The sequence below is a fragment of the Homalodisca vitripennis genome, chromosome 4 (assembly GCF_021130785.1).
Source record: "Homalodisca vitripennis isolate AUS2020 chromosome 4, UT_GWSS_2.1, whole genome shotgun sequence".
NCBI lineage: Eukaryota > Metazoa > Arthropoda > Insecta > Hemiptera > Cicadellidae > Homalodisca > Homalodisca vitripennis.
The window spans coordinates 116,019,420-116,163,598 of NC_060210.1; the positions used below are offsets into that span (position 1 = coordinate 116,019,420).

The window sequence follows — 144,179 nt, forward strand, 5'->3', positions numbered from 1 at the left end:
AGGGTTGAAGCTTAGTACAATCTACCTGGTAAAATATTAATGGTCAGCTTTGGTTGTTGTGAGAAGCTAATCGATTGTGTGACATAATGCTTTATGCTAGGTAAACCAGCAATATAATGTAGCGGAAGTTGAAATAATAATTGGTTTTGAAAATGAATTAGTTATCGTTCGATCAATCAACCTGTATGCTTATAGTAATCGCTTGATAATGTTCAATAAGAAACTGTTGTTACCATCAGGGTGAACTTGTGTTGAATATTGTGTGGATAGTTATAAAGTCATGATTGTACTAAATAAATTTTAAAATAATTTTAAATAAGTATTGCTGTTAAATCAGCTTTGTATATCAAATAATAATGCTGCCATTTCTAATGTTGGTATTTATTTAATTCCTTATCCAAACTACTCCTGCGTTTCCAATGGCCCAGATTTGATTCTTTATGAACTGATTTTAAAACTATCGCTTGCGCGTCTGTAACAGAAAGGTTTTAGAGACTTTGAAACTTGTTACTTAAGTACTTCTTGATTCTGGGTTCACAAGGTGAAATAGCCATCTATCTGTTCGCTTGTCTATTGATAGAACTACAGACCTTATTCATACAATTACAAAAATTACGAGATAAACAACGATTAGTGAACTTTGTTGTTTACCACTGAGAAGATGGTATCCAAAGAGGCGCACAGCTATGCAGAAACATAGACACAGGAAATAAAAACTGTAAGTAAAACATAAATAACTATATTAATTTTGTTATATCTTTGTTTCCTCATACAGAAAGTACAACAATAACACGTTTTTTTTAATGATCAGTAATTTTTTAAATGCCGATCAGCAGTTGTCGCAAATAGAGATTGTTATTTTTAAAACACTATTATTTTAACTATGTACGCTTTTACATACATAAAGTACGGTAATAACATGTTTTAGTGAACAATAATTGGCAAGCTCAGCTGTCATCCACAAATAAGACATTCAAGATTAACTTTGACACATCACTTGTCGTGATATTGTTTAATTGTCACTATACAAATGCATTTTAAGCATTTCTGTTGATTTTATTCATTATTTTGTAATTTATTACTTCGAAAATATTGGTATTGGAATGGAGTGAAAAAAAGTTGCTGTATTGAGAATCATCGATATCGCTAAGAATGGAGTATTTGAATCGACCCATCCCTAGATGTAAGGCAATAAATGTTATGCCTCCTTCAAAATGTTATTAAAATTTATGCCTCCTTTTTTTAATAAGTTAATTTTTATATTTTGAGTATATTATAAAAAATAACTAAAATTAAGGAAAAGTTATTTCTGTGCCACAGTACTTTTAAAAAATGAAGCTATTTCCAGAAACAAAATTGGTATTCCAAGAAAGTGTTAATGATTCATTCACCCTTAAAATGTAAAACATTTTTCACACAATATAAATTAGATGATTTTCTTGTCATCGGTCTATTTATTCATATCACTCCAGAAATAAATAAAGAAATTGGTTAAAAAAAATTGAATGGATGGATGGTTTGTTTTCAGCTAATAAATCTCGCTTCTATTTAAGCGTACAAGACTCGTACTTTTACAATCTAAAGACAACATGCAATGGACCAAGTGGACATTTCTAAGTTCATACATAGGCGTTCTCAAGAGTACAAGAGGTACACATTCCCAAGTGTACAATAAACATACACATTTTCAAGCCTATTCATCTTTAAAGAATACTGCTCATAGAGGATTCGTACTCTGTTTAATTATTTTTAAATGTATTTGCTAAAATGATAAAATACACATGAAACAGTGGGTTTAGGATAACAGAACTGTAAACTTATTACAACAGAGGAATCTTTATTGCACAAGGTCAGGCTTGGTCTTCTGATCCAGCAGCGTAATGTTTGATGAAGCGAGCAGACGGATCTGTCACGTCAATCCACTTGGGCATCCAGAAGTACGGCATGAGCCACTCGGCTTGTCCACCGTAATGCTTCTCAAATATCTCCCTGTCACAAAGTTCAGTGATCAGTTGTAGTTAAATTTTTCTGATCTTACACTCTGTCAAAACCAGTACATTCCAAAGTTTGAAAAAATAAGATTTTGCAGCCAAGCTATTTGAGTAAATTGCACGAGAATCGAGATCTCTAAGTACATCGTAGTTGGGGCTAAATACTGTGGCAATATGTTATTTGGTGTAGTCCTCCTACCTCCCCAATTTCATTTTTCCTAAAAGGGATACATCTTAACCATAAAACACAACAGTGTAGTAAAAGAATTTATTAGTCAACAGTAAGTATAAAATGTTACTTATTTTAATTAATACATATCCTCAAACCCTCTTTAAAGATCTTTTATTATTCTACAACTAAAAATGAATTAATTATTTTTTTTAACTCCAGAATATCGATGTTGGTATTATTTGACCAAAAAATAGTGTAGCTACCTTCCAGAAACAGTTTCAAAAATTTAGATCTTGTTGTTCAAAGGCGGCGAAATTATTAAAAAAAGTGTTAAAGATAAAAAATCCTATTTTAATCTCTAGAGTATTTACTACAAATTTGTTGCATCAGTTCAAACTAAAACTCTGTGAGGGAAGTAAAGTTATTGTGCAAAATGTGACTTTCCTTCTTGTATTCAAATGAATATTATTTATTATCTATGTGGACCAGGTTTATGCTAGTAAAAAATATCTATGAACTAAAACCCAGACAACATAAATCACAACATCAGTTTTTTAATAAAGACTATACAGTGAACTCCCAACGATCTCTAGAGTAATGGGAAAGCCTCATAGTTGTTGAATTTTGAGTTAAGCGCCAGTTCACCTTCCTTTTATTGCAGCGTCTGGTATCTGACACTGTCTCAGACTTGACTCCTGGAATCTGGAGTCATGTTCGTCTGAAGAGATCCAAAGAAAGTAGACAACGAAGAAGCTCAAAACAAAACATTGACAACGTTTCAACATCAGAGATACCTATAAATAGGTGAAGTGGAAGTCTCATTGTCTCATCAGGCACACAATTAATTGTGATCACACAATCTGTGATACTCTATCTTTGTCGTCAACTTCCTTTGTATATCTTCAGACGAGACATGACTCCAGATTCCAGGAGTCAAGCCTGAAACTGTGTCAGATACCAGACACAATAAAACGAAGGTGAACTGGAGCTAAACTTAGAATTCAATTGAATCAACCCTTCCTACCACAGTTACCTCATGGTTGTATTGACCAAGTGTGGCTCCATGACATTCTAGACATTTTAGAAACATTTTTTTTTACAGACATGCATTATTTTGTAAGTCATATTCTTAGAATTTGAACTTATTTTAATGTTTTTAATCAACAACACATTAAAACTACATTTTAAAGAATATTTGTAGGTCTGTGAAGGAGGAGGAGCTCTTCTTATTGGAAATATCAATTTTCTATTATTTTATATAAGAAAACTCACAGTTCCCCAATAATTTTTATTGTTGTGAGTAAAAATTATTGGAGAATTGTGAGTTTTCTTTTATAAAATAATAGAAAATTTCACCCAAACAACTTTTTAAACCCAGTTTTCTAAAGTTTTAATTACAAATATGACTCAGGAGGTAAAATGTACATCATATATTTACTATTGGCTGTAAGGACACACCTATAAAATTTCAAATTAAATAGATCATTGGAAATGGGCTAATCCTCAGAGCCTGGGTTGTACCTACCTATAGTAAAAGGCCTCCTTGGTGGTTGGTGTGCAGTGGGGGAAACGAGTTGCTGCTTGTTTCAGAGCCTCGTCAGATACCTTATCCTCCACAATATCCTGGATCACTTGGAACAGTGATTTCTTGATGCTTGCTACTCCGTCACTGTTACACAACACAATACTATAACTGCTTCAATATTTCCACATAAAAAAACAGGTTTCAAATTATTCTCTTCCTTTATGGTGTGTTAGGAGGTTGTCATAAAATCTTATTGTGCAAAACTTTCTCCAAGTCCTAATACATGATGTGTATAAATAGAGCAATTAACTTTTTTTTCATGAAATATTAAATTGCCTGTTCCATATTTTCCATTTACGATTAAGATTTGATCTGGCACAAAACCTAAACTACTGAAGTAAAATAAAAAAACTAATTAATATGTAAATAGTTATTCATGATAAACAAAAATAATTTGTATTGTTAAAAGTACTATACGTGAGAAGTACAATAAGAGGTATTATGCAGAAAAATATATGTTTTTACTCTGTTAAAGAAAGTCCTGAGCTGTAGTATACACCAGTATATTATAAACAAATTTATTAAGAAGAATAGGTTCTGTTTAGTACAGAAATACTAAGTTTGATTTGACTGAATAATGGTAGATGTTTAATAATTATAATCAGAACTAAAATATTTATTAAAATAAAACCGTTTTTGATTCAAGTCACTCAAAAGAGCACCAAAATTCTTTTATTTCAAAATCCAAAATATTCAGGTATTGTGCTTAAAAAGAAAAAGTGTACTTATTTACAATTGCTAACGTAATTTCATAATTTGGTAATTGAACTGCATCAAAATATCTAAGATCGAAATCTTAGTGGTTTGGAACAGAAACAGATCCAGGAAGAACAGGAAACAAGCAATCTTAGTAATAAAGCTTGACTTCACTCATCAAGTCCATCCTGCAACATTCATATACAAGTCATTATCCTTCAAATACTTAGTACCTATGTCAGTGTTTCATATTGATAACCAATAACTAACCTGAAGGCCTCCTTGTGTCGCCACAGGATGTTGTCAGGCAGCAGTCCTGTGTTGTTGAAGGCACTTCGTAACAGGTGTTTCTCCACTCCCATTTGTGGTTGTCGCAGCTCCGCTGGAAGACTCAGGTAGTACTGGGTCCATTGCAGATCCAGGAATGGTACCCTAAGCTCCAGGCTAAAACAGCAGCATTCTTAATAAAGGACACATCCTATTCTATTTGGCAACACCTGTAATATTCCCTATCCTATAATTTTAATTATCTCTAGACCTTTTAATGAGTTAATTTAAGATTTTATTGTAAGCTATACTGTGAACTATCATATTGTACAGCCACCTTAAAAAATGATTATATTAATTCTGGGAAATTAGACTAGATGTAGAGGTTAATTTGGTACATAAAAATATTTAAAGGACATCTGCTCATAAAACAGGAGATTGCAGTGTGTTACAGTGCAGTGTGTTTTCATTTGCTTGACAACTGCAGAAGAAACCTTTATTGAGCTGCAGAATAATAATTACTTTCAGATCAATGGATGAGTGAAATCTAATATTTTGTGGACAAATAAAATGAAAAGCATGTCTTTATGTAAGGGGCAAAATCAGCAGTAAAAAGTCCTTTCTTTGATTTTACCTCCAATAACCCGTTCAAGTGCATGGAGGTCAGAATATCTAAAGCAGTGGTGTTTGACCATTATTTGTATTGGATAACAGTATATGTGCTGTTCCCTATAGTGTGGGTACTTCCATAGAAGTTTGGTTTGCTTAAGCAGACTGAAAGGCGTCATAAAGTCCTTGAGATTCCAAATTTGTAAATATTTAATAAATCAGACAAATACCCAAGTGGTTCTCAACCCACATACAGCATAGATAGAGATACATTAAGAGTAATTGTAATGTGTGGAGAGAACATGTAGCTTAACGAAAACTGGACCTTTGCCTACTGGTTATGACATCTTCAGTTGAACTGCTATAGATATGAAGAAACTACCTTTAAATGAAATATTTACTTCATGTCATTGTGAAGGAAATACTGAAGAACAGAAATAGATGTAGCAGCATTTCAAGTCTGCGAAGTATTTGTCTCCAATAAGATAGAAAAAGAGCGACAAACAATGAAGATCACCGAGACTGATTGTTAACACTTTGAGTGCTGGCCCTAAATAACATGTAACTCTGTAGAATGCTGGGCGTTTTTGATGGTTTTCAAAAATTTATTTAAAAAAAAGTATTTAAGGTATAAGAAAAATACTTACATGCCTTAATTCAGCTTACTTTCGTCTTTCTTTTAACGTGAGATTGTTGGTAATATTTTAATAAACTACACATAAAAAATGCTTTTGAAAAACATATATTTTTTGAAAAAAAAAAATTATTTTTGAGACAGTTTTTTTTATCTATCAAATTAAACTAAGCATATATACAATTATTTACAATGACCCATTTACAAATATAAACTATCCTTTGAATAATACAAATCATGTTTTTATATTTTGTAGTTTTTTAACAAAAAAACTATGCCGACATATTGATGCGTCGGCATTACTTTCGCTGTCAGTACCGTTTTCAGCATCTGTAACATAATAATATACTATGTAAAATATGAATATATTTTCATTTAATTATATGAATAGAATATTAGTTGAATAAAGTTAATTTATTATAATACGAATTATAGTTTGATTCACGAAAAACAATAACATAACCAAACTTTTACACTGATGTTTATGTGATAAATTAGACTTATTCTTACCTGAAATATGTGTCTCATCTTCTTCCATAAAATCAGGATCAATGTCAGAATCGTCAAAAATACTATCAACAACAATAAAAAGTATCTTCATCTAATACATCACTGATCGCAACGTCGTTCAAGCTGCGAAAAGCCATGATTGCACCATCGACTGCCGGCTGCAACGAACGTCACGTCAGCGGCACGTAAACAAAGCGACCGAAGTTGCTTTGTCATCAAGCTCATTCAATACATCTGACGCCTTCTAGCGGTGAATTGTGTTACTAAAAACCCAAATAACATTGTAGAGAGTAGGCAAAACCCGTTTAAATACGGACAATGTAATATAATACCAATTGAAATGACAACCACGTAAAACTACGGGATTAGCATTCTTCGGAAGTTTCGCTGTTCCGTAAAATTACAGGATTAGCACTCTAAGTGTTAAAAGATTTCTCGAGGTGTAATAATATTCAGTTAAGATCTGGCTCATGGAGGATAGAATATAAGGGCAGTAAGGAAGAAATAAGGAAGATTGGTTTTGGAGATCATTAACTTTTATAACCGTTTGGGATCCTTCAAAGTATCTGAGAACACATTCATTCATCAAACCCTTAGCTACCCTAGTTATCAGTTGGAGACATTTTAAGAATCATGTTATCTTAGATAACATAAATACTACATAGGGCATTCAAACACATTACTTAAAACTGGATACTGGAATCGTGAGTGATTCTTATCAAAGATAAAAACGAACGCCTTCAATCAAACGGAAACGGAAATATTATATAAACAATCGGCAAAGTCCTAATTGTCTACTGACCTGTGAGCAGCAGTGGTGCGGTCGGCACGCAGCCCGTCATATTTGTGTATGTCTCCTAGGAGCCGCAAGCTCTCCTGGTGAGCTTCAGCACTGTTTGGTGCATCCCGGAAGTATATGTAGCCCTGCGCCAGCTCGTCCGCACCTTCTCCACTGAACAGCACCGTGGTGTTTGTGTGAGTCTTCACATAACGTGATATCAGGAACATTCCTGCACATGGCAATACGGTACGATGTAACTTTACATTAACAAATAGTCAGGTTCAGGTAACTGAAGTCCCCACTACAAAGTGGAGAGCCCCTGTATGTTTTCCATGAACTAAATACAATGATTGACTTATACTTGTTTTGATAATTTTGATAAAATGAAGAAAATGTCTTCATTTTAATAAAATTTGGTACCTTTGCTACACACAGTTTTTTCAAAGCATTATTTTAGCTGATGTTAAGACACTGTAATATTTTCCCTATTTTATAATTATATGTTATAAAAATGAGTATTTCCTACCAATAAAATAAACTGCTGATTATATTTATTAATTGAAACTACAAGCGATATTGATCAATAAACATAACTGGTTGTAAACTGTCACTATACTCAAATGTTGTTCCAGATAACTCAATCTAAATAATCTGCACTATTAAAGGCACAATTTTGAAAAACAATAATTCCATCCAAATTTTGTTTACTCTGGTGTTTTTAAATGTTTATTCCAAATTGAATGGATAAATAAACTTGTGTATGAGTTACCAATGTACAAATGTTTGAAAGTCAATACAAAGTAAAACTCCACTTTATGCTTCTGGATAGCATGGTGTATTTCAATAAACTATAAACATTCCAAAATTAATATCCACAAATTTTCAAATTTTTACGGACTTTTTTATTTTGTTATTTAAATAATAATGACAATAAACCATAATATTTTTACATTAAACATCTAAATATAACGAGAAAGTATATAGGCTTTGCAATTTTGTAAAAAAATAATTTCCATGTTTTTCCATGTATCCCAAGGAGTACCTAAAAAATTAATTTACCTTAAAAATTAAGCAATCATGGGCATGACAATAGTCTGAGGTATTTATTTAAGCACGGTATGAACTTTAACAAACCACCAAGACAGGCAAACAATAAAAACAATAAGGAAATGAATAGCAACATGTATCCCATCAGGCGCATAACCCGTGTGTATCCGATTGTTTTTTTTTTTTTTTTTTTTTTCGAGGAGAAGCCAATTCCTTTTATGCCTTATTTTGCCCGTCCTCATGGGCCTCATGGTCTGTGTGAGGATTTTATTCAACAGAATAAGGGGGAGAGTTTATACAGTACAAGATCAAATGGTACTGATAAAAAATGCAAGGGTCACGGACAGGATTAAAACCTGCATTATTTCTCTCAGAATCAAAGTTCAACATCTTAGACTGCTTAGCCATCGGCACTCTCTGAGTATAGAAAGACAAAAGATCGCGTGTACCTGATGTGGTTCATGTCATTGTGAACGTTACTCGCATGTCACTAAACGATTTATAATGACAGTTGTTAGTGTTATTAATATAGCAAGAAATGAATTAATAAATCTGGTTTTTTACTAACTCAAATTTTATTTAAAAGTATGAAAAAAACAATAGATTCATATTTTTTTAATGCTAACTGCATGCCATATTTTTTATATAACTTAATGAATTAAAATTCATAAAATCATACAAAATACTTGAATTTTGTTTTTAAATTAATAAATAAAATAATTTAAAATTCTTTTATTTCTTAAGCGATTCTCAGTACATCTTTGTGCTTTTTTAAAATCTTTCCTTAATTACAGTCTGGTTTTTCTCTGTAGTTTACTACTACTGTTGTGTTATACTTGAGGGTTATATGTAGTTACCAACAGATGCTCGCACAGTTGTGATATCAGCAGTTTCTAAGGAGACGATGACGTCGTCTAGGACTTGACTGACATCCTCAGGTGAGAACGAGACCTCATGGTGTTCAGAGCCGATGTGCTGTGCCACACGCCTCGCAGCCAGGATGTCTGGACTCTCCCCCATCCCGATGGCAAATGACTGGAGAAGACATACAGATCATATGTTTGTCAGAGGTTAGACAGTTTTTACAATGACTAAACCAAAACATAAATTTCTTAAATTTGTATAATCGTAACAAAATAGTACACATGCTGCACCTTACATTGCGTACAATAACATTGGTCCATTTGTGAATATTTTCACAGCTTCCTATGCAGACATGTATAACATTTTTTTTTAATTTCACAATTGGATGATATATCTTTGTAATGCGTTGTCTTTTGTTATCGAAAAATTAAATAACATTATTTATTTTACAACAGATTGAGATACGTCTAATTGTGGTCTAGAATGACTCCCTCTCTTGAGTAAAGGAGACATTTCACTGGTGGTGAGCAACAAGATCCAAACCAAAATTTGTTTTTCGCCCAATAGTCTTGTATCAAAGATACATCAATTATGGAAAATATTCTTGGCAGTCTAGTTATTTAGAAAACAAAATTTGTAACTTGCCTGTATTTTGTAAGGAATGTTGGCTTCTTTAGCTAGTTTGACCAGCAAGGCGGAGACAAGGCTGGAGTCCAAGCCTCCTGATAGAAAACACCCAATCCTCCTTTCTGCCATCAGTCTCTTCTGGACAGCAGACGTCAATAACTTTCGGATGTTGGCGTGAGTGTCTACTTCATTCAGTTCTGTAGATATATTATGTCAATATGAATACAAGATAATACAATAATTAATAAATAACAATGTGATGTAAATCAACATTACCTCTTGTTGAAAAGTTCTATCTTTTTGAAATACATCCTAAACTGTGAAATCCATGTTTTTGATGATGATGCCAAGCTCTCTATTCAGATTATTCTATAATTATGTTCTGCAATCAGCCATTAATTCTTTTTTAAATAGGGTCAAAATCAAATACAAGACCCTGAACCTCAGCTTAATGGTTACAGTTAACCTTTACTTGTAAAACAGATCCTTTAGTCTGCTTTTGTGCTATTATGGGCAGTAGGGTTATGAAGAAGCAAATCATGAAATTCGTGAGATATGAACATAACCATGATGGAACCTCTCAAAGTATAACTATAATGTAACAGTAATTCAATTTGAAACTAATAAGAATTAATTGTTTGCCCTGCATTATTAGTCTTATATCAAAACAACATAAGAATATATGAAGCACCTGAATAAGGCACCAAGGTCTGGAATGCAGGTGGTGTGCCAATGGTGTAGTACCTCTGTTCCCGAAGCAGTGTGGCTGTGCCATCCTTGTTCAGTTGGTACTCTGCAAAGTGTCCTGGAGGGAACTGTTCAACCTTCCATCGGCCTCCATTCATCTTACTGGACAGATCCATCAGACCTGCATCAAACAACAACTGTTTATTGCATTTGCTTCCTCAACAACAGCTTCTACTTCTAGCAAGACTTACTTCGGTCAATATTAGTTCTATTGGACAACAATGATACAGTAGTTCTGCATCCAACAATTTAGATCCAACCAACTCCTACATCAACTACACAGCTCCATTAGACCTGAATTTGACAACAATAACTTCATCACTCTTTTCTTCAAAAATATAATCAGATTTGAATCCAAAAACAGCAATTACTTTATCTAATAATAGCATTTTCAGCAAATTTTAAAAACAATAACTTTGTAAAAATATATTTAGTTCTTAATAATTTCAAAACATTTAAAATAAAGCAATAGTTGACTTGTAGAATGCCAAGAATTAATATAAACTAAAATTTATACTCTGTATACTTTCATAACGAAATGAATTAATTTGTGACCTAGTATTTCTATATAATGCAACATGTTTGTATCTTAAACCCTTGTGTACCAACATCTAACGCTACTTGACACTTACTAGACTTTCCTTACAGTCTACGAGAGACTCTGGCTATAAGGGTTAAACATAGTATACATTTAATTTGTAAAAGAGACTAAATGAAAAATTGTTTTAAAGGTTAGGTACTCTGAACCGTGAATACATGAACAGGAAACAACAACTACCTATTTAAAAACTGACCTTTGGCTTCAGACGAGAAACCAACAATGCCAACGTCGGAGGAGAGGCGGAAAAGTGGCCGCACACCAAAGGGATCCCGGCCCACGTAGACACGCTGCGCTTTGCTGTCCACCAGCACAAACGCAAAGACACCATCCAGGTGCTGCACGCAGAACTCCACCCCCCTTGTGGCCAGCAAGTGGATGATGCACTCCACGTCACATCGAGTTTCGTACTTTAACTTGTACTGCTCTTCCAGCTGTAGAGTTCATTGTTATATTATCACCCATGGTATCAGATAAAGATAAACACAATTTATAAGCCCATCTTGAGCTCTAGTATTTTTTTACTGAGCAAACTATTTACCTTGTTAAAAGCTATTTATTATTTAACACTTATATATGGTCTGATGTCATGTAGCTAGAAAGTTACTGCTGCATTTGTCACTGCTTTGGTTTCCGACCTTGATTATGATTTTTTAACCCAAGTTTGCATCTTTGCCTTTTTCCCTTCCTGCTATGCTATGAAGCTATCTTTTTCCCTTAAGAGTAGACTGTAGTGAAACTGAACTTGTGTTTTATCCCATAAGAACAGTCTTAAACCTGAAACACTCTTAAGTTCTTTTTTCTTAGTAGAATTATCGTGAACAACCTAATTGTCGTGAGTGTTGTCATTTTAAAAATATGGACATTTTAAAAACCATGTCCAATGAAAAATCTTTATGCCACATTCTACACTTCTCCTACAACCTATGGTCGATCTGCCATCTTCAATAACCCGACACCCAGCGGCAAACCAAAGATGTCTACTATGACGCACCAATCCACCCCCACCCCCCATATAGTGTTTGTCCCATTTATCGTCTAGGCTCCAGCCTAAAAGGGCTATTTTTGACCCCCCTCCCTCCCCTCTATGCATCAGGTCAAATGTCAACTGGGTGATTGTTCATATAGGTACTCCAGTCTACGACTATGACGCACCAATCCACCCCCCACCTCCCCCCATATAGTGTTTGTCCCATTTATCGTCTAGGCTCCAGCCTAAAAGGGCTATTTTTGACCCCCCTCCCTCCCCTCTATGCATCAGGTCAAATGTCAACTGGGTGATTGTTCATATAGGTACTCCAGTCTACGACTATGACGCACCAATCCACCCTCCCCCCCCCCCATATAGTGTTTGTCCCATTTATCGTCTAGGCTCCAGCCTAAAAGGGCTATTTTTGACCCCCCTCCCTCCCCTCTATGCATCAGGTCAAATGTCAACTGGGTGATTGTTCATATAGGTACTCCAGTCTACGACGACCGTTGGTCATAAATGAAATTAAAATCGCTGGTGGGCGTGCTCATATTCCCTTTTGGTGGTATATAGATTAACAAATAGGCATGTGTACAGAAATTTAATATATTTTACTTTATGAAGTCATTATCATCTTGATTTTGTGACCTTAGTATTTGGTCACAAAATAGAGTTTTTGTTAAAATCTGTTTAATTTTTTTCTTCTGACACTGAACATTGAACTTTAAAAAAATCATCAACAGTTTGCGTGGCCTTTGAATGTACGGGCATGTTGACTTGGTGTATACTTTTAGATAACTAAATCAAAAATGGTTTCATTATTGAAGTCAAATTTATAAGAATGTTTTTTAAACAAAATACAATTGAAAAATGTATTTAAAATTTAGAAATTATGACAAAATCTTTGATGAATTATTAAATATCATATTCAACAGTTTTGCAGTATTCAAAACTAATCATCTTATTAACACACAAAATATGTCATTCAGTGTGGGAGTTTGGATTGCCCATATTTACGCTAGCAATGCTCGTGCAGACCATTGTTGCCACCTCAGCAGTGTGAACAAGTAAGGTGGCATTTAATTTTTACAAAAGAAAGAACAAGAATCACTTTATATTCATCTTTACGTATAAAGTATATTATCAGAAATTCTTCAGAACTGTTCCAAAATATCCTAGAATGATTGTGACATCTGAAGATTCCACAAAATGAATCAGTTTTATCTTAACTAATATTTATAAATTTATAACACATACTCTTTGTGTGTGGTTTGTAATGAAATATATAATACAATACGGCTGCATTCATTTCATCCAAAATGTTATCCCTCAAATCAATTTCGGAATACCCCATATGGACCAACATCACAAAATTATGCAAGCCTTGTTTTCAGATTCCCCACTATTAATAGAAAATTGTATATTGCACAAAACAATTGGTGATGAGAGTTTCACATTCTGTGACAAACAATGATCAACTGTAAATTCAACACTTAACACGTATGGTTGATATTATTTCAGTTTTACTAACAAGGGGAGTAGTAATTACAGTAATGCAATTTAATTGCTATTTACAATCAGCTTAATTCAAAATATTTTTAAGTGGTAGTTCAACTAACCAATTATTTAGGAGGTAACAATTATTAATGTTTACCGTAACTGTTCTTTCTACTTAGTGTTCACAAACAAATTCTTTTAACACTCTTTCTCTCATACCCAGAATTATCAGAACTAAAAACTTGGTTGTATAAAAAGTATGGCTAATTGATTTTGTTTTTAAAGCATCAAAAATTAACATAGTTTCATATTTTTAACTTTTACCATTTCTACTGCTGTGATCTTAGTTCATGTCATAGGTACTATTGGTATCAAAATCCTATACAATGTTTTATATTATGACAGTGTTGATTTTTTTTTATATCATGTCATTATCATATCTTTGGTCATTTCTCAGTCAAAACTTAAGATATCTTTATAAATGTTGGTACCAAATTTTTTTTAATAAAATTAAAAAGCATCATAAAAATGTTCAAGTTTTGAACTAGACTTGCTCCTTTATGGAATTCTAAACAAAGTTTTATTATTGTAGTATCACTAGATAAAGGAATACAACATTTTCCAATATATAATTTTTTATTTTGTGCAAGGCCTTTCTGAATCAAAGATTCCATCAGGCACTTCACAAATTAAAAAATTATATATTGGAAAATGTTGTACTCCTTTATCTAGTGATACTACAATAAACCGTTTTTCCAATGCTCCAAGATTCTACAAAGTTTATTACTTTATTTTTTTGGGAAATTCTTTATTGACAAAAATAGCATACAATTTAAAATACTACGTACGTAGTGTACATAGTTTTAAATATTAACTAAAGAAAGGTTTTGATTAAAAGTGATAAGATAGATTTTGCATAGGTTCCAAGAACTACTTATAATATTATATTTATGATAATCTTGTAACTAATTTTAATAAAAAATAAAGGTGGCATTCGTATTATTCTTTTATTGAAGGAACAAACATTATTTATTAAGTCATTTTTACACATTAATATTACACATAATATAATTATTAAAACATTGTCTAAAAATAAAATTCTGAGTACCATATGCTATTGTTATTCAGTGACACAAACTCACAAACTGTGTTTTGTATATACTATCGCCCCAAAACAAGTGATGTAACTGCTATAATTTAACAATATATTTTTCCAGGCCTGGACTTAATGCCACCTGTAAAAGGTTAACCATAATTTTTGTCCTCCTCCGTAGACTAATGGTTATAGTCTCGGCTCTCTAACCAAGAGATCACGGGTTGAAATCCCAGGGAGGTCCAATCATGTACTTTGACAATAAAAACCAGTGAACATCGAAGCCAGCATAGCTAAGACACTAAGGCTTAAATAAGGAAAAAAACCATAATTTATGATGTAATGGCTCTTTATGAATGTATATACTGATGTCACTTTGTGTTTTGTGCAATGGTATACTAGTCAAATCAGTTTATTTACAGTAGATAAAGCATATATTTTCTTTCATCAATAGTAATGGCTAGTTTTTATCAACTGATAACATAAGTAGTGGTCATTTCATTTTGAAATAAATTCTCTCTAAAATGTTCTAAGTCTCTTTAATGGTAAGTTAATTAATTAAAATCTTAATCTTTCTTAAGTTCCTAAAATCAACATGGACTGCAAGTCTTGATCCATTCAATAAATTACCCAAATTCAATACTTTACTAATTATTATAAGTAGAAACTTTATAAATAACAATATTAAAAGATCATACTGAATAAAAAAGTTTAGCTTAGGTCAGTTACTGAATAAGGCTAACAAACAAACAGGTCCAAGAGGAGAATAAAAAGAAAAGAGTATAGAAGGCTATTAAAGAAGGAATCAGTGAAGATGACTACTTTCCTGGTGGTTTTTAGTTAAATTGGTATAGTTACAGTGTATGTAGGGTAGGCCTGACTTTAACATCGATTTCCCGAAAGTACTGTTTTGAGACCTTTAGGTACACTTTTTGAAAGAAAACTATTCAAAATTTACACAGTTGTTTAAACTATATGGTGAGTACATTTATGCATGTTTTTTTAAGTTTTCTGTATTTAAAAAAATAGACCTTATTTATGTAAGTTTTAAAATATAATAATATTTTTTACTAACTGAGATATTTATAAATAATTGCATGAATGTGAAGCTCTACTCATGTAGAATAAGTCCCTGAAATCTGAAGCCATTCGGTTCAATAGTTTATGATATAATGGTACCAATGTTGTCCTGTTTAAATACATAGGACTCCAAAAGGTCCATGAATTAGTTATTCGAACCATTTCAAAATCTATCTAACACTTCATATGTGTATCGCTGTAAAAGTTTAAGAATTGAAAAAATGACTTGTTTTTTACAAACTTATACAACAGTAACTTTCATACTATGCTTGGCAAATATTGTAAAGATCTGGAAACTCCCAAATTTTTATTGAATTTGTTTGAAGAAAGAGCTGATAAGAAAGAAACAGTTATATAGTGATAACTCATATACTCACCCTCCTGTAGTTGTATAGTTCTCCATTACACAGCAGGGTGAGGTGGGGGTAGTCATGTAGAGTCATGGGCTGCATTCCATACACATTGTCGATAATAGTTAGGCGTACAAACCCAAGGCACGCACACTACAACACCAGTGACAGATTTCAACAAATATGCAAATTACAAAGTAAACTGCAGATAATACATTATTTTATCTAGTAGTTACAATGTAGTAAGTGAATATTAATATAAAAATGTTACTTTTTATATTTACCATGAAAAATCTCATAATAAAATAAATAAATTTTACCCCTTAATTAGTAATTACTATAAATAACTAAAATATCTTTCAGGCATGTAAAACAAACAAACTGATAAAGTGATAACACGTTCACGATGACGTGTACCCCATCAGGTACACGCAATCTGTCACAACTTCCATTGTGTACCCAATCGGGTACACACCGAGCTTTTGTAAAGTGCGTCGTTGTGCACCTGATGGGGTACACAATGTATTTCCTTATTGTATTTTTACTGTTTGCATTTCTTGGTGGTTTGTTAAATTTGTTTCCAAAGAAGGTAAGCGAAGGTGCACAATCCCTTAATTTTTAAGCTAAATTAAATTTTTAGGTACCCCTTGGGGTACATGGAGAAAAAATCGATAAAAACACATTGAGATAATTTTTTTGTGCGAAATTGCAACGCCTACATACATTTCTTGTTGTACTTTTATACATTTAACATAAAAAACTGGTTAGGTTTTTTTTTTGCTATTATTATTGAAAAATGTTATGGCATATGAAAAAGTCTGGATAAAAGACTTTTATCCACAGTGTGTTGACGTAAACGTGTTAAAAACTGAAATCACTGGAGGGAAATTTCTACATTTAATTTTAATGTAAAAACTTAATATTACAGATGGAGAACTTTTAAATGGAAATAATTTATTCTTTACCACAACAAATAAAGGAATGGTAGACATTTAATCAGAATCCTAAAACATTAAAACTATTTTTAGACAATTGATTTTTAATTGATTTTTACATAAAACTCATCAATTAATTGCCAAACACTCTTCAAAAAGAAAGTAACAATGGGTATGCCAACTAGTTTATTCCACTATGTTTTAAAATTCTGCCTTGCAGTACAGGGTTTATTCTAAGGCAGTGTGTGAATATTATACTATTACAAGACTAAGTGGAATATATTCAAGTTTTGTATATATTTGCTAATGTGAGGACTATACTATTCTGATATAAAAATGTAAGAAATGTATAAGAGCCATACAAATTGTTATAAGAGCCATGTAATATAGAGGACTCTGGAATTAATGAAATTTTATATATAACACAGGAAATAGCAAACTATGGTAAGTAAATTCAAATTATTTTAAATCTGATTTATATTGCTTCATAAGGAGTACATGAAGAATCTTAGAACCAAAGCTGTTTAATATATAATAATAAATGAATTGGGTTATTACTCAAAGTGTCCCTTATTTGCTGATGGTAACTTACAATATAATGATCAATAAAGCCTCAATTCCACAAAAATCAAATATTTACTTCTACATGTTAACAAAATTAGATAGACTGTTCAAATTAAAAGGCCGTATGATGAACCGAACTCAGTTAACCAGGAGGGTACACAACAAGACAAGAAATATGGGTTGATAACAAATGTTTGCAACTAGAATCTGATGGGTTCACATAAATTTCTCAGTTTTTATCTAAACAATAATTTAAATTAGAAAGTTTATATCCAACCACATATAAACAAAGCAAGTTCTTACAGATTACTTTCTAGAAAATTCTGAATGTTGCTAGAACATTTTAATACTATTAATTTTCACAGTCATGTAAAGTCAATATAGGAATCTTTATGTAATTTTAAAGTAAATTTCACTGATCAAAATGCTTAGTCAGGGTTATTTGTATATTATATGTAGACAAATGCCATTCTTTTGGTTATAAAACTCAAATATATTAACTTCTTCATTTTATTTTCACAAAATTATTTAGAAAACTACCAAACTGTTTAAACAAGACAAAATTATTATAATTATATCAAACTTCTAAAAGAACTATATTGATATTTTCCTATATACAAGCCAATATGATTTGAAAATAGTTTATTGTACATGTAATTCTATAATAAAACATCTTATATCATTAGTATTTTGAATTAATTCAAATTCTTACGCTCTCTGATAAGATTTGGATTACCAGCATAGCCAGCTTGTGTAAAGTCTGGGAGCAAAATGTTATAACAAATCGATGCTCACTTATTGCTTAACTCATTTTTTATACAAAGTGGTTAACAAATTTAGAATGGAAACAAAACTATTAATTAAGTTTAAGTGGTAAGTTTGTGAGTTAGTGGTATAGTTTCACGTCAAATTTTTAAATCTCATAATCATTTTGTAACTTGAGCAAAAATTTAATTCAGGGAAATTTAAAAGGGAAGAATGATTTACTTGTAAAGATCTGTATAAATACTAGTTCACTCATTAACTTCAACATCGACAAAACTACTCAATATTTGGTTTACTTATACAATAAAATTAAACAAAAACAAAATTATCTAATTAAAATGAATGAATTTTAATCTACCTTGACTTTGTTGTCATACTGAATTTTCCAAGCGTCAGGGCCACGATGTCTGATCTTTGCGAAGGTACTATCTGTGTATGATATAGACTCAGTAGAGACCCCAAACAACGCCCAGATGCCACACATCTCTCTGAAAAAAATCAATGAATAACAAACATCAATATTGATAATAAAATGCACTGCTATGTTTTGTTAGTTAGAGAAATCTATTACAACTAATTAAAGATAGTAACAGATTTTTAATACAAAGCTACCTACAAATAAAAAGCTAAATTATTCTTTTTCTAATTTTATCTTGATTTTTTTTGCAGAGAGGGTGTAAAAATGTTTGTTATATTACAGTAAGGCCAAGCGTTCGTGCAGTCACGCATTTTTACACCCCCTCTGCAAAAAAAATCAAGGTAAAATTAGAAAAAGAATAATTTAGCTTTTTATTTGTAGGTAGCCTTTGTATTAAAGAAGGAGAAATGTATTTACAGTTATCTGACTTCTACTACAATATATGATAGTCAGTAGCTTAAAACATACTGACTCAAATCAATCAGCAATGTAACAATTTAACTATTTCTACTGTAATCAGTAATTTTATTAGGTTTTTATATGCCACAATATAATCTCAGTTTACATATAAGCTTGTTTATATCCCGTTATTTAAAATTAATGTTTTAGAGACAGTACACATCTGGAAATAAAGATATGTTTAAAAATTAATTTTGAAACTCACAAAAAACTCTGTTAAGAATATTACTTTTTATGAATTAGTATCATTTTTCATCAGTTGTATTATGATACGTTCTTAATCATCAACATTTTTAAGTAAACATTTTATATTAAAATATTACCATGGTATTAGAGGGAACCAAAGATAAAAAATATGGTTTTTCTTAAAACATGCTTGCATTGTATAAGATGAAAAATATTATCTGTCTAATTTAGAGACTACATATTAAAAGGCAGCTTAAAACATACCGAACTATCATATATTGTAGTAGAAGTCAGATAACTGTAAATACATTTCTCCTTCTTTAATACAAAGCTACCTACAAATAAAAAGCCAAATTATTCTTTTTCTAATTTTATCTTGATTTTTTTGCAGAGGGGGTGTAAAAATATGTGACTGCACGAACGCTTGGCCTTACCATAATATAGTGAACAAGTGTGGGACTCTGACAGGTGTATTCCTGAAGTGTACCCCACAAAAAAACACCCCCTCCTCTTGGACCAGCCTGGAAATGGTGTTCCCAATACTTTGGACAGGGCCTTTTGTATGAGTCTTATTTATTCAATCTTTTATCTGGTTTCCTTTTTTCCTAGATTATTTGTTCACGATCTAGAGCCATCTTTTTCACCCTTAGGATTTTCTCCACATATTTAGCCACCATTGATATCAGTATACAAAATTAAAATAAACACAATGTCTTCTATACAAAACATTTGAAAAGATATGAGGAAATTGGTATGAAGACATACAGTAAATGGTTTCAGAAAAGAATTTCCCTCTAGTAGAATTATGTTTTATTTAATGTTCTGAAGGTGTTTGATAATTCGATTTTTCTAAATTAAATTATTTCTCCCTCCTGATGTTTAATTCTAATTTTAGAAAATAAAATATAAATTTATAGGTTTTATTTGTACTTAAGAGTGTTCAATTTATGTACTCTTTTGTGTAAATATCTTAAAAACAATTTTAACTATTGAAGTGAAATTGTCAGGAATGTTTAGTAAATTATGCAGTACACATAATGAGATTTTACCAATTTGTACCACTCAGAAATTTACCTGTACACAATGTATTACAGCTTGAGAAAGTAACAAAAATATCTTTAGAGTGATTAATACAGATATTAGATTTCTCCAACAGTTGAGACAAATAACATTTTAAGGTGGTGGACCATTATTATGTATGTTACTTATTATCCATGTTACTTTTTTTGTAACATATATTGATAGCAAATGTCCACAATCTTACTATCCTTTCAAATGTTTATTATTTTAAAACAAGTTTTTTTGGTATAGTTGAAACATTTGAATTTCAAAATTTTAACCATCTATGATCTTTATAGAGACCAAAAAGGATTTTGCTAATAGTATAGGATTTAGTTGTTTTGTGTTATTTCTTTATTAGTTACAAAAATTAGAGATTTTGGTGCTTCCACCATCCTTTACTGAAAAAATTAATTTAAAAAATGCTTTAAAACAAACTTGAAGTGTTTATAATAAACTTTCCCAAGTTCATTACTAGGAGCCAAAACTAGGAATATGTTTATTTTGTTTAAGTCAAAAATTGGAACAAGATTAGGTACTTTATTCCCATTTAGTATACTTTTCCAAAATATAAATCTTTTTCTACATGTAATTAATGTATTTTTTTGTAATTTATCACATAATTAAATATTCCATGTTGGAGACATGACATTAATCATATTATTGGAGTAAAGTTCTAAAACTGTGTGTGACAATTCATTGAAAAATACAAATGAACTTAAATTACTATATATTTTAAGAACTCACCCCACCCTGATACAAATCGTTACAACAAGTAAAGTCTGAACCCAAACTTTGTTGGATAAGAAACACATGATAAATTAAATAACGGAAACAATTGTAATTTAGAAGTTGCAATAAACATTATGTTTAATTAGCATTGTGCTTTCAAATTGTGTGCTTATAATTAGTTACTTATTTAATCACATTGTATAGCATTCAGATAAGATATCAGATTGGCTGAAACCACAATGTTTTTGTCAGCTCAAAAAGCATTGATTTCTTCATCAGGCAAATTTAGCTATATAACAATAACTATTTCTACTGTAGTAAGTTTAGCTATGTAACAATAACTATTTCTGCTGTAGTAAGCTTAGCTATGTAACAATAACTATTTCTACTGTAGTAAGCTTAGCTATCTAACAATAACTATTTCTACTGTAGTAAGCTTAGCTATGTAACAATAACTATTTCTACTGTAGTAAGCTTAGCTATCTAACAATAACTATTTCTGCTGTAGTAAGCTTAGCTATGTAACAATAACTATTTCTACTGTAGTAAGCTTAGCTATCTAACAATAACTATTTCTACTGTAGTAAGCTTAGCTATGTAACAATAACTATTTCTGCTGTAGTAAGCTTAGCTATGTAACAATAACTATTTCTACTGTAGTAAGCTTAGCTATCTAACAATAACTATTTCTACTGTAGTAAGCAGTAATTTTAGCGAGATTTTATATGCCACAATATAATCTCAGTTTACATCTAAGCTTGTTTAAATCCTGTTATTTAAAATTATTGTTTTAGATTCAGCATGCATCTGGAAATAAAGATATGTTTAAAAATTAATTTTGAAACTTAAGGAAAAACTCTATTAAAAAAATTACTTTTTATTTTTTTATGAATTATTAAATTTTTGTCAGTTGTATTATATGTTCTGAATAATCAACTTTTTTTAGGTAAACATTTTATATTAATATATTATCATTGTATTTGGGCGGCCTAGAGGGAGCCAAAGGTAAGAAAATTATATTTTCTTAAAACGTGCTTGCTTTCTACAAGTAGAAAAATATTTGTATGATTTAGATATTACATATTACACACACATACATACATATTATATATATATATATATATATATATATATATATATATATATAAAACAGTTTCCATGATTCTCCCTCAGTACCAAGAAGAATATTATACCTTTTACCATTGCTAAGCTGTCTCAGGAGAAAATGTCTTGCCAGGAAATATAAGTTATCTTTTTAAATTATCCTGAGAAGATAAATTGCTCACCCCCACCTCAAGACTAAATTATATATAATTTATAATTATATAATTTATTTCTCTGGTGCAAAAAGCAATGCTTATACGTATTTGTTTCCTATGAAAAACTAACTATTAAAAAAAAACAAGCTTGTAACAAACTTTCTGTTATCTTTTAACAATTGTTTAATCAGGATTTAGATTTAAATTATGTGATGGGTTTTAACAGTAATTTATGATATACAAATAATTATTTTTTGTTAATTAAAAACATTAATATTTTTCCTTATCAGTAGTTATATCCTTGATGTTAAATACTTGCCCAAAATTATATTCTGATCCCATTGAAAGGGGTCTGTCAGTGGTTTTGGGTTTTGAATACCTCTTACTAATGCTAAAATAGACACCATTTTGATCCTATGCAATCACTCAAGTATATTTAAGTCAAATAATTTGTATTTGTTTTATTAACTTTTGTTTCCCAATATCAAGTTGTAACTAGATAAAAAGATTTTTAATAATTATTTCGCATGTCAAAATTTATGTATCACTTCAGTGAGTGTTAATAATATTTTCATATATTTTGGGTTCTTTATAAGTAATCTCTGTGAAATTCAAATTAACTACCTACAAACCTTTATAAAAACATACAAGTACAATTTGTAGCTATATATCAGAAGTACTAAATTATATACATATTAATAAAAAGAATTTCATTAACATTACATTGTAGAAACTTCTTGCTTGTTGGATTTTAATTATTCGTTAATTAAAAAAAATTCAAATTATTAAATTTTATTTTTTAGACTTTTCCTTTAAAAGGCAAACTTAATTAGAATCATACAACTGAAAACTGGCTTTGGAATGATCATTTTTCAACAAATGAATAATTTATTAGCATTGTTTGATTCATTCCAAATTTAAAGTAGAAGCCAGATTGTAGGCCTGCTATTGTTAAAATATTTACATTATAACCACTCAATAAAATTACGTATTGCATAAGAATGTTAATAATGTATTTAAATTATCACATTAACAGTTAATATGTTTGAACTAATATCTAAAAACTGCAGATGTTTAAAATCAAACTTAATTGACTGAGAAGTAACGGCAACATTTGTAGGTAAATAAATTTGATTGTTGGTCAATAATTATAATTGCATTATTATCAGTCCGTTATACAACACGAACTACCTTACCTTGCGGACAGACGAACTACCCGTGGTTGATATCACCCGCAAACAATGCGAGAGTGAGAGAGGTTAGGTCAATTCCCTGTTGAGCCACGAGGCCGTGTTGTGGCGCTGCGTTGGCAAGACAGTACCAGCGGCAAGAATGGCAAAGCAGTCAGTTGACGTTGGCAATGAAGCTAGATGTTACGTCATCCACTAGTCGCTTCAGTCGTTTTGTTGTCTATATACTACAGCTGCTGTGTCTGCGGTTAAAACATTCCGCTTCTACTGCGCATGAGCTGCACGTGCTGGAACTGGCGCCTTACATCGACGATCGATCAATTAAATTAACCTACCATGGCAAGGAGAATTAACAAGGCTAGACGCTACGGGCTTTGTTGTCTCGTGGCATCTTTTCGTATACAGTTTTCTCTTAGTTGTTTTTTAGCACACGACATATTAAATTGATGTATTGGTTTGTTTATTCAATGAACTGTGTCGAACGTATTTCCTACGTGTACTTAGAAGACAATTTTATGAATTCTGCTTAAATTAATTAATTTTAATTCAATTAATTATATAAATAATGTATTTCAGTATAGAGAGCCAACAAAGCTTTAGCTAAAAAGAACATTCATCTCAAATATTCAAAATGGCCAACAATGTTGATAACATGTTTATTGTTAGACCTGCTATTATCCACGGCATCGCAAGCAAATTTCAAGATCGAAGTACTAAGTGTACTTATTAAACGCACTTATGGTGCAACCTATTGAAATGTTTCAAGCGTAAGTAGGTATACACCAGGTACATATTTCAGTGTTTATGGTTAAGATCACAGTTTAAGGGACTAGACCTTGTATCAGGTTTTGCCGTGTATGAGCATCTCTTGTTGGAATTATAATATTTCCAATGCCACATCTGAGTTTGCCTTGTTGCCTCAATCGAGAAAAATGCAAATATATAGGCCTTGGAAACATATACTCATATACTATTGATCACAGATATTTCAAATGCCATAGTTGAATTTGTCTTCTAGTACCGATGAAGAATGTGTGTGTGTGTGTGTGTGTGTGTGTGTGTTTCGGTCAAAACGCGTCCACTTACGACTCTTGTAATCAACTTTAGGTCTAAGATATTTTCAATGCCATAGTTGAGTTTGCCTTATCCTGATGAAGAAAATATACAATACAGGTATATATGTAGGGCAGTATATAAGTCTATACACTGTCAAAAAGCACATACAACCCGTTATAAGGGGGATCACTATTAATTTAATGCGAAATTTTAAAATAATCGTTTATAAGGTTTTATGTTATATAAGTTTTCTGGTTTGTAGTCCTGGAAAGAATGGCTGTACACTGTTCTAAAATGTAAGGTGTAAACAAGTGATTCAGCCTCTTTTATGAACTTCAGCTGAAAGTGTCAACAGCTGTTTGATATCAGTTAAATTTGGATTGTGAAACATAAATATTACCATTTTTGCAGAATTCTAAAATATTCCTGGAAACATTACAGATCTTTCTCTTCATTTAAACCTTCCAAGGATTTCAACGAATATTTTACAAAAAGAATTAGCCGATTTGGTCCAGCCGTTCTCGAGATTAGCACTTAGCAACTCATTTACAGATTCATTTTCATTTATTATATGAGCGACCGATGGTGCATACTCTCACGGTACAAATGCTCTGGGTAGAATGGCAGATGAGATATACAAGGCCATAGATGAGGAGGGCGGAAATAAAATGTAAAACCCTCTAATAATAAGCAAAATAATAATAATAAAGATACTGTGTTATTAACTTTTTGGAAAAAAGTATTTGTTTGTACAAAATATTTCCCAAGTCATATAATAATTAAATAATCTGAATTGGTTGGAGCCTTGGGAAAATTGGTGAGGCGAAAATGTAATGTGTGTGTGCGTGTGTAAAAAATGTAAAGCAATAACAGTGAGAGCATTCCATCAGTTCATCCCATTCCTCCACCAGCATGAGTGCTACAAGAACATTTTCTCTTGAAAACAATATTCACAATGTAAAATGTTGGCTTTATCCCATTTTACAAGTGTGATTGCCATGTCTTGAAATGTTTACATTAATTGCATGGTATGGTAAACATTGTGTATTAAGATTTTACATTGAAAAGCAGGCACGTTGCATTTCTATTCTGAAACACATAGCAATGTCCATAATCCTGTTATCCTTTCAACTAATCCTTTGTTAATAATGCATTTTAAACAAATAAATGTAATTATCATTAATTGAGGGGATACAAATGTCCATAAGCAACAGGAAACCTACCTGCTGTTTGTTTGCGGATTGATTTTTTTCCCTCGTTTGCTACAATCATACTTCTTGTTACAAAATGTTTGAGGGTGGCAAAACATTGTACAGATGTTGAAATAGCTGCCAGTTCTGAAAGTAGGTGCAAGCCAAATTTGTATTTGAAATATTTTTGTTCATAATTAATAAGAAATTAAGTTTTGATTTTCAGTTAAAATATCACTTTTGCCATGGAAAATAATTCAATAATTTGCTGTAACAGGATTGATTAAAGCTTTCTCCGCTACAACCTACTTAATTGGATATAAAATGAAACAATTATGATTCAAACTTTCATCAACTACAATCCACTATGTGTATTGCAAAGTGTACATAAAATGTTTACAGTTAAATTGTATTTCAAAATTTAAAAACATTAAAATGTTGGTCAAAATGTAGATTGCGATTGATTGTAAAGTATTGTTTAAGGACTTAATACTCATAGACTGCTATTTAATACAATGTTTGTTGCTAAGATGTTCAAATCCCTTTTACAAATCAGCAAATTTAGACTCAAACATTACATTTTACAACAAACTGATTAATGACTATTAATTTTTTTTAATTTTCTTTACTCATGTTAATATGATGCTTAAGCCATGTTCAAACACAAAATTTGAACAGTGTATAATGATTGTGTATAATTATTTAATATAACTAAAACGTTTTGATATCTTAAAGTGATCAATTATTTTGTTAATAATTAAGATCAAGATTATTGTTAAAGCTCCCAGTATTGATTCTTTTTATCGTTTTAAAAATCTCTAGCCAAAAACTAAACTGTAAAAACCATTTTATAAATTAATACCTTACTGTATCCGATTAATTAAAAAAGTGAATAATGTTAAAAATGCCATTGTAAAAGAAAATTCTGATTAACTACAGAATAGGATAAGCATGAACTGCATTATCCAGTGATAAGTTATAACCTGTTTATAGTGGAGTGAGGGATAGTCTATCTAATCTGACAAGTCTACACAATATGATACCTCAGTTGGTAGGACCTGGTCTTCTGTAATTTAGAAGCCTGGTTCAATTCTCATTGTGAGGTTTTCCTTATTACAAGGTAGAAGTATGCCAAACCACATAACAGGCTTGTTGCTGTCTGTGTTTAGTGCAAAATTCCAATATTGACAGATAGGATGACAGTCATTTGGAAAAGAACATTGTATATCCCCGCCAAACAAAAGAGAAATTGTGTCAGCTTATTGGGTAATAGGCTCCAACGACCGCTCAGCAAAATTCCATGTTTGGACATGTAACATCTTAGAACTTATTCTTGTCTGTGTAGAAATGAAGTTTCATGCAAAATTTTAAATCTACAGATAAAATCATTCTCGAGATATTTTGCCACGTGACTTATTCTCATCTTTGTTCATTAAATTAGGTTTAATATCAGTGTTTAAATAGTAAATGTCTTCACTCCAGTCACCATAAAAATGAAGTTAGTGTGTCACATGTTAAAATCTCTTATGAGTGACCTTTGTTTATTTACAAATATATTATTCACTCTGCGATTTTCTCGTTTCCATCATGGTTACCCATAAGAGACCAATATAAAAATACTTGCTGACGCTCAGCCAAATCCCAAAGAGTGACATAATATCCACCATCATTGAACTTCGGTGTTCCTCATATAGAAATGAAGTTTTATACCCCCCCCACCCCCCCCCCCCCCCACCCCCCCCCCCCCCCACCCCCCCCCCCCCCCACCCCCCCCCCCCCCCACCCCCCCCCCCCCCCACCCCCCCCCCCCAGATAATGACCATCACATTTACTTGCAAAACAACATAGCTTACGTTACAACGTTAAAATTATCTCCATAAAATTATAGTCCTGACACAAACTCTTAAATACCCACACAATAATTAATTTGTATGTTCTAAATTATAATACTCCTGCAAACCATATTTTCACAACACTATCACGTTGGTTGCCCGAACAGCTCATCCTGTTCTTAATTTTAACACCACTTATTGATTAATTTGCATATATACCTGGTTTTCTGTCTCAACAGAATTTTCACTCTTCACTTCAGCACTATTTTCTGACATGTTGGAGATAAAATAACGCGATTTAATTAAACTTTTAAGTTCAGTAACGGGTAATAACAATACCCCGGCCTTTCGTGTTTATAAAGCTTTCTAAGATGGCGGTTAGCGTGGGTCACGTGACCTTAACTTCAAACATCGACTACAGCGCTTTTAGTATACCACATACTGACATATAATCTTATATATTATTATAAAGTCGACGAAACGACATTGCTTTGATATTATGTTTATTTTTCATGATAAAACAATGCAGCATTTTTAAGTCCACAACTTCAAAATCTGTAAGCTTTTAAGTTGTTCATGCTAATGACAGTTAATGCAATAAAATATATCGACTAAATATAACAATAATTTTACTTTCACTTTGAATATACACTTTGATTATGTATCAGTTCAAATACATGGGCAGGATAGTAGTACGCCACGCTACGTGTCTATTGCACACAAAATTATAAGTTTGTTGCTTATTTCATTCTTGAGATGTCCTGCGGACAGATAGACAGGTGATCATACATAAATTAAAATGTTACATTTCCCCGGCAGACAAAATAGAAAATGTATAGGCATATTGAGTGATAGGCTTCAATGACATCAAATCTTATAGATGGACATCAAATTAAATACAAAATTGTCTGATTATATTGAAGACAACTGTGCGTTGACAAAAGTCAAATCAATATTATTTATCTATTAAAATAGTTAACTTAATGATTGGGTTATAAAAGGCATCGGATTACAGTCTAAACAACATTAAATATCATATATGATTGTATTAGATATTATTTTGAAGTATCGCTATTTTACATAGGTACTAGAAAGTTCGGTACAATACTCACTAACAATGCAACACTCCGAACGGACTAACAATGAAGCTTCCGATAATATAAAACCATATCCGACTCCGACCTACGCTGTGGAGGAAGGGTATTAAACAATATAATTGCAGAGTCATATGCCATTTTTAAAAAAAACGTAGTTTATACTTTGGTATGACTAAAGATCAGGAATTTTGAAAATTGTATTTTTTAGTGTTGGTAGGTTGCAGTATGTTGTTAAGTTTCATGTAAGGAGTTTGAGTGGTAAGAATGTAGATAAAACAGGAAAAAGAATACGGACTGAAAACCCCCTCTACAGGAATATGATATTTTCATTAAAAAATTCAGCCTAATTGATTGATTTAGCAAGTGACAAATTTGTTTAATTTATGTGGTTTCAGCACTCCAATTGCAACTACATAGGACAAATACGGATATATTCAACAAAAATATGCTGTGGGGAGGATTTCCTTGTCCTCAAACTGTGAAAGTAAAAAACTGTGCTTTCTAATACTAAAGATACCACTGTTTAACTTACCATATATCTTATCGATATAATTTAAAAAATTGAGGTGAGAATCAATCATAAGTCCAAGGAAGTTTATGCATTGGCTTGAATCAATTCCGTCCTTGTCTACGAGTAATCTGGAAACATTTTCACCTAAATTCCTCAACCGACTGACGAGGTAAGCGGCTCCTATCATCTACATAAGAAATTGAAACTGTTTGTGTTCTACCTATAAGAAAAGTGGAAATCCAATGAAAGACGTTTTCCCTAACTCGAAAATTTTAAGAGCAGCTTAAGGCTGACCATGTCGAAGGCCTTACGTAAATCTAAAAATGTACTAAAAACGTGTTTGTGATCATCGAGAGAGCTTTAGGAACGTTCAAAATGAATTGAACGTAGCATCTTCGGTTGAAGTGCCTTGACGGAACCCAAACTGCCTGACAAAAAGATCTTAATTTAACATTAAAAGTGGGAAAATGTGATGAAGGAATAGCTTTTCAACATTATTTGAATGTGATGACGATGTTGAAATAGGATGGTAATCATTTCATCGACCCATTTAAGAGTGTTTGGAAACTTACCCTGCTTGAAAGATGTATTTATCAGGTGCGATAAGGAAGACACCACAAACTCACCAACATCCTGTAGCAATTTGGAGGATATGCCATCACAACCAGCAGATTGGACTAGACTTATTTAGTGGCAGGAGGAATGAATGTGTTAGTGTATGGTTATAGCTTCTCTTCTTTTCTAGTTAAGTGTTTTATTGATAATTTTAATTAGTTTTTTATTGTTTGTATATAACTGTTCATATTGTGTTCTATTTATATATATTAGAAACAAGGCAAGTAAGCAATGGTTATATCTTATCTTTTTTTACGAAGAAATTGTTTACTTTTAGTTTTAATAATCACACACACACACACACACACACACACACACACACACACACACACACACACACACACACACACACACACACACACACACACACACACACACACACACACACACACACACACACACACACACACATTTCCGACGTGCAAATACTGCCCTGACAAAATTGACAACGTCGAACACACATTCTTCGAGTGTGCTCGGTGGATTGACTGTAGAAGCACCACTGAAGAGATCATAGGCACCAGGCTCTCCCCCTCAAGCCTGGTGGCCTATATGATCAAAAAAGAAGAAAATTGGTCAGCTGTTGAAGCCTACGCACAGCGCCTCCTGAAAGCTAAAATTGCAGAAAGGGACCAGTAACCTGGAGTAGGCGTTGCAAGACGCAGCACGGACTGGATTGATGTAATGCTAACGCGGTTCCAATCCAGTCCCCCCCGTACCATCTACGGGGGGAGGGGAGAGGATTGTTTTTTTTAGTGGGTAGGTCTGCCAGTCTGGCAGGAATCCCACACTACCCCCACGTATATCTGCCGGAAGATGGACGGTGGAGTTTAGCGATGGTGGTGTCTTTGGAAGATCTTTTTTCAAACCTCTATAAAAAAAAACACACACATATTATTTCTATGTATTCTTTTATCGAAGCAGTTATACCACTTTTAAGTTAATTTTGTATTTTAAATGTGGTCATTTCTCTTTATTTATTTGACTATGTTGTTTATTACAGATTGTTTTGTTTTTTCTTTACTTACAAGTAGTTTTGTAATTGCATTTTATTGATTCAGGTTAAGTGTAAGAAATGACATAATGGTTGTAACTTCGCCTGTCACAATAAAGTGTTCAATCACTCAATTAGTCAATCAAACAGCGTATTGTTTGTTACCATAGACCTCATTCTTGTCTATGTATAAAAGTTTCATGCAAAATTTTAAATCTACATCATGCGAAACGCCTTCTTTCTCTGTACGATCAAGATGTTTCTACAGAGTTAAAATATAACAACTACCAAATACTTAAAGTTTCTAATCTGTATATCAAATATACCAGTCAACCTGTTTTAATAACAGTTATAGGTTTTCATTAGTAAATCATATCACCCTTGACAATGACAAAACTCTAGCCTGATATGAAACGCGATAAAACGTTTTTTTAATCTCCCAGATGCCCAATAAAAGAAAGTCGATAGCAAAATTCCAGCATATGACGCCGGGCAAATCAATTATTAAAAAAAATCAATTCTAGTCTCTCTGAAAACTCCTACAGATAAGTATGCGAAGTTTTAGCTTTCAGACATTGTTTTACCCATGCAGCAACAAATCCTCTTTCATTTAGTATATATTTTCTAAAAAAGGAATAATTTGCCATACCTATCACACCGCTAGAAATATTTGGTCTTAACCAGGTTTCTGATATCACCATTACATAAAAGTTTTGAAGACGAAAATTAGCTCGGATCTCACAAATGTAGCCTTGTATTTATTGTTTTTTTAATATTGGCAATATAAAGTTTGTGATAAGAGAAGAGCTCATAGACTAATAATTGGACAATGTCTATATGAAGTAGAGAGGGCAGACAGGGAACTGTTGAACATAACCCACAGACAAAATAAAACACTATGCAGGGCAATCTCATGAGCCGTTACAAAGTTGAAGCCAAACTACTCCCCCTTTTTGGTGATAACACTGAACCCTTGATTATAGATCCTTCAGAAGGATCTATAATCAAGGACTGAACTAAGCTCAAAACTGACGCTCAAGTTTAATTCATCGTGTTTCATTAACAATACCGTAAAACATAGTTACAGGTATTACAGGAATTATGTAAATAATTCTGACATTTTGTCTGTGTGTGCAGAAGTATATTAGCATGATAACAATAATTTAAGAAACTTATTTTTATAACTACAAAACACAAAAAAATTTCTAGAAAAAAAAACATAAACATGCAGAGAGTTCTACATCCAAACTGTAACAAACTCTAAAAACCAAATTTGTTTCATGGCTCACAAGAATGAATTAGGCAGTTCAGTCAAAAAGTGTAATGAATGTCAAAAATTTGTATTTTCGTAGTAACGGAAATCGAAACGTTTACAGGAAAGTTTATTGTAAAACCTGTAAGGACTTTATGCTTTCAAACCACCAATTTTACATTCGGGTTGACACGAGTAAACCAAGATCCGAAGAGTTATGTAATTTGGAATTGACTTGGAAAACCGTTATAATGAAAATGTAATTGAAAGCATTAAAGTTTATGATGTAAAATGTTGTATTATTCTACATTCTGTTAGAAATGCATTGGTAGAAAACACTGTATCACTCTCATAAAAGCATTCAGAATAAACACTATGGCTAAATCTATGGATTACTTGCTGAAGGAAAGGGAAAATTCAATAATATTTGTATAATTATTCATAATAGATAGAGTTTTGTTTTCATATTAATTTACACGAAATACAGGATATGAAATATTTCTTGAATAGACCAATTTCATTCTCGACCTGATCATGTGTGGCACAAAAGTAATTTTAATGGAATTTGAACAACGTTAGATTTATCGAGTCGCTTAACTACAGTATCTCCAAAGGACTCTCGTCGCATTGGCTGAAAATTTTGCCTAATCTTTTTTAAACACACAAGCACCAATAATTTGTGTAATCCATAGGAAGTTTTACAGCCTTAAATCCACGCTTGAGATAATCTACAGACTTTGAACATTGTCACGGTGACAAGATTAGCAAAAATATTTATCGATTTCCATAAAGACCTCATTGAATACTGTATTTCCGATGTGAAAATTCTAGTGTGGGCTTGCATTATATTGATAGCCTAAAAGAGTGGCTGATCCAATATAACGGTGGTGTCACATAGTTCAGGGAAGCCGTGACAATTTCCAGCTTCTATATAATCTTGTAATTCAGACGGAACGTTCTGAAACCAAATACTACTGGTCTGATCCTCAAAAACGAGTATCCATGACCGATGTTCAACCACCTATTGCTTTACAATACTTGATCTTGAATGACGAACAGGGTAGTATCCGTGTAAGACACGTAGAGTGTAAAAGGGAGGCCAAAATTTACGGTTTTCACAAATAGCGTGTTGTGTTCCAGGGTTACTAATTACTTGGGTGTGCCAAATATTAAACTTACTAGAGGACAAGCTCAAGGGCCCTTAAATGCCCGCACTTATAGTTCGAAGAAAAGAATGCTAGAATGTCATGTCTTAAAGCTGCACATTATGATAAGGTTTAAATCAAAGCGAGAGTTGTAAACACTAAAGAAAGAACTCACATTGGACTATTTAATTTTTTTAACTACACTCAACTCAGTGTGTTGCGTATCCAAGAGATGCCTGCTTAGAGGACAGATCACACAATGCGAAATATTATTATAAATGTGAGCATGGTAGAACAATTCAATACGAAGACGTTTGCTCTTTGTATCAGTTTGTAATACATTTCAGTCTATGTTGAATCCTAAAATCTAATTGGTAGGTAAAACCTAAATAAGGATGGTAGAGAAAGAGGCAGGTAGGTCGAAGGGACTATAAGAATAAACTGCTACTCCCACCAGAGCTATACTACTTAGTTTTTATGCAAAAACGAACTGATTTTTATTCCCTGTCGTAAACTTTGGGAAAATATGCACTCGACTTGTTGCGTTCACATTAGTGATGAAAGAGATATGGGCCATGATATTAATTTGCAGTTCTGTCAATAAAGGATGCACATTTTTTGTATGTCCTTCATAAATACAAGGTGGTGAAATATGAAGACAAGAGTCTCTTCGCAGAATTCGTAAACAAACTTCTTAGGATTAAACAAGAGGCATCTGGCTACTCCCCTTGGTTCCTTACATGGGTATATAAAGTAAAGTTATAAATGACTATCTTGAGCATGAATCCTTTTATCCTTCCAAAATTGAAAAGAACGGAAGTTTTCGCTTCATTGCGAAATGAATGTGAAATATTTCTTGGAGAGCTTTGGTCAAACGGAGAATCAGTCAAAACATTTTATATAATAAGATCCGACAAGACTTTCAAATTATTGCCAAGTCCGTGGCAGAGGCTCAGGAAATTACCCGAGATATGTCTATATGACTTCACACGCTACACTATTAGTTGCACATGCACTTATATCTAATAGATAGTCAGGTTCTTTACTATGATACAGATCGTAAGTGCATAAATATATGGAGGGAATGTACAGAGTGCCGCCACTTGGAAGAAAAGACCAGACGACTATGGTCCTGGATCAAAAACAGTAGTTTGCTACTGGTGGACCTAAGACTTACGTCTAAATAGTATGATCCACTACTACATAATAGTATGTGTTCAAAACTAGAATAAACACTATAATTATTTGATAATATTATGCAGTATTCTTACCTTCAAGTATTCTCCTTTCAAAGTGTTATAGATAGACTTGCAGGTCTCTGGTATTATTCTGCCCAATGCTTGAGGTGATATGATTGTAGAAAACTTTAGGTCTTCAAACGACCGTCCGGTAGCCAGAAAACGGAGAGTAGCTGTGAGGCGTTCCTCTGGTGATATAGCGTTCCGCAGTATGGTGTCTTTTTTCGTTATAAATGGTTTAACCTTGTCCAATAACATGTTAAAGCTTTATTTAGACATCCTTAAATAGTTCTGATAGTCATTACGACTATCATTCTCAATAAAATTCAACAAATTCATATGACTAAATTTCTGTCTATAATTCAGTAACCAATTCTTTGACCACATTCCCCTTTTCTTCCGTTCCTTCCTAAATGCACCCAACTGATCTAACACAAAAACTTGCTACAAATTGCTTCGAAAGACTCATCTTATCAACTAAACGGGACGAGAAAGATACGTGGGGTGTATGGTGAATTAACGCCAAATCTGGCTCGCGAGTCAGGATCGGCAAGCCAGAATCGCGAGTCAGACTCGCAATTAGTGTATCGGGCGTCGGGCCCTTTACTCTGATCCTATGTTCACTGTCCATACACTATTACAGTATACAAAGTTAGACAGTCTCTACTCAAGTTATTAGGTCTTGGCTCAGTCAGGCTCAGTGCTTGAACAGGAATTAGGGGGGTTGATATTGTTTTGTTTTCATGATCTCCATTCTCTTCAGTAGTTGAACACGAATACGAATATGTTTGTTTTGTTGCCTCTGAATCAAACTTGTATTTAATTAATTATTATAAATTAAATTTTGTTTATAAATAAATTATAATGTCTTCTGAGGAAGACTTCGATTATATGTCAGATGCCTTTTTGGAGAGTGTTTGGTAAGAATAGGTTAGATTTGTTTTGTGTACAAAAAGTGTATTTTTGTTTTATTTGAATTTGGCAGGAAAATACTCACTTATGATGTAAGATGAATGAATATTTAGGAAAAGAATAGGCCTAAATGATTGTTATAGTTGCTTGTTGTTGTCTAAAATCAACGGAGAGGTTATAACCTATTGAACTCTAAACTACTTCAGTATTAATTTTATTGTTTTGGCAAAAGATTATGTGGTAGTAAATTGCATAAGATGTGAGGCAGTGTTATCTGAGCAGTGTCAACATTTTCTGACTTGTACTGAGAAGTTCCACCTCAGGCCTAGTTGTTGACTTTTACAAGCTTTTACTAAAAAACTCATAACTTCTTAATATGAAGGGATACCATCCTTTTTTTATTACATATCATTTCAATGGTAACATTATGCACTAAACGTTTATGTAACTAGCTAAACAATAAATATCTCAAGAAAACTTTTATTAGAAGTTATTATAGTTTCATTCTTACTAATTCTTTACTTTTAATTTGATGCCAGAGTTGGAAATATAATATCACTGATTGCTAATAATAGATAAACAGATACCAATGAGATTGGTCTTTACCATTTGTCACAAACAACAATGGCAACAACATTGGATCATTGTAAAGTTAACAGCCGACCCGGCGACATATGAGTTTTGCATTATTGATCTATTGTTGTTGTCCTTCTGAACAAAACAGTATAAGGTTTAAATGGATGGAAATGACAAATCACATAGTTATAGAACATTATAAGTGTAACTATTTTTCTCGTGCGGAGTAGTATTTCATTTTTGTATGGGTGACACGTGTCTTGCGTTATGATCATAAATCTACCTCCTATTGGTTGCTATTGACATCAGCCGTTAAATGCCATTTTTGGATACGTATAATAAAAAAATGATGAAATAGGAGAATTTGACCTAAATAAAAGACATTTTTCCTAATGTAGACCTTCTAAGAATTAAAGTTTATATCAGACAAAACGGCAGCCCGCGCTGATGGTGACATACGAAAAACATCCCTCAAGGTAGTAGCCTACCTATCAATAAAAAATTAAATTGTAAATGGTTTGATCATGAATGCCTCCAACTATTACTGCTTTATAGGAAATTCATCTTGAAAAAAACACAAATATTGTAAATTCACCTAAACATAACTTCCTACTATCTTGCAAGAAAAGTAGTTCCGCTTTGAACGTTCTGAAATTCATTATTTGTCATTTTAATACCCTACTACCTTATATTGTTCTGTTCAGAAGGGCAATAGCAATAGTTTAATAACATGAATCTCGTTTCCGCTGTGGTAGAAATAAATTTGAAAATAATGCATATAAATAGAAACAAACTTTCAACAAACCAATAAATAGTGTAAAAAAACCAAAAAAAGTTTAATAAACAAGGAAACCAACGTAACCATAACTTATGTACATACGATGTACTTACATAAATTTGGGTAACTTAGGATCACATAAAAATAGCTTTTCTTGATTTAAAAATAACACACGACTACACAACGAATTTATAATCTCACTCGGAAAAAACACGATGACCAATTAAAAAGGAATAAATTAATTTTCCAATATTTTAACTCTTCACATAGTCCGCAATGAAAATGGCAAAAAAACTTTAAAAACTAATTAACTGTATTAGAGTTAACGTGCCGGGATTGAGTAATACGAGTCGACACCATTGTTGAATAGGCTGAACGAACCAGTAGATGGTGCATAACTAAACTGTTCTGACCACCGAACACTCAGATAAGCTATCGGAGCAGATAACTCTGAAAATCATAGATAACACAAAAATCACGGAAACACAATACACAAATATAACAACAAATTTACATTTAAATTATTAAAAAACAAAGTTATTTGTGATTAACACCCCTTAAAATCATTTTTGTTCAACAGAATACATTAATAACATGAAACTTGTGATTTACTGTTATCCCCATAGATACCCGAGATTGGCTCACAGCATTACTTGTATCCATTGACGATGCTGATAAGATCGGCTCATGGCCCCTTGGCATATAACGGTAATGACAATCTAATTGGCTCTTTGCACTCAAAGGCTTAAATAACACATTAATAAGATTGAATACCCAATTACATCACATCTTGTCAAAGCGATTTTAATTAGGATTAAACTATGTTAGCCTCTATAGTTTAGGTTAAATCAGACTTTGTAAGGGCCCAAATACCATAAATATAACACGTGTATTAATTAATGAATTAAAATATATCTATTAATTAATCTTTTGCGATTGAGAGGCCTCAGAAGTGGCTATAAATTATTTCTCGCTTGGACTTAATCTCAGGTGGTTTTCCTCTCAGCTCGCTGGCCCTTTCACAGTGCCAGGCTGTGTTCTGCGCTTGGGTAACCATGTACATCACTTTTACTCAGATTTGAATGGCAGTATTTGACCTTTGGCTTTCTTAATTGTTTTCAAACGTACCAAGTAGTGTGGAATTTAAGTAATTTTGAACTTCATTCCACCAAATGTACTAGTATTTTTATAAGTAAATAGGATACACTAGCAGCTACAGTGACACTGGCTGATGAAAAGAATTCTAAACGCTGTTTGCTATGGTATGTGTTGCAGTTAGAGAAATATTAATGTAATTACTTATTTGGCCAAAAGATTGCAACACTCTCCACCACAACTGTCTCTGCCGAGCTGAATGACAGGATGTAGTCAAATCAAGAACCTGACCGACTTCTGGCCGAGAACAGCCAAGGCCACTATTATGGCCAGGCGACATGAGAGGCCAACCATATGAATTTAGTGCTGATCCCCAAGGTCTAATACAATGTGTTCTAATTACACCTATAAAACAATTTTGGTAATTTTACATAAATTGGTTGTCGCCTTTAAATCTTTTCATACTGAGATATGTTAGACAATAGACAAACTTCTTTATTTACATATTCATTAAGAACAGTTATAGAGTCACATAATATTATTACATAAGTATGGATGATGAACGTTAATACACTTGTGTTTCAGTTAAAAAAAAGTCAAGGTACATTTTGAAATCTCCATGTTTCATTGCAGGCGTTGAGGAACTCGCCCAGTGAATAAAATGAGTGATTTACTAGGATGTCATGCAGTTTTCCTTGTAGGGGCGTAGGTAGGGCACTCCTCTTCAATCTTCTCATTGTTTCTGGGAGGGCATTCCACAACTTCCGGCCGATATAAGATGGTTTTTCTCCATAAATTGCTGTGCCATGTGGAGGCAGAACGTAGTTGGCTGCATGGCAAGTGTTGTATGAATGGATATCTTTCCCTGTTTGAAGACCCAGGCTGTGCACATGTAGAATTACTTCTTGGATGTATAGAGCAGTGACGGTCATTATGCCGAGGGTTTGGAAGGCTTGTCTGCAGCTTTGTTGAGGTTCAAGGTCAGCGAGGATTCTAATGGCTTTTTTCTGCAGGACAAGCACCTTGTTGAGGTTTCCAACAGAGGATCCGCCCCATAAAGCAATCCCATACCTCATATGGGTTTCTACTAATGAATAGTAGGCTGTTTTGGCATTTTCTAAGTTTCCAATCCATTTTATGCGCCGAACAGCATAAATACCTATGCTGATTTTTTTGCAAGGGCCATCCACATGCTCTGTCCAGCCGAGATTTCCATCTAGGATGATTCCAAGGAATTTAACATGGTTTTCAATTTCTACGTCAGGTATTTTTGGAATGTAGTCTTTTCTTTTACTAAAGTTAATTTGTATTGTTTTTTATGGATTTATAGCCAGGTCATTTTTTCTGCAGTATGTCAGTGCTTTACAGAGGGAGTTGCAGGCGGTTGCATGTACTCCTTCTGCAGTGTCATCCCTTATTAAGAGTGTTGTGTCATCAGCATACATTACACAGTTGGTATTGTGATCTTGGATGTATGCTGGGAAGTCATTGACAAATAAGACAAAGATGACTGGGCCCAGGACTGATCCTTGTGGCACTCCATGTGTGACTGGTTGTGGGTTTGACTGGTAGGTATTTTATGGCCAAGTGTAATGTTCTGTATTTCAACTACTTGTGTTCGCCTTGACAGATAACTCATAAACCAGTTGTTTGCTATGTCAGTAATGCCTAGAGATTTAAGTTTTTTTGATGTGAGGTCATGTCCTAAAAAGTCAAATGCTTTGCTATAGTCGAGGAGAAGGGCAAAGATGTATTTTCCTTTATCTATTTGGTCAATTATGTATTCTACTAAGCTGATGATAGCTGATATTGTTGATTTACCTTTAAGAAATCCATGTTGGCAGTTAGTAACTATGTTATGCTGCTCTAGGTAGGTCATAAGTCTATTGAGTACTACTTTTTCTATTATTTTTGAAAATGTTGAAACAAGTGAAATGGGGCGGTAATTTTGAACTTCAGTGGTTGGTCTTTTTTTACGTTTTGGATACACTTTAGATTGTTTTAATGCAGTAGGAAATTGGCCAAGTCTGAAAGATTTGTTTATTATGCTGACTAGAGGTGGTATAAGCTCATCAGCACAATATTTTACAATTTTTGATGAATATTCATCCATTCCACTGGATGGTTTTGATTTAAGGGAATAGATGACAGCTCTTACTTCTCTGAAATTTGTGGGGCCTAAGTTAAAAACAGTTTGGCAGTTGTCTACTATAGACTGGTCATTTTCATTGTTATCCTGATTTCCAACTGTTTTCTGGTTGCTAAGTTTCAGTGTCGTTTCAGCAACTTGAGAGAAGAAAGTGTTAAAATGTTCTGCAACTTCAGATGGGTTATTCACGACTTTGTCATTTATTATAATACTGGATTGCGTGGGATTTTGTATTGTCCTTTTCTTTCATGGTTAATGACTGTCCATTTGGCCTTGGTTTTGTTTGCAGCTGACTCAATGAAGTGTGAGTTTGCATTTTGTCGTAGGGTTCTAAGTTTGTTGTCATAATTTTTTTCCTTTCCACCATAACTGCTTTATTTTGGATATTTCCTGTCATTTCATATTTGTAAAGTGCCTTTAAGAAAATATCCTTGAGGTATTTTGTCTCATTGTCATAGCACAAAGTTTTTTTGTTTGTTTTACTTTTCTTCTTGGGGCAAGCAATGTCAAGGGATAATTTCAAGACTTCCAGAAAGATATCGTAAGCTATGTCAGCATCAGGGGCAAGATTGATAGTATCCCATTTTTGGTTCATCAGAAGAGATTTCAAGTTATCTAGGTTGGTTGGACTGAATTGTCTTTTGAAGGAAGTTTGCGGCAGAGTGTTTATTTCATAGCCGTTTATCTGACATATCTGAGCAGTATGATCAGAAAGTCCTGTTTGTAGAATATCTGTGTCAATGTTATACTCAGGTATGTTGGTGCATATACAGTCAATTGAGGTGGCTGTGTCATGAGTAATGCGGGTGGCAAGTAAGGGCAATCTTTTGATGTTGTGTGTGTGCAGTTCAGTTTCTAAGATTGTGTTGTCTATGGTTTTTTTTCATCCTGTCTATGTTAATATCTCCGATCAGCACTAGGTGTTTATTGTGTGCTTGTGTGTAGTCTAGGATGTTTGACAGAACATTTATACTAGCCCTTGTATTTTCTCTGGGTGATCGGTATACTCCCAGGATGTGTATGTTTTTGTCAATTAATTCTACCGACACCACAGCCGCTTCACAGCAGAACTCTTAACAAAGGTGGGATATAGCGGTTTCTTTGGTGCTGTCTGCTAGAGTGTTCTCTGCATAAATAGCTACACCTCCCAGCTTATGGTCTTCTCTGCTAAAGTTTGCTATTAAAGAGTATCCTTCGAGTTTAGTACTCTCTAATTCTTTGCTTTTGAGGCCATGTTCGGTAAGGACCAAGATATTGGGATTTTTTTTACTTAGAAGGTGGTTTAGCCTATCAGTCTTTTTATCAAGTCCACGAATGTTTTGATGCATTATAATACAATTTTTTCTGGGGCTTTTTTTAGGTTTGAGTTTATGAAGTATCTGGTTTTGAATTTGGTCTGCTTCTGGTAGATGTGGACTAAAAAATGTTTATATGGTTCTGGCTGAGATTCCGGTACAATTATGGGAGTTGAAGTTTGAGTGGCTTCACTTTGTAAAATTCTATTAGTGTTTGTAGGTAGTTAGGATTGCTGGATGTTGGATTTTTCAGCAGCTTTTGCCACTTGAAGGGAGACACTAAACTAATTAGTCTTTATAGTCAGTTTTTTGCTCATTCCTGTCACTGAAAGGTTTTGTTTTGTCCGTGGTGTAGTCAATGTATGCTTCAGTTTTTTGCTACAGGTTTGACTGACTCCTGGCGTTGTAGTTAGGCTTGCATCTGTCGTGGGTAAGGCAATAGTGGGCTCTGCCTTTGTTGCCCTTGCAGGTATAAACAGTTTTTGGTTGCAGGTTTGACTGACTCCTGAGGTTGGGGATGGATTTTTTTCTGTTGGTGATGTAGTCAGGGTATTGTTCAGTTTTTTCTGCAGGTTTGGCTGACTCCTGGCGTTGTAGTTGGGCTGACTTGTGTTATAGGTGAGTTAATAGAGGAAGCTGTATTTGTTGTCTTTGTAGATAAAGTAAGTAATTTGCTACAGGTTTGACTGACTCCTGCGAGAGTCTCATTTATTTTTTGGCAAAATGCACTTGAAGGTCTTAATAGATAGTTCCATTTGTTCAAGCTTTGAGTTCATTTTTGATATTTCCAATAGTACAGCGGTTTGATTAGTCTCATATATTTGGGCATCCCCATAGGAGATGTCTGTGAATACGAGATCTTGCATACTACAGCTGTTATTTCTGTGTTTTGAATTTTTTCTTGCAGTATGGAGTTGGTTTTTTCTAGTTCTACTATTTGTTTTGCATAGTTATCAATCATTTGACCCAGTTTAAGGTCGTTATCCTCAGATGAATTCTGGATTTCTAAGCGAAGTTTCTTCTCGTTTTCAAGTTGGGCTTGAATATCTGAATTTAACTGTAGAAGATTTTCAATTTTTGTCAAATATTTGCTTTCAATGTTTTCCATCTCTTCCAATTTCCCCTCCATACTGATAAGTTTGTTTTGGAGTGCTAGTTTCTCTGATTTTAACAATTCGTTCTCAGCTACTAATGCTGATCCTATTTTGGCAGCCATTTGGAGGTCGTCCTCTCGACTGTTAGAGCCTTCTATTAGGTTGTTTTCAATAAGACTCATTTCTAGTTCCAGTAGGGTGTCTGAGGTATTTAGTGTTTCTGAGTCAACAATTCGGTTTGGTAATGGTGGTGTTTTGGATATCCTGCATGCCACGCAGTGCCATTTTTCAATTTCATGGGGGGCCCATTTTTTAAAATCCTTTTCTAAAATATTTTGGCATCCTGCATGGTACCATTTTGCACATAGGCCTTTGCATTTAATACCAGAATATTGTACTCCAATATTGCATATACCACATGGATATTTAGTGGGCATTTCAGAGTCAGTTTAGTAGAGGCATTAATGGAAAATTCTTAGTAAAAATAGTCTGTATTAAGTAAAAGTAGAAAATGATAAATAAAAATGTCAGATATTTAAAACATAGATAATGCTCTGTAAGTAGTGATTTGCTACAAGCTAAGTATTTGCTGTGACAGCCAGTAAGTAGAGGCCGTGTTGTCTGAGGTCAGCGTCACAGACGCATTGTCAGCAGGTGTCGAGCAAATACTCCCATCTGCTTGACCTAATAGCTGGCTCTATCTGTCTTCTAGCAGATTGTGCTGTAGATAGTGTCGTGTTGGCTATGATGTCACTGTTGTGTTCGGCTTTATTCAGCCTGTTATCTTATTTATTTACTTGTTGTCAGTGGAAATAAATATCAGTAGTGCTATAAAATAGCAAAATTAATTTGAAAAGTTCTTGAGTTTGTTATATTATGTGATATATCTTGAAAAGATTGTTGCAGTTGTTGATCTAGTTCGTGCTGCTACTTAAAGTTTTCTTGGATTTTTATTGTCTTCAAGGTATTTAAATGTTCCTTAAATAGATGATAATAAACTTACAGTTTAGAAGTATTGATAGGTGTGCAGCTAAGTTGGTACTTTGTTGATTTTCCCACTTAAACTTCACTAAAATGTAGGATCACTTTCACACTAGATGATGGGTGTCCGCCATGTTGGATTGAATGTTACTTTAGGCTGCATTGTAAATAATAGAAGTGTATATGGTAAGGAAAATCATTAAATATTTTAAACATTAAAAATCGTCCTCAGAAGTTCTACTGTATCATCTGTTTTATAAAATGATCTCAACATAGTCAGACCCTCTTGAATTTTAATCCATTACCTGATAGCTAAAGGGATGTTTTGGTTTTGCCCTCGTCACCAGCCAGTGGGGGGCAGTCGCAACCTACACTGCTGGCCAGAGGAACCTCAATCAGACCTCCTGGAATGTACTACTCATGTTATGGTTACAAATTCCCGAAGTTCTGATACCGATCATAATAAATTTATAATACACAATGGTACGATCAAAGAATCATAATGAGTGCTAAGAATTCTTTATGTGACCGAGTTAGACACCCACTTCTAGCATGAAGTGTGCTAAATTCCGTTGTTAGACAAAATTGGCCTGTCTCAGCCATGCAGCCAAATTCTTCTAGTTATATGCACAAGTTCCTATTTAAGTTTGCATATGAAATAGTTATTAAACCAAGAATTTGCTATGTTTGCAAGTGGTCAACCCTTCTAGTGAGGTACTTTTTATTTCATTAATTAGTGTCTCGGCTTAAAGTTAATTAGTTTGGGGTTGTTTTAGGCTGGTTCGTGGTTTCAACATTAATGACGTCAAGAGTTTTTATCAAACTAAGTTTTGTGGAGGCCAAGATGTCATAATCTCACCTTTGATGGATTCTGCTGGATGGCGAGCCACAGGAAGGATCCAGGGGAAGGATCAAAACCATCCAATTAAAGTAGATCTTTTATATTTTGAAATGAATGGGGACTTTTGTGACATTGGGAGGAAGTGCTCATTTTTAGGAATAAGATTAGGGTTAGGACTACGTTTGAAAATTGTTATTAGAACTTTTTTTAGCATTAGCAAATTGTTATTGTGGCTTAAGAGCAAGGTCGCCTTGCATACACGCATAGGGTTGGTTCCAGCACGGCACCTGCCATTTTCCGTCCCATCAGTCACCGAACAAGTTATTCATTATCATTTTAGACTAAGCAATACTCTGCGACAATTTCAATATATTACATGATTTTTTGGTATAATTTTTCTGTTATATATATTGTTTATAATCCATGAATACTAATCATTTAGGATAAAATTACAAATAACAAAAATTTGAATTTGATTGAAGAAGTGCACTAGGTGACTGAAAGTGCGGAAATGCGGTGTTTACCTACCTGGGTCCAGCTGTAATCCCAAATTGCTAATACTATAATCATATCAGAAAGTCAGTCAGAAACTAACCTAAGGCATAGTATCTGCTTTATAATCACTATCTTTACTACTACAAAATAAGACAAAATAATGAGCTTAGGCTACAAAGTCCTTTAACCTTTGAGTCCTGAAAGACTAAGAGTCTTTTATTAATGACATCCCTCCACCCCCCCCTCTCCCTGTACTTCGGTATAATCTGATTACTAACAACTCTGATCATTAGGGGCGTTGCAGCAACTATCACTAACCACTGACTGATAGCTAAAAGCTGACCACCCGGCCAGATTACACTTAAACTCGATATTGTCAATAAGAGTACTATGTACCCATGCTGCTTAAACAGTTCTATAAATTAACTTTCCGACACCTAACAGATATTTCTATTGAATATTCCCACCTTTTTGAATAACATATCTCAGTATTAAAGTATTTAAAGGTAGTAGTGTAATTGTATACAATTACTACAGTTTCTTCCCATTAACAGGATCATAAATTTAATAGAAACAACGGGAAAAGAGATACAGGCCAAATATGAGAAGAAAGGAAAGATAGGAAGGATGCAGAATTATTGACCAATTATTGAACAATTATCTCAACTGTTGTGGCGTTACCGAATGGGCTATGTGATCCCAAAAGCTGCAAGGTTCATCAAACTACCAAATATCGTAGGTTTCTAACTAAGTCAGGGAACTTATGACGCAAGTATGCCCTAAGTACACACGATACCAATAAACTACTAATTGACTTAAATATACCAAGAACTTGCACTCTGAGACAATCCCGTATCATGTGAAGAAAAGACTGACGTCACTCAGATGGTTGGTTCTAGGCTATTTATAATCTTAACGATAATGTTATAAAAAGGTAAGAACTGTTAAATAAAATTGACAAACTAGAAATAAATTTTGGATAGCAATTTTGCTTAAAACAAATTTTATTAATGATAGTATTTTTCAATATGTATTAAAAGAAAGGTTTAAAATGAAAATATTGCTGCTCTTAATAATGAGAAATCAAAGCTGAGTGAGCTTTTAAAATTTTGTTTATTACAATCTCCAGGTATATGTTTAGCTTGATTATGCTTTGTGAGAAGGTTCTACAAGCCTAAACTTTTCCAGAATTTTCATCCTTCAAAAGAAAAGCAGTTTGAACAATTGCAAAACTGTAACGGGATGTGTTGAAATAGGAACACTGTAACATTTTATGGGACAAATACCAGTAACATAAATGTCTCAGGAGACTGCAGGAAAATGTGCTCATGCCACAGATTAATGGAAACTCTGTAACATTCTCTTAGACACACGCAACCTTAGATTAGAAAGGATAAACAAAGTAAACTGTAGTCTTGTACTTCAAATCTCTCCCTTGTGCAAATGTTGCTTAAGTTGCAGAATCTTGGAAATGAGCTATATACATGAAATTTTGCATGAAGCTTGTTTTCTTTATGAGCAACACTGAATTTGATTATAGTGCATGTCATTCCATGGGATGTACCATTATCAAACTCAATTTGACCCATATCAAAATGAAACTTAAATCAAACTTTTAAGTCTATAGATAAGTTCTTTTTGAGATATCATGTGGACAGACAGGCTGAAGTGAAATTTTTCCAGTCCCTCAAGTGATAGCCTTCGCTAATGCTCAGACTAGAAAACAATTTTTGCACAAAATATTAGAGCGTACAAGTTAGTGGCATTCACGTTTCCTGTAACATCATCTAAAACACTTGAAACATCACAAACAAAATATCCTAGGCAGGAAAGGTGTAGTAGATTGCCTTTTGCACACTGAGGTCAAAATCTATTGCTCTTAATGTCGTACAAAAAAGGAAATTTTAAAAGCTCAACTTTGAAATATTGTAATATTAGGAGTCTTTTGCACGTAGCGTAAATCAATTTCTTGACAGTTAAATGGCTACTTAACCGTGCAGTAAGGGATAAAATTAAATAATGTGTGTCCAAGTTGAATCATTACTCAGATTGTTTGATCATTTGAATAAGTCGTATAATGCATAAATATTTGTAAATTGTTATAATAGTGCCTACCCATAAATGTAGCCCAAACAATTAAATTTTTAAAGTAAATAAATACTAGGGGATTCCGATACAACTGCCCATTTTTACAGGGCTGATAGAGGATGTGAATAAAAAAAATTGTTGTCCAAATGGGGTTGCAATTGTTTTGTTTCCGAGAAAATTGAGAATTTGTTAAACGCCTTGTATGCCACACATAGTGTATCCTTTGAGGTTCGGCCAGAAATACCAATCCTACTAAAACTAAATGTGTTTTTCTTCATAATTACAAATAAAATAACCAATTCATGCAAACAAGAATGTAAAAAATAATATTATTAATGTGTCCCGTATCGACACAAACAGGAGAAATTTTGAATATTGCAGTAATTTTTTAAAAATTATAGTTCACATATCTTTTTTACATTATGTAGTTCTTTATGTGTTATTACCAAGGATGTAAAGTTTTGTTTCAGCAGCTTTGCATTATTTGGTCAAATCTGAAAGGGAACACTACGTGTTACCTACAAGGTGGTATTCCACAAATTCTCAGTTATCTTGGAAACATAAAAGTACTGTGTTGTACATGTTTATTGGACAAAAAAATGTTTATAGTCACATCCTCTATCAACCCTGAAAAAATGCGCACTTATCGGAATCACCCTGTATATAACCTAACTGTCAATTTTTAGCGTTGTTGGTTTTAGGAGCGTATATGATTTTTAAATATCCATTTATATAAAAAAAAAACAAGTTTCCAGTAGATATCTGATGTCTAATCTTTTTTTAATATGAATTTTGCAGTTTCAATCAATCACCTTAACAGTTGAATTAAACAAATTTTCTTTCTTATACGTCAAATTTCAAATTAGTTTAGACAAGGTTCACTTTGTATTTAATATGAAAGTGGATTCAAATTAAGGTCCTGGTTCCCTACCCTTATATTTACTAGTGATTATTAGTCCAGCTAAAGATCTTGTTACAGTGGGAAGGATGACATACGGCCAGGGCTGATAAAGGGGCGAGCCCAGCAATATGACCACAAGAGGGCCGTGAAGAAAATAAAAGCTGATGAAAAAAATCGTATTCGCAACCCCTCTATGAAAGAAAAGGAGTCAGTAAATAGAGAGGATGCATTGAGCAAGCCTTTGGATAGCGACAATGTGGGATTTAAAATGCTTCAAAAACTCGGTTTCAAACCAGGAACTGGACTTGGTAGATCAGGTAATTTTTATGTTATTATAAAATGCTTTAAGATTTAAATATGTTCTATCTAAAAGCGTTAATGTTTTAAATATTTTTGAGTTATGTTTGGTAATACAAGAAAATATTATGTAATAAAGTTGTTCAAAACTTCTTTAGAATATTGACTGCGGCGAACGTACTTCACTACTACTGCCACTATCCTAAAGTCGGGTCAGAACTCGTATCGCAGTAAATGTGTCAGCAACATGTTATATAACTACAACAGTGTCATAGTTTAACACATTATTCAATTACTCTAAAGATTGTATCAATATTACAAAATATTTTTTCCCAGCACAAGGATACAGTTTTTTCTTTTACCATATTCATGAAAGGAATAAAGAAGCTTGACTCAAAAATAATTTGTGTAATTTATTAAGTAGGTGTTAGCTTTATATATTATAGCTAGACAGTTGTAGAATAGTTAAACATGTTGACTGCGGCAGACGCTCAAGAGCGTTTGCTGTCTTAAAGTGATTACCTATTGTCACTCAGTAAGAAGCCGCAATGAAGGTGTTAGCTTTATATATTACAGCTAGACAGTTATTGTAGAGTAGTTAACTATGTTGACTGCGGCAGACGCTCAAGAGCGTTTGCTGTCTTAAAGGGATTACCTATTGTCACTCAGTAAAGAGCCGCAGTGAAAGTGTTAGGGTAAATTGTGAATGAAAGATTAATATGATAAATAAATGCTAATTATAATATTTGATTAAAAAGGACTATCAATAAATTGCAAGGAAAAATAACGCATGTTCCCTTTGATATAGGATCTAAAACTGTATTTGGTATGATTTGATTGATGAAATCTTTTGAATATTTACCTATATAGACTTGACTGATAAGACCAAAGTTATGTCTTCCATTCCACCCCCATTCCTCACCAGTTATGCAGAAAGTAATACAACTCTTTGGTAAATCTTTGTAAGTCAATGCTAGTCATATATCCATGAAGTATGAGGAAGTCAGGAAAAACATCTCTTTAAATCTTTGGAGTGTTGGAGCTGTAATTGAAAAACGTAAAAAACGCAGGGAGCATCATTGCATTAATTTCTCTATAGTTGATACATAAAAGTTTGTCCAACAATAGTCAACACTGTTCTTCTGTTTGACCAACAGGAGAAGGTAGAGTAGAACCGATTTCAGTGGAAGTCAAATCAGACCGTCAGGGCCTGGGCCGGAAAGCCTCACTAGCAGAAGTAGCAAAGCTGCAGGCCAAGTACAGAGCGGAAGCCAGAGAGAGAATGCTGAACACAGATGACTACCGGTCGAGAAAAGCGGAAGAAGCAGCGGAGAAAATGGCAAAATTTGATTTAATAAAATGCCAGAGAGTTTGTTGGGAGCTCGATTCTAAAGAGGTACAGTAATCACCTTGCTTATGTACATGTTGAGATGTTCTTTATGTAATGATTGTCGTGGAACTTAAACCTACCCAGCGAGTTCTTAGCTGCTTTAAGTCCATTTTGGTGAACAATATAACAGTTGTCCTTTTGACTAGGACTGACTTTACTAACAGTGAATAGTGCTGATGTCTGATGTTTTACTTCACTGAAGTTATCATGGAATTGTGCTGTAGGATTGGTTAAGTGGAGGATTTGTCATACTCGTTCCAAACATTAGGGGCTGATTTCCTGAGAATTTCTCCTGGAGATGCACTGTACTGGTCCAAAAGGGAAGATGGAATCAAAATAGAAGTTTTACTATTTGCAGTCGAGCAAATTGTGTACTTACTATGTCTCCTATCATGTTTCATAAGATTTTTCATGGTTTTTTTTTTATGTGAAGCTACAATCTGGGAGCCTTCTTATTACCTCTCTTGTCTTTCTGTCTCTCCAGGAATTCTGAAATATATCTCAAATGCTGGTCTGCAAAAGTGGAGTCTATACAACCACCAAATCTCCAATGCAATAAAAACCAAACTCATAACAGAGTTCTTGCCATGTTCTAGAGGTCAAATAAGATAATTTTCTGCTCTGAATACGTTCAGAAGCTGGTGCTCTCAGTCTCATGGAAAAGAGATTCTAAGGAGAATAGGGAATTCAAGAATGGCCAACCAACAGTTGGATTGCAGTATTAAGACTGGATATTAACTCTTTGATAACATGGAGAAATTACCATCTACTCCCCTATTTCTTTCCAACCAAATCATCCATTCAAGAATTGTAGTCTTCAATGGTGGATTTCATCTCAATGTTTTATTGTTGTGTGAAAAATGTCAGTTGTTGAAATTTTTAACATTTTATCTTTATGTATAAAATGTGTCTCTTCTATAACATTCTAATGTTTGTGTTATATGTCCTATGTTATTTCTCATCAGTTTCTCCACACTCTCCTCATCTTTCTAAATAGGGCTCTATTTCAGATACCATTTATTCTTTTTACTGTAAAACCGATCTCTGATGGCTTTACCACCTACCTATATTAAGTGTGTCTTTTTTTTCTCGCTTGCCTGACCAAGACGATCTTGTGCGAAGGGAGTACCTGACCATCCCTGTCACCTTAGGTACTTTCATTGTATACAAGCTACCACTTTTAGCTTTGGTGCAAAACACTTTTCAGTGTCTAACTTTCTTTCATCTTACCCATTTCTTTTCACACAGTTCATCTGATTACCTCTATATGCTTTTTTCTTAAATCATCCCTTCTTTTCACTACACTCTTCTCTGGCTTAAACTACTACTACTATTTAACTTAAACTACTATTCTTCTAGTTGTTCCTATAAGTTTGCATACATATTATACTACATATATGTTCTTTATCACAATTCCAGTGTGTTTTACTCAAAATTAAAACTCAATACTCAATATCTTTTGCAAGATAATTTTAAAGATGTGTGGAATTTTGGTTTGTTTGGTCTCATCCGATACTTGTATTGTATTGTATTGAGTAGGGTAGTAATTAAGGCAATTAATCTTAAAAAAGTATTTTACTTCCCTATTCTTGCCTCACCAGCAAAATAATCCTAATTACAGTTGTTCTATAAATCATTCCTCTTTAAGGAACTAATCACTTGAATAAAGTCAATATTGGGTCTTTTATTCTAATCTTATGCCAGTCCTAGGGTTTCGTTGTTGTTCCTTTCTTCTTTATTTGCATCCTTTAATAAGCAATTTTTTGTATATTGTATGGGAAAGAGAGAAAAATAAATTAAAGCAAATTTAGAAGAGCAAAATTAAAGAAAACCATGGCTAAGATGGACAATACACCACGTATTGTGTAACAGATTTTCCTGAGGTTGTGGGCAGAGTTTGAAGTCTATAGGTACATGTGTTACTTTACTATGTCTTATGTTAAAATGACAAATCATTACACATGTTGTGATTAAAAATTGATTTATTCTGCAATTTCCTTGTTGCCATCAAGGTTACCTCTAAAATCAACGTAAAAATGTTCACGAACGCCCACCCAAACCCCATGTAGTTACATTCATTGTCATCGGACTCGATGTTGCTTATATAACAATAGAGATTCATGCAAAGTCTTTAGGTCAGTTCTCAAAATTTTCTGTGATCAGACATACAGAAATGTACAGTTTTTTATCTTACATTGATATCTTGCATTCTTAATACCTCATTTTGTAAATTCTGGAAATCTGATAGGTTGGAAATTGTGCTGTTTTCTAATTTTTAATGAATATGAGTTTAGGAAATACAAGAATAAATATCAATAAAAGAATTGGATTCTTATGTAAATCTAATTTTGTTATATTGATTGTGGGTTTGAGTAAATGAATGATGGCGCATTAATATTTGATCATTATCGGTTGTTATACATCTGATGATGTCATTTCAGTGTGTTTTAACTAAACTAAATACTTCTATTCAGTTCATTGCAGTACAGTATGCAACAGCTGACGTCATCAGAAGTTATTCTTTGGTTTAGAATTCCTTTACAACTTTATATTTTGTGTGGCGCTAGTAGTATCTGACATAATGCCACAAAAAGGAACCTCCTCTACCATTAATTAGCTCTCTCCTCACAGATATTTACGTTTCTTTCCTGACTCTAATAGTGTTAAAATTTTGCTGCTGTTTAAAAAGGTTTATTCTTCCTGATTTGAGCTTTAAAAAGTCTTGAGTTATGAACAAAAATAAAAAGGGCTGACTAATAAACAAAAACTTCTTTGTCCCTCAGTATATTGATGAACCTGCAGAGTCGTGGTTTTGGCCGGAAAAAAAACTGCCTACTGAGTGCAAGGAAGAAGAAGAAGGAGGAGAAGAAGAAGAAGAAGTAGATGAAAAGGACGAGGACCAACATTATCCAGTTGGTTCATCAAATAAGGAAACAACATCCGATTGTGAAGAAGATTTAGTTGGAAATGAGCATGCTGATGAAGAGGAAGTGGAATTTTCAGTAAGCATCTCAGGCTATAGTAAAATATGAAACAAAATTCAGTTTAACTTACTAGCCCTTTTACTAGTAATCCCACAATGAATTCAGGAGCGCAATAAGTGCCACCTGCAGAAATCCCGATGGCCGTGCGGTATGGCGCTAAACAGTTTTAAAAATAATGTTTGGTGATGAATAATCTCTTTGAAACACTTTCAAATAGTGCTCCTCGTTCCCACTAGATCGCTGCAGTTACTCTTTTGTTTTATTTCTTTTCAGTTCCAAGTTATCAGCTGATTCTATTTCTGTTTGTGTACAATTATTCTGTTGTTATATCTGATATATTATGTTGTAACATCATTTTTAAATATACCTGATCATTTGTAAACATTTTGTTGTGTTTACCATGAGTAAATTAAATGTGGGTGTGTGTGTAATTATTGATTGTGTAAAATATGTGAGTGTAATATATAAATACACAAAAAAATGTTTAACTGGGTGTTTTTTAAAGTAATTCTCTTGCAGTAAACCCAAAACATGTAAACATTTTTTAATTAAATAGCTCATTTTAGGGCACTCCTAGAGAGAAAAAAACCATAACTCACCAGTCAAAGGGCTAGTATTATCAAAAACGATTCCATGATGGTTTGGTCCCAAACCTCCTGTTACATAACTCTTTGGTGATGTTTTGGCAGAGTTTGTAATATTATATGTTTGGTAGGCAGTTGTATCTGTATATGTTGATTGCTTTTATTTGTATGTATCTGTATGACATAGCTTATTGTACAAATATGTATTTAATGGCCAAATATATGACTTATTTTTAAAATGCGCTCATATTACATTATTACACACTAAATATACGATTTAATACAAAACCCGTTGGGTCATAAATATAATTATGTGTAATTTATAGCAATAAAAAGTCTGAATACAAAATTGTACAATATATTTTCATCTACTAAATATGTCTAATTTAATTTTTGGCAACAAGTAAATCTTAAACAATTATTATATTTTGTAGAATCTTTCAGACTATCTTTGCATGTTTTTGACCCAGCTTTATGTTATAATGTGTGATTTGAGGAAATAGAAACGGTTTGTAAATTAGTGCTATATTTAATACTAGCATTGTTGTGTTGTGATTTTATTTCAGTCAAAATGTGTACACATTATTTTTATGGCAGACATAGTAAATTACAAAATAGCCTTCTAATTTAAAACAAAACCACATTAACATAATATAACTTGCTTTGGTAGGTTAGAGGATATTTCCTATATTTTAAGGATAGTTGGCTGAAAAATGTATTTCTTTTTTTTAATGTATTTTTATTCTTTAAATTATCATGCTGTAAAATAAAAAGTTACTCAAAACATTAAAACGGGAAGGAGGCTTTAGTAGCCCTCTTGTCTTTTTCTGCAAGATGAATGCGGCCCGATAATGTCTTTTGCAGGTTATGAGTAGCCCATAGCAAACATTTTAAATCAAAATCAAAATTCTCTGTCGATGGTGTGATCCGATTTCTTTGTTTAAAAATAGTTCAACTAGAAATGAACATGTACAATTTACGTAATTGTTTAAAACTTTAATTTTAGATGAAAAGTCAGTATTTATCAAAATGTACTAATAAATACTTTCTGCATTAATAGCCTACACGTTCTGTGATGTTGGTAGGAAAACTCTCTCACTTTCAAGAACATTCAAGTTCTGCTGTAACCAAAAATGCAAAAACACATTTTTCTTATTTCAAGTTTAGAATATTATATCTTTAAGTTTGTTGCAGGTGCACCTTGTATAATGTTCTTGTGTGCAGGTCCTGGAGAAGGTAGAGATGCTGACCCTGTACCTACCTGCAAGTGCACCTTGTATAATGTTCTTGTGTACAGGTCCAGGAGAAGGTAGAGATGCTGACCCTGTACCTACCTGCAAGTGCACCTTGTATAATGTTTTTGTGTGCAGGTCCTGGAGAAGTTAGAGATGTTGACCCTGTACCTACCTGCAAGTGCACCTTGTATAATGTTCTTGTGTACAGGTCCAGGAGAAGGTAGAGATGCTGACCCTGTACCTACCTGCAAGTGCACCTTGTATAATGTTCTTGTGTACAGGTCCAGGAGAAGGTAGAGATGCTGACCCTGTACCTACCTGCAAGTGCACCTTGTATAATGTTTTTGTGTGCAGGTCCTGGAGAAGTTAGAGATGTTGACCCTGTACCTACGCAGAACACATCTCTACTGTGTGTGGTGCGGCCACAGCTTTGATGATGAGAAGGATCTTCAACAGGAGTGTCCAGGACCTGGTAAAGAAGATCATTAGTGCAAGCAATCTTGGACAAAAGTCATTGCATTTTGTATATACTGTATTTTTATTTATTTTGATTGTTGTATAAAATATAAATATAAATTATGACTATAGTTTTTTCCAAAATACCAAATATAATCTTGATCCTTCGTCTTGTGTAAACAACCATGCTGGGCTACTAATATTCTTGGGAAAGGTATAGAAGGATCCATGGGCAAGGACATAGCCAGCAAGGGAGTCCAATGGGTCTGGACCCCCTCAAAATTTCCAATTCCTTTTTTAGTAAACGATTATTATTATTTAAATAATTCAGTACTACTGACATGTACTGCTGAAAGATCGTTCTCAACAAAGAAACGGGTCAAGAACTTTTCTGGGCCTTACTGGGTCCACTATGGGACAATATTAGTTGTCTGGACTCCCAAAATGTTTTCCTGGCTACGTTCTTGTCCATGGGTGGTGTCATGTTGGTGCAATGCTAGTATGATAACAAGTGAATAAACAAAGTCCAATGAAATTTCTCTATATTAGATGTATTTAATTGGGGGAAGACTCTTATGCATGGGACTTTGAGTGGACAATATAATAATTATTCAATATAAAATCTGAATGCTTAGTTACTTCAACCATTTATATTACGTTCCTGTTGATTCATCTTTTAGCTGTTTACAAGTTAATGGCGTATATAAAACATTATTTTGGGATGCTGACACACTGGGTGGTCTTCCAAAACAGGTTCTTGATTTTTCGATCAGAAAATTGTCGAACTTTAACATCTCATAAATGTGGTCTAGCTTGAAATAAAGTACTGGGTGCAATTATAATGTTTGTTTTTCAAAATTTTGGAGGGTACTTGAGCTCCCTAAGCTTTCCCTTTATATACGTCCATGCTACAAGTATATCGTTTTAGGAGTCAAAATTGCGATCCTTGCTACTATAATACTATCAGTTATGTTATAAATTAGGAGTTGTGTCAAAAGTGATTACTGAAGTTTTATTGAGATGGTATTGTGAACACACATGACTATGAAATATAGATTTTCTAAATGATTTTGAAATATATTAAAACAAAACTGGTGCCAATACAAGACCTTGAGACTTCTGTATTTTAAAATGGCTTAGATGTTACAATTTCCTCTGTACGATTGTGCCGCTTTTACTTCAATCATCTCTTTTCTCCTTCTGAGGTGGCTTTGAAGCCATTGCAGAACTTCCTTAGTGATTCAGCAGTACAAATTACACAGGATGATTCATGAAGATATGCAAAAACTGTGAGAGCACATTATACATGTAAAATAATGAAAAAGTTTATATAAACATAGGTCCGGAAATCTTTCGTTAGCGAGTTACGCCTTGCGAAAGATTATATCCGGATTTCAACTTACCATATAAAATGAGGTCTTTCTGAAATTCTGGTAAGGTAGATTAAGGGGCAATTTCAATATTTTCTTTTGGTTTTGACCTGATTAATTGAATAAAACAGGTCCCACAACTGTAAGTTAAGTAGATTTTGAGAAAACCAATGTCACATGCAAGCAATAGAGTAAAAAAACAAATTTTTCATCTTTGGGTAACAATAACTTTGTTATTTCACCAAGAAACCGATCAAAATTTTTAATAAAACTTGTAGAAAATGGAGACAGCAAATACAGAGTTAATTTTCTCAGATATGCTACTTAAATATCTTAAGACCAGAAGTAGTATATGACGAGGACTGGAAGAAGTCGCTTTTTGATTAAATTAAGTTTCAGACCGCAACATATTTCTAGTTTATTGATCAGGATAACAAGGCAAACTCAGATGGAGTGTTGGAAATATAATTAATTTGAGCAAGAAATGCGCATAACATGATTGATATAAGACTGCGTCCCTTAAACTCCAATCCTCTTAAACATGAACACTAAAATAATATGTACTTGATGTATGGTTACTTGTGTTTGAAAAATTCCATAGGGTTCCATAACATTACATTATAAGTGCTTTTAGTAAGTAGGAACCTTTCTTTTTAATAGTTTCACCAGATTGTAGGTACAGTGTGTGCCAAAACTGGAGATTCCGGGTTGATTCTAACAATTTTTAAATGTATACAAACATAATATGTTGCTTTAAAGCTGTAGAGGAAATAAATGTTTGTCAAATTGTCTTTAGATTGTTTTGGTAGACAACAAACAATGTATATAAATGCATGTATACTTGCACAAATTTCATGTGGATCAAGCTCAATTTTATTAATTTTTGTAAAAAAAAATACAATTTTGAATACTTTTTATGTAAGACATAAGTATTTTTGTGAAATAATTACAATGCAGTCTAATTTGGTACATTCTTGCAAATAACTGTCATAATTTGTTTTGAAGCTTTATTCATTTTTACAGTAATGTACCCATTCTCCTATGATGTTCTGTATAATATCCTCTTGTTCAAGTTCAAGTAAACTTTATCTGATATGTAAATCTATTGGTGCTTTTATTTCTGTAAACTGTAAACTCTAGTTTCTTGCTTTACTTAACCACCGAATTTTATTTCTCGTTGAGCTTAGAGATTACATATTGTTTAGAACATTTTATGTGATATAAAAACGTACATTTTTTTATTACACATTCAAATAGTTATGGTTTTTATGGCCACAGAAATCTCTGACTAAACATACTTATGATTATTACTTAACTATAGATGATTCATTCCTGTACAACATATAGTTACATAGAGAGGCACTAAAGGTTCCATTGATTTAACACCTTAATAGGGACTATATACTGAGTGGTTCTGGTCAGGGGCAGAGTGAGGGTGCAATTGGCATACAAGGGAAGGTATGGGTTGTGTGAACCTCCTCTTCAATCAGGTTGTGGATTGAGGGTCCCCCCAGAAAACAATTACAAAATTTATACATTAATATAGAGGATTTTAAAGGATTCAAACTATGATTTTGGAAAATATATTCATTTTGTTTGCTACGTTATTGTTGGCCGATATTGACTACTATATATGCATATATTAAGAAACCCGTCACTAATTAATAACTTCTCTAAAATATCTTTTCAAAGGTGTGATGAGAGACAGATTGCTTAATGGCAACACAACTTGAAGAAGTAATGTTTTCATCTGCTGTATCTGTCAGTGCATCAGTTTTGAGTGGAGGAAAAACATTTCATAAATCATTAGAAGCAGTACAACATTTCATATGTCTTGTGGATGAAGACGCCTAAAAAGTCTTATGAAGAAGGTGTGAAAGTCCAGGGAAATTAAAGTTTTATCAAGGAATTTAATTGTACGATTTTGTATATAAAGGTGTGACTGCACCACTTAAAATGAATAAACAATATTTAATGGCTTTTCAAAAGTTCAGATTAGCCTCTCCAATCTTAGGCTTATGAAATACATACATACACAGACTTTTGAAATTCTGACATAACTTAAACTTGTATAAGAAAGCTATGTTAGAAATCTAACACCTCTAGCAGTCAATGAAATAATGAAAATAAAGAAGTGTTGCTAATAGTAGCATTAATATAGTGTAAACAGTGTTAAATGACTCCAATTATGAAATCTCTATACAATTTATTAAGTAGGCTAAGGACAACACAGCAGTGGCGTGTATAGAAAATTATCTCGGGGGTGGGGGGGCGCTGACATACTGGGTGGTTTAGGAGGTATAAAATACAGTCTAAAAATAGAGGGGATCTCCCCCTAGGAAATTGTTGTGTCTTGAAACCTCATAAATGCGTTCTAGCTTAAAAATATGAACAAGTGAAAACTATTGCGTGCAACTTTAATGTGTGTCTCAAAATTTCGGCTTGGGTCCCCCCCAAAATTATATACGCCCATGCAACAGAGATGCCGTGGGACAGACGGCAAGGTAGCCGTTATATAAACTTTTTCATTATTTTAACGAAATCGAGATAACGTTTTTATTAATACACAAGATCGGTTCGGTATAACAAAGAAACCTTCAAAACTCTCATGTAAACTCGTATTTTTAAAATACGATATCGTTTTCTCTACTTTATACTTATGTATGATAGATTGTAAAAATGAGCTTTCAAAATTAAAATGTATTCCATTAGCGTGAAATAATATATAGGCGTTGCTTGTAATATCAACATTAAAAAAATTCAAGCCACCTATATCCACGATAAAAAAATCGTAGGTATATTAACCTACATATATTTTGTGTAGATAATATATTTATATACAGCTGCATAAATTACGACGTAAAATAAAAATTAGTGATCATTTTTTTCTGCTGACCAGCAGACACAAGAGCAGAGATAAAAAATTACAAACTTCAAATGAAATATGATTTAAACCCCTCCATATCCAGGCCCGGCGACAGGGGGGGGCAAGGGGGGCAAATGCATAGGGGCCCGGGGCCACAGGGGGCCCGGGCCGACTAAAATATGTATTTTTTATTTTTTTTTTTATCATTGCCCCATTACCATCGGCCCAGGGCCTGTGCGGTGAAAATATTCAGGAAATAACATGCAATGTTAATTTAAACTACTTTCTTTGCTCCGATTTAAACCAATAAAATTGTAAACACTGAGGTGGCGCGAACCGTTGTGGTTGTGGCTGTCAGACGTCGGGCCCGGGGTCCGCATCGCCCAAGACGCGAAGGCAGTGACTCTTCTCCACCCCCTCCCCTCCCGGCCCCTCCCCTCCTTGCTCCACTACAAGTTGCAACCTGAGCGTCGGATGACAGTGATACCGACACGATAATAAAACTAATGTTTCTTTCAATCTTGCATTTCTATGCTGGTTGCTGGTGGTAATGGTTTTTATTAAGTTATCGTGATTGGTTGTTTTGTACACTTCTAGTTTTAGTTTGTTGTCGTGCTTAATTAGGTTTTGTTGTTGTTGTTGTTGTTGTAAGGAGATTGAGATTGATTTAACCGTGAATTAAAGAAACATACAGGTGAGTTAGTAAATATTTTTATCATTTAATTTTAGAAAATAAGTTCCAAATTTCCGAAAAAATTAAAAAACTGAATAAATTTTACCATGGATCCCACATTTGATTGCGGGCCCTGTTACCAGGATCAGGCTCAGGGGCCCGCTCCTTCTGTTCACTTGTCATGCTGTAGGGCATAATAAAACATGAGATTTTTAATTTTAATGTAACGCAGATTTTTATTTTAACTGATGATTATAATATAAACATAATAAAATAAAAATTTGTAAAATATATAAAATTAGGGACAGAGCGGGCCCCCAGGGGCCCAGGCCTGGGACCAGGGGTCCACCAGCCCAACCCATGTGGAGCCATGATTTTTACCCCTTCATTATAAATTTGAATTATACAGTAATCAGTTTCATAAAATAAATTAGGCTACAGTTAACTCCCGATTATCCAAGGGCTGGTTAACCTTTAAGACGATCAACAAGGTTCCATAACAGCAAAAAAATACAAATAAAACTTAATTATTACTGGGCTGCAAAATTTGAGACGTTGTAATCGTCTTATAAACGTACTATGTAATAAGACGTGAAATTATAAATGTTACTGACGTTACTGTGTATCTAAATCTAAACTAAAACATATGAGGAGTAGGATGGTTAAAAATTAAAAAAACAACACATAAATTCGGTTTGCTATGCTACTGAACGTCGTTTTAAGTTTCAATTAATCAAGTTTTATCCTATTAAATCAGAGAGAACGACGGCTCATCGCTCACTCTTTTGTGGTTGTTTCACATGCTTGTATGCAGTATGCACGTTAGCACGTAGAAAATATTATTCAATGACGACATAGTTTGGTATTGTTTCGTGGTTGGCTCGTTGGCTGATATATTGGTTGTTATGACAACCAACTTGAGGCGACGCATCGCATCACTAGTTGCGCAGTTTACGAGAGGGAATGGGGAGTGAGGACAGGATAAACAGAGAGAGAAACAGGAAGTAAACCCCCAATATGTTGGCAAGACAGGTAAACAATAGAGATCGCTGGGTGAACGTCTTAAAAAAACTTGACCTTGGAAATCTGAGTGAGAGCGCAGCAAGCGATACAGTATCCGAAAAATAGCTCAATGACTCATCACATCCCTCACGTGTCCTGTGATTGCACCTGTCGGTTTTTGATTAGTTTAGCCCAGTTTGAGATACATTACTACTTTAAACGCAGCGTTTGATAAATTTACATTCCGTATTTATTTTAGCAACTGCTCGGTTTAGGCCTAGTAATCAATACTAATTTTTAATTGTCTAATAGTGTTTATGATCAATTTGATACATTTTTTAAATTTGTATTTTGATATTTAGGTTCTAAAAATTCTATTTCAAATATTATTTTATGATCTGCCCACATCAATTTATTATTCTTGACTAATCCAAGATATTTATTTTTAGGTCCATTCACAGTATTTTATCATCATTTCGCATAAAAACACCGTTATATCTCAAAATGGACACTTACAAACATAAAATCTGGGTGCTCAAAAACGTAAAGAAAGGCAAAAGAAAATTGAAAGTTCAAATAAAGGATCCAGGACATTATTTGACGTTGGAATCAAAGTAGACGTAGCTACAACTAGTTCTAACAGCGGCCCTAACGACCCTGGCGCCGCCAGGGAGAAACTTTGCGAAGTTTCTCACAGTTTTCATGAAACAACCCTAATACTGAAGACAGCGAAGATCTTGAAAGCTGTAGGCCTAATGCTGATGAGGAGAAACAATGGTAGATAGCTTTACCTCAGAACCTGATCCTAAGATGATATTGTTTTGGAAGATATCCAATCGTCGTATCACATCGTGACATTCTAAGCTAATGTAGATTCGGGGTTAGGAATTATATAATTACCAGTTCAGATTTGGGACTTCTGAAAAACAATGGTGACTGACAGTGTGATTGAGACTTTAGTGAAAATGGGTCCATCTTTGATGCCGTCAGATCTGCCAAGTGATGGAAAAAGAGCGTTTCCAAAACGGTTCTTTTTTCAAAAAAGGCCGAACGGAGAGAGCGTCAGAAGAGATTGGCTTGTTATGGAGTGAGACTGCTGAGTCCATTATTTTTGTTTTCCATGTAGACTTTTCAATAATAATAGTGGGGGTGAAAAACACGATTCAAATAAGTCAGTTTTTGTTAAGTAACGATGGATGGAAAAAGGAATATGGATGGCGGAAGCTTTACAACAAGCTACCTTTGCATGAAACCAGCGCTTCCCACAAAAAATTGCTACATCCCAATGGAGAGAGTTAGAAAGGAGGCTAAGTGATGGATCAGACATACATTCTCAACTCGACTCAGAACTGGCTTCAAGAACCAAATATTGGAGGGATATATTTCAAAGATTGCTCTCCGTGGTCATGTTCCTTGGAGAGGCGAGGATTAGCTCTCAGAGGGACCTCTGAAAAAATTGGGGATCCCAACAATGGAAACTTTTCTGGGTCTGATAGAGCTGTTAGCGGAATATGACCCTTTACTAAGAGAACATATTGCAAAAGTAAAAAAAGGCCCAAGAAGAGGGAAAAACGTGTTCAAGCTCATTATCTGTCTAAAGACTCTCAAAATGAATTCATTCAAGTTTGTGGGGAAAGAGTTCGACAGAAGGGTATTGGAAGAAAGGAAGAAATCAAAATATTATGCTATTATTGCTGACTCTACCCCCGATGCCTCACATACTGAGCAAACAACGTTGATCTTGAGATATCTCTTAGATTGTGAATCAGAATTTAAAATTTGCGAACGATTTTTAAATTTTGTTGACTGTAACAAAAAAACTGGAATGGATGTGGCTAAGTTGATTATTAGCGAGCTCAACAAACACTCAATTCCGTTGAAGGAATGCAGAGGCCAGGGGTACGACAATGGATCCAATATGGCTGGAATATACAAAGGTGCCCAAGCCATCATAATGGAGACCAACAATTTGGCTTTTTATAATAACTGTGCCGCACATAGCCTCAAACCTGTGTGGGGTTAATGCTGCTGAATGCTGCGAGGAAGCTACAACATTTTTTGGCATGCTGCAAAAGACGTATAACTTCTTTTCTAGAAGCCCTCAAAGATGGGAGTACTTAGAAAACAGAATAGGCTCTTCTCTGCACAGTATTTCTCAAACGAGATGGTCAGCCCGAGTAGATAGTGTGCGCCCTTTCGTAAAGCATTTGCCTCTCAATCATCAATGCCCTCAATGATTGTAAAGAACTGAATCTATCTGCAGAATGCAAGGACAGATCTGAAAGGGCTATTGAAATATCTACAATCGTTCGAATGGTATCATGATGTCGACAATATGGCCTAAAGGTGCTTGTTGCAATAGACAACAAAAATAAAGTATTACAAGCCCGATCAACAACTCTAGACGTTGAAACAAAAAATCTGAATGATTTAATAGAGGAAACTAAAAAGTACTGAGAGACAGACAGAGGAGCAATCTCTACACTGAGGCCAAGCTAGTGGCAGGCAACATGGCTGAGAGTGTAGATTGCGAAACTGATTTTAAGGAAAAAAAGATTAAAGAAAAGAAAGATTTTTCATGACGAAACAAGGGACGGCACGGAACATCAATTAAAAAACGAAGAGGAACGTTTTAGGATTGATGTCTTCTTCAAGATCTTAGACTCAGTCTTAGGGGGACTGTCTCAGAGATTCGAGTTTGCTGGAAAAAATCAGCAACCTTTTCCAATGTCTTTGGAAATATATTGAGGAAGACGACAGTTTTATTGAGCAGCAATGTTTTGAGTCTGTGTCAAACATACAAAGAGGATATTGAGATGGAAATTTTAAATGAATTTTAAACATTTGAAATCGATTCATCGCACTAACTTGGGGGAACAAACTCTTCAACCATTAAGTCTAATAAACGCTCTAAGGAAGAACAAACTAGATAGTTTATTTCCAAATATCACTACAGCGATCCGGTTGTTCTGTTGCATACCTGTATCTGTCAGCCAAGGGGAGAGGAGCTTCAGTTTGATGAAAAGAATTAAAAGTGCAAATCGTTCTACGATGACGCAAGACCGCATGAATGACCTGAGTATTCTAGCCATGGAGTCAGATTTGGCACGTAGTTTGAAATATGACGACATTTATAGATGACTTTGCTGGGAAGAAGGCCCGACGAGTTGTGTTTTTAGTCATGTTTAATGTTAGTGAGTAACATAGCCCAATGTTTCTTTATTAATTTTCAATTTATGTTTTGTACAATGTTCATTAGGTTTTGTTCATTTAATTTTTTTTAGTTTTGTTCGTTAAGTGATTGTTCAATGATATTTAGTTTTTGTTTCATTAGGTTTTCCAGGAACTATCATTAAGTTTTGTTTTCTACTAAAAAGGAGAGCGACACGAGTTGAACTTTAATTTTAATGATTTTATTCTTTGTTAATTATGTTTTGTCCATTTAGTTCATTAAGTGTATATTTTTTAAGGATGGTGTTTTTGATTTTAATTAAGTTCAGTGAGTTTTGTTTTGTATTGATTTAATAGTAAAAAAATAATCACTACATAATTATAAACCTCAATTCTTTCCATTTGTTTAGCAACATTTATTTATATAACTTAAATTGAAGTAAATACAGGAAAAAATCACGGATTTGGCATAATTTTGAAGAAGTGATGAATCATTTAACAAATAAGTAAATCAAGTAATGGAGTAGTAAGTTTTGGAATAAAATTATGCTTGCTATGTTAATATAACCAATATGGGAATTTTGTTCTAACGTTGGGGGGGGGGGGTGAATTTTAATGTAATTAGGTTGGTTGCCTGTTGAATCTTTGGGGGGGGGGCCCCCCGGTCTTCATTGATTGCATAGGGGCCCGAGAATCCTGTCGCCGGGCCTGTCCATATCAATACTTTCGTGATCTCCCTACAGTTCTTTTTGTGGATTTTTGATCAAAATATATTAAAACAAATATAAATCATAATCAGGAGGAGGAAGTTGATAATGTATGGTGTTGCTCATCAGGATTTGAATTGAGGCTAAACTGCTTAACTCATATTTTATGAGTAAGAGTAGATTCTTAACTTTCTTAGTACCTATTTATTAAATATGTAAGATAGTCAGAAAATATAAACCAACATTTACTTTCTCTAATTTTATATCAGTGATAGTTAGCTCCGGAACTATTTTCAACACCACCATGTTACAAAAAAAGTATAAAACTACGTTTCGAGGATTGAAATCTACCATCTGCTTCAAGTGAAAAAAGATCCAAAGTCATTAAATTTTAAAATGTGGCAATGGACTACCCACCACTCGTTAAAAGTTAAAATAATTTTTTTAAGGAGAGGCCGGTCCCCTTTTAAGCCTTATTCTGTCCGTCCTCATGGGTTACTGGCTTGTGCGAGGATCTTATCAAACAGAATAAGGGGAAGAGTCGATACAGTACAAGGTCGAAGGTACTGATGAAAAGTGCAACGGTCACAGACAGGATTTGAACCTGCGCTATCTCTAACTCAGACCCAAAGTCCAACGTCTTAGACCACTTGGCCATCGGCACTCCCAAGTGAGAGATACCCTTGAATATAGATCCTTCTGAGGGATCTATAATCAAGGGTGATACCTAACTGCACGAAGTCCAGATGTCAAATGTCCGAAATCCTATTATCCTTCCAAACCTTCCATCGTCAATATCAAACTTTAAATAAAGAAGAATGTTATGTTATCCAAACATGTAATTAATCCCAGATAATAATTGATTTCCAATTTTTTCGATAGGTTTATATGGTATTCACAAACATGTTAATAAGGACAATAAATTTGGTTTTAATCGAATAATTAAATTCTCTGAACCCCGGGTTGAGCTTCAAAACTTTCACGAAACGACCTTCGAATCAGCGTACATCAGAGAATGGCCGAACTTTCGTTCGGTCGTTGTGTCGTCTGGAAGGAAGACAGATTTTGGCTCTTGAAATTAAAACGATGAAAATTAATGTTACGCTTATTATAAGTACAATCAGTGGCGCACTCAGAAAATAACTAGGGGGGGGGCTGACCGGGGGTCCTTGGGTCAACCAACGGAAAACTTTTTGAAAATTCCTTAGAAAAACCGGTATTTTAAGGCACTACTTTAACTTTATTTTAGCTCTTTGAATTCAAGTTTTTAGTAGGGACTATATGAGTGAATGATAAAACCCAGCAGATTAAATAAGATTTTAGGTTTTATTTTGACAAAATCTTTTTGTATCAGCTGTCTTACAAACAAAATTGAGTCTTCTTTGGGTCTTCGTCAGTATGGATAAAATGTCTGTGTCAACTGGTATTTCCTTGGATATTGAGATTGGCTAAGCCATTTAGCCTACTCTCAGACATCGTGTTTCTTAAGTATGTCTTGATTCTCCGAAGAGTGGAAAAGGAGCGCTCTGCTGTGCTCAGTATTCAGTTTGAGTAAAACATTTTTTTCATGAGGGGGGAGCTACAGCCCCTTTGGCCCCCCCGTGGGTGCACGCCTGATTACAATTAACACCTTTTCAGGAAATTGAATTGTCTTCTTCCGCACATTTTGGGGGAGGGGTTCCCGTACTCCCTGAAGGCGTTGTTGCAATTCAACAGCAAATGCCATTTCATTTTATTTGTCGCATTTGAATTTCTTTAACTTTGAAACCGCGGAAAGGTAGCGTGCGGAAATTGTATCCAGGACGGCCACGCTGTGTCACCTGGCGATTATTTCCCAGAATATTGGTAGAAGGAAAGTCGTGCCTTTAACGCAGGCCATTCCCAAATTCACTAGGTTAGTTATACTATTCATCAGTATAAATCCTCTTTATAAATTTTATTGTAAAGTGAAAACAATTGTTATTATATATACATTTTTTATTTAGCGCCCCTTGAATAGGCTCCCCGTGTTGCGGCTAACTGACCTAGAGCCGCCCCTGAATGTACCATCTACTCACCCTCGCTGTGCTTTTTTGTTCTATCGATGTAGAATTTCAAAGTTCATTAAATAAAGTAGCCGTGATGTAAAGTTTAAATAAGGAGATTAGGTTCCAAATTTATTTATAGGCATACAATCTATAAAATCTTAATTTTTTAAACAACCTGTACTGTACAAAGAAGTAAAAAAGTAATGTCAGTTTAAAATAGCATGTCTGGAAGCAATTGTTATATACTTAATAACAAGTCTACTCCCAAATTACTTCACGTAACGGATATGTACCAATTTCGGTCATTTTTACCTAAAATATTTATATACTAAAAAAGCAAAATAAAACACGACGCAATGCTTTGTCGTAGGCATTCTGTTCATCAAAACTCATCCGCGACGCTTGGATTATGGGTAATTCGCATTTGCACAACCGAAAAGACTAAAATAATTCGTTATTTCTGTGTCTGCGGTATATGTTTCATACGTATATTAAATGTTTTTGTATTTCATGTAATTTAAATAAGTCATTGGAGTTTTTATATAAACTTGAAATTATACGTAACAATTACTTTTTGATACTAAAAGAAATAATATATATGCTTTATTATCTATAATGTTAATACCAAACTTTAAAAAAATGTATCGTTAAAACATTTTCGAAACAAGTCATTCGAAGAGCAGACTAATAGGTTTTACAGTTTACAATTCACTTACAATATTCTGAGTCTGTATATAAATTAATAAAATTCATATTCGCCCACGGATTGAGTCTTAATTGAATTGGGTATTATCTTTAAGCACTACATTACCAATAAAAATGTAGCCTGTTTTATTATCAATCGATGTCACTCCTCTAGGTATCTCGATTGTAGATGTACTATTTGTTACGCCTCCTGATCAATTGAAACGTCCATCACACAATTCAAACTGACTCGCAAACATAAATGAATGTTTAAAAGTAATTAAGAGAACAGTTTAAATAAAACATAAACAAATGGCTGGAATAACATAGAAGCAGTGCCCTTTTTCTAGGATTTCTGTATATAATTCTCGACAAGGATCGAATAGAAATGTCCGTAACTCTTCGCATAGTGACTAATTTGCCTCGCCCACTTCGTGTTGGCATAATGGTCATTGGTCATAACTTGGTGACTCCACGATTAATCATAAGATATAACTGTATAAAATGTGCCATTTAAAAAAATTTAAATGTAACTAGATCTAAAAATTAACGTTTTGATATGTTTACTTTAAAAAATCTCGGTAGATTCATTTGCCATCGTTCAGTGATAAAAGAAATCAGCAACACTACGTTTTGAGATCTGCAATCTGATCTCTTCCTCAGGTGATCAACTAACCTAAAACGTAACTACAATCTAGGTTAAAATAAACAAATCAAACCAGAGCAATTAGTTTATTTTAACCTAAATTGGAGTTATATAGGTTAGTTTAGGAAGACGTACTGAGAACCTGAGGAAGAGATCAGATTGCAGATCTCGAACGAAGCGTGGTATCACTGAACGATGGAGAGAATTTCCGGACTTTTTAAAAGGTCTTGACGTTGAAAATCTCTCCACACATCCTTATTTTCTAGATACCCTCCGTACGTCCGAATTATTTGTTTTACCTAAGAGATTTTACAAAAAAAGTGCTCTTCATTAAATGTTTATTACAAAAGACTCTTTGAAACAATTGCAATCCTTTTGGAACTCGATTACTCAAAGCTTTCGAGATTAGTTGTACATGTACCTGGAGACCATTAGAGTTATGTCCTTATTATTTCCATTCATAAATTTAAATACCAACCATTTTGAATCATCATGTTTTGAGCAGCGGTATGGTCTACCACAAGGATCTATACTAGGACGGCTGCTGTGGAATAAATGAAGAAATAAATCCCACATGAAGGGAGAACAGAGGCGCTATAATCTAACCTAACCCTGACTGAGACTGCTGACCGATGTTGACGAATGAAGAGCGATCGCCGCCCCATCTACCGGCACCGCCCTACAGTTCACCCTCACGCCACGACACTCTCGGCCATTTATTGTTTTAATTCCCTCGCCTTTCGCCTCGCCGCAATCCACCTCTAATTTGTCACCCTCTCGCCTCTGCCTCCACCCGCTGCCCCCATCACTTACTGTCTCAGCTTCGGCTTTATTCTTTTGCTAAGCGTCCATTTATTTGGCTCAACCTCCCCGAACGCCGATTTTTCTTGTATTTCACAGTGAATTGCGACAATTCCCGACACCTAAACGCCCTTTTTCTTCTCGCCCATTTCCACACGGTAAAAACTTAACTAACATAAATTAATGTAGTGGGTAACATGAGATCAGTTCAATAAAAAGTTAGCTCTGAAAGGTTTTTATAGTTGGGATCTTCAGTTTAGTTCCAGGAAAAGCCTATGGACCTTCGGACTAAAAGGCTAAATCTCACTTCAAATCTCGTGGGAGTTAATATTTGGAGGGGATTTCCTCAACAATGTGTATCACTAAAATATAAACATCGATGGAACGAAAAGAAAGCACAAGCTTGACCTCACTTTCAAATACGATTATCAAAATATGTGACACTAATAACCTTTCTCCACCTTAGGTCGTCAAAAGATCACTCATACTAAAGTGTTCTTCACATAAAGTTGCTATAGTGGGAAGGTTGATTATACGTGAATGTTGAGTTTAACTCCAGTTCACCTTCCTCTAGGTGCAGCGTCTGAAATCTAACGTTGTCACAGACTTGACTCTCTCACAGAATCCACGTCTGCCTGAAGAAATCCATAAAAATCCGCAACGTGAGTACTGTAGCTCAGAACCAACTCATTGAATCGTTTCGACATCAGAGATACATAGACTGAAGAGGTATTCTCATTGTCTCATCAGGGGCACAATTGATTGCACGAACCCAAAGCACGGTGGAGCAACTGAATTTTCTACAGATAATGTAGCTATAGTAGGAGAGGTTTGTTTAATATGAATGTTAAGCTGAAGGTGAACCAGAAACGTTAAAACCAAGGGTTTACCATGCCATGAGAAGACTAAATTCTGCGCTAAGCGACAGTACTTATCCATCAAGATCATTACTCTTTGATCCTTCAGGTCTTGAAGATAAACTGTAGGCTCCACGCATTCTTATCTGACGTCCAAGGGCTGAAGCTGGTAAGAGCCTCAACAATACATATATAAAATACGGAACTGGCTGGCTTCAATGAATAGTTACCCCAATACTTAGACAGGTGACTTGCAAACGTCTTAATGCAGGGACTCTAGAGTCACACACAGGATTTTCCTCTTTGTTGGACATACGTTGTCAAATCTAACACTTCTTGACTGCTAACCTCTCACAGTCCTGCTCTTGACAATGTTGACAGTAAGCCTCCAACAATTAGCGCTGACAGTACAGCCGAGATGCTCGTGTAAACTGGTATAATCCGGTCTGAACCGGACTCGTATCAGGGGCAGTTAGCTTTGTCCTGTGGCAGCTGTCGTTGTGACGGGGAGTGGCGCATAAACACCGCTTTGTCATCGCTGGGGACAGATACGGGAGTCGGCAGGTACAATGGTCAGGGCTGCCAACACAACAACGTCGCATAATCTGACTCACACCTTACTCCTGGAGGTAATAATATGCAAAAAATGTGACAAATATAAAAAAAATATCCCAAAATGTTCAAACTGCCCCTTACTAGAGGAATCGTAACAGGAGCACACATTAGTTTCCATTCACCCTCCCCCCCCCCAAAGATCAGTGTTACCTTACGGGTATTTTCAGCCTAACGCAACCAAAATTCAAAATTATACCAAAATACACATACACGTCTACATATATATTACTTTATTAAAATTCTTAATAATATAGATAATTTCTCAATCCCCGAATAAAATTGAGTTTTAAAAATTGAAAAGTAAAATACGTATTTGGTGACTGGAAATATTTGTAATTTATTTTATGCAAACGAATTAAATAAATTTGTGATCACCCTTACTATCTGTTCTTTATCACAACAGATCGACTGTTTGGCTTGAAATCAAACTCAGTATTGTGTAATTTTTGAATGACATAATTGAGAGAGCGACTGAATTGGTTAACTATGTAATACATTATAAATAGTCACAACTGAATCAAAATCGTTCTGATTAAATGTTTCTTAAATGGAAAAGTTATCAGAATATTCCTTAACGACATCCAAATATCTTTTTTAATGTGTCTTAGTCGAATGTAGTCCGTAAATGAATACATATTACAGTGCTTAACAAAATGAGATGATTATTTTAATTTCGAATACGTTCTTCTGAAATATAAAGTAGTTTTAATCAAAAGAACAGCTGTGCTGCAGCTTTGGAATGCAATTTATGAAAGAACTAATACCATAATCATTCTAGAAGGTTTGATTGAATTTGCAGGTAAGGCTTACATACATTTTCAGAAGTAATTTAAAAATTGTCTGATCTAAAAGCGTATGTTATGGCAGATATTGTGAAGATGAAAAATGGTTAAACTTCTCCTTGATCCACTAAAACAATGATGGGAGATTGAGATGAAAATTCTAGAGGATCATACTAGACTGATGCTGATTCTACTACGATTGGCACTGTAGCAGTCTAAAACATCTGCCACCTCAGTAACGCGGATTGAAATTCCGCTCTAATGTAAACAAATTTCCTTTCACATAACGAGAGGCCAATTGATTTTGACAGATCCAACTCAAGAAAAGGAGTCTTTTTTATAACAGATATTTCTTGACAGAGGAACGGGTATTTTTAAAATATCAACATTAGAAAATTGTACTAATTTGAGGTATTTAAATAGCACTACTTCTTTCTACCACTTCCATCTACTGAGGTCGAGACGGCCAATGGATGTTGCGATAATGGTGTGCTCAATAAAAATTGAAATTTATAGAATTACAAAATTAAATAGTTCAAGTTTTACAGCCCTAAAATATACTTGACTGTTAAAACGTTCAGCTACATGCTTTACCGAAGCTTATAATTGTTTTTAATAAAAAAGCTTTTATTTCAATTCCAAATACACGTTTTCAAAGGAGCACTATTCATTTTATGAGTGTTAATATTACATGGTATAAAACATTTCAAAGCGACGTAAAACCCTTTATGAGATCACGTAATTATCAATTTCATAGAAAACATAGAAGTCTCCCTGGAAAAATTGAGTTGTTCACAGCACAATCCTATGACCGCAACACTATCGAATTTTATTGATTGATCCTTGTTAGTAATCTAGGAATATTGAGACTAATATTTGGCCATGTGATCAGTAATTTAATTTTTGTAAAGATCCAAGTAATTTTTTGCGGGGAACAAATAAATGCAAGGGGTGCGGACCTTTGCAGTCTGCGATGAAAACAATTGTAAAGTAATTCCACCATGACCAGAAATCGGATTTTATCCTGCTTGTAAAATATGTGACAGCTGATTAAATAATTATAATTGCGTTCTGAAGTAACCATCCTCAGATTCAAAGTTAACTAAATGAGAATACTTTACATTCGTATGTGTTAAATTAAGACACAAAAATTAGACACATTGAGACATGTTAAATTAGCCTCTTCAAATCTGATTTTTAAACATATTTTGACTTAATATGTAGCCTAATATGATGATAGTAATACTATACCAAAAACATTTCCAATGGCCGCAGTGTTGCGGCTAGGACGGTTATCGCGAGACAACTAAATTAAGCAACGTCGAGTGTGGTTGCTGCTTGGATAGGTGACCGCTGAGTGATCCTGTCCTTGCAAGCAGCCCGCCTGCCCGATCATTGGTGGTGGTTCGGAAGTCACCTTTATGCCGTTGATCCCAAGGTTAACTGATAGAGAGGGCTTCTTAGCCCTAATTTTGCCTAGTAAAATAAGACATTACTATACTTAACTTTATACTGTACTAAAAAAAGTAAAATTTGTCTACAATTATAGAAGTATTTATTTTTCAAGAAACCAATAATAAGAGGGAGGTCTGAGAAGTTTCCGACATAACAAAGTTACAAGACATTTTTCTGAAAATTTTGGTTATTGTTCAACATATTCTCCTTGTACTCTACACACGTCTCCCAGCGATGCTCCCATCTCTGTAACCTTACCAAATAGTACTCGGTAGCGTTCTCTGCAAAATAATTGTTCACAAAGGGTATTGCCTCTTAATTTGATGAAAATATTTGTCCTCCGAGTGCAATTTTTAGATGAGGGAATAAAAAGAAGTCGTGTGGGGCTACATATGGTGAGTGAGGCGGATGATCAAGCTGTTCAAACCGTAATTTGTGGATTTTTGTCATGGCAATCTTAAATGTGAGACGGTGCGTTGTCTTGGTGAAGCAGGATTTCAGTAGGACATCAACTCATCAAACGACAGTTACATAAAAACTGCGCTTCAAAAACAGCTGAAACTCTTTTGGGAGTAACTGTCGACGAATAAACAATGGAATTCGGTAGATTTTAAAGTTCGAGTGTTACCATCTTCACGTTTAGGTTGGAAATTTTCAGACCACCCTCATATTATTGTAAACAATTGTGTAGTACATCGGGTATCAGTTCTATTTAGTGCTTCTCCCTGGTGGTGAGTTTTGGAACTAGTTCAGCCTGTTTGTTCGTAACCTTCCCAACTACTGTAGTTCAACATACCTCATATCTTTTTATGTTATTGCAGTTATTCATGAGTGTGTATTTCTATATACTGTATTTCTATAATATATTCTGAATAGGAAAGGAAAGTTAAGAATTGTGTTCTTGTTTGTAACTAATTATGTTTCATACATTTTCTGAGATTTTAAATGCAATAAATATCCTTGTAATAAACAATATATTGCAAAAATAGTTTTCATTTTCCTGCTATTTGACATTTTACAATATAGTGTACATCTGATAACACTAGTGATAAGAGTGTTAGTTATTGTGTAATGAATGGTTGCTTGTTGTTAAGATTAGTGGTATCATAAAGAGAAAAAAATATTTTTTGTTGGCTTAAATTAATTGAAGACTGAATTGAGTAAAAGACTCCTGTACACTAGGTATAGGAGGTTAAGAGGAATCATGCGTAATCTGGCCCTAGACACTATTGACACATATAATAGTCACTCCAACTCAGTCGGAAGAAGTATGTAGATTTTGTAACAGTGTAAATATTATTAACTTATTCTCATGGGACTTAAATTTACTCAATATCTCAAAAAGAGTTCGATATACAAAAAAGTGTTTTAAAACCCGTTATGAAATGTTACATGCATTCCAAAACACTGTATTTTTCTCTACCTTCATAAATAAAGGAGTGTGAAAATTTAACTTAGAACGGCCGCTGAAGTTGTAACTATCAAAATGGGCACAACGAACTCAATAGCTATGTTTATAAGATAAATACGCATATGTACAAAGACTGAACTTGTTTCAGTATTTATATATAGCCAACTCTTGGTGATAGAAAAATTCGTATGGGGTTTACATGTAGACGATATCTCGAAAACCGTTAGAGATACAAACAAAGTTAATTAAAAAATGTTTTTGTAAATGTTATGAGCATTCCAGAACACATTTTGTTTTTTCAATAGGTTAATAAATTGTAACAGTTTCAACGGCGTCTTGCTGAAACGAAATAGCGCACCTAGGTTGTTACTGAACTTCGCACGTATATTTATAAAATCAATAAATTTTTGTACAAAATTTCAACCTGTTTGAGCTTTTTGCGACGCAGATTGTAGAAAAATAACCGTCTCAAAAAAGCTCAAACAGGTTGAAATTTGGTACAAAAATGTATTGGTTTTATAAATATATGTACGAAGTTAATATATATATTTTTTAAATTATAATTATTTTAAATATATATATATATATATATATATATATATATAATATAAATAAGTGTATGTGTGTGTGTGTGTGTGTACACGGTGTTCTGAAAAGGGTGTCACACATTTCTGCGGCATGATTTTAAACAAAAATGTAGGCCTAATATAAACATAGGTCACCTGTTGAGAGTTTTAAAAGTTAAACAACAAAAAACAGTATAGTTTTAAAAAAGTTACAAAATACTAACTGTCTAGCATTTTTATTATAATTACAAACATTTCCAAACACGTCAAAACAGCTGATGCCTCTCAACTGGCAATAATGATTGCTGTTCCCTGATTGTGTAACCTTACCTTTAAAGTGGTCGTGCTCGCTAATGCGTTCACGGATTTCGTTAAGGACTATTGTAATTTTAATAAGAATTAAATATAGTTGTTTTCTTGTAAACTGTTTATAACTAGGTCTATACTGTTAGTTTTGATATTTGACTAACAATTTTTAACAGGTGCCACTTTGTTAAAATGAAAGCAAATCACACACTTATGTTTTTGAGTTTTCCTCTTATTTGTCTTAAAGTATGTGCAATTTTCGGTATATGCCCTACTAGTTCTATAGATATTTTCTTATAAAATACTAAAAATGATGGCTAGCTGCAAAACGATACATTTCCTGACCTATGTTTACAGGACATTGTTTGGAATCATGAGTAATATCAGCTATGTATGTTTGTCACACCCTCTACTGAATATCCCGTGTATGTAGCCTATGTATGCAAGATTTTAAATGGGGGTAGTTTTGAGTTCGGGAGTGTTATGTTCGCGGTGAAGTAATTCAGTTTTTTGTAAGAGCTACCATGAGGACAATTATGGAAGGCTAACGTATATACAAAAAATGTAGCTAAAGTTGAAATTTCGAGACGGAACCTCAGCTGGGATGATTTAGCTTCAACATTGAGACTGTGGTTTTCCATTAATACAATTATTTCTTGATCGCATTTGAAGGATGGCTTTGAGATTAGCTTCCCAATCATCACTCGAACAATGAGCCGTCCCCTCTAACTTCTAGTCACATGGCCTAGTAAACTTTGGTTTACTGTACTTTACTCTGTTACTTTTGTTCTGTAGTTTATGTGAACTTATGGCAATGGACTGGAAGATCACTTTATTTCTTTATTTATATCTAACGGTATGGCTCAATACAGCCAAGACCTGTAATAATGAAGGCGGCTTTCCATTATAATGTACCATCGAGTTATTAACAAAAGTAAATAGCTAAGAAACAATATATCATAGTAAGAGAATCAAGGTAAATGTTGGATTTAGCTAAAGTTCACCTTCCTTTTAGTGTAGCGTCTGGAATTTGACGCCGTCACAGACTTGACTCATGGAAGTGTTCTGGAATGTTTATCTAAAAAGATAAAAAAGTCGTCGACGAGGAAGCTTAAATAACATCCTTACATCGTTTCGACATTAGAGACACCTGGACTCTCTCTCTCTCTCTCTCTCTCTCTCTCTCTATATATATATATATATATATATATATATATATATATATATATATATTGATCTAGGTGAAGATGTATTCTCATTGTCTCACCATATTTTTATCTCTTTAGACGAATATGACTCCAGATTCCAAGAGTTATGTTTGTAACAGCGTCAGATTCCAGATGCTGACTAAGAGGAAGGTGAACTCAAAACTATACATTCATCCGGTATTCCCATTCTATCATATTCTCCTTGAAATCCGAACTCAATTGTAATGAAACAATTCCCCAGAAGGTACATTTGTAAGTAATTCATTACAAATTAATCGCTGTACTATTAATTGCACTCTGGGCTTCAATGAATAAAACAAGTACATCCGAGCAGGGCAGTGTGTCAAGTTCAAACACGCCATTAAAAGCTTGTGACAAAGACCTCAGTGTGCTGAAAGAACCCACAAAAGAACCCATTATAAAGTACTTAATACTGTTATTTTATAGAGCACGCACCCATCGTTTGTGCAACATATGGGCGTTATCAGCTGAAACACGAGCTATTCGGTAATCCCGTGTCCCCAGACATCTGGCAACACTGGAGCGCTCGTATAATCTGTGACATCTCGCGTATAATCTGTGAGCGGGACGCGGGAGGACGGCGCTGTTTGTAGATCGCTATCTCTAGTCGATAATGAACTGCGGGACGATGCCGCGTGATATAGCTAAGTAGTTGTCGTGGTAGTGCGGCGGCGGTCCATAGTCCGCCATTCCCCGTCCTGTCAGAACCATTACGATAATACCCTGCAGTGACCCTTCTATTACACGTAATATCCCTGCCTGCGCGCGCTAATTTATAAACATTTCATCCTGTGGGGGCTGTAGTAGCCCCTCTCCTCAAATGTACTATCATTACGATGCTAGACCTGCTATAAATACAGATTTCAGCAAAATTTGCGTTAGGCCATTAAAATTCTTTTTTGAAAGTCTAGATGTACGTTTTTCTAAAGATTAAATTATTATCATATACATATCAAAACTAGTCTACCATTTTTTTTGTACTTCATGTTAGTAATTAATCTATTTAATTATTAGCATTTTGATATAATTAATAATATTATATTATTTAAATTTAATTTAATAAATTATTTTACTTATAAAAATATTTCCGTAATGTTCAAACAACGAGTTTTTTTTTAGAAATTTTTACATTTAAAATCTTGAAATTGCCAAAATTATATTAAAATCATAACAAATTAAAGATGAATAAGAGGTTCATTTAATCTCGGCTTAAATTCGTATTGATTGTTCCAATACAAAAGAACGAAAACTATTGTAAATAAACGGGGGTTAGATTTACATAATTATACTATTAATCTTAAAGTACAAGTGGAGTTGAAAGGATGTTACTTGATTGATTTTAATACTAAAGAATTCAAGCACTATTGCACTGTTTCATTCTGGAAAACCTGTGCCAACCAGTTTAAACAAGATTGGAATATCGTACTCAATTCTTATCAAATCATCTTCAGTATGCTTGGTTACATAGGTAATGGAATCATCGGTTTCTTTCATTCAGACTAAACTCGAAGTAAAGGAACGGTGTACAAAGTACGTACTTGAAGTTCTGTTGTACTTAAAGAAATTAAAAAAAGCAATTTTGCCTAAAGTTATTTTTTTAAAAGTGTATTTAACAGCTAAATAGCTTCATTTTTAAACCCACGATATGCTGAAGCGCAAACGTTTCCATGAAAATCACGCAGGATTCCGTGTGATGCAATAAAATGCCGTATGCTTCACCTGGATATTTAGTTGTAGAAGTAAAGTGAAGAACCACCACCAATGGCCGGACAGGCGGACTGCTAGCAAGGACAGGATCGCTCAGCGGTCTTCCATCCAAGCAGCAGCCACGTTCGACGTTGCTTGATTCGGTTATCTCGCGATAACCACCGTACCCTTTACACTGAACATTGGCCGCGCTCATTAGTTGTTATAAATAAAATCACGGTTTAAAAACAACCATCCAAAGAATCTTTAAATGCTCATTTTGTTAGTTTGTTTCAATGCACCAATTGAATTTGATATGTCATTTTGATATTAGAAAAATAGAGAACACAACCTTTTCTTGAGAAAATGGAGAGGATATGGGAATTTCTAACTGATACCTCATTTCAGCCAATAGCCGACAAACACACAGAGGACTGTGTAAGTGTATCTTCTCTACTCACGATTTCCAGAGCGTGGCGACAGTTGTGGGCGTGGGAGGAGTTGTGTTGTCAGATCGACCAGCCCGAGAGATCTTATTAAACACGGGTTGGAGACCTTTTGTATGGTGTGGCGGGGTCGCCTGTATCGACTATGTATGAGGCCCATTACTCACTACAGAGTCACGGTCTCCTCTGAAATCTCGGAGGGAGAGATCTGCCATTCATTAACATGCTGCGGTACAGTCCCATCCGGTGAGAGCACGTGATCGGCACTGTCCAGAACTTCGATGTGAAGAGTCCAAGTGTATCCATCGTTACCATAATTGAAAATACTTAACTCCGGGAAAATTTGATGCCGATACTTCACATCCGGTGACAGCACGTGATCGGCACGGTCCAGAACTTCGATGTGAGGAGTCCAAGCGTATCCATCGTTACCATAATTGAAAATACTTAACTCCGGGAAAATTTGATGCCGATACTTCACATCCGGTGACAGCACGTGATCGGCACGGTCCAGAACTTCGATGTGAGGAGTCCAAGCGTATCCATCGTTACCATAATTGAAAATACTTAACTCCGGGAAAATTTGATGCCGATACTTCACATCCGGTGACAGCACGTGATCGGCACGGTCCAGAACTTCGATGTGAGGAGTCCAAGCGTATCCATCGTTACCATAATTGAAAATACTTAACTCCGGGAAAATTTGATGCCGATACTTCACATCCGGTGACAGCACGTGATCGGCACGGTCCAGAACTTCGATGTGAGGAGTCCAAGCGTATCCATCGTTACCATAATTGAAAATACTTAACTCCGGGAAAATTTGATGCCGATACTTCACATCCGGTGACAGCACGTGATCGGCACGGTCCAGAACTTCGATGTGAGGAGTCCAAGCGTATCCATCGTTACCATAATTGAAAATACTTAACTCCGGGAAAATTTGATGCCGATACTTTCACATCCGGTGACAGCACGTGATCGGCACGGTCCAAAACTTCGATGTGAGGAGTCCAAGCGTATCCATCGTTACCATAATTGAAAATACTTAACTCCGGGAAAATTTGATGCCGATACTTCACATCCGGTGACAGCACGTGATCGGCACGGTCCAGAACTTCGATGTGAGGAGTCCAAGCGTATCCATCGTTACCATAATTGAAAATACTTAACTCCGGGAAAATTTGATGCCGATACTTCACATCCGGTGACAGCACGTGATCGGCACGGTCCAGAACTTCGATGTGAGGAGTCCAAGCGAATCCATAGTTCATTATCATAATTGGAAATACTTTTGGTTCGGGTGGTTGATTTTACACCGGATAGATACCTCTCCGTTTATACCTATCTGTAAGTTTTTGTTGTAACTACAGTTCTTTAGTCGAGAAAATAAATGTTTTCTTTCGATCCTAAATTTATTGATCGTTTAAATTTTCTGAGAAGACATATTTGAAACGTAACCCCGTTTGTAGGGAATTCAACGAGGAAAGTAACTCCTAAAAGATCATAATTCTAGGATTAATATTTACAAAGACATAAGCTATAAACACAATTTTGTAAACGCGACCATTAAGGGTGTGTGGAGTGGTTAAGGAAGAAGAGTAGTGGTGGGGACTTTTAGTCAGAAACTGTATACTTGATATTAATAATTCATGTTGTTTTTTTTAATTTTTCACGAAAAATCACAGGTGGACTGGATTAAAAAGGTTTATAAGTAAACAAAACCAACTCGTGGTAGCTTAGGTTAGGTTTACTAATGCAAATTTGCACGTCATTTAGGATACGTTGAATATTTAATTGTTACAGCTATTTTTTAAAATTTGTTTTTGATGATGGAAAGATTGTGAAGGAAACAGGATTTTCCGAACATTTGCCATCATTCTGTGACATAAAATATTAGTAACACTACGTTTCGAGATCTGCAATCTGATTTCTTCAGGTAAATAACTAACCTAACACAGCAAATCTCCGGAAAAAATCCTGTTTCCTTCACATATTACATCCATTTATGAAATTACATGGATTAAGCTGACCAAATAGATGAAGTATCCCTATTGATTTAAACGGGGTAGACATTTGTCCCACACAAAACTGTTATTTGTCATCATAATCTGCGGTAACACAATGATCAAATCAAATAATAATTATTCTTTTAATAATATAAAATATAACTGAAGACAGTTAAAAAAATCAGCAGTGAAAAAATTTACCTGTAATTTTGAAACCTGTAAAATTTTTTTAGTGATTTAGTAAATGCTAGTAACTCTATATATTAAATATTACGTCTTTAAATTCCAATTATCACGCTCTTCTAGCGAAGTGTGGTGACAACCAATATCACAACGTCGGTAGCAATGGGTCCATACAAGTTGTATATCGGTCCGAGTACTGTAATGGCCGTGATGGAGGTACGGCTGTGACGTCACGACGGTAATGCAGTTACGTCATGCCCCACGCTAGGCGCTGTGTCAGCCCGCGCTCACTACGTAATTGACTGCTTTTTAGCGCCGATCCATCTAATTGGCAGAGATCGCATGAAAGCGACGATCAGCACTGACAACACTGCTGTTCCGTTCCACCGTTCCTCGTCCATTTTACACAGCCGATGTTTGCAAAATCAGGCCACAGGTGTGACTTAAAAAAATGCCGTGCCTTTGACTGATTAAATACTAATTATAACATACATTATTTAACAAATTATCTGATATATTTATGAAATAAAAATTCATGAAAATTAAAAGGAAAAGGAGGCTTTCAGATGTTTTTGTATCCGAATGTATTGACGCTTGCAAAACAAACATGGGCATCTAAAAATAGACTTGATTACACTACACTCAAGTATGTCAAGGATATGTAGCCTACTACAGGCAGGACAAAATCTCCAGGTCATTGTCTGTAATAAAAACATTAGCCAACATAATTAAATTTTTAATAGAATATAAAGTTGTGTTTTCTCATAGCAATGCCGATTTAATATTCGAGAACAAAGTGTAAATCTTTCTTTCACATTATAAGATCTATTGAGGTGGAAAGCGTCGGATAATTAACAAGGTGTATTACCTCAAGGGGAGTCTAAATTGAAAAAATTTATTTTTTTTCAATTTTGGGTTTTTTATTGAATATTATAGTTTGAAATTTCCTCTTTCCAATGATATATAACACTTTGTAATACATAAATCATAAAGCCATGAAAAAATCAATAAAATAAGGCCTGCAACTCAGTTTTAGTAAAAAAGTTTCTTGGTCATGCAACTGTATCAATCTGAATCCCTACCTTATGGACCTGATGTAGTAATTAGAAAACTAGAGTGCGTAGGTCATGTACAGAAGCGTATGGGGACTCGCCTACGCACTCTAAAAGATAAATGTAAAAAAGAAAAATTGTCAGATGGGAAACCTTTGTCTGGGAAAAACCGACTAGCGACTGCTGCGGTTCAAAAGCTTCAGACGTTTTATGGATTATCAATTAGGAGGAACACCCATAGTGTAGTTGAGATGAAGAAAGCTGTTTGGGCAACATATTTTCATGTCCAATCTACAAATGAAAGGCCAACACATCAATTGTGTCCGAATGATGAATTGACGTGGTGTAAATATAAAAAAAGCAGAACTCGAAAATAAATCCTATGACCATGGCAAACATTTCCATCTCCCTGAAGCCATTATGTTGAAATTAAAACCAATTTTCAAGAGCCTGTCTGATCCAGAGTTATTAGCAAAGTGCCTCAAAGGGAAGTCCCAGAACCCAAATGAGTCACTAAACAACCTCATATGGTCTCGTATTCCTAAAAGGGCTTTTGTACGATTGCACACTTTGACATTTGGCGCACATGATGCTGTGCTATCATTTAATGAAGGGTTTTCCAGCAAGTTTAAAATATTAGAGGAGTTAGGGCTGGAAGTAGGATCTAACATGCTTGCCGCTATGAAGAAGATGGACTTGGACCGACTCCGAAAAGCAGAAAAGGCCATGACTGACCTTGAAAAAAAATCCAACAAAGCAGGACATTAAGCAAAAGAAGATTGGGAGACATTTACCAGGTGTCAGAAGACCCAGACAACCCATCTTATGGTGCAGGATTACACTAAAGTTAATATAACTTATATTTTGGTGTTAATTTTTACATTTTTGTAGTTTTCCGCAAAATAGCATTTTTGTACATTTGATGTGATATATCTCAAGAACGGTTATAGGTAGGATAGCCAAAGTTTTACTGTAGCTGCATTACTATAAACAATAGTTCCTCCTAAAGTTTCAAAATATTCCAATTATAAATAAAAATTTAGCAAATAGAAAAATATAAAAAATAATTTTAAAAAAATCATATTTTTTTGAAAAAATCACCAATTTTTGTATTTTTTACCAATAATAACAATAATTTACGCGGAACTAACTAAAGAGCTGTTCTTTCAAACAAACAAAACTGTAGGTTTCTAGGTTACTTACTTCCAGAGATATGTAACATAAAGTTAACATTATCGTTAAATGGAATTTAGACTCCCCGGTGGAATTGTATTCTAATGAGAACCCTAACATTAAACACAGGAAGGGCTATTATTTTTGGAGTAATTGCATTAGATGTACCTGATGATTTATACTGCTCTGTAACGTAATGTCAAGTAAAATCGTATTCCTCAAGTTTATCGTAAAATCAGTTGTAACATTAGTCTACCTAAATACCTAAATCTGACGCTGTCTCAGGCTTGACTCCAGGAGTCATGTTCGACTGAATATATAAATAAATCGGCGACGAAGAATTAATATTCCAGATGATGTGGGATTCCAGAGGCTGCACTAAGATGAAAGTAAAATGGAGCTATATTCAATATTCACATTGAGCTAGTTACATTATAATTGCATATAGTTACAGTGACTTCAACAAGTATTTACGTGACACGATCTGTTTATAAGTGGACCTAGCTAAAATGTGACATAATATGTAAAATAAACAACACCAAATCCAAGGTACCGGCCAATGTCTTTCAAGTTCTTCACAATAATCTACGATTCTTAATACAACGATTGGGTTTCGACTCCCAAACTAAGGTTACTCAACATGTTCATTAATAGGCTATTACAGTAGTTCCACTATTTTCAGCAATCTGATTACAAAGGCATTAAGTGTTTTACAAGTGAAATTTAGACTAAACATTAGACAAAATTGTAATAACGTCTTATTATGGCCAAAATTGAGGAATTTAAGAATATGAGACTCACAAACATTTTAATACGATTCTAAGTTTCATAAAATTAAATGTTGACATGAGCAGCATTTTCGCACCTGCCTTGAGTAAATAAGTTACTAATACGAGTAAGTAGCGATGTAAAGCACACATTACAAGATCTGAAGTCAGAGTGTAGATAAAAGGAAGCGTATGGAACAAAATACGATCTTCTGCAATAACAACCCTTTGTCTCGAATACACCGGGGTGTCGGGGAGAGGGTGGGGGAGTAGATGGGCTAACGCGCCAGCGCGCGAGGGAAGGGAAGGCGTCATAATAGTTATACCATATAAAATGAACATTTGCAAAACAAGATAAAATTTGCACTTTGCTCGAATTAGCGCCTCTGACTGTGGAGCTCGGAGCACTCAGGGGCGATAAAAACAGCGTCGAGCCTTGATGTATTATTCATCCACTTAACGCTTGGGCCATTAGGACTTCTTGGTGGCCTAACCGGGACGATTACCGGATCCAGGGTCCACTCGGCGCTCGGTGTGGTATACATGATACACTTCGCTCCGTTCCACATTTACATGGCAGTATTGGTGTCTAACACTACTAGGACTGATGCGTTACTCTCTTCCCAGGAATAAATTGGGCCATTAGGACTTCTTGGCGGCCTAACCGGGACAATTACCGGATCCAGGGTCCACTCGGCACTAGGTGTGGTATACATGATACACTTCGCTCCGTTCCACATTTATATGGCAGTATTGGTGTGTAACACTACTAGGATACTCTGTTCCCAGGAATAAATTGGGCCTTTAGGACTTCTTGGTGGCCTAACCGGGACAATTACCGGATCCAGGGTCCACTCGGCGCTCGGTGTGGTATACATGATACACTTCGCTCCGTTCCACATTTACATGGCAGTATTGGTGTCTAACACTACTAGGACTGATGCGTTACTCTCTTCCCAGGAATAAATTGGGCCATTAGGACTTCTTGGCGGCCTAACCGGGACAATTACCGGATCCAGGGTCCACTCGGCACTAGGTGTGGTATACATGATACACTTCGCTCCGTTCCACATTTATATGGCAGTATTGGTGTGTAACACTACTAGGATACTCTGTTCCCAGGAATAAATTGGGCCTTTAGGACTTCTTGGTGGCCTAACCGGGACAATTACCGGATCCAGGGTCCACTCGGCGCTCGGTGTGGTATACATGATACACTTCGCTCCGTTCCACATTTACATGGCAGTATTGGTGTGTAACACTACTAGGATACTCTGTTCCCAGGAATAAATTGGGCCTTTAGGACTTCTTGGTGGCCTAACCGGGACGATTACCGGATCCAGGGTCCACTCGGCACTCGGTGTGGTATACATGATACACTTCGCTCCGTTCCACATTTACATGGCAGTATTGGTGTGTAACACTACTAGGATACTCTGTTCCCAGGAATAAATTGGGCCTTTAGGACTTCTTGGTGGCCTAATCGGGACGATTACCGAACCCAGTGTCCACAATACTCGAACTAATGCGTTACTCTCTTTCCAGAATTGAATTGGGCCTTTAGGACTTCTTGGTGGCCTAACCGGAACGATTACCGGACCCAGTGTCCACAATACTTGGACTAATGCGTTAATCTCTTCCCAGGAATAAATTGGGCCATTAGGACCAGGGCCGGGGAGAGCTAGAAGCTACTAGCTAGCTCTCCCCGGCCCTGATTAGGACTACTTGGTGGCCTAACCGGGACGATTACAGAACCCAGGATACACACTACTAGGACTAATGCGTTACTCTCTTTCCAGAATTACATTGGGCCATTAGGACTTCTTGATGGCCTAACGGGGGACTATTACCGGATCCAGGGTCCACTCGGCACTCGGTGACATGATACACTTCACTCCGTTCCACATTTACATGGCAGTATTGGTGTGTAACACTACTAGGATACTCTGTTCCCAGGAATAAATTGGGCCTTTAGGACTTCTTGGTGGCCTAATCGGGACGATTACCGAACCCAGTGTCCACAATACTCGAACTAATGCGTTACTCTCTTTCCAGAATTGAATTGGGCCTTTAGGACTTCTTGGTGGCCTAACCGGAACGATTACCGGACCCAGTGTCCACAATACTTGGACTAATGCGTTAATCTCTTCCCAGGAATAAATTGGGCCATTAGGACCAGGGCCGGGGAGAGCTAGAAGCTACTAGCTAGCTCTCCCCGGCCCTGATTAGGACTACTTGGTGGCCTAACCGGGACGATTACAGAACCCAGGATACACACTACTAGGACTAATGCGTTACTCTCTTTCCAGAATTACATTGGGCCATTAGGACTTCTTGATGGCCTAACGGGGGACTATTACCGGATCCAGGGTCCACTCGGCGCTCGGTGTGGTATACATGATACACTTCGCTCCGTTCCACATTTACATGGCAGTATTGGTGTCTAACACTACTAGGACTGATGCGTTACTCTCTTCCCAGGAATAAATTGGGCCATTAGGACTTCTTGGCGGCCTAACCGGGACAATTACCGGATCCAGGGTCCACTCGGCACTAGGTGTGGTATACATGATACACTTCGCTCCGTTCCACATTTATATGGCAGTATTGGTGTGTAACACTACTAGGATACTCTGTTCCCAGGAATAAATTGGGCCTTTAGGACTTCTTGGTGGCCTAACCGGGACAATTACCGGATCCAGGGTCCACTCGGCGCTCGGTGTGGTATACATGATACACTTCGCTCCGTTCCACATTTACATGGCAGTATTGGTGTGTAACACTACTAGGATACTCTGTTCCCAGGAATAAATTGGGCCTTTAGGACTTCTTGGTGGCCTAACCGGGACGATTACCGGATCCAGGGTCCACTCGGCACTCGGTGTGGTATACATGATACACTTCGCTCCGTTCCACATTTACATGGCAGTATTGGTGTGTAACACTACTAGGATACTCTGTTCCCAGGAATAAATTGGGCATTTAGGACTTCTTGGTGGCCTAATCGGGACGATTACCGAACCCAGTGTCCACAATACTCGAACTAATGCGTTACTCTCTTTCCAGAATTGAATTGGGCCTTTAGGACTTCTTGGTGGCCTAACCGGAACGATTACCGGACCCAGTGTCCACAATACTTGGACTAATGCGTTAATCTCTTCCCAGGAATAAATTGGGCCATTAGGACCAGGGCCGGGGAGAGCTAGAAGCTACTAGCTAGCTCTCCCCGGCCCTGATTAGGACTACTTGGTGGCCTAACCGGGACGATTACAGAACCCAGGATACACACTACTAGGACTAATGCGTTACTCTCTTTCCAGAATTACATTGGGCCATTAGGACTTCTTGATGGCCTAACGGGGGACTATTACCGGATCCAGGGTCCACTCGGCACTCGGTGACATGATACACTTCACTCCGTTCCACATTTACATGGCAGTATGGTTGTCTGACAATACTAGGGCTGATGCGTTACGCTCTTCCTAGAAAGGAATTGGAACATATCTGACTCCTACTACTTTTAAATGTTTATATTGCTGACAAACTATGCTGCTATGCACCACAACAGTTAAATCATCAAATTACTGTAATAAACTATTCATAAAATACCTTATAAATTATGAAATAAACATAATGTCTCCATGATGTTCTCATGTACACCATGCGTGAACTAAATTGTATCACCTTCTTTCATTTACCCCATGAATTGTTTAATTGCTACCATCCAATGCCATGAAAGCCCCTAATAATGAAAAGCATTTGCAATAAAGAGGCATTTTAATCCAGGTTTCAAATTACAAAAGATTGATTACATGAATAAACTGCACGCAACAAAACAATATACCATCTAAACAAATCGCATGCAACAATGGTTTAAATATAATCCATTTAGTGTTGTATACTAGAAATCACTAGTCTTTATATACCAACAAGCCCAATTACTTAAATAAATGTTAAAAAGATGGTTTAAAACATTTCAATTGAAAAACGTCTATGTTAAAGCAAGTGATTTATTAACGAAACAGATGATATTTTAGTGTACAACAGCCCAACAAATTAAAAAACTTTTGAAATATAATTTCTAACTTGTAACTTTTTCGAAAAGAGAAGCATCGAACATTCTACCCTGCTTCTTAATTTTTAAACGGTTCAGAGTTATAAAATATAATTTGAGGATAAAATAATACTAACTTAGGAAATTGTAAAATTATTCTTCTTTTTCAAAGAATAGCGGTAGGAGGCGACTTAAAAACTTATAACTGCTTAAAAACTGTTTGCTCTTTTTACGGGGTTATATGACGAGAATTCCCAACTTTAAGGGGAGGAATAAACATATTTTACAAGTAACCCCTTCTGGGGCACGCAAATGTAAGGGTTCTGATCAAATAAGAAGAATGGTAATAATTATAGGTCTCGAATTTGACTCCATCAAACAAATCGTCTAAGTTCAAATTGAACCCATTTTAAATTGAGTCATTTAGTCGTATGCATAAAAGTGAAGGAAAACCTCGCAAGTATAAGGTAGAAGTAAAAGGTAATGGTTTGAAGGAAAAGGTAGAAGTAAAAGGTTTTGCTTTTTTCCATATGTATAATGATTACCTTATACTTGCAAGAATATCCTTCAGGAAAAAGTAAATGGATCAACCCTGAAACTCACGGGACTGTAAGTGCACAACCGACCTTGCCACCTAAAAGAAAATTACCCACAGACAAATTTGAAACTGAGGAAACTAAAGTGTTAAATAACAAAGGACTGCAACGTTTGGTTTTATTGCAGCAGTACCATACAAGTAAAATACAACAAGAATATTATGAGAAGAAACTTGAAATTATAAAACGTAAGAACATTGATTCAGCAAAAACCATTCAGGATGGTAATAAATCCTTTTTTGATTTGTAACAAAATACACTTTATTAACGTTTAGTTAAAGTTACACTTTATTAGTTAATATTTTAACTAAGGACAGTTAAATAAAACAGTTTGATAAGATATGTAACAGTTCTCATTTTCTTTAGTTAGTCATTAAAATTGTTTATTAATAAACTCAAGTTTCTTCTTATTTCTTGTCCTTGTTGGCGAAGTGGTCGAATATTTTCAACATCGGTCTGATCATCATTGTCATCATCATCATCCAGTTCTTGCGGTTCCCAGTCAGGATCACTTAAGGTTTTTGCAACATTATGGAGTACAATACAGGTAACTATTACTTTTGACACTTTTTGTAGTTTTACACGGCAGACATACTGTAAAATAGGAAAAAGACGTTTCACTTGTCCGAAACATCGTTCGATTGTTACTCTCTCAGTCTTTAAAAGTTTGTTACATTTCAATTCAGCACCAGGAGTAGGATTTTCAAAAAGAGTCGTGAGACAAGGTTCTATTCCATACCCACTATCTGCAAGTAATACAGCATTTGCTTTGTTTGCCAGTACTCTTCTTACATGAGAGTTTTTCCAAATCCTTGAATCGTGTACTGATCCAGGCCAACTCACGTCAACACTAGTGAACTTTTCACTAGCGTCACAGGTAGCTTGTACATTCAGAGTAGGTTTTCCCTTACGGTTAATGTATTCGTCTCCGTGGAGATAAGGTTTTTGTATACCTACGTGAGTACAATCTACCACACCAATTGCCGTTGGAAAGCGAAATTTTCTCTGCCACAGCTGTTTTGCCTCCATTATTTCATTGTTGGTAGTAGGAAACTTTATCCACTGGTTCGCTTGTGCAACTATAATGTCAACAACTTCACTCACCGACCGAGAAACCGTTGCTTGATCAATACCAAGTTCCTGTCCGATACCCTTTTGATACCCGGGGTCTGCAAGGTAACGTAAACATATTTTCATCTTATGAACGGATGATAAAGCTCCTCCCCGAGTTTATTCAGTTGCAACTAAAAATCTGTTTGCAAGCCACTCCACGATGTCTTAATTAAAACGATATAGTTCTTTAAAATCACGGGGAAGTGTAGGTAACCGTGGCTTGTACTGTTTCACATCCCTCACGTCCACATCTGCCATCACTTTCAATGAAATAAAGGAACTAATTAAGACACTTACATTGAATTAACTAAGGTTATAGTACATTTCACTGCAACGATGAGTGTGCTACTGACCACACTCAGAATTTTCGAAGGATATGCTTTTCATTTCAAGTAAAAGGTAGCTGTTATGCATTTCCATTTACTTCAATTTCAAGTAAAGGGATCAACCTTAAAGGATAACCTTTTACTCGAAAAGATAAGGTTTTACTTCAACTTATTCTGCATACAGGTGTAAGGATATCCTTCTATTTCGGTAAGTATAAGGTTATGCTCTTTTTTTATGCATACGACTCATTAGATTTTGGATTGGACTCCTTGAGTCGTTAGTTTTGTCTCATCAAAATCATAATTTGAGGCATTACCACACGGGTCATCGAATGTAAAAATGTTGAATAGTCCCTCAACCTCCATTTTGGGATAGAAGCTAGTAGTTTTCATTCATATCAAACAATTATTATGAGCATTACAAATTCACAAAAGAGATTTAAAAATTCTGTCATTCAAAATTTAGGGTGGGAAGAATTTCAGGACATCTCCATTATATATTTAGGTATCTTGTAAGGTTTGAAAATTAAAATTCCTAAAAACAATAGGTATGCCATATATTATTAAATTTCTATAAATAATTTTTCATTACAAAAACGTTGCAAAATAAGCCTTTGAAACCATTATGCATTTTCAATCTGTAGTTGATATTTCATTGAAAACCGCACATATATCTTAACTTCCTTTACCTTTTTAACTGTGTCAGCAGGGATATTTCAACGTGTAATGCTACAATTTCTCGCAATCAAGTTGGAATAAATAACGATTAGTGTCGGGGTAAAGTTCCGGCTCTCGAACCGAGAGATTGAGGGTTCGATTCCCGGGGAGGTCATTAAATGTTTGCAGAGAGGTTTGGACCGTTTTCACTTAAAAACGGTTAATTTAGGCCATTCAATTCCAAAGAAGTCTTCACAGTACAGTACAGTCAGTATATCAGCAGATGGACGGAGCAGCAGCAGCGTCAGCAAGCACGGTCTCAGGAAGACGTCGTTGTGTTTACTCTCAGCACTTTACTCCATTTCCCGTCGCTGTCGTCTGCTCACGCTCTTTTATTATCTTTATTTCCGGCACTCAGCAACGAATATCTTTCACTTTTCTCTCAGGCTTAACATCGCCTCGCCTCGCCATAAGTGCTCGTTTATAAATGGACACTGACTGAAAAATTTCATTGTCTAATACCCTCCTATAACGTAGAGTAAATTAACAGTTCCGATATATGGAACGGTCTCTCTCCCTTTACTTACTATAAAGAAGTTGGATGATTTCTTTTCTACTGTTGTTAAACATAAAAGGTTTAAAATATTTCAGTTTATACAAAGCAAAATCCCGAAAATTGACATATCTATACATCTAAGATTGTCATAAATTTATAATAGCCTATAGTCCTATGTAGAGTAATAATTGTAGAATGGTCTTATTAGATTTTAATTTTAGGTTAAATATTTGGTATGGGTATGGAAATATTATAATAAAAATGAAATTATTTTAAAAAGTTTTACATTTTTCAATTATAAAATTATGGGTTTTTTAATTTGTCCCAAAGAAATATGGAAACAATAATTAAGATGTTAATTTTCTCGATTGCTTCACCTTCAAAAACGAAGGTTTTGTAAAAAATCATCTAATATTAGATACAAATTGTACTTTACGGCCTATTTTATGCTGTGGGTAGTTTTAAACAACGAAAATGCCTAAAAAATTATCCAACGATAACATTGTAATAAAATAACGTTTTATTTTATACGAAAAATTTAAGTTGATAGTACAACTGAAAATTGCGGGGAATCACAGAAAATTTAATTTAATGTTTTTAACCTCTTCAAGATTGAGGAAATGTTCCCCAATTAAACTATGCCATATTAACAAAATGGCGCCTGTTGGTAATTTGGTAATGGTAAAAAAGTCGAAAAACCAGTATAGTTATAACAACTGTACAAGTTACCAACTATTTTCCAATTTTTTATTACAATTCCAGCGGTAATTTTTCAACGACATCCATCAACACAAGCGAGCTCGACCACTATGCTCAAGTTAAAGATACGCTTGTACAAATCGGAAGCAACAACATTATTGTCAGGGAAGAGGTATCAGCTGTTTTGACATGTTTGTCACATTACAAAATTACTTTTCTGAGTTTTTCTCTTATTGGTCATAGTAACCTTTGTGCAGTTTTTTCTTTGAACTCATGAGTACAGAGGGTTGTAACATAATTTTCTGAACACCCTGTATATATTACGTATATCTTGTACAAAGAGCATTATAAAATGGATAATTATAAAAAATAGCGAGAGAGTCCATAAAAGTCAATTATGATATAAACTGGTTGGTAAATAATTAAGGGTGTAATGCAATTATGTATTACTTCTAACACTTCGGAGAGGACATTAAATGATATCTCTGGATCTTGCCGTTTTGTACATTACCAGCCTTTTGCTAATTATTTTATTCCAGTGGTATATAAGTACTAGAATGTTGATATTTTAATTTTTTTTAATTAATTTGCAAACACATATTGACAAACGAAGACAAACATTTAAAATACTCATTTACTGCAAGTGGAATATGCTAGTTTAGCGTAATTGAGAGTTTATGCAACGACTAAGTTAAATAACAGTTAAAAAATACGCGTTAGTAACAGTTTTTTTACCATTCCATACGAACAGTGTATCAGATAAACAGGATGTATCGTCTCAGTTGTTAGGCTACACCTCGGTACTCAGACGGTGTGAATATTTCAGCCGTTTCCTGCATTGATGATTAGAAATCCGAAGACAAATAAATGCACGAAAATAACAGTTATTACTATACTATACGAACAGTGTATCAGAGAAAGGAAGTATCGTCTCAGTTGTTACACCTCGGTACTCAGACGGTGTGAATATTTCAGCCGTTTCCTGCATTGATGATTAGAAATCCGAAGACAAATAAATACACGAAAATAACAGTTATTACTATACTATACGAACAGTGTATCAGATAAACAGGATGTATCGTCTCAGTTGTTAGGCTACACCTCGGTACTCAGACGGTGTGAATATTTCAGCCGTTTCCTGCATTGATGATTAGAAATCCGAAGACAAATAAATGCACGAAAATAACAGTTATTACTATACTATACGAACAGTGTATCAGAGAAAGGAAGTATCGTCTCAGTTGTTACACCTCGGTACTCAGACGGTGTGAATATTTCAGCCGTTTCCTGCATTGATGATTAGAAATCCGAAGACAAATAAATACACGAAAATAACAGTTATTACTATACTATACGAACAGTGTATCAGAGAAAGGAAGTATCGTCTCAATTGTTACACCTTGGTACTCAGACGGTGTGAATATTTCAGCCGTTTCCTGCATTGATGATTAGAAATCCGAAGACAAATAAATGCACGAAAATAACAGTTATTACTATACTATACGAACAGTGTATCAGAGAAAGGAAGTATCGTCTCAATTGTTACACCTTGGTACTCAGACGGTGTGAATATTTCAGCCGTTTCCTGCATTGATGATTAGAAATCCGAAGACAAATAAATGCACGAAAATAACAGTTATTACTATACTATACGAACAGTGTATCAGAGAAAGGAAGTATCGTCTCAATTGTTACACCTTGGTACTCAGACGGTGTGAATATTTCAGCCGTTTCCTGCATTGATGATTAGAAATCCGAAGACAAATAAATGCACGAAAATAACAGTTATTACTATACTATACGAACAGTGTATCAGAGAAAGGAAGTATCGTCTCAATTGTTACACCTTGGTACTCAGACGGTGTGAATATTTCAGCCGTTTCCTGCATTGATGATTAGAAATCCGAAGACAAATAAATGCACGAAAATAACAGTTATTACTATACTATACGAACAGTGTATCAGAGAAAGGAAGTATCGTCTCAATTGTTACACCTTGGTACTCAGACGGTGTGAATATTTCAGCCGTTTCCTGCATTGATGATTAGAAATCCGAAGACAAATAAATGCACGAAAATAACAGTTATTACTATACTATACGAACAGTGTATCAGAGAAAGGAAGTATCGTCTCAATTGTTACACCTTGGTACTCAGACGGTGTGAATATTTCAGCCGTTTCCTGCATTGATGATTAGAAATCCGAAGACAAATAAATGCACGAAAATAACAGTTATTACTATACTATACGAACAGTGTATCAGAGAAAGGAAGTATCGTCTCAATTGTTACACCTTGGTACTCAGACGGTGTGAATATTTCAGCCGTTTCCTGCATTGATGATTAGAAATCCGAAGACAAATAAATGCACGAAAATAACAGTTATTACTATACTATACGAACAGTGTATCAGAGAAAGGAAGTATCGTCTCAGTTGTCACACCTCGGTACTCAGATGGTGTGAATATTTCAGCCGTTCCCCGGTAAATATTGCAGCCACTGCCTTCACAATCCCCCCAACTTCTCCCCTCCCATCTCAACAGACGGCATTACATTCATAATTACATCTCCCTTAACTAACTGCTTTACTGCGACATAATTTATTCCGGGCAGCGCCATCCTGCTCCCATCCACTCTGCGTAACAGCTTTTACTTGGACGCCTTTAATTCAGGAATAATTGGAAGCTGGGAGTGCGAATATTGGTTCTTTACTGCAGTGATTAGGCGTAGGCTAACACTTTTATGTAAAATGTCACTGCCCAAATAATTTTGGAGGAACTGTTCATTGTAATAGATGATAATTAATTGATTTTTTTTTGTTTCACTGAAAGATGGCAAATCCCTTTTCCTTCATAATCCTTCCATCGTCAAAAATAAACGACAAACAAAGATAATTCATAATTATATGTGAGGTTTCAATGGAAGAAACTGTAAAAGAATTAAGTTATCTATTTGAATTTTTTTATTTGGAAGGAAGTGGAGCAAGGAAATTAAACTATAGTTTCGATTTGGAACTGTGCGATAAAAACTGGTTTTTTCAAAAACAAGAATTTATAACAAACAAACGTAGTGAAATTTACAGTTTTGTTTGTTATGATATATAGTTAATTAACATTTATTATCAACGGTAAGCCACTGATGTTGTTGGTATTGTGGTGACTACGAAAAGAAAGATTAATACCTTGAGGAAATATATTACGCACTATTGATCTTGGATGTTCATTTTTGAGACTGTCATTTTTTTGGGGTGTTGTACACATGAGATATGTTAAATCTCTTTATAATACAAATATTTTGTGTTACTTGGGAAAATTTGGTCAGTGTTTCCAAGATAATGCTACGCTGCAACATCATATAATAGGAAATGGCATACTGAGAACACTAGATATACTTATTGGAAGTATAGATGTACGTACACAAGCAAAGTATGGTCACATAGAACCGGATGTTGTTCTGTTTGAAGGATGTTATATAGGGGTGGAAGAACATCACGATGAAAGAATATCATGCTATTACAAAAAGAATAGGAAATATATTTAAATATCAAAGTACCCGTAGACTATACGAGATACACCTAAAAGACACCTACTTCAATTTCAGTACTTAACACCAAAATTATTGGCAAGATTTTGATAATTTTGGAATGCAGTAGAACACCTCAAATATGGCCCTGAAGTGCACGGAACTACAAAAAAGTTGGACAATTCGAGGAGCAAAACACACTTTTCCAAACAAAAAGTCTATATATTTGACGAAAATACTCATATTAGAGCATACATTAGTACTGACATAATGTGTAGCTAAAATTAAAATGTATACATACAGTTGACAAAACATCCGACAAGTCCAGACACGTTATCGCCTGATACCAGAACAAGTAGACAATCGGATATCCTGAGGTTTCGGTTATGCCGAGGCGGATATGAGGAGTTCTAATATATTTTTAATCAACCATAATCAATTTTAAACCGGAAAAATATAACAAAAAACAAACCGGAAATCATAAGTTTTAACAAAATACTATTTAGCATTATAAAAAAAATATGTTATAGACTACAATTTTCAATAGTTCGTGTAGAAAGTCAGTCGCTTGGTCAAATTAATCTTCTTATATTCTAAATTATCGTAAACTAGGAATTCGAAAGATGATTTAGCCACTAGGCTATATGACAAGTTTTATGTAACGTTGCAACTAGGTGTATCTATGTGTTCTAGTTTTATAGTGAAATAATATTATTTAATTTCAGATTGTTTAACGACCCAATATTTTAATGTGGAAACTTTCAGTACACGAACGATGCCTAACAACTCCGGCTTGGAAGTTCTGGAATACCTTAACTTCAAAATCAAAATATTAGAAAAGTTCAACAAACTTTAATCCATAATGTTCTATAAAATATTATCCGTTATAAAGACATGTTATTAAATAATATTTCTTTATATTTCATTTCATTTTTTTGGATGACCCTTCAATCTCAGAGTTGTCTCACATTTCATTCAGATATTCCATAATTCGGAAGTAAGAAGATTCTTCTTAGTGCAGCATCAGGGATTGACGCTTTTATAACTTAACTTCTGTAATGTGGAGTCTTGTTCGTCCGAAAAGATCCAAAACAAGTTGGTGACGAAGGTGCTTGAAATGAGCTTGTTACATCATTTCGACATCAGAGATGCCTAGAGCACAAAATATAGTGTAATCTAGGTGAAGAGGTATTCTCATTGTCTCATCAGGTGCACAATTGATTGCACCACGATGTGATAAACACACGCTCCACCGTCCTTGGAGATCGTGTCTGACGCATCGTAGTGCACTCAATTGTGCACCTGATGAGACAATGAAAATACCTCTTCACCTAGATTACACTATATTTTTAGTCTAGGTGTCTCTGAAGTCAAAACGATGTTGCGAGTAAATTTTGAGCTTCTTCGTGCCCACGTTTTTTGGATCTCTTCAACCAAACACGGCTGAAGATTCCAGGAGTCAAGTTTGTGACAGTGTCAGATTCAAGACGCTGCTCTTAGAGGAAGATGAACTGGATCTAAACTTAACATTCAAAAGAATAAATATGTCTATTAAAAATAAAACACGGTTAAATAACTTATATTAATTGAAATAGAAGATTTTTCTTTTTTTGGATATTTAGGATGTCGACGATTCACCTGATTGTTGATGACATGGGAATAAAGTCTCCGCTCTCCCCCGTAACTAACATTTTTAAAAAGGAAACAGGATTTTTCCGGACATTTGCCATCGTTCAATGAAACAAAAAATCAGTAACACTACGTTTCGAGATCTGCAATATGTTCTCTTCTTCAGTTAAATAACTAACCTAACACATAATCACAACCTAGGCAAGTCGTAGGTGGTTGATCGACGAATGTAGACGTATTGTGACCTGTATTCTGTAGTTCAGTTTAAACAATTAGTGTTGTGTTTAGTTTTTTATTACGTGCATGTTTGAGAGTTAGTGAAGTTGACACACTATGGTGGTTGTGATTCCTGACTTAGGCGTGTCACAAAGCTCTGGTATGATTTGTTTATTTTAGCCAAGTTTGTAACTATGTGTCAGGTTAGTTATTTACCTGAAAAAGAGATCTGACTGCAGATCTCGAAACGTAGTGTTACTGATTTTTTGTTCCACTGAACTATGGCAAATATCCGGGAAAAATCCTGTTTCCTTCATTGTTAAAAACTAAAAAAAAGTATGAGAAAGTCATGATCTTTCCAAAGTAACAATTGCAATCACCGAAGAGGATTTAAACAGAAAACTACAGTTTCAGGAGCAGTGTTGAAATAATTAACAGTGAATTTCTCGTAAATCCTCGGTGTTGTACACTTTATCAACAATAGCAGGGCGGTGGCGGCGGTGTCGGCGGTGGCGGCGGCGCGGGCTCCGCGCTCATATTTCATCCCCCGAAATCTGCTGCGGCCCACAGCTGACACCCCGTAATTACCCCATTCCCATCCACGGCTCGACAACACTGTCGGTACAGCTCAGCCCGTGCTGAGGCGTTGAGACTACACGATAATTAGTTAAGTGGGCTGTAGCGAACTCCTGTGGACAGCGAAGTTGTTTATACTCCCAGGCGATTATCCAGAGTGATAATTAATGGTCGGGCAGAAACAGAGGATTTATTCAAGACCTGGGTGGAACAGGGTTAATTATGAAAACAAACTTGTTGTGTATTGTTTATTGTTGACAATGGAGGAATTTACAAAATAATGGGGTGTTGTACAGACATTCGTCGTGGTTATGAGTAAATATTCAGGCGATACGAATTCACGGTTTATATATCGAAATCGACGTTGCGATGCAATCTTGGGAAAGTGGACTAAGGCTATTCGGGTGACAGATGTTAAGAAGAGGCTAATAATTGGAAACTGGACGCTTGGGAGAGGATAGTTGGCATCTAGATATTTGAGAGAAGATAATTGGAAGTCCAGACGATTGGAATAGGATAGTTGGAATCCAGACATTTGGGAGGGGATAATTTGAATCCAGTCATTTTGGAGAGGATAATTGAAATCCAGATGTTTGAGAGAGTATTATTGGAATCTAGACGTTTGAGAAAGGAGAATTGGAATCCAGACGTTTGGGAGGGGATAATTGGAATCCAGGCGTTTGGGAGGAGATAATTGAAATCTAGACATTTGGGAGGGAAAAATTGGAATCTAGACTTTCGGATAGGCTAATTGGAATCTAGACGTTTGGGAGAGGATAATTGGAAACTTGGCATTTAGGAGGGGGATAACTGGAATCCAGACATTTGAGAGAGGATAACTGGAATCTAGACATTTGGGAGGGGATAGTTGAAATCTAGACGTTTGGGAGGGGATAGTTGAAATCTAGACGTTTCGGAAGAGGATAATTTGAATCTAGACTTTGGGATAGGCTATTAGGATTCTAAACGTTTTGGAGAGGAGAATTGGAATAAACACGTTGATGACGAGCGATTAGATTTGGAATTTAAATATTTCGGAGGTGCGATGCGAAGGTACGTGTTTAAGAAAATGTACTACTTAAGAGACTTGATATTGAATAAAAGATATTTATAAGAGGCCAATCAGTATAAATTGAGTAGTATGTGTAATCTAGATACTTAAGAGATTTGACATAAGTTATGACCAACTTATTCGTAAATTTTTAGGGTTCTCACGCAGCTTCCACATAGTTTTGAAATTGCTAAAGTGGAATGTTTGTGTAATTATTGTAAAATAAATATAATATAGCATAATATTTATTGGGAAATGTATTAATAGTACTTTTTTATAATTATTTGCCTTGGATGCCCAGCTGTCAGCCAAGGAAACGCCGACTCATGATTGGGAACTTCCAACTATGCAGTAATCCAACTAGGATGATTCTGGTTCACGTGAATTCCAAAGTATTGATAGCTAAATTTTATTTACCTCAGTAGGAACTGAGAGAGATGCACTGCACTAAACAATACTGTTTTGTTTTGGATTAAACTATATCTTACTTATAAGTTTTAAATGCCCTCCTTATCCACAATTGTTTACTAACACTGGCCATTGTTGACAGGCAAGCACTTCATTATTATTAAGGTTATATTTTTAGTCGCATTAGGATTCTCATATTGGAATAAGATTTTAAATCTATAGATTGTACTATGAAAACAAATTTCAAACATAACAAAGGACATAATATAAAACTGTCCAAAGCATTGAAAGAAATCTCATTCATATATTAAAAATAGTTTATTTTAACAATATTCTTCTGCAGTTTGCCAAACTACTTTTAAGATGCAAGGTAGTATTTTGTGGACAGGCTATTCTACTGTTTCAGGTCGAAGGCTAGTTTAATTGCTTACTTAACTAAATGAAATTGCTGATAACAAGACAGATATAATTAATTTTATTTGAGTAGTTACTCAGCAAAATTTGATGACCAACACTCATTTATTACTCCTAAAACTACCAAAACCTCAAGAACTAAAAAAAATAATACAAAATTGCGGCATCGCGTTTAGTGAAAAAATATTGAAATCATGTACCTTACCACCACCTTTATGTGTGGTAAAAGTAAGTGTGGTAAAAACACGTTTATCTAGTTCCAATATGCTGGATGCAATATGGCGGCTGAAAACAGAACTTAATCAAAATGAGGTACTTGCTACTCAACAATGGTCGGAGGTATTTCGAAGTCCATGTCTGAAGAAATGTGGAAAGCAGGAAAAGGTGACATAGTTAAATTCACCCTGTATAAAGTGTGAATAATATTTACGTAAGTAAATAAAGTGTAACATGTGGGATTATAATTATTATATTTGTTATTTTAACCATATTAAAAATTAATACTCTGCTAAATACATTCCTCACAATAAATTCCATGTAAGTTTATAATTATAATTTTTATTTTAACCCTTATTACAAATTAATAATCTACTAAATACATTCTATACAATAAATTCCATATGAGTTTATAATTGTAATACTTTTTATTTTAACCATATTACTAATTAATAGTCTGCTAAATAGGTACATTCTAAACAATAAATTCCATCATGACTCACTTTGGCATCAAAAAGTATCAGAGAACAAAGTAAAATGAGTTTATAATCAAGATTCTTGGATTAGAAAGTGGAATGTCAGTTAACACTTTACTCTCGATGAAGAACGACTTAATATTCTCTTTATTTCCGAGTAAACATTTACTGGAGAAATTCTCAGGCTGGTACGACACTACGCGGCGTGGCGGAAAGTTGGAGGCGAGCCAAAGCAGTAATTGGAGAAAGAAAAGCAATTTCGGAAACTCTCTAATCCCGAGAGGTGATTAATGGATCTCGGAACAAGTAGTGAATAATTTAATCTTCCATTTCGTATCAGGCGTCATCAAGTGTCATTAGTTTGTGTCAGGGACCCCGAGCCGTGTGTGTGTGTGTGTGTGTGTGTGTGTGTGTGTGTGTGTGTGTTTGCGCGCCCATGCGACGACAAAGGTTATGTTTCCCTCTTTCTATGACGGACAAGTCAATAAAGCGTCCCTCCCCCTCAATTCCCCACAATAGCGCTGCAATTTATCTTCTGACCACTCACAGTTCAGTTAGCTACAGTTTAAAACAACAAACAGGACAATTGCTGGGCTGCAATGTGATCTTCCCTTTAACGTGGCTTAAACTTGGAAGAGTTAACTATTTTTTTTTTTTAATAAAAGTGTAATGTTTTGCGGAAAATCCTAAAAGTACAGTGGGGATGATATGTAGTTTTCGTTGAAATGTGAAATTTATAGTTATATTTGAAAGGGTCCAGATAACAAACAACAAACAGGACAATGGCTGGGTTGTAATGCGATCTTCGTTTTGACGTGGATTGAACTTAGAAGAGTTAAAACTACTGTTTGTTTTTTTTATTTCAAATAAAAGTGTAAAGTTTTGTGGCACATCATAAAAGTACCATGGATATGATAATATGTAGTTTTTTGTTGAAACGTAATATTTATGGTTGCATTTGAAAGAATCCAGACAGTAAAATATGATAAAAGTTTCATTATTATGTAGTCTTTATGGTTATATTTAAAAGGATTCAGACAACAAACAACAAACAAGACAATTGCTGGGTTGTAGGCTAATGCGAATCTTCGCTTTGACGCAGATTGAACTTAGAAGAGTTAAAACTACTGTTTGTTATTTAAATTTTAAATAAAAGTGTAAAGTTTTGCGCAAATCATAAAATTGCCATGGATATGATATGTAGTCTTTCGTTAAAATGTAATATTTATGGTTGCATTTAAAAGGATCCAGACAGTAAAATATGATCAAAATTCCCATTATTATGTAGTAACGTTGACACGTTGGTGCATGGCATAGCTGTAGGGCTTGATATACACCATAAATGCCAATGGCACAGTGTAGCGGGTACAGCGGGTTATCGCAAGATGACCGAATCAAGCAACGTCGAGCGTGGCTGCTGCTTGGATGGGTGACCGCTGAGCGACTCTGTCCTTGCAAGCAGTCCACCTGCCCAACCATTAGCTATGTTTACACTTGTGCGATTTTGCGTGCGTTTGAGGCATGCTGCACAGCGCATGCGGAGAAGAGTGCTTGTTTTTCCGGGAAAACAGTCTTCTTTCTGAATCGCGTGCTGCAAAGCAAGCAGTTCCATAATTATGGATATTCGTGCGTCAAACCGTGCTGTATTTATTATTACAGTTGTTATTTGTTAGTTTTGTTTATATATTACAGTGTTGTCTTCAGATAAACAAAACTGTTGATTTTATAGAAGACTACAGACACTATAGTGTATTGTGGGCCATAAAGGACAAGTGTTATACCAATAAAAACAAACGTAATGACGCTTACCGTGCACTAGGTGAGAAGTACAAAATGAGTGAAAAAGGTGTTAAATCCAAAATTAAAAAACCTTCGTTCATATTTTTCAAAAGAACAACAGAAAATGTCGCAAAGAAAAAAGTGGTGCCAGTGCTGATGACGTATATCAAAGTTCCTGGTTTGCCTACAAGCATTTGTTATTTCTCGGAGACTCAATCACTCCAAGAACGACGAAGGACTCCTTAGAGGATACGATCACCGAAGAAGTTGAAATTGGGGAAGACGATATACACGACAACATAGCAGTAAGTTTATTTCCTTTTTATTTAAATTTCAAATTGAACAGTGTGACAACAATCTTTGTTAGTAATAAAATAAAATAGAGAGTACTTTATTGAATTGCACATAATACAGTGGGTGTACATAAAAGAATTTGGTAGTTTTGAAAATTCATATTTTATTAACATATTTTATTAATTTTTTTGGATGAATAATAATGTTTAATGATAAAAGATCAGTCATTACAGCCTTGATAACATTAATTTATACAATTCTTTAAAAATTAGATAAAACAACGTTTTATTACATTATTTAAAATGTGTATCGTGTCTTCTAATTGGAAAATAGCTCCAATACCAGTTAAGAAATATTCCTTGAATTCTGATCGAACCTGTTTTGCTTTATTCGTAATGTTTCTGGGGGGTCTTCTAAGCGCTGTTTAATCCAGTATCCCCTGCAGTATGCCTCCTCCATGTGCCTGGAATGACCTCTCTTGTATTAACATCTTCACGGTCAAACGTCCCTGGTGGAGTGTAGTTTTGTGAACAGTCTGGTTGGGAACGCAGGAAATTATGAAGATAAACACATGCAAGGACAATATCTATAACGGTATTCTCAACTTTAACTTCGATGGATTTCGAAAAACCCTGAAGACAGAAGCCATCACTCCAAATGCGTTCTCTACAACAACCCTTCCTCTGGAATGCCTCCAATTATACATTCGTTGTGGTGAACCACGATGTAAGTCTGTCACATAGGGTTTCATTATGTTTTCCGTTAGTGAAAAAGCATCATCTGCTAATAATACATAAGGCACAGGAAGATTACGACCTTCCAAAGGTTCATCTTGGGGCAATCCCAGTTCCTTGGCTAGCATTTTCTTGTGAAATGTAGTATTTTTTAAAACACCACCGTCAGAAATACGTCCTTGACAACCAACATCAACGTATATAAATTTATAGTGGGCATCAACTATTGCCATCAAAACTATTACTGTGTGTACCTTTGTAGTTGTAATACTCAGCAACAGTATTTCCGGACGTTGTATTTGGACATGTTTGCCATCCAAGGCCCCAATGCAATGTGGATAATTCCAAACTTCATTAAAATCATGGGAAACTAATTTCCATTCGTCCTCGTTCGCAGGGAGCTGTAAAAGAAGATCTAAGTTAAATTTTCGAACGCTTCATAAAGGTGTAAACAAAAACTATGTATGTTTTTTTCTTTCAGGATGAAGACCAACCACCAGAATAAAAGTGAAGCACCTGAAACTCAAGATACAGCATCGTCTTCTTGTCGACAGCAAAACTTTCTCCCAACACCACAGACCTGCAGAGGAATTAAAAGAAAAATAGATGATGATAGGAAAAAAGAAGAGGCTGCCTTCGGATTTCTTGAAGTAGCAGCTAAATCATTATCTGAAAAAGGATGACTGTTCTATATTTGGGGAGATGATAGCAACCCAGCTAAGGAAGTTGACTCTCCGCGTAACCAGGCAATTGCCAGAAATAGAATACAAAATTTGATTTTCGATTTTGAAATGCAGGAAATGAATAATTCTTTACAAAATAACACAGTAGCTCCTCAATATTACAGCCCCTCTGGCCCCTCTTCAGATTCTTCTTATGGTACCCACTACGAACCTACATTAGTTCTCAACTACAAATTTCCTCCACAGAGAAATCCCAGCATCCAAATAATGTGCTTGGGGAAGTACAACAGTTTTTGTGTTTTAACCTTGATAATACTGAGAAATAAGTGTTATAGTAGGGTAATAATGATAAATAAAACATTTACCTTGACAAAATCTTGAAGTGCTTCAATTATTGCCTTTAAGACCCCTGGCATCATCGACGAAATCAATGGCTTAGATACTTTGAACAGGTACATCAAAGATGCAAATGAGTCACCTGTTGCTATATATCTCAGACATATCGCTAGTCTGATCTCAGGAGGAACAGCTTCTCTGAAGGTAGTATTTTTCTTCTCTATTTTTGCTCTGACTAATTCTAAAAGGTTTATAAAAGTTTTCTCTACTCATTCTGGAAAAATTTTTTAATAGAAAACTTTCATTCAGTTTCCAAATCGTTCAAAAATACCATTATTTTCTCCTTTTCAAATAATCACACATCCACATAGACCTAACTTTCCTTTTACGTTTACGCACTTTTGACAATAATAAACACGCTACACTAATACCAGCTAACACAGTGTCACTGTCCATGTTTAACACTAAATAATTATTAAAGACACTGCGTCAAGCATACAACTAACGCTAAAATGTAAACAGCAATGAAGCATGTGTCAAAAGAATGCTTGGAAACGCATGCGCTTGACGCAAGACGAAACAAAAATTGAAAAGAAAGTTGAATCGAAAATCGCACAAGTGTAAAACATAGCTATTGGTGGTGGTTCGGAAGTCACCTTTAAGCCGTTGGTCCCTTGTTTTAAGTGTAAGAGAGGGCTTCTTAGCCCTAACTTCGCTTAGTAAAATAAGACATTCTTCAATTCACTTCACTACGTTATATATGTTTATGAAATACTCGTATTAGTTATATCAGGAGACTTAAAATTATGACAGTTCTTTGAACTATGCAAGTAATTTTGTAACGTCTTATATGTTGACTCACTAACCTCTTGGATTAAACAGAAGTGAATAAAGTTCTCCGATCTACATTCTGACGATAGATTATGGGATTTTTATCAGGAAAAGTAGCATAGCTTTATCGACTTACTTATTATATTAAAACCCGAAGTATCTATGGTTCGGACACCACGTAAATTAATGATCTATTAAAACGTATTAACACTTAGCCTACTAAGATACGGTGTTCATCCTACGGTCTAATTCATACTCGCCCTTCGATGCGATAAAGTCTGGTAGTTGACAATTTTCATCTATTTTCGTTAAATAGTCTTCCTTACAATACGGAATATTATAAGTTATATAGTCTTATAAAGATTATTACATTTTAATGACTTTAATGCCCGCCTCTGCTAGTGTCAGAGATACACCCTTTCTAGGATACAAATATGTATCATGAATGTCATATCAGAGAGTTAATACATTATAAACTTATGCAATCACTACTTAATTTTTATAGTTATCAAAGTTTAAAACTGGTAAACGTTATTGATAGATAAATATATCGTAGTATTAAATCCCAACATTATTAAGATTTACTATTAAACTTTTATGATTTTTAATACACACACTCAAATAAATTAATATTTCTAGTTTTTTATGGATTAATACATTAATTCTAACATACTCTCATCAACATAAAGCAGTAAACGTCGACGATATGGTTAAATAGATAGAGGTTGATCTTTATAAATAAAGTGTCAATACTTTTTAATTCGAAAAGTATTTGGTATCGAACAAAATGTAGGCTACAAACTTACGGCTTTTCTGTAAACTAGTTATGTTACCTTTTTTATATATAGATTTATTCTTGCTTAACCTTTTATATTACGCCTTCTGAAACCAGAAGAAGAGGATAGATTTCAACCCTCGAAACGTTGTGTTTTAGTTTTGTAAAGAACCCAAAATGTCCGGCATCCTGTTATTTTTTCAAACGTACATTGCCAAGATCACTTTAAAACGTAGCTGTTTTGAATTGTTAAACTTAAGTTCCGATTGGCTGCAGTATAATAAGAGGCCACCACCACAATAGAATCATAGTATATCCTTAAAAACAGTAAATAGTCACTAAATTTTAAACTGTTTTGTTTGTTACATTTTATAGATACACAACATAGATAGTTTTTATATAACGTAATTAGTCTCAACATTTTTGTTTCTACAGTTTAGATAATCATAAATATGATTCTATTGCGGCGGTGGCCTCTTATTGTACTGCAGCCTTCCTATTTCTCGCCTTGCCTTTCTCCAGCCGTAATTATGAACCCTTCATTCAACACAGGTGTGATTATTACCCGAAACGGTGCTGAAGAAGTATCGAACCGTCTCCAGCTCAGGCCCCAGCCCGACTGCAGCTTGTGTCGCCCCAGCCGCTGTCTCCGGGCTTAGATTAATAGACCACCGCACAGGATTTTTCTCTTAGCGCTCAGAAGCGTTGTGAATCTGAATGCGTTTGAATGATAAAGTGCGTACGCCGCGCCATCCAGCGCTCTATTAGGCTGCTCTTTGTGAGAAGCGGCGGAAAGTGGAACTAATGCCCTCTCACTTAACGGCTTTATGCGACAAACAAAGTGTGGTGAGTCCCTAACCCCTAACCCCTAACATCCGACCCCTACTAGTAGCCCTTAGAGCGTGCGCCTGCCCTGGTAATGTTCAGTAATGAAGTCGAAACGAGTTAAACGATGATTACATAAACAAGCGCTGCATTATGGTATACTGCACGATCCGTCAGCAAGACATTTCACTCACTTTTGGAAATTTTTGCAGGGTTCACAAATTTGAGGGTGTCAATATTTATAGTGATTCACTCGAATATACGTAAGTATGGATGTTCATTTTATGATAAAGATTAACACGTCAATAGTTAACTAAGTCATGTTAATAGTCTGCTCCACTAATTAACAACTCTTCGTTTGAATTTTATTTTTAACGGTGGAAGGATTGGGAAGGAAGCAGGATTTTTCCGGACATTTGCCATAGTTTAGTGATACAAAACTGTTGTTATCACTGTTATCCTTTTTGTACCACTGGACGATGGCTAATGTCCGGAAATATATAATTGACAATGTTTGGATTTTGTTCCTTTTTTTGCAGAGACGTTTTCCAGGATAAAATTAGACTGACTTCTGGTCCCAGAAGTAAAGTCGTAAAGAAGAATTTGGCCATTTAACGTTGAGGAGACGTATATACGAGTATACAGTTTTGCATACACTACACTCTCGTTTAACCGAATGAGACTATTCGATCAATTAGGTTGAAATTCGGTTGATATGGAATAATGTACCAACATGTCCTTTTTTAGTGAATAGAGTGCGCCTGTACATCTGAAAATTTTAATTGGGAGTGCCGATGGCCGAACGGTCTACAACGTTGGACTTTGAGTCTGAGTTAGAGATAGTTTATTTATAGAATTTATTCAACACTATAAATTGATGTTGAATGTGTTGGGATATTTAGGCTACATGGGTTAATATGTTACATTTTGAATCTCTAATAGATGTACTGAGTTTGTTTAAAAACTTATTTATTGTGCTATTGCCATAATTGTTACCCGTAAGTAAAGATATTCGCTAATGCTCAGCCAAATCTAACAGAGTTACACGATCATCATTGAACTCAGTGTTCCTCATATAGAAATGAAGCCACGTGATTCGTCTTATTTGCTGGAGTAAATGTTCTGAAAAGTATTCATGACTGTTCCTAAATAAAGTTCTTGTAGACAGAACCTATAAGACGAGCTGGGAGAGTAACTTGTTTTAATAAGTCAGCGCTTTTTAAGAATGAGTGCATAGAATTATGATGTTATTGGGTTATATTGAAACTAAGTTTATTTATTTATTTATTTCCTTCCAACGGTCAAAAACCAATTTACATTTATTAACTTATAATAGTTGATTAAATCATACTTAAACAAAAGGGCCAAACCAAACATGCAACTGGACTCTAAATCAGATCTAGGCATAATTAACGTATAAATAATGTAATAAGAAAGTATAAATTATATTAAAAATTAGTGAAAGTATATAATAAATTAGTGATAATATATTAACTCAATACACTACTGTAAGGTGTGATACCATATGGAGAAACACACAGACAAACAATAACAGTGCAAATAAACTATACAATTATCAACAACAATGAAAGATAAACTTTAAATGAATAACAAGAGTAAAAAAATATTAACATTAATGACAGATAGTGGTAAATAAAACACTGAAAAAATAACAAATATTTAACTTAAAAGCATATTTAACTTAAATGCATGCACATTACTATCTAAGACGTGACATATGAATAAATAAAGAGATAAATAATAACAGTGCAAATAAACTATATAAAGTAAACAACAATGGGGAAAATACTGTAAATAAATAACAAGAGTAAAATATATATAGGTACCAACAGAGAAAAAAAAAACTAGAAAAAAAAAAAACAAATGCAAGCAATAAAATGTAAATATATAACCAAGAGGCACAGTCGTAATTATAAATGTGTAACAAAAAACAAGCAGAAAGTTAAACGAAAACTTTTGATGGTATATCTAAAACTATGGATTGCTTGTCATTTGAGCTCTTTAATTTTTTGGGTTGGAAATTTGCATAGATCTGATCAGTTGCCAATGTTATCTTTATAGCGATAAGACGTTTGCTTCCGTTAGTCTCACTGACAACGTCGTAACACTGATTCTTAGTTGTCGGATAATGTATAATTTATTTGGCGCTAAAAAGCCGTATATAAAAGATTTAAGATTTGGGAGGCAGCTAATGGACCAAATAATAAAGATCTTCCCTTGTTAGCAAAATTAACAGACGAAGGTTGTTCAGAGTTCTGATTAGCAGTGGATTAAAAATGGAACACTAATACAACCTATACAAATGCATTTATTATATTATGAAGAGTTTTCTACATTTCCCATATAAAACTTACCTTATTTAGTTCAGGGAGAAGGGATAATTTATTTGTTATATTATGAAGAGTTTTCTACATTTCCCACATAAAACTTACCTTATTTAGTTCATGGAGAGGGGATAGTTCGAGAGATCGTTTCCCAAGATTTATATTTTGGACCTTAAGTCCTTGATAGTGGAAATGTAACACAAATACTAATATATGAATCGATACACTCTAAACCATAATGATAATAAATCTTAAAGTTGTAGGACATTAATATTTACGTATTTTGTCCCAAAATCTCAATTATTAACCATTTTTTTTAAGCGTCCAGTTATAACGTAAGAAAACTCATTAAAAAATTGCGATATAGTTTTGAAATACACATTAATTTTATTTATGACAATCAACTAAATAACACGATTAGGCCTAACTGTTCGACTTGGGTTACCATATCCTATATTCTACACCAATACGCCTTCAACGGCTTGACACTACGTCAACGCACTTTTATACTGGGGGTTGCATTTTACAATTGGAAGGCGCCACGACTTTCTAACCTCTGTTTCACATTTAGGCCTACGCGGAACATGTTACACGAATTTTAACGTATAACGCTGCTTTTCGAGGACAAATATTTTTTTTAGGCCAGAAGTTAGCTATTGTATAGTATGTTAATACTAAAAAGGCTTTTTAAACACGGTATGCTGACGTAGATTTGTTTTTATATTCTACTTCAACAATACTTAATTGTGTTCATTTTATTGTGAGAAAAATAATTATTATTTTATACAAATTAATTATTACACGTTATTTTATGGTGCAAGCGTCATTTCCCAGCAATAGAATTTTTTAGTAAAACCTAATAACAGTATGAAATAAAATTTATACAAAATGAACAAAGAAAATTGTTTTATTTTTCAAAATACTCACGACTAGCATAACGTTTTTTTTGGGTTTTGACACTGTATGTTAAATACTGTAAACAAAGAACTTCGCAACCAAGCCATTAAAACAAACAGTAAACTTTCCACGTATTAATCGATTTCCACAAAGAAACACTCTAAAGTTTGGCAAGAACTTAACTAGGGAAAAAATTGAGGGGGGGAATCCAGGAATCTTGATATTTTCCCGTAGTGGACAGAGGGTAAGGCCCCATTTTGTTCCTTAAAATGTTCTTGACCCGTTTCTTTGTTGAGAACGATATTTCAGTAGTACATGTCACTAATACTTAATTATTTAAATATAACAATCGTTTACTAAAAAAGTAATTGTAAATTGGGGAGGGGGGATCCGGACCCCTTGGAGCCCTCACTGGCTACGTCCTTGGATTTTGAAAAATATGAAATTCTGACAGTGTTAAATCAGGTTTTTTGGGGTTTATAGTCCAGTAGTTGGAACAATTCTACTCATTTCTGCAACTTGACTAATGCAGTTCCTTTCGCATTAATAATTTATGTATGCAGTATGCAAATTAATTGTTTTTAATTAGTCATAGAAAGTTTGATTATTGTTATTGCATATACATCGACACTGTGTAGATTATGGACTACAAATGTTTTTAAGGCCTATATTATTATTGTCATTATTATGTCTTTACCCAACTTCAAGGTACAAGTACATACAGATTTCAAAGATAATAGTAACTGTATTGGAGAGAATGGTGAGTCATTATCTGCACCATGTATTGCTATAGTATACAATACATGGCCCTTTAGGGTGCTACTGTATTTAGATATAACATAGTAACTCGTAGTGAATGCTAGAGACTATATAGTTCTCTCATTTCATTATACATTTTCCCAATTGAAAGTAAAATACATTTTTAGCAACACTAAAATGCCACCTCATGAGGAGAAGGCAAATATGTTTAATGTTCAAAGTAAAGGTTTTTGAAGTTAAGATATGAATGTATATATGACATATTTGTAATGTGTAAATAATGAATGTGGTCACAGTAACATTTAAAGTTCCAGGATTCCAGATCTGTTGGATACTTTACCCTTCTAGTTTCACTAATCGGGTGCCACTGGTCCTTGGAAGGAACATTAACTTAAGTGTAGGAGTAGCCTAAGTGGTAGAGTTGATAAAGAAAAAAATCACCATGGCTGTAATAGTAGCTAGTATTGTGCTCAATCGGCAGCTCAAAGGCGAACAAACAGTTCCATGACCGATGAATTACACAAACAGCTCCATGGTGCAAAATAAAATTCGTCCCTCTATCATTTTCACTATTAACGTAAAACAAACTATTCCTTACATCTGTTTGTGTTCTTGAAGTGTACTATAGTTGCTAAAATATCTAAGTTATCAAATCTTCGCTTTCTCATTAAAATAGTACTTCTGGCTCAGTTGGAAGGTGTATGTCGATTTCGTGACAGCTGAAATACCTCGTAAACCGTTTGAGATACAAAAAAATTCCTCGCATTTAAAAACACCTGTTTTATTTTGTCTATATCCATAAATAACGGAGTTATAACATTTTTAATTCGAAAGACCGCCATACTCGATCGAAATGGTGTACGAAACTGACCAATTGGCATAGCCAAGATAGTTATAATATCAATTATGTACAAAGTTTGAACTTGTTTCAGCATTTCTTTCCCTAGTTCTTGGTGATATAAAAGTTGTTGGTGCTTGTGCGAAGACCAAAATGACCCTTCAGTAATCACTGCGGGTCATATTTGAATATAATAGTCGTACATAAAATCCACTTCTCTCCCGACTGTGGTAGGACGTTATTTTTGAGAGGAGAATGCAATTATATGGACTGACGTCTATTATACTTAATAATTTCAATACCAAACATGTTATTACATCATTAAAGTTTATTGGTGGAGCGGTTTTACCAACCCACCGCATGGTAAACTACAAAAATGACGCTGCAAAGTAGTAATTCAGCCTCCGGAAACTGGGGTCGTAAAACAAATATCCTACTTAAGCGGAAAGATCCAACTTGGACGAGGCGACACTTAAATGAAAATGTGGTGTAAGCGATGGGCCATTTTACAAGGATATAAGACCTTCCATCCACAAGAGCCTGGGGCGTCAAGTCGCACTTAGAACAAAGGAAGGCGAGGCGAGGAGCTGGAGAGGGCGAAAATAAAGATCAGCTGAATAAGTTGTTAAATGGGCAATCACGGTAAGGGGCCGGCCCACCAATGGGAAGCAAGCTCCGCCCCCCACGCTCGCGCCGTTTTTCCCCACCAATGATTTCAACAATCGATGATAACTTTTTGTTTTCCGACTGTACAGTTGAGACGCCTGCCGCTAGATGTCGCGGTGCCCTCGACTCCCCCTGCTCCTGTCCGGAGGCTGAGGGGAACGCTTAGCTGTCAACAATGTTCACTTCTGTGTCAAAACATTACTGAACACTCAGCATAAAAGTGAAAAGTTCATCGCCTATCTGCGACTCGCCTGAAAATGATTGCAGTTATCATTTAAAATCCAAACTCATCTTATATTATCACATCGTGAGTTCCACGCGAGTCGTTTTCGTACAGTAAACATTGCACACAAAATGAGAATAACTGTTTCTTTAACTTTAATAATAGTTTTCAGTGTTTGGACTTAGAAAGATGTAATCTTTCTGGATCTAGACTTACTGGTCCTGAAAGCTAGGAGAATTTGGGGTCATTTGTCATCGTTGTATGTTACAAAAATAAAACACTACGTTTCGATTATTGGACTCTATCCTCTTCTTTAGGTGAAAAAGTGTTAGGCCATAGGCTATGGGCGAGCAGAAAAAATAAAAAAATAAATCCAATGTACCTATAGCAATTAAACTTAAAAATTAAGGATTCTTTAATCTGAGGAAGAGGATTGATTTCAAATCCTCGAAACGTAGTGTTCTATTTTTGTAATAAGGTAGCCTATATACTATGATGGTAAATCCCGTTATCTTTTCAGATGATATACTCTATCATCAATTATAGACTTTAAACAAAGTTTTATCGATTCTAGTATCATGTTGTTTAAAATCTCGTAATTATATCAACATTATCTCAAAAGACAATCTTAAAAGATTTAACTGTGGGTCTACAACTAATGTTTTTTAAATTCCAAACTTAACAAACCCGAGGCGCAGGTCTAAAGACGAAGCGAACTTCGAGTTTTATTATTGGTAGGCCCTATTGACATAAGAACGCACTAATAGGCTATATTCTCTTTTACGGGTTATCAATAAAAGTGTACGAATTTATAAGAATTACGAATTTATTCACAATCAAGTTTTTATGGAAAGGGAGGCATAGTCTATTGTTAGGGGCCAAAACCCCACGTAATTAAAATCTGCTACTGTAGACCTACTGCATCATGATATCTTTTAGCAAAAAAAAAAACAAAAAAATGCTTTGTTTTTATTAAATTCCATGCTTCTCTTCGAGAATTTTGATATATGACACATTAATATTTCATCTACATTTCCAACTCAAAAACACGTAAAGTACTTTACCGGCTTAATTTTCCATTTTTTTCTCAAATCTCTACAAGACAATGTGTAACACTTTGCTGTTATCACATATAAATTAATGATACTGTGGGTTTTACTCTCTTACCTTTCTATTGTATTTTTAACCTTTTCTTTTTTATTGTTAATTTGGTGAAATCAAGCTGTCTGTTTTGTCACAACTAGCTACTACCAAAACGTGTGGAATTTTTGTTTTGGTGGTTTTCAAGGACGTAGCCAGCGAGGAGATCCAAGGGTTCTGGACCCCTCAATTTTCAATTTGTTCAAATACTATCATAGTAAACGAGTATTATTAGTTAAATAATTCAGTATTACCGACATGTACTGCTGAAAGATCGCTCTCAAAAAAGAAACGAGTCAAGAACTTTTCAATAAACAAAATGGGGCCTTACTCTCAGTCTACTACGTGAAAAATATCAGTTGTCTGTATACTCCCCCAAATTTTTCCCGGGCTACATTCTTGGATTTGGTTATGTTTTCTGGTTAACTCAAACTTATGAGTAATTTTGTTTGTGTGACTTTTAAAGCTATGGCATAATACTTAAAATTAGAAATTTGACAAAAACAAGTTTTAATAGTGGCTATTGACATTTATTAATGCAAATTCAGAAGACAGTGTACCTTTCAAGGCTCCCTCTTGGAGGTAATTTTGTAGAAATCACTTTTTCTGACACTCTGGTAGTATAACAGGATTTCGGAAATTTGCCATCGTTATAATAACAAAAGCTATAATACAACGTTTCGAGAATTCCTTACTCCCACTTTCATCCGTGCTGGAGTGATGTGTGATTGTGTTTGTCGCACTCGTGACTTGTGCTCGGGACTTGCATTTTCTGCAGTATTAACGCCTGAACTAGACTCCAGGCGTATGTATGGCGTTTAAGTATGTTTTATCAGTTTCTTTCTATTCATTATTTTTGTACGCACTAATACATCCCCCACCTGACGAAGAGGATAGATTGCAATCCTCGAAACGTTGTGTTGTAGTTTACCTTTTGTAACCATATCGATGGCAAATGTCCGAAATCCTGTTATCCTGTAAAACCCTCCATCGTCTATAACAAACGTTAACAAATTACTCAGGTACTCTACACTTTTTACGAAACCTCTTACACTATCTGTCTTAATTTTTTCTGTTGTTTATAGATGTATGTACTAAAATGTTATTTATTTAACTGTTTTGGGTATAAGTGTAGGAAAATGATTAAAAAAAATGTGTATAGCCTAAATTATTGTTTTGAGTATTATACATCAGTTTATTAAAACAAATTAATTATTGTATTTACTTATAAATAGGTGAACATTGCTCCAAAAGGTATAAATGAACAGTGTACTAAGTTTTCCTGGTTTTTTTCTCTAAGTGTATCTAAACATTGCGTTTTAACACAGGCATTATAGGGCATACAAGTCGCCTTAAAGATAGTAATATTCATAATTGCACTTCAAATTTTAATTGTGCCTATCCCTGAGGAACCAAAAATATATAATACATTGCTCGTACTCTGGAGGTGGGAGGGATATCGGTCGATAAATGTCAATTAATCAGTGATCACCCAACATATTGACGGAGCCGGCGTTAATTATCAAAACAGGCGACACGGCCTACAATAGAGCCGGTATAGCTATCCGTAGTCATGGACCATGGTGCAGAGGGGTGACGCATGATGGGGGGGGGTGTGGTGGGGGGGGGAGAGCAACAATGTTGTGACGTCATCAGATATGATTAATGGGGACGCTAAGTAACTTCATTAATTAGCCCTCAACAATCCATTAATTCTGCCGACAATTTCTCTTGATTTGTTTACTGAATGATTTAATTAGCCGGGAACTTTCCAAGTTTAATTGGCAAGTTTAGTCAGACATCTACTTTCGTGAGATAATACGGCTTTAATAGGCCGACGGGAGAGTAAAAATGGGCTGCATGTTATTTGGCGATAGGCCCTACTTCTTTACCTTGTTCCCTTGACGAGGTATTGAAGAGTCGATATGGTGGCTGTTCGTGAAATTTTTCTCACCCACTCTGTGCAAGGTGTATGCTATACGAATCGGAGAATTTTTAATAATAGACATGCTAGTAACAAATTTAACATTTTTATTTAAAATTTACCATAATATCCTAGCCATTGTGTAGGCAACGGTGTTACAAAAATAGTACATTTTACAAAATCACTAGTGGAACACCGTTGTGGTCTATTAATAATATTCGGGAATGGCGATAGCCGAGTGGTCTAAGGCGTTGGACTTTGAATTATGGAGAGCAAAGTTCAAATCCTTTCTGTGACCGAAGCACTTTTTATCAGTTCTGACGACCTTGTTCTGTTCAGACTCCCCTCCTTATTCTATTTGATAAATTCTTGCACAGACTAGTTGGATATGGGGCAGACGGATTAAGGCTGAAAATGGGATCGTCGTCTCCTTAAATAAAGGAATATGAATGAAAACAGGTGTAACAGGTTATGTGTATTACTAAATATCATGACATAAGATGGAACCCATAATAACGCCACATGACATCGTTAAAAGAAAATGTTAACAAATAAAATATGCTGTAAGGAGGAGTAAACCTCATTTCCAGCATAGCCTATTAATAAATGTGGTCAAAATCGGGCCGTATTCTTTCTGTGTCTGTAAGATCGAGCGATAAATCTTGATAGAAAAATGACAGAGACTTGAAGTTTGATCCAAGGCAGGTACTAAGAGAGATATTAAGTTAGGGATCCAAAGGACCAAATTGAAATGTAAAAAAGAAATTATAACTTTTACGTTGATCTCTATCGTTAGCCACGCAAGGTATTGTGGAGAAAGTGTAAAAACTACCAAATGATACATATTTTTACAGGTAATATATTTAGTTTTGCACGCTTATTACCAACACCTACCGCCTAGTAGCTATTGTGTCAGCCTCAGCCAAGGAAATAATACTGAAAACCCATTTCAGCCAAATGGGTTGCTCTTTGTCTGTTTAGATATCGTTGATTTATTTTTTAATTTGCGTGTTGTTAGTCGGAAATCAAGTTAAAACATATTTTATATTGACTAATGAAAGAAATAACTATTTGACAATTTTAGCACCTTTAAAAATACAAATTGATACAAAAATTAGTACTTTGTTCTACTTACCAACATTCCTGTTTAGATATTTCTTTACTGATGTTACATAAAGCATCACACTATAACTTAGTCTATTGTATAACAATACTTTAAGAACAGAAACTAAAACTAAAAAGCCTTTTTAAGCAATTAAAAATGTAAACCTCTTTTTCAGTAGTTGTATCAATATAGGTTTTTTGTCATCAAAACAAATTTCCTTTTGGTGCATCCATATAAATCTCGAAAAAATCTTCATCGTTTAAAAATCCTATTTATACCCCTATAACTTTGTCCTAGTTAACTTTTACTTTTTTTACTGATTTTGTAACATTTTTTTATGAGATTTTATTGTTACTATTTTCATCAGTTGGGATGGATATTGTCCACATATATGCCAATATGAGTTCTATTAGTATGGCCATCTAAGTTTCTTGTATCGTATACATTAAAAAAATATGTCTTTTGCTTAACTAATAGCTCAATGAAAGCCATTGCTTATAATAATGTATGTTCTAAGTTTAAATTTAAAAATTGTTTAAATCCTAAGTCTACAAAATATACTCGGCTGCTACTCTCAAACTGAAAGCTTATAACATTTTCTAAAAATGTTTACTAACTTTTTTCGAGATACCTTGTAAATACTTGTAAATCCCATGATATATAAATTATTAATATTACAGCTGGCACCAAATCTACCTAACTATGAGCTGGAAGTACATAGAAATCTAGTTCTACAAATCACAGAAGCATATAGAAATAATTTATTTTTCATACAGATATTATTCAGTTTAGATTTTGTTTTACTAAACATAAATACAACCAATTTCAAAACATCCATTAGATTTTCTTCCACACTGGAACCTTTAAATAGCACTTATATTAAGATATCTAAAAATGACAATTCGAGTATACATATATAAAAACCAAAATTAGCCTAAGTAACATAACATTGAATAAGTTACTTATTTATAGTATATAGCCATACAGATTCAATAACGTGCTTGTCGTGGTTTTTAATCACTTAAGACACTGTAATAAAGTAAGCTGAAAAATAAAAATATATTTAGCGGTTAGAAATCCCCAAAAGAACTCGAAATTCAAAAGCTCATTTAAAAAATCTATTAATATAGGTACAGTAACCATCTCAATATATATTTTTCGTAAAAGATTGAATGCTTAGTATGGAAATTTAGTTTCGCTTTTCATTTTTGAACTAAAACTATGTGTTTTGCATAAAAATTACAACAAAGACAGCTAAATGAATTATCAACACCGCATTTGAACTATAAGAGAGTCAAAATTTAATAACATTGCGTTTGGTAAAACCAGTCCAAACTGTCATGTATAGCATTTTAAATGCCAAGTTATATAAAATACAATGAAAATATGCAAAATTCAGTAATTTTGATAAAAAATTGAGTTACAGAAATGCAAGTAGTAGAAAAATCAAGCAATATATATATATGCTTTATAACTAATACGTAAAACACTTCTTGTTGACGAATATAACGGAATCCAGCCGGTATATAAGCATCGAGCTAGTCGAAACTGTTTTACATAAACTGATGTAATTAATACATATTAACTGCTTGCGTAGATATACATCGTGTACGCTAATATCAAAGTGTACCTCTCGGCGTTTCTAACATTTTAAATTAAATAAAAAGTCCCTGAAATATATTAAGGTATCGTTAATAAGTAATATTTAAACCCACTAACATCGTATAAGACGTTTTAATGCAGAACTAATACGCTGTATGAAATTAACAATTTGAAAGCTATAAAACCTACATCAAATGCTTGTTTGTTCATTTAAGATATAACAACAGCTGTTTGCAATTACATCATCTGAAATTCAACTGGTTATTTTAAAGATGATAATCATTGTCACCCCCCACCGACTTCAGCTTAGTGCCTCACTTACCCAGAATATGGGGCCAAAATTATATAACAGGCTACCGCAAAATATTACAATGGAAAATAATCCTACAAAATTCAAAAAAATATTATATAACTATCTCATACAGAAAACTTTTTACTCGTTTGGTGAGTTTTTTTTCCGATTAGTAATTTAAAAGTGGCTACAGAAATTGTGAAAAGTTTGAGAAATATTGTTTTATTTAGATATGCAACTTAAACCATATTTTTCTGACGAGTGTAATACAATTATTGTAAAAATTGTCATACTACACAATGAAGAATTTTGATTTTGATTTTTGTTATTGTTGCCGTTGATATTCGAGACGTGGCGCTCCAGAAGATCACAAATAATTTTTAATTTTGTGTTATGGTTTATACTAACAAGAAGACGACTGAAACGTCTAATGGATGAATTTAAAAGCGTAAAATCTTCTTTTTCCAACGATATATAACGTGTTAGGTTCTAACGACAGAATTTGTCGGTTGCCACATGTTGGTTATAGCTATTAGTCCATAATTTGTCCATGTATTGGCCGCGTTAGGAACTTGGAAACTTTGAGAACTGGGATGAGATTGTGAGAATTTGCAATGGATGATCGAACCGCAGATCGTAAGCATTTCAAAGCATCACGAGGATGATGCGTTGACTCCTTTTTGGTTCGAACATTTTACCGAGTGTTTAGAATGCCAATAAAATGGACTTGGGTCAGATAAAGTAAACCTTGTTTCGTAGCGCTTCTTGTTTGACATGTCATAAGCCTTTATAGTAAATATCACTTTTTTTAAATATAGAAGAAGACATTAATTTAGTTTGTAGCTGGCTCATTTTCTGAAAAGCCACTGAAAGATCAGAAGGAAATTACGGTACCAAAAGAGGAACTAGATCGTTATAACTCTGCTTCCAAACGAATACCGAGCGAAAGTGATAACAAATGTTGGGAATATATTTTGAGATGGATGTAAGGGATTTAAACGAGCTGATCTTGTGGGACAAAATCTTGCAAAATGATAAGATTGAGGATGGAAAGAACTCTATGTCACCACTTTTTTGTATTTCACATCAAGAGGGATGATGATAAAAAGTACTTGGGCCGATAGAAGAAGGGTAGCTCTGGGGTGTTAACGATCATTTCTTATTGAGATAAAGCGAAAGTCTTCAACGCGGATTCGCCTGTTAATACCTCTACCAAAAGACTTAGGTAGTTTTGAATACAATATCATCCTATTACAATTGTTCTCATGGTAGCACCAATAATGCCTGCATAACTTCACCAAACACGACCCCCAGAGCCCAAAACCAACCCCCATGCAAAAGTTTGTATGCAATATAACGCGACTTGCAAGCGATGACTGTCCCAAAAAAGTCAAAACAAGTTGAAACTTGGTACAAAAATGAAGACGTCAGGGGGAAAAACAGGCTCAGTCCATTTTTTTCAAAATACGTTTTTTTTCTATTTATAATAAAATTGAACATTGTTAAACATATCTATACATCAATTTTGGGCAAAAAAAACAAGCTCAGTCCCTAGTAATAAGAATAAGAAAAATCCACGTCCTGGGGAAGAACGAGCTTAGTCCTACTTTTGTGGGGAAAAAAAAAAAGGCTCAGTCCAGCTGAGAACTGTGGGGAGTGGGATCAGCTGATCTGTTTATTTTGTCTTTCTTGGATTGGGATTGGTGGTGTTGTTTTAAAAGTTAATCCTGTTCCTGTTAACATGTTCACTCTGTTATGATTGTAAAGTTCCTCTGCAAGTGAAGATAGTAAGCTTATGTTTTTATGTTTGTAGTTGAGCTAAAGAGGGAAATGTGATGTAGGCTAATTTTTTAGTGAATGTGTCAGAACAAGTGCAAATTCAACATAACCTCCAAACATTAGTTGTGTGAGAGTAGCAAGCTAACTGTAGATATATTGCTTAGGCCTTGTATATTTAAGTTATTGGCATGGATAGTGGATGAGGACGATATTCCTCAAGTGCAATGCCTTGCTGCAAACAAAGCAAACCAACGAGCAGCTTTCAAAAAAACGGAAAAAAAAAAAAATATGGCAGGATGTCGGCTGTGAGTAAAATGCTAAAAATTCAAAGCCATGAAATGGGCAGTGACTGTCAGTGTTTGCGTGGCTGTTTCAGACGAGTAAATGAGACATCTCGGAATAAGATTCTCTCCGACTTTAATCTTATGAGGTCACATGATGAACAAAATAGCTATTTATGTGGGTTAATAACTGTCATACCTGTTCAGCGTTAGAAGGCCTAGAGTAGAAAATGCTAGAGAAAATCAAGCATTTCTTATGCCTATATAAAGTACGAGTATTGAAAGATAACATGTTAGTAGAAGAAAGCATTTGTCGTAAGGCATTCATTTCTATTCACGGAATTTCCAAAGCCAAAGTTGAGTTCTTGGTTAAGAGTCTTAAATCTGCTGGCACATCACCCAAAGGACAAACGTGGTAAAACATTTAAATAGGCCACATAGAGTATCTAATGAAACTGTAGATCTTATACGTGATCACATAAAATCATTTAAAGGAAGATCATCGCACTATAGCCTCCACAAAAGTAACAAAACCTACCTACCTGAAGAAAGTTTGAATGTTTCGAAAATGCATCAAATGTTTCAGACAAAAATATCCAAATGCAAAGGTATCATATGAAACATATAGACAATGTTTTTGCAGTGACTTTAACATCAGTTTTGGCTACCCCAGAACTGACACTTGCAGTAAGTGCGATGAACTAACGGCCAAAATTACAGGGCTACAGAAACAATTAAAAAATAACAGAGAATCCGATGATGTTGCTAACATTAATAAGGAAATAACTTCTCTTGAAAATGAAGCAAAACTCCACAAAATCAAAGCAGATGTGTTCTACAAAAGGAAAACACGTGCCAACAACAATTATGTAAGCAATCAGTGGAACATGAGGCCATAAGTATGGACTTTGGTAAGAATTTACAATTGCCGAATATTACCACTAATGACATCTACTACAAGCGGCAGTTATCAATGTATGCTTTTAACATACATGAGTTGTCTAGTGCGAAAAGTATTTTTTACCTATATCCTGAGACTGAAGGAAAGAAAGGGAGTGATGATGTTTCTTCTTTCCTACACAATTTTGTCTATGAACATCTGGATGAAAAAAAATTAGACACCTTCACATATTCTGTGACTCTTGCTCGGGCCAGAACAAAAACTTCACATGATAAGATTTTTACATTATCTTGTTTATGAAGCAAAGAAACTTGACTCCATCAAAGTAACATTCCCTGTGCGTGGCCATTCATACATGGAATGCGACAAGAATATGGGGCTTGTCAACACAAAATCTAAGGCAGAACTTCCTTCAGATTGGATTGAAGTTTTTGAAAATGCTAGAAAGAACCCTTTTCCCTTTAAAGTTGTGAGTATTGACAATCAATTCTGTAGACAGTGGACAAAATTCTTGGACACATTATATATGAAAAAAATGCCCATTTGCTACCAGGACTATAAAGGAGCTTAAAATTTCCAAGGAAGGCAATGGTAATGAACAAAAATTGATGCTGAGGAGTTCTTACTATGCAGCGTGGGACAAATGTTCAATCCTGCCAAAGAAAAAAAAACCCATTCTTCAACAGTATGTGCTGAAAATGAATTTCTAATGCCAGAAAAATCTTATGATGGTAAGTGAACATTTTAAAGAACCTAATTTAACTGTTAAACAATTTTAACTTGCTAGGCCTTATTGCAATTTATTATTTTGTTACAGGTCCACTGCCTATCAAGAAGGCCAAATACAATGACTTGAAAGATTTAAAGATATTTTGTAGTAGTGCTGCCCAAGAATACTTCACCAATCTTCCCCATTTGGATGAATAAATTAGGGTCTTAAATGAAGCAATCCAAATTAAATTTATATTTTCAATGTGCTAAGTTTTATATGTAAAATAAATATCTGTATTATTTTGGACTTGGGTTTGTGTTAACTATCCTAGTCTCAATCCTCGTTTAGTACGATGGGGAAGAACAGGCTCAGTCCGGGACTGAGCCTGTTTTTTTCACTGTAAAAACTGTACTTTAACCAAATATTTTAAAAACGTTGATGTTAATATTTATTTTTTTTTAAATACACAATTAAATAGTGAAATTAAAAGAGTTAAATATTAACAATAGCATTTAAAAAATAACCTGACCTTAAAAACTACTTAGAAACTAGACTTTAAAACTTTAAAATCTATTTCCTGAAAAGTTTGCAAAATGTGACTGAGCTTGTTTTTCCCCTGACGTCTTCAAATGTATCTTATCAATATCTCGACTAAGTCCGTTGGCCAGCTTAGTACGTCATTTCGTTTGAATATGGCTGCCGTTCAAACTGAAAAATACCAATTCCGTTATTTATAAACCTTGAGAAAATTTAAAAAGTTTCCTGGAACGATTATAACATTTCAAACTGTTTCGCTGTCAACCATTGTTTTGTATCATGAACGAGTTTCCTCATGTAAATCCCATAAGAATAAATCAATAATATTTCAGATGTCACAAAATCCGCTTGGTCAGTCGTAGGTGGTTGCTCGACGAATGCAGACGTATTGTGACCTGTATTTTGTATTTCAGTTGTAATAATTATTAGTGTTGCGTTTAGTTTTGTATTAAGTGCATGTTTTAGAGTTAGAGAAGTTGACACACAACGTGGTGGTTGTGATTCCTGACTTAGGCGTGTCACAACGCTCTGGTATGATTTGTTTATTTGTAATTTGTATTTTACGTCTAGTTTGTAATTATGTGTTATGTTAGTTATTTACCTGAAGAAGAGATCAGATTGCAGATCTCGAAACGTAGTGTTACCAATTTTTTGTTTCACTGAACGGTGACGAATGTCCGGAAAAATCCTGTTTCCTCCACAATCCTTCCATCGTAAAAAATAAACTTCAAAGAAAATCCACTTACTTCTTCTGACCGAGGAGAAAGGAATATTTAATTTTGTAATGGTGTATGCCTTCATTGCCACTAATGAAAGGAATGAGATTGTTTTCTTAGTTAATTTGATTCTTAGTTATACCATGTTTAAATTTTTAGGATTAACTGCCATAGTCATGGGAATTGGTTTACTGTATTGTGCATCGAACTGATAATTCTAGACCCTCTTAGACTGAGAGTCCTTTTATCTTCTTCGGCAGACTGAACAAGTTGCCGGTATGGATCTAAGATAAAACCCAGCTCTGACAATGTGCCGTTGAGAAGTTGCCGGTGTAGAGAGACGTGGGTAAGTGGTGAGGGTTGAATGGGGGGGGGGGGCGCCTCCACACTACTAAACAGAACAAGGCGGCGGGTGGAGCAGGGTCTGTGACAAACATTGGTTAACACGTAATGAATGCCAGAGTGGGAGAGGCAAGAACAGTACAGTAACTTAGCCTGATTGTAACGGAGCAATGAAGTGTTCACTGATCGGATTAGCTTTGTGCGGAGATTGAGATGCGCGGCAGGACCGGGCCGGGCCAATTACCGCTGAGTTTAATTAATAGAAAGTTGTCACCACCACCGCTCCCGCTCCCGCACCCGCACAGTCCCTATTATACTTTTAATTAGTTGCGACGCTTAAGAGAGCCTCAGCTCGCTTTGTTGTAATGGAGTTACGGGAAGTGTCTCTGCAATCAGCGCCGAGCCAGGCCTCTTACTCTAATCACGCCGGTCCAATCACCTCACCTGCCTCGACCTGATGAGACTGCCGGGGAGTGTGCTTCCAGGACTGCTGCATCCTTCTGTAGCTAACATCCTTCTCTAAATGTATCATCACCTTTCTTTGATTTGTCTGTGTGGGTGTAGTGGTGCTGTGTGCGATACGAGATCATGAAGGAGATGCCAAAATTAGGATAGGGTGAGATCAAGAAGATGAGAGCATGGTGATTACATGTAATTGAAGATGAATTGGCATTTGAGGAACATGACAGTTGAGGAAGCAGAGGGAATGTCGAAGAAGATGCGAAAATTAGGATAGCGTGAAAGCAAGAAGATGAGAATTGGATGTACTGAAGAAGAATCCGTATTTGAGGAATAGGATAGTTGAGGAAGCAAAGGAATTGTCGAAGAAGATGCCAAAGTTCGAATAGCGTAAGAGCAGGAATATAAGAGAATAGTGATTGAATTTAACTGAAGAAAAATCGGCATTTGAAAAATAGGATAGTTGAGGAAGCAGAGGGAATGTCGAAGAAGATGCCAAAATTAGGATAGGCTGAGATCTAGAAGATGAGAGCATAGTGATTGGATTTAACTGACGAAGAATTGGCATTTGTAGGAATTTATTTAAGAAGAAATAAAGAGGCAGAATATTTGAAATATTAAATGTAATGGAGATAGATGAAGAGAGTACGACAAAAGGAGTAAAAATTGAAGGAAAAGAAGATAGAGGAGTAGCTAAATAGACAGATCTGGTAATAGGTTAAGACAAACAACAAACTGTGGAGTGCTTGTAGAAAATTAAGATGGAAAAGAAGCGAAGTATCATTACACTTATTTACTACTTTCACAATCGTTTCACTCTATATGTACGTACTGATACACAAAATAAACATATGCAGTACGAAATAAATATGTCACACTTTATACATTCAATAACCATTAACACAAATACATGTTTTTAAAATCTACTAGCCAGATTTTCAGCATTTCGAAATTTGGTCACGGACTAGCATGCTTTGATTACTGTATTTGAGGTGCCTGTTGAAAGGTTTTACAATATATAAGGTTTCATACATAGTTTGGAAAGGCGTGGGACAATTACATGGTTTTGAAATAAACTCTTTCATCATACAGAATATTCTGAATATGGACTGGACAGTGGTAACCACTATATACTTATGATGAGTAGATAATTACTGGAAGAATGAAAATGATTTGGTGAAATAAAGGGCAAATAAAAACACAAAGTAAAAGCTTGCAAGTGGAAAACAATATAATTTTGTAATTTATGTTTCATAATGGCGTATTAAATAACATTAATACGCCCATAACATTAGTTTCCCATAAAATTAGTTATGGATTTTGAAGTTTAAGATTTAGACTAGTATGTCCAGAAACATCATGTCTTTTCCTTTTAGTTTTACTTATTCAGAATTTTAGAAGAAGTTACCGACAAGAACGATGACATTTGAAAATCACAAAAAACAATTCATGATAAGCAACAAACATCTTTAAGAGTATCCACTGCTGACTGTGCCCAGTAAACCTTACATCTGGGCAACCCAATGGATGTTCAAGAAGGAGTCCTTGCAAACCTTAATTTGATAATTTGATTGAAAGTTTACTGCAGATGGTAATTGTTGTAGTATACTGATTCCCTGGGTTTTTGCCACCGTAAACGTGAAGAAGAACCCTCTCCTGCCAGCTTGGACTGGTAAAGGTTGAAACAGAGAAAGCCACCACTTCTTTCAAGGTGGCAGACTTAGATAGTGCCATTAAACCTGTTTGTATGTTTGTCCATGGGATCAGCAGGAGGTGACCTCAATTTCACATCCCTGTTCATTCCAAATATGTCACCGGAAGCTACGCAGGCTGGAAGACTTTACAAGAGTCAGTGCAATGAGAGTTTATAACTTTTTGACATTCTTTTATGTCAGGAAGAGATTTGAACAATGTAGTAATCATCAGCCCTGATTCAAATAATAAACGATAATTTTGTTGAAAAGCCTCAAGCTATTATCCTCACAATACCATCCATGTACAATGGGGTTCCATCTACAGCCCGTTGAGTCACCGCTCTGTTGCCCGCGTAAGGCGAAAGACAAGACAACAGAACTGTGCTTGGCGTGTTAAAACACAAAACAGTGGGCAGGCACTGGGTAATGCCGGTATTGAACAAAATAACGGGTGAATTAGAGAGTGGTTAGAGGAGATTTGAGCGGAAGTGGCTGTGGACACGCAACAGGACACCGGTGACCACCGGAAGTGCTCATCACACGCACGCACACTCACGCAATTAAACACTCACACACGCACGCGCACCGCTCGCCTTATTAGATATGCAAGCAGCAATCTTGTGCTCTTACTGATGTCAATTTCTCCGACACAACTTCCACCGAGACCGTTGGCAATCTCGGCCGACCGGCGCACGCACTCGACACAGACAACAAATCTGGACACAATGTCTCTTCTCCCTTCCTTTATCCTCTTCCGGAACACCAGGAAGTAAGACGACATCCAAACACGACTGAAATCTGTTATGAACCTCTATCCATTTAAGTATCCGGTAAATCAATCAAAGACGCTTCCTCCAAAATTATCTGCGATGTGTGGATAGACATATAGTAACGTCTTCAAAGTTACTCTTCAAATGAGGATGAAAACCTCCAACATCTCTCCAATGCCACTAACGCAGTGTAGCGAGTACAACGGTTATCGTAAGCTAACCAGATCAAGCAACATCGAGCGTGGCTGCTGCTTGGATGGATGACCGCTGAGCGATCCTGTCCATGCAAGTAGCCCGCCTGCCCGCCGGCCATTGGTGGTGATTCGGAAGTCACCTTTAAGCCGTTGGTCCACAGGTTAAGTGTTACAGAGGGCCTTCTTAGCCCTAACTTTGCCTGGTAAAATAAGACATCTTTACTTTAAATCTATAAAATGTACAGAAATATACCTCTTTATTCGTTTAAGAAATCGGAAGGAAATCCTTCAAAAATCTCAGAGAAGTATGGACATAAATCTCTTTCTTCGATTGAGTTATCGGAAGGAGGAAACACCCAAAAGGTTCGGAGAAGTGTAGACATAAACGTCTCGTTTCTTGTAAGAAACCAGGAAAGAGAGACAATTCAAAACAACTGAAATAATTATCGACATGAACATTTCGTTTTAGTTGATCAGCTGGGAAGGAGGGAACCCTCAAAAATCATCTGAGAAATACAGGCAGGGTACCCCCATCCTATAAAGGGTTTCTTGCTTTATAGGGTGGGAGCAGGGTGAACAGACGTACGGAGGACAAATCCTCCTTTTTAATTCTTGTCCTCCTGGCCTTTGAAATTATGTATAAAGTCCGGATTTTTGTCAAACATTACATGTTCTAAAAGTTCTTTCGATTGCCGAAGATATACCAAGAAAAGTTATGCAGCGCACACGTAATGCCATGGCATGTGAACTGCTGTGGCTTGTAAGTTTGGTTTTGTCTATAGTGTCACTTACTCACTGCTGTTTCTATCAGCTTAGCTGCACTGGCGCTTCTACCCCTTGATTTTCTATTTATGAATGAATTTTGTTATAAAATGTTACATACTTTTCTGTTATATTAATAATTTCTTATATATGTCTGTTAATACAGGTTACAAATAATGTAATGAATAATGCAATAAATTAATTCCAATTATTTCACAAGATTTATTTTTAATATCATTCTAAAACTTTGTGTTTATATCACTTAGGCTATAATTTGTAAAGAGGAAAACTGTAACAATAAGTAATTCAATCTTATGTCACATACAAAATAATAGCCTCAAATAATACTTTTATCCATCTATATATTCTTTAATAATTTATAATTTTTCCATGTATATGAAAAAACAAATCCACTACTTATTTTTATTGTAGGTATTTTAAACAATGCATAAATAGATGTTTTTTGCAAAGTTTATAAGAATATTTATTACTGTCCTCCTTTTCAACCCTAAAAGTCCTCCTTTTAGAAGTTTGCCCCCTAGAAGGAAGTCTCTGAATGTTACCGAGAAGTAAGGATCAATGTTTCAAAACTATGGACGTTAGATTTCATAGAAGTTTAGAAAACACAAGGGCAGAATTCCCTTAGGCCTGGATTCCCACGAGGTCGATGATTTCCAAGTCTCATAATTAATTGTGTTATTAACATCAATTGTTCAGGGTTTACATGTAACAAGACTTGCCTTCTTCCACCAATTAGGATTTTCCTTCATTCGCAGATCCTTCAGTTGGCATCTAGGGTCCAAAATCTTTCGTGAAAATTTGATCCTATCCGAAGGCGAATCGGAAGAAAGTCACAATAGTCGAGACTCGGTGGTGTTTGGCGATGGACAATGGAGGTGTTTGACCAGTGCCGGTGTCTGTTTACAGACAGTGGCGGTGTTGACTGAACTAACAGCTGAGATCTCATCAGCTGATCGCTCAGTTCTGTTCTGATGCTATTACGGAGCATGACTTGCGGCGGCAGCGGCGGCAAGGCACTGGGCCACCTTTAATTGATCGCTTTTCTCACAGCCAACTCGAGCCAGGCCACTTACGTACGCTGTTGGTCTCGATCAAAGATTAGGCGCTATGCGGCGGCGGCGCCTCTCTTGCGTGTGAAGCCCCGGGCTGTAAATTGTAACATCTGAATGGTCTTAAATTGATGAAATGCGGGATTTTTCTCTTGCTAAATTGTCTCCTTAGTTATTATTTTTATATTTCTCCCCCCCCAAGTGTGTATTTATTGTCATAATTGTACGCTACATTTACTCTTCAGTATCTGCTCATTCTGTTGTACTCCTCTTCATCTATCTCAAATCCTTCTTCTTTCTTCTCAAATCAATTCCTTCAAATCCCGATTCATCTCAGTTCAATCTAACTACTATGTTCTCATCCTCTTATTCTCACCCTACCCAATGAATACTACATCATAGTGTAGTAATCAGTAATTAGAAATCAGATACATCTTTATTTAAAGTTTCCACATGGTGCAAATGAATGGTGTCAAGAATATAAACTCAATAGGTATATTTAAATACAAAGTCCACAATAAAGCCATAAAAGTTGATGAAAAATAAACATTATTAATTAAGAATGATTTAGATAAGTATAAAATAAATAGTAACATAAATACATACAATCTTTATCCATTATGAATTTCAAAAAATTCAGAGAAGAAATAATGGTAAGTTAGATAGGTAATTTTGCAATTTAATTTGAAAACTTTTAGTCTCTTCCGTTAATGTTAAGTAATTTGGAAATATATTATCGAATTTTACACCCATGTATCTTTGATTTTACAATAGAATTGAAAATTATGACAGTCAACAACCATATTATTTCTATTTCGGGTATTACAGTTGTGAATTTCGCCACAGGTACTACTGTCACTTACACGATTTGAACTGACAGTACAGTGCTATAGTTATAGGCACTATAAACTGTCATTATCCCCAATCAAGGGAAATGCGTTTTAACTGATTAATTCCTTTGCAATTTTAGAATAATGTGGGTGGTTTTTTTCTGAACGATTAAAATTGAATCCAAATCTTTTGCCGATGTAGATCTATATAAAGAAATACCGAATGTAAAATGTGAATGAATATGCGAAAAATATATAGACTTTAGTGTTTCAACTGTACATAATTTTGACATTCTACGAAGAGTATATAAAATCTATAATTTAGTATTCATTGCTCAATCCTAAATTGACCTCTCGGTATTCCCTCTGCTTCCCTACTTTTATTCAACTGTCCCAAATTCTCGTATCAGACGCAACATCCATTACACCCAAAAAACAAATCAAAGCAAGGTGATAAAAGTATTACAATTATAATAATACATACATAGGCATTCGGTGCCTACTACGAGTATTTCGTATTTCTGTTAATATTTATTAAACCCCTTAACTGGTTAAGAACAGAATTGTAGTTTTGCACTATTTTACAGCATTGGCACCTTGGCAACTTGAAGCCTAAATCAATATGATTTCTTCACTGGTTTTCAAATTGTATCTGTTTCAAAGTGTTAATGCCGAATTTAACGAAAAACGGCAAAAAACTGTTGAAGTTATAGTACCAATATCAGACAGACAAAATTGATTTTAGATGAGAAAATAAAGTGTTTGTGATTTTTACTTATTCACATCAAAGTCAGTAGACATACTATGATTTATTGGTATTTATACGAAAAAATATTTATTCTCCAGATGATAATCCGTAGTATAAACAAAGAAAATTCATTTATACTAAACACTAACTATTAAGGCTATGTAAAATAACTAAGAAAATTAATAATACAAAAGTTTTAGTTATCTTCATTAAAAATACATTTTTTATAATCCCAATAATATAGAGAACTTTTGTCATATCATGGTGACATGTTATGTCATCTGATACATTTTTGCTTACATTTTAGTGTTCAATACATTTTCTATGGCTATTTGTGAAACCAAAAACACGAGTAATAAAAGTAACGGTGTTCTTACTTTACTTAGTAATCAAAGTGTTCAGCTTAATATTTCCGGGTCCGGCAATTTTTTCGTTCATATTAATATTTTTTAAGGAAAGGCCTATCCCTCTTCAGCCTTATTCTGCCATTAGCCTGAGCGAAGATCTTATAAAAATAAGGGAGAGAGTCCTTAGGCTACTGTACGAAGTTTGCAAGTAATGATAAGATAACAAGTGCAACGACCATAGATAGGATTCGAACCTGCACTATCTCTACTCCGACTCATGTGTGACAACGCCCTGCACCTCTCGCCCATCGGCTCTTCCACCAATTTAGATGGGTTGATCGTTACTGTCTGTCCATCCATCATCTTCATTCTACGCATTTTTTTTTGCTTCTGGACCCTAGTAATTTAAGTAATATGAGTTTGCAGTATGGTCACCACCCACGACCATAGTAACTTAGTTACTTTACACGACCATAGTAATAATCGTGCAGTAAATCCTTCACGGGATAAAAATACCCACTAAAAATACAATAAAAAAATATTTGGAAACATTGGGTGATATTTTACAAGTCTTCACGAGATGTTTGTAACTCATTAGAGTACATTTGACAAGTCAGAAATAGCTGTTAGGGCAACTGCTACTGTATACTACAGTGTGTGGTGCAATCAATATATTTTGGTGTAAGCATCGAAAATACTATAATACTCATCTACTTATTTTTGAAATAATGGGACTTATTCTCTCACGCACAGTTGCTATGCACCTATGTGAGGAAATATTTCCACAAACATTTAGAGTAGGCTACATATAAGTATTGAACTTTTTTCATTGTTATGTTTTTGTTTTAATTACTTAAGTAATTTTATACTATAAATGTAAAATTATGCTCCTACGATTTATAATTTTTTGTAAAATAATGGAAATAAAGATTTAAAAAAATTTAATTTGACTGAAGTGAAACTCCCTATGCATCGATATGATATATGTTTAAATAAGGGAAATAAAACATTTTCAAATGTATGTAAGTGACATATTTTTAAGATGATTATTTTATAGTACCATTGTTAATCGTACACAGTACATGTAGGTGTGAAATACATTTTGGAATATTTTTGATCAATTAAGAATAGGAATCCCAGTTTAGAATAAAGCATTAAAACATTAAAAGTTCAGAAAGGTGGAGAACAAGAAGAAACGATTTCTCAGTGTTCTCAACCAGTATCAGCTCAAATAAAACTGAATGCGTTTGACGTTGAATAAGAGTATCTTTGTTTCCGCTCCTACAAAACAACCGAAACTAAAACATGGCGCAGAAGTTTGCCGGAGACTTAATCCTGTTTGGGCAAAAGATGTCCTTGTTTTCTTTACAGTCGAGTCAATAAGTGGCGCAAATCGAAATGTAATTCTTTCCCCGAAGTGGAAGGGAACACTTTGAGAGGGCGAGTTGTTTTATCGGGTCCGCTTCGCCAACTTTGTTTTCCAACTTAAAAGGGATTTTTATATTCAATTTGCTATTCTCTGTCGACAATGGGCCGCACGGAGCGGATCTTGCCAATTTGTTTCTTTTATTTGTTCATGGCCAGTTTAGTGGACTTTTATGTTTGTTTTAGTGTGGGGGAGGGGTCGGGGGGATGAAAGTCAATGTCCTGGAAGGGATGAGCGACAGTCCCGGTTTAAATGGGCGACGGTCGGTGGTTAAATATAGCTTAGGGAGGACTTTTCTCTTTTTATACTAGACCCTACTAAATGATCGAATGACCTCTGATCACTCCCTATTTTGGCTTAAAGTCATCAAAGCGTCCCTGGACTAATTATTTTTATGATTTCTAATGGGTTTTGTCTGTTTATTAGAGAAATGTACTGATTAAAGTTTAAAATAGCTACAATTTTGTGACTTCTAGGAGAGTTTCAATTTTTATTCACAGTTTTGTCCATAGAAAGAAAAATAATTATGCAATATATCGGATTTCCTTTAGTGTCCATGGAATAGACACAAAACTTGGCAATTGTGGTTCCTGACTTATGCGTGTCACAACGCTTTGTTATTGGTTGTTTACCTTAATCTAGGTTGTAGTCATGTGTAAGTTTAGTAATGTACCTGAAGAAGAGATGAGATTGCAGATCTCGAAACGTATTATTACTTATTATATTTTATCACTAAGTGATGGAAATTTCCGGGAAAATCCTGTTTCCTGCACAAAATTTTTGTATTATCAGAAACAAACTTCAAACAAAGAATAACAGCTTTGTTATTTAAATTATATACTAATATAAAAATAACAAGTGGTTTTATGGTAACTGGCTGAGCTTTAGCGAAGTCTATCTCTCTATAGGCTGAAAAAGTTTCATAAATGTATGTCTGTGTATCTGTATGTCTGTCCGCATGATATCTAGAAAACAAACTGACTATAGACTTGGAATTTTGCATGAAGCCTCATTTCTATATTAGCAATACTGAGTTTGTTGATGGTACCTATCACCCCATAAGAAATGGCTGAGCGTTAGTCTTTTTTACATTAGCGTTATGGGTAACCACGATTGCAACGAGAAATTATTATAATAAATAAATTTGTAAACTAACTGTGCACAATCATATGGCATTTAAAAAGTGACACTTTTGTTCATGGAGTAAAAGAAAATATGATTATAAATAAGTGGCAATGTTTGATTTCAGCGCACTCTTTTGTTGTAGGCTAATACCCTCACTAACTTACAGGAACGTTTATTATTTGAACACTGATTTAAAACCTAACTTACTGAACAAAACTGTGAATATATTTCGAGAAATATTTTACTTTGAATTTCGCATGGATCTTCTTTTATACATAGATTTTGGTGGTGGTTGAGTTCCATGGTTGGACAAGTTGGTGTAAGGGTGTAAACATCCAATGGATGTAAACATTTCATTTCTGTATGATTTCATGTACGGTATGTCTGTCTGTCTACAGGACATGTACAGAAGTGAGCTGTATCGTTGGAAATTTCGCATGCAACCTCAGCGAAGTGACGTGGTGTGTACTATTACCATGTTTTTAGTAAAAAAATTAGACATACGAAAATTTAAACTATTTAAAAGAGTTTGATTAAAAAACAGGTGTTCAAAATTCCCTTCGGAAATTCGGAGACACTTTGTATATCTGAGTCATACAAATGATTTAATATTAAAGAAAAATAATTTTAGGAAATTGAATAATAGATTTTACAGCATTGCTATGAACACCAGTGTAACATAGTTGCTTTGTTACAACTTGCAGTATGTTGAGGTATGCATAAAACTAATCTGCCCTGCTAAGCGAAAAGACCGTAACTGACAAAATTAAGGAATTTGAGGTTAGAGGTGATTTTTATGTTATTGACAACGAGGAATCCAAAAAAATAAGCTAAAAGACCGTATCTACAACAGTTTTTGAGATAATCAATATGAAAATATACCGTAACTACACTTCAATTCTGAAATTTCTAAGCCAAAACAACCGTATCTACTATGTCTAAGCAAAATAAACGTATGTGCGGTGCAGATACGGTTGTTTTGCTTAGTCTCGTGCAGATACTGTTTTCTTGCTTAGAATATCTATTACGTCACATGTAGTTACCCATTTGGATTAACTTTTGAGACGTGTGCAATTAAGCTTGACTTTGTTAATAGTGTAAACATTACAAAGTAAAATGACATCAAAAAACGCAAAATGAATAACTAATAACTATTATACCTCAGCTGATTAAGCCGTAATATAAACCTCAAAACAAAATTGTTTAGGTTTGAAGTGAATTTCTTTATAAGCTCTGAATTTGTGATTGGACTGTGAGTTTGAAACCTTGAGAAGAAGTGTTTGATTCAGAATGGTTTAAAATGGGTTATACATGTAATGTGTGTAAGAAATCATTTTCTAGATGCGCATTTTTAGTTCATAACTCTGACAGCAAATGCAATCCTGCCCCTAAGGAAGTTTTGCCAGTTAGGCCTAGGCCTAGTACATCAACATCGTTTGAGCAAGTAGAACAGTCTCTGCCATCTACTTCTAGTAAATGGCAGATGTAAGTACAATATTGATTAGGCCTACCATAATATAGTTTTAATCCTAGGCCTAGAAATAGAGCTTTTAAAACAAACTTAATTTATCAATATGCAGAATTAGTCTAGATTAAGCCACTGTAGCCTAAATGCTTTTTGTTTGCTGGTCCCTGCAAAAAATTATTTACAAAATTATTATTTTTTTCAGCCAAGCGCTCTATAGTTCTTCAAAACGGATCACTTTTTATGGTCGTCCACTTGAACAATGAGGAAACACGTAGTAGGCCTTATGCTAATTTAACAGAAGTTGATATCAGACATGAAGAGTCTACGACAACTACAGATAATAAAAAGGTAATTTGCTTAATCTACTATGCCCTATCAAACTGATAGCCTAAAATATATCGGTAATATATATTTATTTAATTCAGTAAATAAAATAAATAAGCGAACTAGTTGAATGTAGGCCTACCAACGCCTCATATTTTGTTAGCTTTTGTAGGGTTTATGCAATGATGTCTATAGGCAACTTTTATGTTTGATTTATATCTTACTAATGTCATAACTCATTGAATTACCAATATGTAAATTGCATAGGATGAAAATATAGCCTACATGAAAAAATATATAAAATATAGCCTTAATGAAAAACTCATTTATTTCACTTTTTGCAGAGCTATGAATCAAATGAAGACAATGCCAGTGATTTTATTGAAGATTTGTTTGATTTATTGCCTGAAGCGGCAGAAGAACAACAGCTACAGAATGTCGACGTGCTGTTTGACATAGCTCCAGATTTGGTAGAAAATGTTGCCATTGTAGTTGAACAAGTCAACCCAATAGAAGTAGCGCCAACAGAGGAACACCAGCAGATGAGACAGCAGAGTCGAACTTAGAACATAATAATACAGCTGCTTTGCTCGAGGAAACAGATGAAGCTCCTAAAGGGTTCACCAAAAATGGGAACCCGAGGAAAAGAGCTGCGCCGAGGTGTAAAGAAGACATTAAATCAAAACGTGAAAAAAATAAAGATAAACATGCACTTCAGCCCCCATGTAATAATACATGTAAAAAGAAAATGCACGACCAAACTTACAGAACACAGAAGAATGAAAATCCACGAACACTTTTGGGCTATGGAGGAAAATGAGAGAAAAGTTTTTATTTTAGGGCACATTGATAAAAGCAAAAGTTAAAAGGAAAAACACACCCAGAGGAAGAATCAAGGAGGGGAAAAACATTCTTTTACTTCCTTACAGACAGTGACGGAGCAAGAAAGATGGTTTGTAAAACATTTTTCTTATCCACACTCGGCTACAAAAAAAAACAATGACATGTTCATTACTAAATGTTTTGAACAAATCAACTGATGGCGTTTTACCGAAACGCGATCAACGGGGAAGACACCCCCCACATAACCTTGTGGATAGGATATTAATCAAGGATCATATTTTAAAATACAATCCATGTATATCACATTATAGGAGAGAACATGCTCCTAACAGGAAATATTTGCCCTGTGAACTGTCAATAGCAAAAATGCACGAAGAAATTAATGAAAGATCACGAAGCAGAAGAAAACTTTCATTGTTCATACGACTTGTATCGAAATGTAATATCAGAAATGAACATTTCCTTTGCAAAATTGGGCCACGAGGAATGCGAAAGATGTGAAAAGTACAATCTACACAAACAAGATCATGGCCAAATCGATGAACTTTTGTGTCCGGAATGCAATGAATGGAAAGATCATAAAAAGAAATATACTGAAGCCCGAGAAGCATATGAAAAATCAATTGATAAAGGGACAATTTAGATAGTTATAGGCCTTCTGGTACAGTTGTTCTACACAATGGACTTGCAGAAAGTAATAATGTTGCCTCACATTGAACAGTTCAAAGAAGCAGTGTTTACTCGTAGAATTGTCCTTTTCAATGAATCATTTGTGCCTGTTGGAAAAAAACCAACCATGGATCCTTTTGCATGCATCTGGCATGAAGGAATTTCCGGTAGGAAAAAGGAGGACATTGCGAGTGCATTAAATTCTTTTATCATGCACAAAAGAGATGCAAAAAAAATACACATTTGGGATGGACAATTGTGCAGCCCAGAACAAAAATTGGGCTTTGTTTTCCTACCTGACAGGATTGGTAAATTCAAATGATATTGAAGCTAATGAGATTGTTTTAAACTATCTAGAGACAGGACATACATTTATGTCTGCAGACCATTTCCATCACCAAGTTAATAAACAGGTAAGCAATGATAAATTTGAATTTTAGAACTTATTATATTACAAGTACCTCTACTTTTTATAATGTAAATGTTATAAAATTAAGTAATCTTTTTACGTTTCCACTTTCGGCGCAGCTTTTTATTTGTTTCTTTTTCCTTAAGTTATTCAATTTTAAATTTTTGTATTGTTTCAGATAAAGTCAAAAGGAAAAAATGTATGATGATTTTGAAGACTTCAAAGATGCCTGTCAAAGCTAGTAACTCTGGAAAGGTTACTGTAAAGAGCATGGAGCATCAGGACTTTTTCACAGAATTTAACTATTCTTCACAGTATAAAAATTATGCCATAAAGTTCCTCGTCCATATCTTAGTGAAATGGTACATGTTCTTTTCCAAAGAGGATCTTTTGACATGTTCTACAGAAAATCATTCAGTGGGGAAGTCTTTCAATTGTCCTTTTTAAAAGCAGGATTTACGAAGAAGAGAGAAGTTCCAAAACCAAATACAAGAACCAGCCCCAGAGGTGTGAACAAAGAAAAGAAACAAGACATTATTAAAAAACTTGTGCCTTTGATGCCTCCCAACAGACATGGCTTTTGGGTTGATCTAGCAGTGAGTGAGGAGCCTGATCTAATCACAGAACATGACATTGACTGAGTTGTATAGGACAATATTCATGTAAATTTCTAAAAATGTGTGTAACTTTGTCATCATAGTAATTAGAAGTCTCATTTTATCATTAAAACTAACACTAGATAAATATTATGTGACTTGTTACTGTGTTTAGCCCTACAATCATGCTGTTGAAATCGCATAGAACAAGAAGCCAAAAAACCGTATGTGGCAGATACGCTTTTTTGGCTTAGAATCGCTTAAGGTACACTTATGTAACTACAAGTATTTAAATGATAAATGATTTTTTTTACTTCATAAACTATATTTTTAGATTCTGGATACAATATTACAAATTGCCTCAAAAAACCAGAACTTAATATTTAAATCTACTGCTTGGCAATGAGCAAAAGAGTAAAGTCAGCCTAGCTCAAAAATAGGCCAGATGTCAGATACCCTTTTCTTCCTTAGCAGGGCAGTAATGTCTTTAGAAGCCTTGCTAAGTATCAAATACTCGTCGAAATAACGTTTGGACGATTATAGTCTGAATATACATGTATGTGTTATAATTTAAGTTATAATAAACAAAAAATTGTTTTCTTCAAAACATAATGAAAACGAGTGACAGAAAAAGAAATGTAGCCGATCACATACTGCCATCATAGTAATGTTTCAAAACATAATGAAAACGAGTGACAGAAAACGAAATGTAGCCGATCACATACTGCCATCATAGTAATGTTTCAAAACATAATGAAAACGAGTGACAGAAAACGAAATGTAGCCGATCACATACTGCCATCATAGTAATGTTTCAAAACATAATGAAAACGAGTGACAGAAAACGAAATGTAGCCGATCACATACTGCCATCATAGTAATGTTTCAAAACATAACACACATTGAATGTTGCAATGAGAACTTTAACCTTTTTTTTGAAGTGGTTTTGTATATATATATATATATATTTATATATATATATATTTATATATATATATATATATATATATATATATATATATATACGTATAATTCTAACATTTTAAGTCTTAGTAGACATATTTATTAATTTTTTCAATTATTTTTTTTAATAGGAGAGATCAATTCCCTTTTAAGCCTTATTCGGTATGTTCTCATGGACCAATGGCCTGTGCGAGGATCTTATCAAACAGAATAAGGGGGAGAGTCGATAAATTACAAAGTCGATGGTAGTGATGAAAAGTGCTTTGGCCACAGACAGAATTTGAACCTGCGCTATCACTAACTCGGACAAAAAGTCCAACGTCTTAAAACAGCTCGGCCATCGGTACTCCCATAGCCATTAAAAACTTGTAATGGGCAAAAAAGGAGGACTCTTTTAGGAGAGTCTGAGTGTCACCGTTGCACTTCTTATCGGTACAATTGACCTTGTGCTGTATTGATTCTCTTCCTTATTTCGTTTGATAAGATCCTCCCATAGGCCAGTGGCTCATTAAGACGGGAAAAAGGCATATACGGTGATTTGCCTCTCATTTTTTTAAAGAGAAAAAGTCTGACTTTAGAAATAGCAATAAAATCAGTTACCATTACATCTGAAACAATGATATACTCCATATCTTACAGACTAAATTAATTAAAATTTAAAAATAATTTTTTAAAAGCTTAAAGTATTGTTGTAATGTTGTTGTTCTTTATTCTTACCGAATTGCACATAGTGTAGTACATAAAGGAGGAAAAATTCACTTATTAAAAGTACTGTAATACAATGCTGACATTTAACACGGAAGATGGGTTAATTTAAAATTGGTTCCACGATCAACAGATTCTACTGTGAAAAACTTCAGCTAAAGTTTGACAAAGTGGCTAAAACAACACTTTACATTAAAATTCGCTTGATTAGAAGTGCAATTCAGATAGCAAATAAAAAGTTAATATCTAAATTTTACTCCAGTGACGAATTAAAAACATATAAGGTACTCCAAATCGATTGGCTTCTTGACATTTTGATATGGCGTTTTAACAGTGGTTTATGGAAAAACAGAGAAATGAACACTTATTTGCCTTTACGATCGATTCTTCCCCAGACCACATTAAAAAAACAACAAGACTTCTACTAAACAAACCTTATAAACAATTGCTTTGGGTAAGCAATAAGGATTTCTCCATTACACCGGAATTATATATGAAGAAGGTAGGATTTCCCCCTAGGACTTAATAGGATTTTCAGTCCTATGTATGTGTGTATATTTTTTCATTGGAACAACAAAGCACACTCAACTATGGCAATGAAAATATTTTAAACCGAAAGTAGATTACAAGACCTGGTAGTAGAAGTAGATTTCCGAGCGCTACACAATTGTATAGAATTTGATCGGGACAATAAGGCAAACTAAAGTGTGGCGCCGTAAGTTAATGTAAAGGGCCGGAAGTAGACACCTTTTTTGAACAACAAGGCAAGCTCTACTAAGGTACTGGAAATATCTTAGACCGGAAGTAACTTATATGACAAGGGCTATAAGTAAACGCTTTTTGAGCGAACTCTGATTCTTCTAACCATCAATACTAAAATAATATTTATCTTATACTACTACGAAGTAAGGATTTCGATTTCGAAATTGCTTGTGAAGCCGAGGGTAACAACTAGTCATTTCATATTTTAAATCTTTTGATACCCGCCCATTCCGACCTGTACAAAAATTAGCTAACGATAGATTTCTTTATTAGGAAGATTTACACTATCGGTTTCAAAAAAAAGTTGGGTGGTTATAAATTGTAAAAGTTTTCTCTCGATACTTAGCTTGTGTAATTAACCTGATTAACGTCAAGTTTGGATGGTATTTACTCTGCTTTAAAATTCAAAACAAATTCAAACTGAAATTGAAAAATGAAAAAAAATTAACGTAAACTTAAACGTAAAATACATATCCCTTTTATGCACTGTGTTAAAAATTACATCAATAAAGAAGAAAAATAAATGATGATATTTCTATCGTCATTCTCAGAAGAACGTGTAAACATAAAGTTCATCTCAGAGGTTAAAAGTTAATTTCAATATTGTTTGAGTTGACAAACAATATTGGAGGAAAGTGACGCCCCGCCCGAGCCGAGCCTCGCCGTTGAGAATTGGAAGAAATCGTAGATGCAGTCACCTGACGGGAATATTGTTTGGCTTGTCAGGCACATTTTGTCTCACTTTGTTGTTCGAAACGTTGGAAATAATTTGGAGTAGATTGCTTCTGTCTTGAGCTGTCTGCGGCTGATCGGGCTCCCATTGGTGTAGACAACTGTGACAAACGTGACTGGTGATCACGTTCGGGGATCACAGTCACTACCCGTGATTGGAGGAAAGTGATTTAAATAAATAAATAGTGATTCATTCACATTGAATCACCCTTCCCACCTTAGCTACGGTCGGAGTGCTGATGGCCGAGTGGTCTAAGACGTTGGACTTGGGGTCTGAGTTAAAGATAACGCAGGTTCAAATCCTGTCTGTGGCTGTTGCACTTTTTATCAGTACCTTCGACCATGTACTATATCGACTCTCCCCCTTCGTTCTGTTTGATAAGATCCTCGCACAGGCCGGTGGCCTATGAGGAAGGACAGAAAAAGGCTTAAAAGGGGATCGGCCTCTCCTTAAAAAAAGTGTACAAAACTCAGTTGCTCCACCGTGCTAAGAGATTGTCTAAAAAATCGTAGTGTACTAAAGAGAATACCTCTTCGCCATGGGTTACTTTAGACGAGTATTTGATACATAGCAAGGTTTCTACAGACATTAATTTGGTACTTACAAATTGTAACAATAGCAACTATGTTAACTCTAACGTTGGCTGGTATTCATAGCAATGCTGTTAACATCTATATTCAATTTTATAAAATTATTTCACAATAACATTAAATTATTTGTATCAATCAGATGTACAAAGTGTCTCCGAATTTCCGTAGGATATTTTAAATAGCTGTTCTTTTGGATGAAACTCGTTTAAAACGCTTAATAGTTTGTATGTACTAGTCTACTATATTTTGTAGTCTAGGTGACTCTGATGTCAAAACGATGTAATAAATTAATTTTGAGCTTCTTCGTCGCCGGTATTTTGGTACACTTGCCATAAAATATATCTTTAAATTTTATGTAGGGTCAGTCGGGGCTATCGTGATACACCCTAAAACTTGGGGCTAATGTGATACACGTGAAAAAAAATCACTTTAACAACAGATTTGAGCTAGGAAAAAAATGCATAATATGCTCCATTTTATGTTGAGTTGACCAACATATAGTACTTATTGCATAACACAAATATTAGAACTAAAAAAAAATAATACGTCTTTAATTTGTTAAAAAACACTTTTGTGCAAACAATCGAAACTTTTGGTCTCAAGGATTTTTTTGTTTATGTAGCCGAATGGGGGTTGGTTTGTTAGATTCATAACTAAATTTACATTTGTTTTATACTTAGATGATTGTGATGATGTAATCCAGTTGATGTAAAAACGCCCTAAAACTTTACGGGGCTAATGTGATACAGGAACAGGGGCTATTATGATACGCCGGATGGGGCTATTGTGATACATGTGTTTATTTCCTTAAATCTTGTAAATGATCCTTATAATAATATTTCTTTTGGGTTTTGGTGTTTTTCAGGTATGAAGCAGATTGGTTTTGACAAAAAGTAAAGTTTGACAGTTAACTTTTGCTTTGTTTTAATTTAAATCAAGATGGTTCGTAAATATAAACCTAGAGGTACCCGGAAGACTTACCCACAAGACATTCTAGATAGGTCGGTTGTGTTAGTAAATGAAGGAAAATCGCTTCGTGCAGTCAGTGATGAGTTAAAAATGGACAAAATGTTTTTACATAGATATTTAAAGAAGCTAGATAACCCCGATTACAAACCCCCAGGACATCAACTGGCATTGCCAATTGAAATAGAAGAAAAATTAGCAACTCACTTGAGGACCATGGCCAAAAATGGGTTCGCCTTATCTAAGGAAGAAGTCTTAGATGTTGTAAAGGAGTATGTGGAACAAAACAGTTTGACTGTTCCTTTTGTAGGAAACCGACCAGGCCATGATTGGTACAAAGGATTTTGTGAACGACAAAAAATGAGCCTAAAGAAAATGGAGCCACTGGAAAAAGCTCGCAAGATTAATACAAGCGATCCATTTCTAATTTCTACGATTTAGTAGAAAAAAGAAACATAAAAGACTTGGCATTGGAAGACAAACCAAACCACATCTACAACCTGGACGAGACATCATTTTGCAGTAATCCCTCCAGGGTAAAGTTGTTATCTGGAGTAGGTAAGAAAGCCCACAGAACACAGGAAGGCACTGGCAGAGATAATACAACAGTGTTAGCATGTTGTAATGCTGCAGGCTTAGTCACATCTCCTTTGATCATTTTTCAGGGTGCAAACTTATGGTCTACTTTGAAAGGAGAAAAAGACTTACCCGGAACATTTTATGCATATAGTCAAAATGGCTGGATGACATCAGAAATGTTTCATGACTGCTTTAAACAATTTAGCAAAATAGTGAAGGAAAGACCACTTTTGTTCATTTTTGATGGACACATGACACATTTGGATGTTGCGACAGCTGAATATGCCCGTGACAATCAAATCACAATAATCAAGCTACCAGCACATACTTCAGACGTCCTGCAGCCATTAGACAAGTCTTGTTTTAAGACTTTCAAGTATGTTTGGGATCAACATTTACTTCAATGGTGTCATCAAAACCAAAGAAAAATGCTCAAAGACGAGTTTGTGGATATGCTGTGTAAGGTTTGGCACACAGGTTTAACTCCTAAAAATGTCAAAACAGGATTCGAGTCTACAGGAATTTTCCCATTTGACAGGACAAAATATCCTATTGCGCGTCTAGATGCTAAAAAACTCTCAAGATATAAAATACAAAAAGAGGGTTCTTCGAAGGATGATGAAGCAATGAATCAACAAACATTGGAAACAACCAATTTAGCAACCCCATCTCATCTAGTTCAAAATCAGCAACGCAAACTAAAATGCAGGATGCTTCAACCTCTAGCACTCTAACAGTTTTCGAAACATCTCAAAACGTCATTGTTAATCCATCGCCTTCCAAATCATTCCCTGCAGGATCGTTTGAGAGCATTTTGCTTACAAAAATTAAAAGATCAGCACCACAAGTTAGAAAAAGGAAACGAGTGGATGCAGAATCCAAAGTAATCGCCAGTGAAGAATGGATCGAAGCAGAAAAACTTTCCAGAGAACAAGCAGCTTAAAAAGAAATGAACAAATGTCAGAAAAGAAAGAGTAAAGCTGAGAAAACAGGTCTGAGGGGAAAAACCAAAACAAAATAAAAAAGATAAACCTACTGTGACAACGAATGAGGAATCTAAACTACCAGATCTTACAGAAGAATCAACTAATACCTTTCAAGAGAATAAACGGTTGAATACAAATATGAAAAAAGATGAACACCTCGGCACAGTGAAGATTGATGACTCAGATGAAAGTGATAGCAATCTTAGTATTGGTGAAAACTCTGACGATTCTCTCCAAGATTATTTGCCTAACATGAAACAAGAATCTGTTGAAGCAGTTGAATACCAAACTCCAATTTTTGAAGAAAACATAAAGAAAGACACTTTTGTGTTGGTTGATGTAAAAGGAGGCTCAAGAAAATCTACCCACTTTAAGTTTGTGTGCCAAATAGACAAAGTTGATGAAGACGACGGGGAAATCATTGTTCAAGGACTAAGAAGTACTAATATAGAGGCAACCGAGTTTGCATTTAAAGAAAATGATAGATTTGTAGTAGATTTTATGGACATTCAGGCTGTTTTGCCATTTCCCAGTGCCTGTTACAAGAATAGAAAAATTACTTATGCCTTTCCTGGTCAGGTGAATGTGAAAGAGTTTTGAAATTTCATACAAAATCAATCAAAGGGATAGTTGATATTAATTTTTAATTTTATATTACCCACTTAATAAATCATTCTACATATTTTACAACAAGTTATATCAATAGTCTTTTTTGAGGGTTTTGAGGTGGATATATGAAAATGTCTATAACTTAGGTTCTAATCAAGATTAAATTTTTTGAAAATACTGGACGATTTATTAACCCCTGGGCTATCTCTCTATAGCCCCATCCAAAATTTACTAGTGTTACTTACCTAAATAATGCAGTGTACCACAATAGCCCCAGGCCTGTATCACAATAGCCCCCTTTGCTGGAGCTAATGTGATACACAGTAATGTTTTATTTTATTTATTTTTTTATTTAGTTGGTGAACTACTAAATATTAATATCAAATAATAAACCGTTCAAAAATACATACTTTAGTATTTTTTTCGTGTCTGTAACTTCAATGGTTTGAAAGCTAGGTGCAAAAGTTTACTTTTTTGT

The 144,179-nt window shown here is 34.7% G+C and overlaps 3 protein-coding genes across 6 annotated transcripts; 2 read left to right on the forward strand and 1 right to left on the reverse strand.

The window, feature by feature from the left end:
- Window positions 1–1,820: 1,820 nt before the first annotated feature.
- On the reverse strand, window positions 1,821–23,850 carry LOC124359978 (asparagine synthetase [glutamine-hydrolyzing]). Of its 2 annotated transcripts, none has more exons than XM_046813190.1 (11): window positions 23,692–23,850; window positions 18,741–18,870; window positions 16,146–16,271; window positions 11,325–11,562; window positions 10,475–10,651; window positions 9,802–9,980; window positions 9,150–9,327; window positions 7,267–7,474; window positions 4,715–4,888; window positions 3,689–3,832; window positions 1,821–1,989 (listed from the first exon to the last, which is right to left on the reverse strand). In XM_046813190.1, the coding sequence occupies exons 2-11, from the start codon at window positions 18,864–18,866 to the stop codon at window positions 1,851–1,853; spliced, it is 1,689 nt and encodes a 562-aa protein (XP_046669146.1). In that variant the 5' UTR covers window positions 18,867–18,870; window positions 23,692–23,850; the 3' UTR covers window positions 1,821–1,850. The 2 variants fall into 2 exon arrangements, with proteins under 2 accessions (XP_046669146.1, XP_046669145.1); XM_046813189.1 differs by lacking the exon at window positions 23,692–23,850 and adding an exon at window positions 21,252–21,365.
- An 11,435-nt stretch (window positions 23,851–35,285) lies between these two features.
- LOC124359979 (G patch domain-containing protein 11) lies at window positions 35,286–54,892 on the forward strand. 3 transcript variants are annotated; one of them, XM_046813191.1, is made up of 5 exons: window positions 35,286–35,535; window positions 47,899–48,137; window positions 49,275–49,513; window positions 52,291–52,509; window positions 54,446–54,622. In XM_046813191.1, the coding sequence occupies exons 1-5, from the start codon at window positions 35,480–35,482 to the stop codon at window positions 54,605–54,607; spliced, it is 915 nt and encodes a 304-aa protein (XP_046669147.1). In that variant the 5' UTR covers window positions 35,286–35,479; the 3' UTR covers window positions 54,608–54,622. The 3 variants fall into 3 exon arrangements, with proteins under 3 accessions (XP_046669147.1, XP_046669148.1, XP_046669149.1); XM_046813192.1 differs by lacking the exon at window positions 54,446–54,622 and adding an exon at window positions 54,665–54,892 and having other exon boundaries at window positions 35,294–35,535; XM_046813193.1 differs by lacking the exon at window positions 35,286–35,535 and adding an exon at window positions 44,291–44,425.
- Window positions 54,893–134,189: 79,297 nt separating this feature from the next.
- LOC124361163 lies at window positions 134,190–134,857 on the forward strand. The gene is made up of 2 exons (XM_046815203.1): window positions 134,190–134,315; window positions 134,636–134,857. The coding sequence occupies exons 1-2, from the start codon at window positions 134,208–134,210 to the stop codon at window positions 134,855–134,857; spliced, it is 330 nt and encodes a 109-aa protein (XP_046671159.1). The 5' UTR covers window positions 134,190–134,207.
- Window positions 134,858–144,179: the final 9,322 nt, after the last annotated feature.

Coding starts and splice junctions, on each gene's coding strand:
- LOC124359979 (XM_046813191.1), top strand. CDS start 35,480: ATGTCTTCTGAGGAAGACTTCGATTATATGTCAGATGCCTTTTTGGAG. Junction 35,536..47,898: donor GCCTTTTTGGAGAGTGTTTG/GTAAGAATAGGT, acceptor ATCTTGTTACAG/TGGGAAGGATGACATACGGC. Junction 49,514..52,290: donor GGGAGCTCGATTCTAAAGAG/GTACAGTAATCA, acceptor TTTGTCCCTCAG/TATATTGATGAACCTGCAGA.
- LOC124361163 (XM_046815203.1), top strand. CDS start 134,208: ATGGTCGTCCACTTGAACAATGAGGAAACACGTAGTAGGCCTTATGCT. Junction 134,316..134,635: donor CAACTACAGATAATAAAAAG/GTAATTTGCTTA, acceptor CACTTTTTGCAG/AGCTATGAATCAAATGAAGA.
- LOC124359978 (XM_046813189.1), bottom strand. CDS start 21,319: ATGTGTTTCTTATCCAACAAAGTTTGGGTTCAGACTTTACTTGTTGTA. Junction 9,328..9,801: donor ACATTCCTTACAAAATACAG/GCAAGTTACAAA, acceptor TGTCTTCTCCAG/TCATTTGCCATCGGGATGGG. Junction 1,990..3,688: donor AAGGAGGCCTTTTACTATAG/GTAGGTACAACC, acceptor ACTTTGTGACAG/GGAGATATTTGAGAAGCATT.